Below are 144179 nucleotides of genomic sequence, written 5' to 3' on the forward strand. Positions count from 1 at the left end.
GCCGCTTCTCATGCTCTCGAAAATTGATCGGAGCAACCGCGTGCATCTCTTGAATATTTTCCTGCCTTTACTGCGAAGTTGCTTCTTATTTCATTCGGCGATAGCTCGATGATTTTGGCGAGCTTATTATTATATTTTATTATTATAATATTTTATATTTTATTATTTTGTTATTTTCTTATTTTCTTATTTTATCATTTTATTATTTTGTTATTTTGTTATTTTCTTATTTTCTTATTTTACTATTTTATCATTTTCTTATTTTCTTATTTTACTATTTTATCACTTTATTATTTTCTTATTTTACTATTTTATGATTTTATTATTTTCTTATTTTCTTATTTTACTATTTTATCATTTTATTATTTTCTTATTTTATTATGTTACTATTTTATCATTTTATTATTTTATCATTTTATCATTTTATCATTTTATCATTTTATCATTTTATCATTTTATCATTTTATCATTTTAGCATTTTAGCATTTTAGCATTTTAGCATTTTAGCATTTTAGCATTTTAGCATTTTATCATTTTATCATTTTATCATTTTATTATTTTAGTATTTTATCATTTTATCATTTTATCATTTTAGCATTTTAGCATTTTAGCATTTTAGCATTTTAGCATTTTAGCATTTTAGCATTTTATCATTTTATCATTTTATCATTTTATCATTTTATCATTTTATCATTTTATCATTTTACCATTTTATCATTCTATTAAAATGGTTCGGTAGGGACAATAAATGCGGCGAGCTTTTAAAAACAAATTTATTATTAAATGTACATCTTTATCTGATAACGGAGTATACGCGAGTATGCTCGCTTAAATACTACCTGTACAAAAACACGAAAACTCATCTCTATGTGCACCATAAACTTGCGACGCGCGCCTGCGCGGCGCGGCGCGCCGTTCCGTCGCATAAATAAAGTATACAAAAGAGGGTTTTTCGACGCTCGAGTTCCAGAAACGCAGAAGAATCGAGCGGCGATGCAACGGCCGCGGTTTCAGCATCCATAAAGGATCCTCTTCGAACCGTTCTTTTCGAATACGTTAATAAAAAGAAAATGAATAAGAAAAAGGTACGTCTATAGATCGTTATGAAAAAAACTGAGCAAATAAATTAATTAACAAAAGAACGTTTGCAATGTTCGATGTTATTCGCAACGATGATCAATGATTTATAGCGGAATAAAATTTAGATCGATCAGATTTAGATTTATGATTTACGGAGGATTCATTGTCGATCAATCATTTGAAGAATCATGATTATATTTATGGATGAGTCAGTCTATGTCAATGATTTAGTACAAAATTATTCTAAGTCAATGAATTAATAAAAAATGATTCTGCATTAATTAGACGATGTTTAAAGAATGATATTTAGAGACTTTCTGTTCAAATGATTGATATCTAGAGGTTGATATCTGATCTAGTGATTGCTATCTGCAGTCCAAGGATTGACATCCAAAAGTCCGAAGTGAAAATCTGACAACCAAGAGTTTGAAGTAAAAGACTCACATCCAAAAGTCTGAAGTAAAAGAGTGACATCCAAAGGTTTGAAGTAAAGACACTAGCATCCAAAAGTTTGAAGTAAAAAGATTGAACTACACAAGTCTGAATTAAAAAGTCAGACATCCAAAAGTCTGAATAAAAAAATCAGACATCCAAAACTCCGAAATAAAAGGTCTGACATCCAAAAGTCTGAAGTAAAAAGATTGACATCCAAAGTCTGAATTAAAAAGTCAGACATCCAAAAGTCTGAATGAAGAAGTCAGACATCCAAAAGTCTGAATGAAGAAGTCAGACATCCAAAAGTCTGAATGAAAAAAGTTAAAGAACCAAAAGTCGGAACTAAAAAGACTGACATCCAAAAGTCTGAATAAAGTACTGACATCCAAAAGTTTGAAGTAAAAAGATTGACATCCAAAAATCTGAGTAAAGGTCTGACATCCAAAAGTTTGAAGTAAAAAGATTGACATTCAAAACTTTGAAATATAAATTCTGCCATTCAAAAGTCGGAATAAAAGACTGACATCCAAAAGTCTGAATAAAAGACTGACATCCAAAAGTCTGAATTAAAAAGTCAGACATCCAAAAGTCTGAATGAAAAAAGTTAAACATCCAAAAGTCTGAATTAAAAAGTCAGACATCCAAAAGTCTGAATGAAAAAAGTTAAACATCCAAAAGTCTGAACTAGAATGACTAACATCCAAAAGTCTGAAGCAAAAACCCTGACATCCAAAATTCCGAAATAAAAAGACAGACATCCAAAACTCTGAACTACAAAAAAAACTGACATCCCAAAGTCGGAACTAAAAAGACGTCGCGCCTAAAAGATTTTTCGTCGACAGATCGAAGAGATTCGAGTGATCGGCGTCGAAAAGTCTGAAGTCGAAAATCATGGCCAATCACTTTAAGATCCCCGATGTCAAGATTAATCATTCTAAACGAATCGTTTACGGAACGATCAGAATGCTGGCTGCTTTCAAACGGCTGGCGTTGATTTCAGAAAAACTGCTTGACGCTAGAACGGCCGATGTTCCATCAAACACGACTCGTGCGAATGACAAGTACGAATGACCTATGTGCACTCACAGGCATCCTATGCTGCGCCTAGCGCGCGACGATGCACCGCCGCGATGCATTCAACAGTTAGTTGCGGTTGAGGGCCTCGATCTCGGAGCAAATAGAAGAAGCATTACGTATGAAAGTAATTGCGGAACGATCACGTGCGAAACGAAAACGATCCCCGACGTTGGCGCTCGTTTGCATTCACTGGTTTCGCAGCTGCTGTCGCGGCTATAATCGAGGGATCCATGGCGAGCGAATAAATAGTGAATCGGCTCGAGGATAATGGAAAATCATTCCGCCGAATGGAGAATTATGCTACGCGTTTCTTGTTTTTTTTTTCCTCTCATCCGATGCGCCGCGGCTGCGACACGTGTAAACACAATACCCGCCCCAACCTATTTTCGTCCGCCACGAGACGACATGAGCTAATCTCTACTTATATTTTTTTGCGTTTTCATCGGGTTTTCTGTCCTGTTCGAATCTGATTTCCCTACGTTCCACGTGGCAGGTGGACCCGGCCACGTGTTCACCCTTAATTGATCTACGCTGGAGAAAACAAAATAAAAAAAAATAAAAATAAAAGAAGGCCGAGACAAGGACGAGAACGTAAGCCACTTTAGGAACCTGGATGCGATCCGGCGACCCGTTGCAACTGCGATCGCCTGGATCGGGGTTTCCTCGAACAGCGACCGGCTCTCTCGCTCTACTTCTAAACCCCCGCGAAACATTTATAATTGTCTCGATTAAATGTAACGACTATTTCTACATTATTTACACAGTTACAAATGTTGGCTAACGTTCGCGCGCGACAGTCATGCTCGATGTTACTGTTCTTGATCGTCTCGATTGCCTGGTGTCGAAATACAGTGGTGCACGGTTAAATTTACATGGAAGACTTGTTATCGCGACGCCAGCGAATTGCTGAGATTTTTCTGATCGAAACGAGCCCAAACACGACCGGAATCGGACGTTTCTTAGCGATTTCAAGTATACTGGGCGAACGAAATGAATGTGTCACTCTGTTACCGAAAACTTCAACAAATTTGAAAATATATTTTCCGGTGGACAATCGTAGGTCGCGGGATAGATCTTGATCTCAGCTATTGTTTCGACAGAAATTAGAAGTGCGACAAATATACGAAGTGATCGAGTTGTTTCGCCCACACGGTACATAGCAACGAGCTCACCGTGGTCCGATTCCCATCGTGTTTGGACTCATTTTAATCGGGAGAATCTCAGCTATCCGCCGGTGTTGTAATTATTACTGTAAAATGTAGTTTACTGACAATAGAATGTTATTTGTCGCGTAAATTGTGCCCCGCATCGCTGTACCAAGTTCTTAACTTGGGATGGGAGCCACCTGGGACGTAATAAATATCGACTGTCGCCAACTTGGAGTGATTACCGTCTCGGGAACGATCGCTATTGCGGCACCATAAGCGGTATATCGGCTGTCTGATTGATCTCGCTTTCTCGTTCTACTATCCGTTGTCCTTACACCTCGTTTTCGGGGACCACAATTATTCATCTTTCTTTCGCGCACTATCATTCTCTCTTTCTCTCTCTCCCTTTCATTTATTCTCTCTCTCGTTCCCGTTCTCTTTCTCACTCTGTTCCACTAGCGAGCCGCGCTCCTCGTCGAACGCGACCCGGCGGGAGCGAAAATATTCACGGAATGATTCGCTACAGCATACTGACTAATTTACAGGAATACGCTAAGAATATCGTGTATGCTTTGGACCGCCTCAATGTCTGAGCTCCATCAGGATCGATCAGTGAAACGAGTCTAGCAGCGATGGCGGTGTGATCGGCGGTAGATGGTCGCCGCATCTCGGGAAGTTCGGCGGTATCGGCGGCAGGTCCGCGTGCGTCCCGACGTGCAGGATCAGGTTCATGCCGATCAGTATGTGGAAGAGGAAGTGGCAATGGAACAGCCAATATCCTGGAACGCAGACATATTTCTCAGTAACCGTTTCTTCGAACATATCAATCTCATATTAATTCCAGTGAACCGACGATCTTCGTAGAATATCGCTATTAAACTATTTAATTATTTATTTCAATTTAACCGAGTTCAATTCATCTTAATTATTTAATTTATTTTAAACGCTATATTAAACGTTATCAACGCGCAGATATTTCAAACGCGAGAAAATCTGAACTAACAATGCGATAAATTTTCGTTAATTTTAATAAAATGAATGTTAATAAACATTTGTACACAAGTACCGGATCTAGGTGCAAATGGCAAGGAAAGATTCCTCGAGTGATTCGAAGCAACTCTCTCCTTTGCGAAAATCCTGTTAACCGCTTCGTTCACGAGTTATTAACGAATTACCTTGGACCAATCAGCGCGTACCGATTTGGCGCGCGGCTGATCGCAGGTGTACGCCCCGTGCGAGCACGCCCCTCCCCAGCCGCCAGTAGCGTCAGCGGTAGGCGTGGCGCCAGCGCCGCGCCACCGACTCCGATCGACCGGCGCCGTTTTTCGCCGACAACTCGCGAACGAAGCCATTAACAATAATTCCGTTAAGGAGAAAATTCGCGATAAATCACCGACGGAATCGCCCCGTGCACGCGGAATGAGAAATCGTGTGCCGTACAAATTGCTCTCTAAACAGATTAGCCGACGCTACGGGTTCGCTTACCAGGATTGTCAGCGCGGAATCGGAAAATTACGTAGCCGTTGTTTGGAACGGCGATGGTGTCCTTGGCGGGCGGCAAATTGAACTGTCGATTGAGGAGGCCCCTCTTGTCGAGATCGAGCGCGTGCTTCAGATTAATCTTTTTCACGTTCTTGTCGGGCGAGCGGCCCATACCGATCACGTTGAACGCGTAACCGTGCAAGTGGAACGGATGCGACAGGTTCGGTTGCTGGACTGCAAAAACCATTAATCGTGATCAAACGCTTCCGACCCGAGCCGCGCCTCGTCGTGAATGCATTTCGATCGATAGAATTTCCATATCGTGACAGACGATGCGGAGGAACGATTTTTATATTTATTTTCGATATTTCAGAGATCGTGGCGTGTTTTTTCTAGAAAATATATTTTACGTAAGCAGAGAAAAGGGAGATATGGAAATGTGAAAATGTTACTTCCTCGTTAACGTGGTTCAATTTCTCCGGATACGAAGCAGCTATCTTTTCTTTTTTTTTTAAAGTGCATTGCGAAACGTTTATTATTCAGTTGTAGATTGAATGCATTTGCGAGGAAAACGAGGATGGAATTTCAATCACGGAAAAGATTTGAACGATTCAAGAATGTCGGTACACTATTTTCGAATTAGAAAGATTGTGCGAGAAGGAAATACACGTTTACGTAGTCACGGTCTAAATATCGTGTTTCTTAACTCGATAAATAATGCATAAATAAGGGAGTCTTGAATATAAAAAATGCGCAATTTGTAAATCTAAAGTGAGAATCCTAAGAAATGCTAAAATTACGACAGCAGATTTAATCCTAAAAATGTTAAGAATACGTCAAGTAATAAATAAACAAATGAGTCTTAAATAAAAAAGAAGAGCACAATTTACAAATCCAAAATAGAAATCCTAAAAAATGCTAAAGTTAAGTCAACAATTTTAATCATAAAAATGTTAAGGATACGTCAAATAATAAATAAGCAAATGAGTCTTAAACAAAAGAGAAGTGCACTATTCACAAATGCAAAACAAAAAATCCTAAAAAATGCTGAAGTTGTATCAACAGACTGAGTCCTAAGAGTAAATAAATAAATAAAAATAAATACAGTAAAATAAAATAAATAAAGAATGTGTCTTGAACAAAAAAAAGTGCACAGTTTACAAGTCCAAAGTAAAAATCCTAAAAAATGCTAAAGTTATGTCAGCAGTTTCAATCATAAGAATGTTAATGATGCGTCAAATAAATAAACAAATGAGTCTTAAATAAAAACCGAAGTGCACAATTCACAAATCCAAAGTAAATGTCCTAAAAAACGTTGTAGTTCTGTCAAAAGACTGAATTCTAAGAATATTAGTAATACGCATAAATAAATAAAACCAAATAAAATAAAATAAAAAAAATTAAATAAAAAAACTGCACGATTTACAAATCCAAAGTAAAACCGTTCTCCAGGAGCTATGAATAAAACATAAAAATCCTGTGGATCAGAAATGATAGTCGACAAATCGCGACGCGAGAACTAAAAAAAAAATAAGCGAAACCTAAAGATACATTTTGTAAAAAACCATACGCACCTTCGTCGACGAGCACCACCTCGACGACGGCGTTGTGCGGGATGTCGACCTGATGGGTGCACATGCAGTTGGCGCCGCAGTCGGCGGGTCTGTTGTCCCCGTTGCAGAACTGCTCGGGGGGTATGTCGTCGATCTGGGAGAGGGGAGGCGCCGGCGGAAACGTAAACGAGATTTCATCGACGAGAGAGATTACGTGGTCACCGGTCGGTGCGACTGCGAAACATAAAAGGGCGCGGTGCCGATGAGAATGAGACGAGCCGTTTCTTGGGATCGGATTCCGATATCGTCGGGGCCCGATGATAATGAACCGGCGCGCCGGTTGCGTCAGCCGCCGAGAAAAACCGAAGCCCGGCGGAGGCTTGGGCCTGCGATACGGTTTCGCGCGCCGCCAGAGAGCGGGATATTTTGAAATCACCGGTTCTTACCCAAGAATCGATTATAAGTCTGCGGCTGGAAGACTTCTTCTGGTCTGTAGAAGAGGAAACGGAATGGCAAGAATATTTTCACGTCGGGACGCTGCTGGAGAATTCCTTGGTCGACCTGGCGGGCATTCTTCAGCTGGTTCACACAGACCGCGTCCTCGCGTGCGCGGCTGCATATGGCGTCCAGCGGGTTCAGCACCTGACGGAGGAGATTTGTCGTGGTGACGTCACGCCGGCAGAAGGGCTCGCTTGGTGGGGGGACGCTGGAAAATGCTTTTCGAGTGCAGTGTTTTGGGTCTGTATGGTGGATGATTGAAGGAGACGAAGCGGGTTGTCCTGGGGATGCTGGAGGATGCATCGGTGCCTAGCAGGCACTGATAGAAGACAGGTTGTATAACAGGCCCTGCTAGAGAGCTTAGTGTCTAACAGGCCCAGCTAGAGGGCTTTTTGTTCAATAGAGTCAGCTAAAGAGGACTCATTCAGTATCTAAGAGATCCTGCTGGAGGACGCGTAAGGGTCTAGCAGGTTCTAGTAGAGGTTTCATTAGTTAATAGACCCTGCTAGAGAGCTTAGTGTCTAATAGATCCTGCTAGAGAGCTTAGTATCTAGCAGACCCTGATAGAGGGCCTAGTGTCTAATAGGCCCAGCTAGAGGGCTCTTTGTCCAATAGAGTCAGCTAAAGAGGACTCATTCAGTATCCAAGAGATCCTGCTGGAGGACGCATGAGGGTCTAGCAGACCCTAGAAGAGGGCTCGTTATTTAATAGACCCTGTTAGAGAGTTTAGAGTCTAACAGGCTCAGCTAGAGAACATAGTGTCTAATAGACCCTGCTAGAGAGCTTAGTGTCTAACAGATTCTGCTAGAGAACTAAGCGTCTAATAGACCGTGCTAGAAAGCTTAGTATCTAGCAGACCCTGCTAGAGAGTTTAGTGTCTAACGGGCCCAGCTAGAGAACATAGTGTCTAATAGACCCTGCTAGAGAGCTTAGAGTCTAACAGACTCTGCTAAAGAATTAAGCGTCTAATAGACCTTGCTAGAGAACTCAGTGTCTCGCTCACTGTCCAACAGACCCAGCTATAGATGACTCAATCAGTATCGAAGAGTCCCTGCTACAGGACACATGGGTGTCTATCAGGCACTAGTGGATGACTCATTATGTCACAGACACTGCAAAAGAACTAGAGCCTAATACAGGACTCATTGTCTACCAGACCCAACCAAAGAGGATTCAGTATCACATACAGATCCTCATAGAGGACTCTTGAGTACATAAGAGACATTAGTAGAGAAGTCGTCATCAGTAGTTAGCAGAGCGTGGTAGAGGACTCTCTATTCAATAGACTCTGCTGGGGGTCTAATTATGTAGCACACTATGCTAGAGGACTGATCATATAATAAACCACCCTGGTTAGAACGTGACAGTGTCTAGCAGACCCTAGTAGAGGGCTCATTAGTTGACACATCAGTTAGACTTTAATATACGATGCCAGAGGACTCACTAGCATCTTGTAGTCTCTGCTAGAGTTCTCATCATCGAGACTGTAACGAACATACTTGTCAATATCTCAGCAGACCCTAGTAGATCACTTATTATTAGCCCTGCCAAAGGACTAATCTGAAAGACCCTGGAAAGACCCTAGGACTAGACTAGAAAGACCTAGGTATTAGGGTCTAGCAGGCCCTAGTGAAGAACTTATCATGAGTAGATGCTAGATGCTGTCCACGCCAGAGGATTCAATATCTATGAACTCTCGTAGTCTAAGATGACTTATTGGTGTCCATCGGACGCTAATTCAGAGTCTCCAACAAGAACGCTTAAGGGCGGCATCTAGTGTGTCCCAAAATGTCTCGCAATCTGAAAACAGAACTTCCTGAGGCCATTTAAAGTAACTTATTCCTTTGCGAAATTTTTCTCCGAGGCTCCGTTTACGAGTTATCAACGAAAAACGTACAGCGCCACGCCCTGCTCGCCCACGCTCCGCCCTCGCTCTATAATTGGTCCGCGTTTTTCGCGAATAACTCGTAAACGAAGCCTCGTAGAACATTTTCGCTAAGGAAAAAGTTACTTCAAATGACCTCAGGAATCCCCCAGTTTCAAATCGCGAGACATTTATGGTACATCCTCTATATGCGACTCGTTGACGCATTAGGTAGCAGCAGAAGAAGTAGCAATCTAGTGGCGAGCGTTAGAGATTGCCGCCGCAAGTGCTTCAATGTCCAGACTCCTTCGGAATTTCGTAGCTGAAAAACGGCGGGAAAGTGGAAGTAGGCTCGGTGAAAATACGGTGCAGATATTGCTACGTACGACACCCTGCGGGAGACCGAAGTCGTACGTCGGCGCTGTAGTGGTCGGCTGGTAAGGTCCGCGCGCATAACGCAGAATGGCGAGCTGTTGCGCACGGGGAATACCGCACTCTCCCAGCGCGCGCACTTGGATCCAGTACGCGCCGACGGGCTGATCCGCGTTGATCACGAAGTCGTAACGTTCGCCTGAAAAATCATCGAACATGAAAGTCTTTGTTGGAACAAAGTGATACTGTAATGTCTCCCTAATTGACGCCCAGATTGTACACGGAAATGGAAAATTCGGGAAGAGCAGATACGATTATTCGACATAACGTTAAGTAAAATAAAATAGATGATATATAAATGAAATAAATAAAACAAAATAAATAATATAAATAATATATAAATAAAATAAAATAAAATACTATTAATAATATAGAAATAAAATAGAATAAAATAAAGTGATATAAAAATAATGTAGAAATAAAATAAAATAAAATAATATAAATAATATAGAAATAAAATAGAATAAAATAAAATGATATAAATAATATAGAAATAAAATAAAATAAAATAAATAATATACAAATAAAATAATGTAAATAATATATGAATAAATTGCAAGGCTCGAATAATCGTATCTCCTCTTCCCAGATTGTCCATTTTCGTGTACAATCTGAGCGTCAATTAGGGAGAACTTACAATAATTGCCGTTACTAACGTAACAGAACGTTGGCGAATCAATCGAGAGATCCGGAACGATTAGTCATACATTTCGAAAGAAACTGTCGCGTAACCTCGGGATCGTGGGGTGCGGTGAAGATGGCGGCGGTTAAAAGAAGACGAATGACTCACCGGAGAACGAGATAATGGTGTCCACGCCGACCGGTTGCACGGCCTCGCCGTCTGTCGCGATCAGGCTGAGCGAATGGCCTTCGACCGTGATCTGAGACGGGCAGACCGATCCGAACGAGTTGATCAGTCGGAAACGATAACGGCGGCCGGGCGTTATGGTGAAGACCTCCAGGGGTGTGTTCGTCATGAAACCGGTGTTGGGATCCTGCGGCATTGGAAATACGATCTTCGTGAATCTCTGTCCTTACTGATTTTCATGACCTCGAACTGCGTCCTTGGGATCTTCATTTTTAATAACCTTTTTTATGTACGATAAATTCTCCGTAATTGATGCTCAGATTGTATACAAAAATGGACAATCTCAACGTCAATTGAGGAGAATTTATTACACAGGGTGTCTCAAAATTTTGATGCTTAAGGGAAATGGGGGTTCCTGAGCTCATTTGAAGTAACTTTTTCCTTTGCGAAAATGTTCTACAAGGCTTCGTTTACGAGTTATTAACGAAGAACGCTGACCAATGAGAGGCGAACTCGGCTGGCGCGCGGCGACCGAGCCAACGAGCGGCCGAAGCCCAGTTCCGCTGATTGGCTCCGCCGCCTCGCGCCGCCCGAGCTCGTCTCTCATTGGTCAGTATTTTTCGTTAATAACTCGTCAACGAGGCTTCGGAGAGAATTTTTGCAAAGGAAAAAGTTACTTGAAATAACCTCAGGAACCTCTCATTTCCTGGAAGTATCATAATTTTGGGACACTCTGTATATCAGAGGCGCAATTTATATTTAACCTGGACCATGATGAGTAGGTCCAGGCCAGGGTTAGACGAAAGCCAATGAAGGCCTAATTCAAGATCATTGAAATCAGAGATGTGTTCTTTCCTCTGTGCACAGTAAGTACTCCCTAACTTACGCTCAGCTTGGAAACCAAAGTGGACAGTTCGGGAATAGCAGATACTATTATTCCGAGCCTCGTTTTTATAGTTATTTACAATCGATAGCTATAAAAACGAGCTGATAAGCTCAAATTATCGCATCTCCTCTTCCCAAATTGTCCATTTTTTTTTTAAACTGAGAGAAAATGAGGGAGAACTTAATAATAACAATGTCTCCCTAAGTGACGCTAAGTAAAAATTGCAACCGGCAATTATAAGAACCTAAATCGCTATTCTTCGAAGCTGGCGGCTCTTCTTCATAGTCGCCGATCGTCAACAACCATAAAAACGAGCCACGAGCCTCTAATAATCGTATCCCCCCCTCCCCAAAGCGTCCACTTCTATGCCCCATCTCAGCGTCAATCGGAGAGGCATTTCTATACCGCGGCTTTTTACGCAAATTATACTGCAGTTTCGGGAGTCAAGAACCAACGACACTGTAAAATGAAGCTGACGAATGAAGCTGAAGCCGAATGGAGCTGAATTACAGCAACAGGTTTCAGCACGTACCCTAAACTGTCCTTTCCCGTTGATGAGCACGCTCTCGGGTGCTTGGCCAGTGTTGACTGCGAGGCGACCGGGGAACCGTTCCGCAGCAGTTTCGTGGAACCAATCGCTGAGCAGCACGACGTGGGTGGTCAGGTCGTAGTCGTACAGCTGGCTGTTGGGGTCCTTGCTCGGCGGCTGTCGTATCACGATGCTCCCGTAGAGGCCGTCGATCTTCTGCAGGCCGGTGTGCGCGTGCCAGAAATGCGTGCCTTCGTTGTTGGCCATCCATTGGTACCTGGCATCCAATGATACTCGCGTTTGCGCACTTGTGTCTACCACAGTAATGGGGCCCACAGTGCCCTGCACACGCTCCTCTTAGTCCCTAAGGCGGCGCGCGTGTCGCCGCCATTTTATCGCGCATCGAAGGCGCAGGGGGCCCTATCTTGACGATGAATCGTCGACCGATCAGAGCAGAGACAATTTTTATATCGACCTACGCCAATGCATCGAGCTGCGGCGTGGGGGTGTGCAGGGGCAGTAGGGCCCATTTGCTGTATTACGTCAGTGACGACTTTATTAGGGCAGATTTGGTTACCTGAAGGTGCTGCCCTCTTGGATGGGGCACTGCGTGACGAAAGGCACGCCGTCGTAGTACTGGGACCCCCTCTGCCACACCCCGTGCCAATGGATGGTCACGTCCATACCTTCGATGTGGTTCTCCACGTCGATCACGACCTTGTCACCCTGGCATACTTGGATGCTAGGCCCCGGCACCATCCTGTTCGCTGTCAGGATACCACGCTCGACACCGTCAGCCAGCACGCACTGACAGTCGCTCCAGACCACGTTGGTCGCGTTAGGGGTGCAAATTTGGCACGCACTGTGGACCAAGGACGAACGGATAATGCATGTTTCAGGTTCAGTCGTCTTAGGGCGTCCGCGAGAACGATGGGTTTATGGAGTTAATCATAGGAGTTAATCTTAGAAAAGGCTATGTTTAGGTCGACAGGATTGATTTTGAAAGATGCATAGGTTATGTCAACTGACTTGATCTTAAAAAATGATGAGGTTATGACGACGGGCTCGATCCTAAAAGATGAGAAGGTTATGTCAGCGGACTGATTCTTTAAAATTGACGAGGTTATGTCAATAGAGTTAATTCTGAACAGTGCTTGGGTCAATTAACTGAGTCCCAAAAAGTGCTTAGGTTATGTCAACAGTCTCAGTCCTAAAAAGTGCTTAGGTTATGTCAACAGTCTCAGTCCTAAAAAGTGCTTAGGTTATGTCAACATACGGAATCCTAAAAAGTGCTTAGATTATGTCGAGAGACTAGATTCTAAACGATGATAAGGTTATGCTGACTGAATCCAAAAAAATAATAAGGTTATGTCAACAGTCTGGATCTTAAAAAATACTGAGATTATGTCAATATATTTGATCCTAAAAGATGATAAGATTATGTCAACACACTTATTCTTCAAAATTGCTGAGGTTATGATAGCAGAATTAAACCTAAACAGTACTTAGGTTATGCCAACAGATTTGATCTTAAAAAGTGCGAAAGCTACGTTTTCAGACATAATTCTAAAAAAACGCTAAGGTTATGTCAACAGATTAAATCCTGCAAGAGGCTAAGATTATGTCAACAGACTTGATCCTGAAAAATGTTGGGGTTATGTCAACTGACTTATTCTTCAAAATTGCTGGGGTTATGATAGCAGAATTAATCCTAAACAGTGTTTAGGTTATGCCAACAGATTTGATCTTAAAAAGTGCGAATGCTACGTTTTCAGACATAATTCTAGAAAACGTTAAGGTTATGTCAACAGATTAAATCCTGCAAGATGCTAAGATTATGTCAACAGACTTGATCCTGAAAAATGTTGAGGTTATGTCAACTGACTTATTCTTCAAAATTGCTGAGGTTACATCAACAATGTTAATCCTAAACAGTGCTTGGATTATGTCAAGATACTCGATCCTAAAAATTGCTCAGATTATGTCGACAGATTTAATCGTAAAAAAGGACAAGTTTATGTCAACAGACCTAGCTGTCAAAATTGTCAATATTATGTCAACAAAATTAATCCTAAAAAATGCCATGACTACATCTTCAGACTGTATTCTAAAAACAGCTTAGTTTATGACAATAGTCCTTAATTCTAAAAAATGCTAAGTCTACCTCTTCAAACCCAATCCTAAAAAATTCCAAGACTACATCTTCGTTTAAGTCGAAATTTCACCAGCAACCCCATGGTTGCATAGCTAAGTCCTCGCAATTTCGATGAAATACCCTAAGGAACTGTGATCAATAAACCCGAGACTAGCCACTATGTCAAGAGCGGATCAGAAAGGGGGACACTTACGCTCCGAGCACGGTATAATATTCGAGGGTGAAGTGATAGTAGCATATCCTGGGAGGCTCGTTTTCCCGGCAAGCTCTCGCGCATTCATCTGGCGAAGAAAGCGACGGATTCCGACGTAATTCGGCGGTGGCCCGTTCGCTGTAGTCGAGGGGTCTCGTTCTCGGCGGTCTGACGGTCACGCCTCTGCTACCGAGGTTGTCGATACCGCCGAAACCGCTTCGGAACACGTTGCCAGACGGATGAGTTTGCACCAGACCGTGGCTGGACGGGAAGAAGTTCGATGTGTCGTCGGTGAAGATGTTCCCTGTCTTCAGGGTGGGCGTCCAGAAGGACGACGCCGCCGTTTGATCGGTAGCCACATCTGTAACGAAGAAGACAATGATCTTCAGTATGGTGGAAATCATTCTATATTTCAGCACATTTTAGCCGCACACTTTTGTAATAAATGTATAAAATTCGAGGTGCAAGTTATTACTGTACATGATGTTTGAAGGTAAACACTTGAAGAAAATGATTCCTGAGGAGATTTGAAGCAACTTTTGTCTTTGCAGAAATGTTCTACGAGTCTCCGTTAACGAGTTATTCAAGAAAAACGCGGACTAATCGAAGATGCCCCGCCCGGCGGCCGGTGGTTCGTCGCGCGCGCCGTCTCGCCGCCCACTCGCCGCAGCACTGGCTCTCCGATTGGCTCTTCGTTTCTCGTTGACAATTCCTCAACGGAGCCTCGTAGAAGAATTTCGCAAAGGAAAAAGTTGTTCCAAATCGCCTCGAGAATCATCTCCGTTGATATTCTCGGGGCACTCTGTGGAACGGTGTTAATCGGAAGCACCAAGCCATTCACGTCGATCCGCCGTGTGTCCGAGATTACCGCGGCTCGATTGAAACGTTCAGGAATGTTATAATTCCCTTTGCCACTCGTTGAAATTGTTCGGTAGCGCGGAGTCATCGTAGAAATCACATCTCGGCCGGAGAATTGATTAAATCGTTCGCGGACAGGTGGAACAGGTGTTGCAAAGGAAATATCAATCGAGGAGAAAGATCGAGGCGAGCGAGGCTGCAGTCGCCGGCCGATAAATTTCGCGGAATGAAGTTGTAGATCGCGAGAAATATTCACGGAACGCGCTCGCCGCGTTCGTCCGGCGCGGCTCGCCGCGGCTCTCGTTCCTGAATCACTCTCTATAATTAGAACCGCGTAGCGCGCAGTTCGAGCCGCATGGTCCCCATTAGCCTGATGGATCAACGGAAAATGAGATGGTCGGCGCACGACGCCGAGAAGACAGGCGGACCGTATAATGAAGCCGAAGAAAGTACAGATACTGGAAGGATAGCTCGTCTGACCTGAACGCGGGCCGCGCGGCTTCGACCGTATCACGTCTCGGGAACAACCATAACCGAGAGAGAAAAGAAACATGCTACCGGGCAACATTGTTGACCGCGCTGGAAAGAAGACATTATATCGCCGGACTTTCGACTTTGTCCGTTCAAACGAAATTGCTGTACCGAGGCCACGCGCGCGCGCGCGCGCAGCCGCTGTCTGTCAGGATGACGGAACAGATATTTTCCTGCCGACAAGATAATCGTCCGGAATAAAGGTGGAAATGAAAGTCGGCGGCGGCAACGGTTCGTTCGGCCGGCGAAAAACCGCCGATAAATCAACACGTACCGCCGCGGCGTCCGTCTGAAACGGACGTGACGTAACGCGGGAATCGATCCCGCGGACAAGAAAAGATGTTTACGTTTCTTATCGGGGCGCCGCGCCGGAGCGATCCCGCCGCGAGAAACCGGCGCGGCGAAATTACTCGAGAAATACCGGTCCGCCCCGCGTTCAGGTAATTAAATAACGCCGGACTGATATACTGTGACTAGTGTCGCGCACGTGCAGCAACACGCTCGTAATTATAATGCGAGCAAAACGTGTATATTATGTGTATACTGTGAGGAATGTTGTAATTGTAATTGTGATTGTACGAACGCGAGTTAAATTGTAATAGTAAATTGTATAATTCTAAAACTAAATTGTAATATTTTAGAGCGTATTTATAATGTGTATTTAAGATATATTTATAATGTTTCACAATTTATCTAAAATATATTTAAGATATATTTATGATATTTTTCAGTACATTTGAAGAAGGTTTATGATATTTCATAATACATTTAAAATATATCTACGTTATTTTAGAATAGATTAAAAGTACACTTACAATATTTTGTAATGTATTCAAAATATAAATGTCAATAGATCTAAATAAATACAAAATATAATTTATAATAAATATATTACGATACAAAATTATTTGAATAGGTTGTAATGTAATATTATGATGTAATGTAATGTAATATGTAATGTAATGTAATGTAATATGTAATGTAATGTAATGTAATGTAATATGTAATGTAGTGTAATGTAATATGTAATGTAATGTAATGTAATATGTAATATAATATAATATGTAATGTAATGTAATGTAATGTAAACATATTATACATATAATAATATAAATATATAAATATATTATATATTAATAAACATATTTGAATATAATATAAAATAATATAAATATATCATAACATAATAGATACTGTAAATATAACTAAATAATATAAACTGAACATAAAAAATAATAAAACTGAGAAGGTAACGTTCGGTCTCTGCCGGACAGAAAACAAATAGCTATCGCGCCTCAATCGTTCACTCTAAGTGGTTAAAATGACGACGGCGTTTAAGCATTTTTAATCGAACAGTACAGGGCCATTTTCATAACTCCCAGCAAGATTCGTGGAGATAAAAGCTGCCTGAAGCACGCTCGGGACGCGAAAGCTCGTATACGTAGCGAGAAGAAGCGGCATAAATCATCGCGGAAGAATTTTTCCGGCGCGATGCACGTTCGGTGCACGGTCGTAAATAATGCACGCCTATGCCAGTCGCGGACCGCCTGGCGTGCGACCGGATAGAATGGTAAATTACAATACTATAACCCCCTCCGCGTGCGGTGTCTATAGTTGCACGGGGTAGTTAAATATTGAGAGCCGCGCGCCACCGCGGCTTCGTCGCTGGCTCGGGCTTGCATCGCGAACGGCGCGGAAAAATCGGGGCGCAATTGAAAACACCACGGTACCCGGGGGGCGAACATGTACTGGGTGGTCTGCAAGCAATGATTCATCTCGCTTAGGAGAATTTATTCGATTTCGAAAATAGCCGCAGAATTGTTGTTGAGAAATGTAAAAATGTAAAAAGCAACAATGTTGAGAAAAATTGCTGAATTGAATATACTTTGCCACATTGTTGTAGGGAAAGTCTGGTCACCAAGTATTAAAAAATTGCTAAGTGTCATTATCAACGATGTTATTTCTACTCGATCACAATGTTTCGTGAAAGGTTCATTTTTTAGTTGAAAACAGAAGAGCAACAGTGTTGAGCAGAATTGCTAAATATAATTGAAAACAATCTTAAGCGCGATTAGCAACATTATTGTGCAAAAAGTGTGTTGTTTGAGTGTAAAAATGTGAAAAGCAACAATGTTGGGAGAATTGCTGAATTGAACGTGTTTTGCTACATTGCTGTAGAGAAAGTCCGGTGTTCAAGTATTAAAAAGTTGCTAAGTACTATTATCCATGATGTTAATTCCATTCAGCTACAATATTTCAAGAAAGATTCATTTTTAAATTAAAAACTGAAAAGCAGCAATGTTGATTAGAATTACTAAATATAATCGAAGACAATTTTAAGCGCACTCAGCCACATTGAAGTGCAAAAAAAGATCGTTGCTCGAGTGTAAAAATGTGAAAAGCAGCAATGTTGAGAAAAATTGCTGAATTGAACCTACTTTGCCACATTGCTGTAGAAAAAAGTTCGGTGCTCGCGTGCAATTATCAATTAAAAATTTGCTAAGCACAACTACCAGCGATGTTCATTGTATTCAATTTAACTTCTACTCACTTTTTAAGTGACAATGTCGATCAGAATTGCTAAATATAATTGCAAACAATTGTAAGCACACTCAGCCAGATTGAGGTGCAAAAAGATCGTTGCTCGAGTGTAAAAATGTGAAAAGCAGCAATGTTAAGTAAAATTGCTGAATTGAACCTACTTTGCCACATTGTTGAAGACAAAGTTCGATGCCCAAGTGTTAAAAATTTGCTAAATACAATTATCAGCGATATTAACGCTGCTCACAATGTTGCAAGAAATCATTTTTTATTGTAAAAATGTAAAAAAGCAACAATGTTGAGTAAAAGTTGCTGAATTCTTCTAAAGTAAGTTCGGTGGCCAAGTATTAAAAACTTGCTAAGTACAATTACTAACAATGTTACTCCTACTCAGCCACAATGTTGTGAGGAAATTTACATTTTCATTAAGAAAATGAAAAAAGCAACAATGCCGAGCAAAATTGCTAAATACAATTCCAAGCAATCCAAAGCACACTGAGCCAGAGTGCAGTAAAAAAAACCATCCATTGTCGAGTGTAAAAATGTGAGAAGCAACGATGTCGAACAAGTTGGCCAAGATTCTAAGCAATCCTGAACATACTCGTTCGTATTGTTCTCGGACCAGTCTCCTATTCAACTATTAAAAGTCGCCCGACGACTGTCGCGGCCTGTTTGTTTGACGGAAATTTATGAATCGGTTGTTTCGCAATAAATTTCCTCCGCGGCCGGAAAAATGTTCGGTCAAAGTCGACCTGTCCGGCGGGACAGGCACGCGGGGCCCGTTCGATTTTCATCGAGCGCCGCTCCGCGCCGCGTTCGATCAACAAGGTGGATTTATCGCGTGGCTCGCGAGCGTAGCCGCGTTTCATTCTGCGGCTCGCTGCGCAATCCGAAATTCCAACGCGACCGATTTTTTATTCGCGGCGGATTTTTTCGCCCAACGAAAACCGGTTCACGCTTAGCGTGCGCGCGCGCGCGCGCCAGGAAAATCGATCGCCGGCCGCCCCGTTTGTTTGCACGGGCGACAACGGAAATAGATCTGCGTTGAGAGAGGAGAGGGGGGCAGTGCCGGGTTTCGCAAAGCAAGCCGAACGCGATTTACGACGCGGCACCGACGAATTCGTGGAAACTGGCCCGTAAAAGGACGCCAAAAACCGTCCGGTGCTTTTGCCGCCGGAACAAAGCGCCTTGCGACCTTCCTCGGGCGAATCGCCGACGTTAATATTTCACGATGACACCGGGCCGCCTGATAAAATCGTCGCAACGATTAATTTTTAAAATGTTCAGCGCTGAACTCCAAAATTTCCCACAGACTTTGAATAAATTTGATTAACGAAACGGAAACTAGAAAGTTGCAATTTATCGCAGCGAATGGTATTTCACGTTGCTCGCGCGATAAACGTGCTGGAACAAATTCAATTTTTTTTCTAATATATTGGAAGAAGAATAAATTTCGAAAATTAGTTGAAAACATCGAGCCGTCTGCAGCGATGCAGGAATGGAACAGAACGAGCCGCGAGGCGATTCCGTAATTGACTTTTCAGCTGGCCTCGGTTCGGAGCATCGACGCGTAGTGAAAACGGCGGACAGCGGTCACTCGAGCGTCCCGGCAATTAAGGGGAAAATGCTGCACGAGGAAATACGGGTTGACCATCAAATTACTTTGTTGCGATTGTTTAATTAGCTATAAACTAACAAACCTATTTTGTATCAGCCGGCATCGATAATTCAGAAGATTGCACCGCGTTAGACAGGGCGTCCGAAAAATATAGCAAGCTTTCACACGATTCGATTCCTCGCGTGATTTCAAGCAACTTTTTCCGTTGCGAGATCTTTCTCCAACGCTTCGTTAACGAGTTATGAACGAAAAACCACGGAGCAATCGGAGCGGCCGGGGCGTTCCCGGGCGCCAGCGAGCGCGGCGCGCCATTGGCCGCACGGGCGGAGCGCCAGCGGCGCGCGTTGCCTGATTGGTCCGCGTTTTTCCTCGATAACTCGTTAACCGTGCGTTTGCGAGCATTTTCGCAAAGGAAAAAGTTATTGGAAATGTTCTCAGGAATTCATTTCAAATGCTTGAATCGTTTTCGGGACACGCTGTATTAGCGAGCGCCCTGGATCGAGGTTAGAAGAGCTCGCGGCAGCAACGTCCACCTTGATCCGGGGGCTTGTCACGGGCGCAATTTCTCGGAGGCGGTTGAATCGCATTCTTTCGCATGCTTCCGAGGCTGAGCGAGCCGAGCGTTTTTCTCCGCGCGAACGCGCTCCAGGCTCGGCGCCCGGTTTCAACGGCGGCGATTTTTCCTTATAAATCGAGCGGTAAACGGGGCCCTGCGTGTTTCGCGCGCGGTGCCATGAGAAATGGCCGCGCGCACCTACCGGACTTCTTGCTTGTTCGTGCTTTCTTCGAATAATCATTCCAGCACGTCGTAATGTCGGCGGCCGGGCGATCAATCCACGCCGTGCCGGTGCGAACTCTTTCGCTCCGCTTCTGTCTGTCCGCCGCGTGTGTAACGGAAGATTAAGACACGCGAAGAAATTGATGACACGAACCTCTCGAAAAATCGCTGATATTCAGACCGCGATAACTTCGCGACAAAAAATCGTACGATCGCGCAGCGAAGCTCGTTTTAAAGCTCGAAGCATTCTCTTTCACGATCTTGCATTGATTTTTCTGCTGATATGATTTTTACATCATTTAACGGAGCTACAAACGAAGGTACCTTTTCCTAAAAAATGCTTGTCTTCCACACGACTGTACCATGTTTGGAAAATTTTCTTTGGGATTGTCTCCGAGATATGGTTTTAAACAAAGTTTCATCTTTCCAACGAGCCCAAGAAAAACGATGTACGATTTTTATTCGCAATTCTATCGCATTTTGACTGAGACGAAGATTTGATACGTGATGGAGTGAACACATTAGGAGATGCAGTGTGCTGATATACCTCGTAAATTGCTGTACAGGATGTCCCAAAAATAACAGTTCTTGAAATGGATGATTCTTGAGATAATTTGAAGGAATTTTGTCTTCATTAACAAATTATTAAGAAAGTTTATAGTCCTCAGTGAGAAATAGAAAATCGTATCAGTACTGGACGATATTTGTTAGATCCCGTGGTTTTAACAGTTAACAATAGCAATATTAATATATATTGTGCATGAAGCTTCGAGTATCCGAAAAATATTAAAAACCATCGAACGGTTCGATTCTTCAGGTGATTCGGAGAAACTTTTTCCTTTGCGAAAATGTTCTCCGTGGCTCCGTTAATGAGTTATTAACGAAAAACGCGGACTAATCAGAGGCATAGTACCTCCGACGCCCCGCCCCGCGGCCAATGACGCGTCGAGTTCGCTACGACACTGAAATTTGTCGGTTGTACTCGCTCTTTGATTAGTCCGTGTCTTCTTTTCTTAATAACTCCTTAACGAAGCCGCGGAGAAAATTTTCGCAAAGGAAAAAGTTTCTTCAAATTACCTCAGGTATCATCCTTTTCAAGAGCTCATATTTTTGGGACACCGTGTACAGCAATTCACGAGGAATACCTGCACACTGCATCTCCTAACGAGTTCATTCCATAATGTATCAAACCTCGCAATTTTCGTCTCAGTCAAAGTGCGATAGACCGGCGAAGAAAAATCGCATATTGTTTCCCTTGGGCTCGTTGGAAAGAGGAAGCTTCGCTTGAAAACACATCTTAGAGCCAATCTCGAAGAAAATTTTTTTAAACTTTGTACAGTCGCGTGAAAAGCAGCCATTTTTTAGGATCAGTCGATGTTACGATCAGTCGATTCAAGCTCCGTTAAACGGTGTGAAAATCGCATATGAAGAAAAATCAATAAAAGATCGTGAAAGAGAAAGCTTTAAGCTTTAAAACAAGCTTAGTTGCGTAATCGTGCGATTTTTTTCCGCGAAGTTATCGCGGTCTGAATATCAGCAATATTTCAAGATGTTTAAAATCTCATATTTTTCGGACACCGTGTATAGCAACTTGCGAGCCTCGCGGCTCGTTTTTATAGTCTCCGATTGTAAACAACTACAAAAACGAGCCGCAGTGCTCGAATAATCGTATCCCCTCTCCCGAAATTCTCCATTTCTGTGCGCAATCTGAGCGTCAATTAGGGAGAAAGAACATACTGAATTCCGTTTCTGTCGCGGCCGCGCGAACGTAACAGCCGCGCACGCATAATAAACGGTAGTATGGAGCGCAGAAACTCGGCTAGACGAGCGACCTCGCCGTTTCGAAATCGAAGACAAGCATCGTATGTGGATCAGGGACCTTCGCTTTCCATTACCTTCAACTTCATTCGAACGATTTTCTATATTACACACGCGCTCCTCGGCCGGCGCGCTGTTCGTCGTCGGCCATCGGCTCCCGGGAAATTGACCGACCCGCGATCCCGCAATGTTTATCTAGACCGACATAATCCCGTGATTTTCGCAACCAATGCAAATCAGCGGCCGAGTCGCGTCGTTTCGCAAACGATATTCTCGGAAAATTCAACCGTATCGCGCGAGAAATTTCACCGAAGGATCGCGGGCACCCTAGAAGCCGATTTCGTTCGCCTCGAACGGCGCCGCGTTCGCCGCGGTCTCGCCGATTTTGAAGCCGCGAAAGGAAGCAGAATGGTTCCGGTCGAGAGGAACGCGCGGGCCACGGTTAACTGGAAACGCAATATTCAATAATTAGCCTGCTTCCTTAACGGGGCTCGCACGCTCGCACGTTCGCAAGCCGCGCTGAATTTTTCACATCTTTCGGAATTTATTTACCGGACCCCGGCGATCGTTGTAATCCCACACGCAGCACAGTTGTTGCCCGACATCCGCACAATCCGCCTGAATTTTTGCGAGTCAATGTAATCGATATTTTCGGAGTTATTAACTAAAGCGTCCGAAGGTACAGTTTTGTCCTTAGGAATATCACTTCGCCTGTTTTTCATTGCAAATCAGAATTTTTATTTTCACAGTGTACGTGTAGCTCAATGATTGTTTATGCAAAATTCATATTGTCCACAGTCACAAGATGCAGTAGGTTATGTCATTTATTTAATTCATTAATGATTTTGACGAGGGCAGAATAAATCAGTCGAGAATAATTTTCGAGACGTTCAACTTTCCAGTCTCTGTTCTTGCTTCGGCAGAATCAATTTTTGGGAAAGTAATTACTATTTTGAAGTTCTCGCGATTCATTAATTTCAACGGCGTTGCTTGACCGAGTAGTCGATAAATACCGCTCACTGTGTTACAGTGTAACAATTTTTAGAGCGACATCAATTTTTCTCCAGTTCAGAATATCACGAAAATCGAGTTTCGTGCGCTGTTTCAAGTCGCGGGAGCGGGAATGGGTCATGTGACGCGTCGCCACTCCCACTCGGCGTAGAGGGGATGCGCCGCGTGACTCACCGCGGCTCGTGCGCGGCGTAGTGGGGACGCGTCACATGACTCTTCGCAGCTCCCGCGCGGCGTAGTGGGGACGCCTCATGTGACTCTCCACGGTTCCCGCGCAGTATAGTGGGGGAGAGTCACGTGGCCCGCCCCCCCACTCCGTTAACTCGAAATCCGACTGAATCACTGGGCCGCCGCGACTGGAAGGGCCAACGTAGATCTCTGGACCGTCGCCCTGCCGTCGGCACAGTCCATTTCGTTTTCTAGAGCGGTCACCCGTTGCGCAATGACAATTTCCCGCGAGTCGCGGGTGACGTTTCTCTAGGACGAAGAAATTGCCGGGCTCGTTACGCAGCCGCATTGTTTGCCCAGCGTCGTACAACTGGGCTGGCACGACATTGCTTCATCGTGCTGTCATCAGGAAGATCGTCCGCGTGACGGTTTCCATTTGCAGCCTTGTACTCAGGTGGACGAGGAGCACGCCGCCAACGCCGTCCGGCCCGTACGAGCCTCCGCTTACGTAATCTTCGTTTTCCCGCGCGATCTGCTTGCGTAAAAAATACTTCACGGGAATGATATAACGAGGCCCGCGGAACACGATGGGTCGTCGAACGATGACACGTCGAGCATGTGATCTGCCGGCGGAGGTGTATTCAAGACGTTAACCGGTGAAAGTCCGCGTTACGGACGCTGCCCAGTCGTTCGACCGTCCCTAACAATGAGAGACCACGTCGCTGGACCTGTCACGTCGATAATCGAGGTTTTCATAGTATTGTCGGTGGAAACATTCGCGGCTTCCTCGAACATCGAGCGAATTAAACATCTTGAAATATTGCTGATATTCAGACCGCGATAACTTTGCGAACAAAAATCGCACGATCGCGTACCTAAGCTCGTTTTGAAGCTCGAAGTTTTCTCTTTCACGATATTTTATTGTTCTTTCTGCAGATATGATTTTTATACCATTTAATGGAGTTAGAATCGAAGGTACTTTTTCATAAAAAATGGTTGCTTTTCACACGACTGTACCAAGTTTGGAAAATTCTCTTCGGGATTGGCTCTAAGATATATTTTTAAGCGAAGTTTCCTCTTTCCAACGAGTCCAAGAAAAACGACGTACGATTTTTCCTCGCCATTCTATCGCATTTTGACTGATACGAAAATTGCGAAGTTCGATACGCGATGGAATGAACCCGTTGGGAGATGTAGTGTGTAGATATTTCTCGTGAATTGCTATACGCGGTGTCCGAAAAATAGAAGACTTGTTCTAGTCTCTAAAACAGCGTCGATCATCGGCAGACGAATTTTTCTTAGCATTGTCGGCGAAAACATTCCCTTCTTTCTCGAACATCGGGCGAAGTAAACATCTTGAAATATTGTTGATATTCAGACCGCGATAACTTCGCGGAAAAAAATCGCACGATTACGTAGCTAAGCTTGTTTTAAAGCTTAAAGCTTTCTCTTTCATGATCTTCCACTGATTTTTCTACAGATGCAATTTTCACATCATTTAACGCAGCTTGAATCGAAGGTACTTTTTCCTAAAAAATGGTTGCTCTTCACGGGACTGTACCAAGTTTGGAAAATTGTCTTCGGCATTGACCCTGAGATATGTTTTCAAGCGAAGTCTCCTCTTTCCAACGAGCACAAGAGAAACGATGTACGATTCTTCCTCGCCACTCTATCGCACTTTGACTGAGACGAAAATTGCGAGGTTCGATACGCGATGGAATGAACGTTAGGAGATGCAGTGTGCAGATATTCCTCGTGAATTGCTGTACACGATGTCCCAAAAATGTGAGCTCTTGAAAGGGATGATTCCTGAGGTAATTTGAAGAAACTTTTTCCTTTGCAAAAATTTTCTCCGCGACTTCGTTAAGGAGTTATTAAGAAAAGAAGACACGGACTAATCAGAGAGCGTGTACAACGGACGAATTCCGGCGCGGCGGCGAACTCGACGCGTCATTGGCCGCGGGGAGGGGCGTCGGAGAGACTCTGCCTCTGATTGGTCCGCGTTTTTCGTTAATAACTCGTTAACGGAGTCACGGAGAACATTTTTGCAAAGGAAAAAGTTTCTCCGAATCACCTGAAGAATCGAACCGTTCGATGGTTTTTAATATTTTTCGGATACTCGAAGCTTCATGTACAATATATATATTAATATATAATAATAATATGTAATAGTATATTATAATATTATCACATACATAATAATATATCATAATAATGTATATACCTAATAATATATCATAATAATGTATATACGTAATAATATATTATATCAATGTATATACATACTAATATATATAATATTAATATATAATAATATCTTCCAGTACTAATACGATTTTCTATTTGCCGCCGCGGACGGTAAACTCTCGGACACCGTTTAACGAGCGGCACAATCAAATTTCGCACGCGGAGAGACACATTTAGACCGCCCACTGGCATATCGCATCGCAATAGAACGCGTTTCCCGGCTGCTTTCCATTCGTTTCTTCTGGCATAGTCGGCTCGCCGCGTCCATCGAAATCTCGTCCGAAGGATCATTGTCTGCATGAATTATTCACGCTTTCTACTTTTACCCTTCGTAGGTGTCTTTATATATTTGTTCGCGCGGCAGTTTCCCGGTTGCGCGGCCCGGCGGTCACGCGTTCAATAACGGAACGCCGATTTTTGCCCCGCCTGGATCCGGACCGCGGCGAGCCAGACCTATTCGATTTAATAGACAAATTTATCAGCGGCCGGAACACGGCGGCTCGGACGCCGCGGATTTTCGTATCGGGCGTGGCCGAGCCGAAGTCATTCGTCTTCGAAGATAGAAATTTACGATAGAAAATGATCGGTCGGCGAACGGCCAACGATACTAAATCAAGGAAGTGAATTAGGCGAGAGCGACCGGCTACCGTGCGGCCACTACGATCAACGGGACCGCGGTCTGATCGGTCGATTCAGCCGGTCGATACTCGATTTCTTGGATTTTTATTGCCGGAAACGAACGCCGAAATCGGACGGGAAACTCGCGGCGCTCGTCTAGCTTGCTGATCGCGCCGAGATTTACCGAACCCGCGGCGCCGATAAATCGCAATCTGCATCCCCGTTGTGTTCTTGCTCGGTTACCTAACTCGGGATCGTTTACGAAATTGCTGCGGGCCTTCGGTGGCCGCGCAAAAACGCCACCTTTGCCAGGCGATTCCTGCGATACACCTTTCTTTTCGTTTCTCTTTCGTTTTCCTCGGCACACTATTCGGCGCACAGGCTGACTCTTTGTTATTTAGGACAGTGTTGCCACATGCTGATTCGCTTCTACGAACGACGGCGATTCGGTTCGTAATCGGCTGAAGGAGTGTCGACTGTTTGGGGGTGAAATTGGGGCCGAAATGTTGGGGTTGAATGGGGGTGAAATAGTGGGATATTATGGGGTGAAATATTGGGACAATATGGGGTGAGATATTGGGATAAAATGGAGTGAAATATTGAGATCAAAGAAGGGTAAAGTGGGTTAAAATATTTTGGACAAAATTAGGTATAATATTAGGGTAAAATGTTGGGGTTAAATGGGGTTACATGTTGGGATAAAATGGAGTGAAATATTGAGATAAAATAGGGTAAAGTGGGTTAAAATATTGGGACAAAATTAGGTAAAATATTGGAGTAAAATGTTGGGGTAAAATGTTGGCGTTAAATGGGGTTAAATATTGGGACAAAATGGGGTAAAATATTGGGACAAAATGAGGTAAAATATTGTGGTAAAATGTTGAGGTGTAATGAGATAATATGGTTGGGTTAAATATGGTAAAATGTTAAGGTAAAATGGGATAATATGTTAGGGTAAAGTGTGAGGATAAAAAGGGGTAAATTAAGGTAAAATATTGAGGTAAAATGTTAGGATAAAATGGGGTAAAATAGGGCAAATTGTTGAGGTAAAATGTTGAGATACAATGTTGTAATAAAATTGGGTAAATTGGGGTAAAATGTTGAGGCAAAATATTCAGATAAAATGGGGTAAATAAGAGCAAATTGTTGAGGTAAAATGTTGAGATACAATGTTATAATAAAATATTGTAAATTAGGGTAAAATATTCAGGTAAAATGTTGAGATAAAATGGGGGAAAATTAGAGCAAATTGTTGAGATAAAATGTTGATATACAATGTTATAATAAAATGGGGTAAATTAGGATAAAATGTTGACGTAAAATGTTGAGATAAAATGAGCGAATTTGGGTAAAATGTTGAGATACAATGTTATAATAAAATGGGGTAAATTAGTGTAGAATGTTGAGATAAAATGGGGTAAATTAAATCAAATTGTTGAGGTAAAATGTTGAGATACAATGTTATAGTAAAATGGGGTAAATTAGGGTAAAATGTTGAGATAAAATGGGGTAAATTAAATAAAATTGTTGAGGTAAAATGTTGAGATACAATGTTATAGTAAAATATGGTAAATTAGGGTAAAATATTCACGTAAAATGTTGATATAAAATGGGTATATTAGGGCAAAATGTTGAGGCAAAAGGTATATACACAATGTTATAATAAAATATGGTAAATTAGGGTAAAACGTTGAGGCAGAAAGTTGAGAAACAATATTAGGTTAAAATATGGCAAATTAGAGTAAAATGTTGAGGTAAACGTTGAAAAAAAATATTACCGTAAAATCTCGAAATAAAACCCCAGGGATAAAATATCGACGTAAAACGAAGCGACAAAATGTTCATATAAAATGTTGTCGTAAAACGTTACCATAAAATGTCGTGAAAAGAACCTTGTAAAATATTAATTCACGAAACACTGCTGTGACAGTTCGGCGGATCTTGCAAGAGATTCTCACGCAATTACATGGGTGGGGATGGGTGATGCGCGGCGGCACTTGCGCGAGCGCGTTCCCCGCGATTTCAATCGGCGGATTTTTTGCCGAACTTTCTACGCTGCTGGTTGACGGGCCCCAATTTCCCGCGGCTTGCGCAAGGGCTAGTTAGCGGGTCGTTAAAAGTGTCTTCTCGTCGCCGATGTTTCATCTTGAAAGAAAGCAATTTAATCGACCCGTCGGATCGCCGGAAACGACTTGCGGGTGCATTGGCGTAGCGCCAACGTCGAATTCGAGAGGTTATGTTCACACTGGGCGCAACAGCTCAAGAAATTATGCGAACGTGTACGGTACCTGTCATCGGAATTTAGCGGAATTTTTATTTAGGAATAAAAATACTGCGCGGAATAATAATCGCAAGAAGTGTATATTTCACGGAGATTTATTTTCTCCTTTATTAACTGCGAGGGAACGTTAACGGCGGCTCGAAATCTTTCGAAAGTTACGAGGCACGCCGCGAGATTCGATGTCGCTCGATTTTTACCGCGAACGCGTTAAGTGTCGTTGATTTTGATTTACGTCGTCCGCGACACGCGTGCATTTCCACGAGGCTGGACGAGCGAAAAAAAGGGGGCAATAAATATCGCGGCATGAGAAATGACAAGTTCCACTCTGTAATAAGCGATCAGCTGAAAGGTATCCCGATGAGAAACGGCACAGTTCGATGTCTATGTGGACTATGGTTGTATGTCTGCGTACGCAGCCTTTGCAACACACACGATCCGGCAAAAATTGCCTCACGCGAGGCATAAAAAGAGAGCACGGACGAGGCGGTTGCTCGTGCCCGATATTAAACAGCCATTAAAGTGCTGTTATGCATATGCCCGACAAAACGGTTTCAAATTAGCGCGGAGCTTTTTTTATTCGTGTCGCAATTTTCCGTCTTCATAGGCGTATTAATTTCTAATTGGAAAAACTGTTTTCGCTTACGACGGTCGTTAGCGGACCGTTGCTCTCTCTCTCTCTCTCTCTCTCTCTCTCTCTCTCTGTTCGAGAATCGTTATTATGATATCGCGACTCGCGGGGATTAAAATTCGAGAAAAATTGGTATCGTTGCACCGACGTGGGCGGAGTCAATTATGTAACCTAACCTAAACGCGTCGTTACTCCGCGTGGTAAAATGGCGCAATTACGTAACCTAATATGTGCGCGGGAAAGTATAAACATTGCGAATCGCAGAAATTGCAAATTCAAGGAAAATTGAATCGTTAATTTATGTGGAAGATTCAATTACGCAACCTAACCTATAGGTAGAATAGACCTTGACCTGAGCAATATTCAGAATATTCAAGACATTTCGATCAGTATAAATACTGCATTTCAGGGAAATTGAAATTCAAGATAAATAGAATCGTCAATTTATGTGGAAGATTCAATTACGTAACCTAACCTATAGACAGAATTGACTTTGAGCTGACCAATATTCAGAACGTTTAAGGCATGTATATACTGACAGTATATATAGACAATTTCAGGGAAATTGAAATTCAAGAAAAATTGAATCGTCAATTCATGTAGAAGATTCAATTATATAACCTAACCTATAGGCAGAATTGACCTTAACCTGACCAATATTCAGAACGTTCAAGGAATTTTGAAGAGTATAAATACTGCATTTCAGGGAAATTGAAATTCAAGATAAATAGAATCGTCAATTCATGTAGTAGATTCAATTATCTAACCTAATCTATAGGCAGAATTGACCTTAACCTGAGTAATATTCAGAACGTTCAAAGCATTTTGAAGAGTATAAATACTGCATTTCAAGGAAATTGAAATTCAAGATAAATAGAATCGTCAATTCATGTAGTAGATTCAATTATCTAACCTAATCTATAGGTAGAATTGACCTTGACCTGAGCAATATTCAGAACGTTCAAGGCATTTTGAAGAGTATAAATACTGCATTTCAAGGAAATTGAAATTCAAGATAAATAGAGTCGTCAATTCATGTAGTAGATTCAATTATATAACCTAACCTATAGATAGAATTGACCTTAACCTGACTAATATTCAGAACGCTCAAGGCATTTTGAAGAAATTGGAATTCAAGAAATATAGAATCGTTACTCCACGCAGTAGATTCAATTACATAACCTAACCTATGCGAAGAATTAACCTAGACCTAACTAATACTCGGAACGCTCAAGGCACCTCGATTAGTAGAAATACTGCATTTCGCAGAAATTGAAATTCAAGAAAAATAGAATCGTTACTCCACGCAGTAGATTCAATTACATAACCTAACCTATACGAAGAATTAACCTAGACCTAACTAATACTCGGAACGCTCGAGGCATCTCGATTAGTAGAAATACTGCATTTCGCAGAAATTGAAATTCAAGAAAAATAGTATCGTCACTCCACGTGCTAGATTCAATTATATAACCTAACCTATATGTACACAGGAAAGAATAAATATTGTATTTGCCGAAATTGAAATTCAAGAAAAATAGAATCGTGACTGCACATGGTAAACTCAATTATATAACCTAACCTGTATCTGCACAGAAAATAATAAATATCGCATCTCACGGAAATTGAAATTCAAGAAAAATAGTATTGTCACTCCGCATACTGGATTCAATTATATAACCTAACCTATATGTATTAACCTTGGAAAGAATAAATATTGTATTTGCAGAAATTGAAATTCAAGAAAAATAGAACCGTGACTGCACGTGCTAGACTCAATTATATAACCTAACCTATACGCTCACAAAAATAGAATAATTATCGCATTTCACGGATATTACAATTCAAGAAAAATATTATCACTATTCCACGTAGTAAATTCAATTACATAACCTAACCTATACACAGCACTAACCTAGACCTAGCCAATACCTACCAATACCTTGGAGACCGTCCAAGGCATTTCGGGAACTGAAAATACCGAAGCGTTTATATCGGGTGACCCAACAATATTTAATTTCGCTTTCACCAAATCCTTCCGGTCCATCGACAAATTTTCGACGGAAATCGCCTTATCCGAAATCCACGATTTTCTGTAATTTTCCAAGCTACAATATTATCAGCCGCACGTTTCAACGACTTATGGTTGCATCTAGGTTATAGTCGCGCACAGTCGATCCCCGTGGCATTTCAATTCCTCGGTCGTCGACGGCAAAGAAAAAAACGAAAAGAAGAAAGAACGGGGCCGTGAAGCCACGATCAAGGCGCAACATGGATCGACCCTACACGATCCTGTTACTTCGCTTTTGTCTGAACTTTACCTGTCGTTTGAACTTTCGAAAGATGAATCTGCTAACGACTCTCACGGTGAGAATACCGACAACGACGACGACGACTACGCAGGGCAAACAGCGGGGAATCGTAGCTTCGTTAACCGGTGCCAATTATCGCCTGAGTTCATCACTCGCCCCCCCCCCCCCCTTCCACTCATGCCATTTTATTCTCGACGATTGACAGTAAAAACGGTGTAAAACGCTACGAGATCAGTGTTTTCGAGTGAAATGAGATGGAAACGCTGGATTTTAATATGTTCTGTTAAATAAATATGGAAAAAACGCTGGGCACCGTTGAAATTAGGGTAAATGATGATAGTCCCCTAAAATCACTGGAAATGCTGTGTGACGTTGAAAAATCGCTCTTTTCTGGTGTAGTGAAATGGAATCTCTGGATCTTTAGAAACTCTGTCGAATTGAGCATCGGGATCCAAGAAAAACATTATTAATTGCCAAAATATTGCAGAAAAACCAACAGTGGGGTGAAGGGTGGAGAACACTAAAAACACTGTAAAATGTTTAAAAATAGTTCTTTTTCCGTGCGACAAAATGAAAACTGTAGAGCTTGACAAACTCTATCGAATGAATCGAATGACCAAGGAAAATGTCATCAATTGGCGGAAAATTGCAGAAAAACCAACAGAGGGGTGAACAGTAGAGAATATCCAAAATGCTGTAAATTGTTTAAAAATCGCTCTTTTTCGGTGCAACAAAATGGAAACTGTAGAGCTTGACAAACTCTATCGAATGAATTGAATGTCCAAGAAAAATGTCATCAATTGCCGGAAAATTGCCGAAAACTCTAAAATAGGGTAAACGGTGGAAAACACCAAAAACGCTGTAAAAATTTTGAAAATAGCTCTTTTTCGGTGCAATAAAATGGAAATTGTAGAGCTTAACAAATTCTATGGAATGGATCGAATATCGAAGGAAAATGTCATCAATCGCCGGAAAATTGCTGAAAATAAAATTGCAAAAATGCGTGGGGTTAATGATGGCGAACACCTAAAACGCTGTAAAACGCTTAAAAATCACTCTTTTCGTGTGAAACAGGATGGAAACGTTAGATCTCAACAAATTCTATCAAGTTGCTCATAAATATCCAAGGCAGACTGCTTCGGTCCCAAGAAAAATGCAAAAATCGCTGGGGATCGTAAGCGATGACAAACTCCAAAACCGTCAAAAGCGCTCCAAAGTCTTAAAAATCGCTCTTTCCGCGCGAAACAGGTTGCAAATGTTAGATCTTAACAAGTTCTATCGAATTGAACTCGAATATCCAAAGTATAGTATCGAGTTCATCGCTCTGGCATAAACCTTTACCGTTTTGTCGCCCCTAATTAATGTCTTTCACCGGCCTCGTCGCGAAGAAATCACGCCGCTTGCGCAACAGAGTAGAATTATTTAACCGTCTAATTGTGCGGGAAATAATTTTCTCGATCGTATTCGACAGGTAATAGAACGAAACGTTAAATCGGTACGCAACGCGTCCGACGCAACGCTCTCACTTCCTTGCCAGGCGGCGATCAACATGTAAACAATATCGGCCGGCAACGCGTTGCGCGCGTTATTTCGACGTGTTTATCGTTACGAAATGGTAGAAACACGTTCGTAATTAGCGTGGATCGGGAATCGGGGCGCGGCGAACGATAATCGGCTTATTGCGCGCCGCGGAGATTTTTTAACGTTGAAACGGACTGCGGATCTTTGTGCGAAATGAAAATTATTTTTCAGGCGATTTGTGAGAAACGTAAATTCGTTGAAAGTTTCTTTCTGCCGTTAATTGTTATAATGAGCTAAAAATAATATAACGGTATTTTGAAATCCTTCCAATGATCTTACAATTTTATATTCGATTTAGACGTTTTTGTTAATGTAATAAATATTTAATATAATAAATATAATAGATATCAATATTAGTGTAAATATAAATATGAACATAAGTACTCATGAACATGAGTATTAGTATCAGTATCAGTATGAGTATGAGTATTATTATGAGTATGAATCTTAGTATAAGTATTAGTATTAGTATTAGTATATGAGTATGAGTATGAGTATGAGTATGAGTATGAGTATGAGTATGTGTATGAGCATAAGCATAAAGTACGAGTATAAAGTACGAGTATGAAGTACGAGTATGAAGTACGAGTATAAAGTATGAGTATAAAGTATGAGTATGAAGTATGAGCATAAAGTATGAGCATAAAGTATGAGCATAAAGTATGAGTATAAGGTATGAGTATAAGGTATGAGTATAAGGTATGAGTATAAGGTATGAGAGTAAAGCATGAGCATGAAGTATGAGTATGAGTATGAGTATGAGTATGAGTATGAGTATGAGTATGAGTATGAGTATGAGTATGAGTATGAGTATGAGTATGAGTATGAGTATGAGTATGAGTATGAGTATGAGTATGAGTATGAGTATGAGTATGAGTATGAGTATGAGTATGAGTATGAGTATGAGTATGAGTATGAGTATGAGTATGAGTATGAGTATGAGTATGAGTATGAGTATGAGTATGAGTATGAGTATGAGTATGAGTATGAGTATGAGTATGAGTATGAGTATGAGTATGAGTATGAGTATGAGTATGAGTATGAGTATGAGTATGAGTATGAGTATGAGTATGAGTATGAGTATGAGTATGAGTATGAGTATGAGTATGAGTATGAGTATGAGTATGAGTATGAGTATGAGTATGAGTATGAGTATGAGTATGAGTATGAGTATGAGTATGAGTATGAGTATGAGTATGGGTATGAGTATGAGTATGAGCATGATGAGCATGAGCATGAGCATGAGCAATACAAAAAGTATATATTTGTTCAAAGATATTGAATGAAATTACGACATTTTCTCGTAGGAAACGACAGAAATAATTTCTTAATCCAAGCACAGTAAATTCTCCCTAATTTGACGCTCAATTAGGTAGAACTTACAGTACAATCAGAACGTCACTTAAGACGAATTTACAATATCCACTGCAACAAAAATAGTGGAAACTTTAAATAAATTCAGTCTTATCATTCCGAAGCCTACACTCGACACCGACATCAAGATGCGACAGTAGCATACACTTTCAAGTTGAACCAGTGAGATTAGAATCCGAGAAGCTTTACCAACGGATGAAGAGTTCCACCGTGAACAAGCTGCTCCGTCCTACCAACCATAGTGATTCGAGACGCAAATATCGTCCCCGACGACCGGCGGAAAGCCTCCTCCCCCGAGCATCCGTATTCTCGATCGTGCTCGAGCGTCTCCTCGAAAGTTCAATTGCATTCCGATGAAAGGACAAACTTCGCCCCGTGACAAAGGCGCACGTCGGAGCCCTGACATTTAGTGGTCCCGTTTCCTTCGTCCCAGTTCGCTCCTCGTTTCTACGAGGAATCTTCGCTAGTCGAAGTGGATCGATTCGGCTGCAGTTTCGAACACCGGCGCTGAGCAAATTGAGCGACGTTGTCAAGGTACGGTCGAGGGGGTTCAAATCGAAGCAAAATCAGGGCCAAATCTCTCTTTCTCTCTCCCTCTCTCTCGTGTGTGTGTGTGTGCGTGCGCGCGTGTGTGTGTATGTGTATGTGTGTGTTTGTATATTCATAGTAATATTAAATTAGTATGACGAATGTCTACTAATTTGGGACCTAGCGAGCTAGTCAACTTCCTTAGACCTTTGAATAGCTAAAAGATTCCGAGCGCAGGACGCTGGAGAACTAACTCAGATCTAGCCTTGACCTAACTCTGACCTAACATAGATCTAGTTAGCTGGTTAGATAGATAGCTTTTTAAATTCATTTCGGACAGCCAGAAGGATCAGACTACAGGACGGTGGAGAAACAACACAGACCTAGCCATCACCTAATTAGCCTGACCTAATCCAGACCTAGTCAGCTGATTAGATAGATAGCTTTAAAGATAGGTAGATAGATTTTTAAATACACTTCTGTCTCTCTTCGGACAGCCAGAAGGTTCCGACGGCAGGACGCAGGAGAACTAAGACCTTGCCTTGACCTAACTCTGACCTAATCCAGTCCTAGTTAGTTAGCTTTTTAAATTCCCTTTGTGTAGTCAGACGATTCTGACGTACAAGAGGGCCCCAACAGTCCATTTTCTATCTTGCTTAACAATCCAGACTTAAACAGTCACCCAGTGACTTAGGTAGCATTCTAAGATCTACGGACAATCAGAAGGTTTCGACTGCAAAGCGTTCTAGTACCAGGCCAGCACCAGCCCTGGCCCAATCTAGACCTAGTCCTGGCCCAACCCATACATATAGACCTGGTCCAACTTTGACAGAGTCATGGCTCAACCCAGACATATAGACCTGGTCCAATCCAGACCTAGACCTAGCTGTGGCCTAACTCAGACCTAGCACTGATCCAATCCAGACCCAGACCTAGCCCTGGTCTTAAATGGCTCTAGCCCTAGGCATAAATCTGGCCCAACTCTGACCTAATTCTGGCCCAACCCAGACATATCGACCTGATCCAATCCAGACCTAGCTCTAACCCAGGCATAAACCTGGCCCAACTCTAATCTAGTCCTGGTCCAATCCAAACCTAGCACTGACCCAACCCAGACCCACTTTCAGCACGAGAAATCCCCGAGGAAGTGCTCGAACCGTATCAGCGTGTCTGCAAAATCGCGATCCGAGGAATGCGTAATCGATAAAAAGCGGTCCAGCAAAATCGGTCGGCATTTCCGGAGAAGATCGACGCTGCCTGAGTCTCAGCCTACAGTTGCACGGGCGACGATGCTGCCGCGTGTTACAACGCGGCGGCGCGCTGGCGAGCGCGCGCGCGCGCGCGCGCCGATAGAAAGTGCGATGATCCGCGAATGAACTTGGCCTTGTCCTTGTCCCCGTCTCATCTTACGGAACGCTTAAGCGTTTCTCGCTTGTGCAAAACCGTGGTATTGTGCAAACAGCGGCGGCCGAGGCTCGCCGGCGGAAGGTGAAGGGAAAAGGTGCACACGCCGGCGGTCGTTGCATCGCGGCTGCCCGCCGAGCTAATGATGCCACATAAACGCCGCTTCGATCCGACTAATTAACGTAATAACGGCACCGTCCCGGCGACGACGGCCTACCGGTCACCGGAATTACGTTCGTGCTGCTTCCTGTCAGCGTCGATCGGCCGGAAGACGTTCAGCGGACTTTCGCACACCGACGCGTGTGAATTCTCCCTAATTGATGGTAGGATTATTCACGATAATGGACAATTTGGGGACAGAAGATACGATTATTTTGGCCTTGCGGTCCGTTCATTTTTATTTATTTTATTTTATTTTATTTATGTAGTATTTATTATATTTCATTTATATATTACTTATTTTATTTTATTTTATTTATATGTTATTTATATTATTTTATTGACATATTATTTATTTTATTTTATTTCATTTATATGTTATTCATATTATTTTATTTTATTTTATTTATGTAGTATTTATTATATTTCATTTATATATTACTTATTTTATTTTATTTTATTTATATGTTATTTATATTATTTTATTGATATATTATTTATTTTATTTTATTTCATTTATATGTTATTCATATTATTTTATTGATATATTATTTATTTTATTTTATTTCATTTATATGTTATTCATATTATTTTATTGATATATTATTTATTTTATTTTATTTGTACATGATTTATATAATATTATTTTATTTTATTTTATTTGTACATTATTTGTATTATTTTATTTTATTTGATGTGCACAGTCTGAGGGTCATTAGAGAGACTTTTCTGTACCATGTCTTCCAGTCGATGCCACACGGAAAGCAGTCGTCCTCAAACTTTCATCATCGCTTCGAGCAACGCCCTTAAATCATCCGACTGCTCGCGGCAACCTTGCGCACCGTAATTGGTCAGTGATCATTGCTGCTATCAGTAAGAGGCTTCGTTAAGCTCCGCCGTCCTTCACGGACCCTCTCCGTTTGTCGCATTTCCGTAATGATGCCGGCGGACTGATGGCCGGCCATTTGTCACTCGCCTTCCCACTCCCGGCCACCTGTGTACATTAACTCGGACCCCTGCCGCGGTTAATTTAATATTCCCGTACTCCTCGTTGCCGTTCCCTCGACGCTTTTACCCGATTCCATTCGCCGCGACGTCCGCTTTCGAAATGTCAATTCGCCTCGTCTCCGTTGATCAGCGGATTTCAATGGAACCAGATTCGACTTTCTTCGTTGCAACGTTCGATTTCACTGTTCCGTTAACTGTGCCGGAACGCGGAAAACGGGATATTCTTTAAGTTATTTAATCAGAAATTATTTAATTATTTTTAATTATTATAACCCCCCCCCCACCCTGAAAAAAGTATTAGTACGCTTAGAGAAAATTCAATAAATATGATATACCGACTGGATGTTGTCATAACACTTGAAATTTATTCCAAAATTAATTCTATCAAACTGTAACAAGTGCACACATACAGGGTGTCCCATAATTATGTCAATACTCGGTATGTAGTGATTCTTGGAATCATTTGAAGCAACTTTTTCCTTAGCGAGAATGTTCTACGATGCTTAGTTTAAGAGATATTAACGAAAAACTTACGGGGCCACGCCCTCGCCCGTTCACGCTCCGCCCTCGCTCTCTGATTGGACCGCGTGTTATGCTAATAACTCGCAAGCAATGCCTCGTAGAACATTTTCGCTAAGGAAAAAGTTGTTCCAAATGATTGAAGGAATCGCCCTATGCCGTGTAACATAACATCGCTAACACAATTCTAGGACACCCTGTATATTTTACCTATAATAATATGACGTCATTAAAATAAAGTGACGTCATTCTTTTAAAAGAAAATTGAATATCGGTCGATGCATCCACCGCATTTCGTAATTACTTCTTAGATTAACGAAGTTGTCTTTGTCGCTATTCCAGGAACCAAGATCAGAGAAAAAGGACCGCGCGCCGCTGGATCAGAGATCTCACGGCTGATTCCGCAATTAAAATCGTCCCACTAACACGGGAGATCGCGGTTCCCGCCTGTTCTCTCTTGGTTTTATGCCACGACGGGGCAATCAACGGCGGGGCGACCGTGGAACACTTTCATTGGCAACCGTTCCATGAAATTGCGGCCCCACCTACGTGCGCGGCTATCACCGCCCGGCCGTTATCGTGGCCTTCATTTTTCCGCAATTTCTCTCCCGGGGCCGGGACGCGGCCGCGAAGCAAAAAAAAAATGAAAGGAAAAACAACTCGCCGACTTTCCCCTAGATGGAAAACCCTTTCCGCGCCGCGTTTTTCGCCGACCCGGACGGCTAATGATCGATCCCTAATTGCTTGCCTCTCGGATGCTCGCGAAACTGGTTGCTCCCGGGAGAGCTGCCTTTTTTTCGGCCGACTTTCCGTTTTACCGCGCCTGTTATCTTTCGCTCGTTCGCGAACTGCTGGATACTGTGAGGACATCTCAAATGATGTCCTAGATGTCCTGTGAACGTTCTAGGAACATCCTGAGAACGTCCTAAGATCGTCCTACGAACGTCCTACGAATGTACTACGAACGTCCTACGAACGTCCTACGAATGTACTACGAACGCCCTACGAACATCCTACGAACGTCCTACGAACGTCTTACAAAATGTCCTAAAAATGTCCCCCGAACATCTGAGCAAAACTGAGCGACTCAATTACGTGTGGGAGACGTCTTATGAATGTTCTAGAAACGTCCTAAAGATGTCCTAAAGATGTCCAAAAGATGTCCTAAAGATGTCTTATAGACATCCTTAAGATGTCCTAAAGACGTCTTATGGACGTCCTAGAGACGTCTAAAAGTCGTCCTAGAGACGTTGTATAGACATCCTAAATATGTCCTAAAGACGTTTGGAAGACGTCCTGAAGACGTCTTATGGACATCACGAAACTGGAGTCTTCGTGACGTCGTTTCAATGTCTGAAATACGACATCTTAAAAACGTCCTGAACTGGACATCGTTTCATTTGTCCGAAACAAAAGACGTCCCAAAGACGTCCATTTTAAGTCTAAACATCTCGCGACCTAAATTGGACCTAAAATGGACGTCTTTAAGGCATCCTGCGAAATCACGAGATTCGGCCGACATGAATGCTCTCGTAACCGCTAAGCCCTCCGCCGGGGTCATGCGTGACCCTAAGCACGTGTTGCCTTTCCGTTCGACCGAAAAAGCATAAATCGACCGTCAATTAAATGTATTAGAACCCACGAACATCGTTGCATTACTTTCTACGGACGGTTCGTCTGCCCTGGCAGCATTGTTATCATTAAATATCGAACATGTTTTTACATAACCCAGCCGTCGCATCAATTACCATTAATTAGACGTCGCGCTATCCAATGTGAAAGAACACGATTCGGAGTAACCTACTTGGGCCGTGCCCACGTGAACGTGATCATGAAAGCAGCGTGAAACGTTAAAGTCGTTGTAACCGAAGTTGGAAATATGGAGCGATCTTCTAATTAAAACGATACGTAACTGCGACCGGCGCGGTGCAATTAATTGCGCCGCGCCGCTGCTTACGGCACGGCAGCGTATTACAAAGTGCCGTTCGAAGATTTATGCGCGCGTCTAGGTCACTGTTTCCACCGGATTGAGCTTTCTCTAATCGTGACTTTTATGCCGATTTCGTTCGTCTCCCGGCCAAATCGACGATGATGACTCGTGGTTCACGCACGAGCAGCTTCGATCGCGGTCGCAGGTGAACCACCATTCGATTTCTTCGGCACGATCTGTCGATGATAGCCTGCGATCTAGAGCGTTATACAGTGCTCCGATAAAATTATACGGCATATTGCAACCGATCCGAGTAGCAATTCCTTTCTGAGATTTTAACTGGAAACGAATTGCTTTTGCCTGGCATATCGTCGATTATATTATTAATTATAAATGTTTTATATGATTGCGATACATTTGATTAATTGAATATTTGTAGACAGTGTTTGCAACTGAATTATTTTTCTGACATTGGGAAAAACGATTTCATACTTTTTTTTTGGTTTTGAGACAATAGAGCTGTTAAAAGTGGCAAGAAAAAATTAAGATTGTCACGATTAGGAAACAAAGTTTCGATTAACATTGTTGCAATTAGTAATCGTTCTACCAATCGTAAGAATGTTGCAAATAACAATAACGTTGCGCTTAGCAAACAATGTTGAGATTAACAGCGATGTTGTTTTTGGAAAACAATGTTGCAAATTAATAAACAATGGTTCGATTAACAACGTCATATTGTGAAAACAATGTGGCGATCAGCAAACAATGTTGCGATTAGCAACGACGTTGCAATCAACAATCATATTAACAATGTTGTGGTTAATAACAATGTTGCGTTTAGTAAACAATGTTGCGATGGACAACAACGTTGTCTTTTGTCAGCAATGTTGACAATAGTATACAATGTTCCGATTAACAACAACGTTGCATTTATAAAACAATGTTGCGATTAAAAACAACTTTGTATTTATCAAATAATGTTGCAAACAGTCAACATTGTTGCGATTAGCAAACAATGTTGATATTCGCAAAAAATATTCCGATTAACGACAACGTTGGATTTAGCAAACAATATTGCGACTGGCAAACAATGTTGCAATTAACAACAACGTTGCATTTGGCAAACAATGTTGCGATTAACAACAACGTTGCATTTGGCAAACAATGTTGCGATTAACAACAACGTTGCATTTGGCAAACAATGATGCGATTAACAACAACGTTGCATTTGACAAACAATGTTGCGATTAACAACAACGTTGCATTTGGCAAACAATGTTGCGATTAACAACAACGTTGCGATTCGCAAACAATGTTGATATTAGCAAACAATATTCCGATTAACAGTAACGTTGCATATAACAAACAATATTGTGACTAGAAAACAATGTTGCAATTAGCAACAGCGTTGCATTTGGCAACAATGTGGCAATTAACAACAACGTTGCATTTGGCAAACAATGTTGTGATTAACAACAACGTTGCATTTGTCAAGTAATGTTGCAAGTAACTAACAATTTTGCGATTAACACCAATGTTGCGATTAGCAAACAATGTTGCGATTAGCAAGATTGCAGCGATTTGTAAGCAATGCTGCATTTAGTAAACAATGTCGCAATTTACAAACAATATTGCAGTCAGCAAACAATTTTGCGTCTGGCAAAAGTGTAGCGATTAATAAATTGATAAAAGTCATAGAGACAGTGAGGTTGAAATTAACTAAAAATCATTCCACCGAATATATATTACTGTCTCAATTTATTATATCAAATTAACCGAATATACGTAGACAGTTTTTGCAAGTGAATTATTTTTCTAAAATTAAAGCAAATGATTGCATTGTTTTTTTTTTTGGGGGGGGGGGGACAATACAGCTGTTTAAGCTGGCAAGAAAAAAATAAAAAACGTAGCGTTTCTATCAACTTTCTCATCTTGCAATAAAAATTCAAATAATGCTATCTTTCAGACGTCACCTTTTTATTATCTTTTTATTGCTCCACCAAATTCATTTGCAATATCGTTTCACGTCCAATAAACCGTGCGCGCACAGTCAGAATTTAATTTCCAGAGGACATCCGATATCCGACAGTCCGTTTGCGACACCGTTCGCGGCGAAAGAACGAAACGATATCAAACCCGGAGTCAGGCAAATTATCCTGCTGTTTCTTTTCCGCTGTTCAGTTCACGGAAAAAGAGCGTACCGGCTCGTTTCTCAGACAACAAGGCAGCAGAGGCGAACGATTTCGAATAAAAGTATCACAGCTGTCAGCCGCGATTGCGGCTTCCAGTCGCGGAAATCCACGACTCGGTGTCCAATTTTTGCGTAGAAAGCAATTGTTCCGGCCGGCGCAAGGTTTCGTCGCCGTGTAATTTTACGGCGACAGGGGAATCCGATCGCGCGCGCCGCACAGACGAGAAAAACCGTGGAACATGCGGCCGGCGGTGCTTTCTCGGGTATTATTATAGTCAAGGATCCGGGCTGCGTTTGGTCGCCGATTTCTCACGGCGCGGACCTTGATTTGTACGCAGAAAAACGCCAGGCATCATTCGCGACCGTTTGCCGAAGTGAAACCGCCGCGACAAGAAGAAAGACGCCGTTACGTCACGGCCGCTGTTCCTTTTTATTAACTTTCAATTTACTACTAGAGATTGACCGGCAGCTTGCACAATTCTATAAGCGCGGCCAGGGAAGAAACAACGGCGGGCAAGCGGAAAAAAAGCGTTCGCGGGACAGCGGCGAAAGGAACGATCCGCTGTTCCCGCGTTTAATCTTAAGTAAAGTGCTCAAGCGCGTTCCTAACGGAACCGTATGTATTAATGGGAGCAGCGGATTACGACGAGCAAGATCTTGGATCCAGCAATGCGGCGAAACGGGCGGCGGCTTTATTCTACGGAAGCGAGGTGTACAAACGGCGATGTGGTGCGATCAACGGTAGCGTTGCAACGAGCAATGTGTAAGTGGAGCGATTATGATGTAGTAAGCAATGTTTTACTAGGAACGAGAATGTGGCAAACACTGCGGCTGTAATTAGCAACGATGTTGCGGTTAGCAGCGATTTTGATGTTGGCATTAAAGTTGCGATTAGCAACGACGTTGCCATCGATAATAATGTTGCGAGCGACAACAATGTTGCAATTAGCAAACAAAGTTGTGATTAGCAAACAATGTTCGGATTAGCAACGGTATTGCGACTGACAACGATGTTGCGGTCGACAATAACGTTGCAATTGACAACGATGTTGCGGTTGAAAATAACGTCGCAATTGACAACGATGTTGCGGTCGAAAATAACGTTGCGTCGAACAACACTGTTGTCATTGGCAACGAAGCTGCAATTGGTAGCAATATTGCTGTTAGCAACAATGTTGCAATTAATTATAATATTGCAGTTAGCAACAACATTGCAATTAACAACAACGTTTGGACTGTCAACAAAGTTGCGATTCGCAAACAATTTTGCGATTAGCAAAGATGTTGCGATCGACAACAATATTGAAATGAGCAAACAGTGTTGCGTTTAGCAACAAGATGCGATTAACAACGGCGTTACATTCACAATAACGCAGTAATTACTCGCAATATTGCTGTCAACAACAATGTTGCAATTACTTACAATATCGGTGTTAACAACAATGTTGCATTACTTGTAATATTGATGTTAGTAACAATGTTGAAATTACTTGTAATATTGTTGCTATGTTGATATTGTTATTGGCAACAATGTTGTAACTGTCAGTAATGTTACGATTGACAACGATGTTGTAACTGTCAACAATGTTGTGATTAACAACTATATTCCGATTGACAACGATGTTGCGATCGAAAATAATGTTGAAATTAGTAGCAAGATTGCTGTTATCAGCAATGTTGCAATTAGTGCCAATATTGCTGTTAGCCACAATGTTGAAATTAGCGCCGATATTGTTGTTAGCGACAATGTTGCAATTAGTAGCAATATTGCTGTTGCCAACAATGATGCGATTCTTAGTAAGGTCGCGATTAACATGGTTGCGATTAGGAACAAGTTGAAATTGGCAAGAATGTTACAACTAGCAACAATATTGAAATCGGCAACAATATCATAACTAGCAACTTTGTTTCATTTATCGATGTTATTATTACTAGCAACTTTGTTTCATTTAGCAACGATATTATTACTAGCAACAATGTTGCAATTCGCAGCAATGTTGCAGGTAGTAATACTATTGCAACTGGCAACAATATTATGTCTAGCAACAATGTTGCAATCTGGAGCAATATTAAAACTAGCAACAATGCTGCAAATTGGCATGATATTGTAACTAGCAATAATGTTGTAATTGACGATAATATTATAACTAGCAACAATGTTGTAATTTACAGCAATATTAGAACTAGCGACAATGTTGAAATTTGCAGTAATATTATAACTAACAACAATGTTCCAACTGGCAGCACAATTATAACCAGTATCAATGTTGCAATTTGCAGCAATATTATATCTAGCACTAATATTGCAACTAGCAACAATATTATAACTAGCAACAATGTTGCAATCGGCAACTATATTAGAACTAGCAACAACGTTACAACGAGCAGCACATTGAAACAGAGAATCTTCGTCGAATTACTAGAACACTGAAACGAACAACGAACCCTATTACACTCACAAGTTGCATCAGCCGATAAACAATGAGAAGGACAGTGTGGAAAGAACAGACCTCGCAACGAACAAGATCGGCAAAGAGACCCCGTCGATCTAAAAATATCTAAACGTCGGCGATTCTGTGAAATTGATAATAACACGGCATTACAGTCGCGTAGCCGGGAGGAGAGGCCAATTTACGCTTTCATAACGGGCAACGTAATCTCTCGTGCAACCGATGGTCCTGCGTCATCGTGCGATCATCGGAACTTCAGCCTCGAAATTTTCACCTCGGCAACGTTTCCATTTAATTATGTAGCTTCACCGACGAGAGTAACACTTCGGTTGTCGAAAGGATTATCGGTTCATGGAGAAAACAATTTTCTTCGGCCAGAACTTTCGAGACGGTCGATTTTTGGCGAAGCTCGTTCCAGAGCGCGGTGCGGTTGCGTGCTGCGCGAGTAGTGATGCAGAAAGCGTGACACAGTTTTAGACGGGCGATCGTGGGACTTAACCGCTCCGCCTCGGAAATAGAGAGTGATCCAGTGTCGGTGTATAGATCGCGACAGATCAGATCTTAGAGCGTTGTCGCGGCTCTGCTGGGACAGTCAAGCAAGAATGACCTCCCACGCGAGCTGCGCGCGGTCTGCTGCCGAACCGAACGGTGTCCGGTTGCTTCCTGATCTGCAGGATTTATGACTGAGATCTCGTGAGATCCGTGGATCGATTGCTGACCGAACGATCGGCGAGAACGTCGACGTTTCTTTGCGCTTCTTCGTGAAAATTGAAATAATTCTGTGGTCCAATCTCAAATTAATTGTGGATAGAGAAACCAAATTAAAAAGATATTAATATTGTGTACGTTGAGAGCAACAAAAAGCAGATTAATGAAAATTTAGATTTATGTACAATTGTTAGTATGCCGAAAATTATCTTATTCACTGTTTTTAATCTTTAATTTTGTTATAATATTTCAATGTTTCATTTTTTTTCATTTCATTTTCAATTTTTAATGCTTTTTTATTCTTTTTAATCTTTATTATCTTTTTTATTTGTCGTATGTATTATATATTGTAATATTTTAATATTTTATTTCCATTTCATTTTTTCAGTTTTTCTAATTCTTCTTCATTCTCTTTAATTTTTATTATTTTTTTATTTGTCGTATGTATTATATATTGTAATATTTTAATGTTTTATTTTTCCATTTCATTTTCTCATTTTTTTCAATTTTTTCTAATTCTTTTTCATTTTCTTTAATTTTTATTATTTTTTTATTTGTCGTGCGTATTCACTGCTTCCGATCTCATTTTGTTATAATATTTTAACGTTTTATTTTCACTTTTTTCTAATTATTTTTCATTCTCTTTAATTTTTATTATTTTTTTATTTGTCGTATGTATTCACCGTTTCCGATCTCATTTTATTATAATATTTTATCTTTTTATTTCCATTTTATTTTCTTCAATTTTTTCTAATTTTTTTCATTCTCTTTAATTTCTATTTTTATTTTAATTTTCAATCTTTTTTTTTTTTTAATGTGTATATTTTTTCTTCCTTTTATTTTCACACCTTTAATTAAAATATAAAGATATGAAAACAAAAAGCTCCCGCAACTTTTGTCCGCGAGTGTACACGGAAAAATGTAGCACACCTAAAAATAAAGGTCACCGTTATCGGTACCGATAAGCCGGGAAAAAGTGGAGAGTTCTTATCGAACGTAAGAGAACCGTATACGAAAGCGGCAAGTCGACGCAGCGTGCGCACACGCACAGAGCAACAAGCACCAGAGTGGCACGGGCACTGTTTTATCGTCGCCGTAATATCTTGGCGTGGGTAAAGTACTGTTGCAGTCGGGAAAAATGCAAGTTATCGGAACATACGTTGCAGCTAACGAGCAATAAATCGGGGGACTATGCGTCTCGGATATTCTAAACTATCGCAGCGATGTGAATTCAGAACGAGGTCCGAACTTGATGGAACGCCGCGAGAGAGAGAAAGAGAGAGAGAGAGAGAGAGAGAGAGAGAGAGAGAGATCAACGATGCTGTCAGAGATGCCTGAAATTTTTGTTTCGATCGGGAATCGTGGGAACTGTTCGCGGCTCGGCCGTAGCTGCAGAACTGAAAGTATCGTTAAGCCCAGTATTTATCACCAGCGGCTTCGAATAGTTCTGCCGGACACCTGGGTGCCCCGTCGTCTCCGCAATATTTTACGCCGTGGCCGAGCGCCGAGCCCGATTCGACCCGCCGCGATACGGTTTAACAAACCGAAGTTGTCAATTTCGCCGAATTTCACGCTTTCCAATCGTCACCGGCGGCTCGAATCTCCGAGATGATTCGCGACGTTCTGCAAGCGCTTGGCGAGAGACCTGAGCGATTCAGGATGTATGGGAGTTCGTTACGATCGAAGTTCTTCGAAAAATTATTCGTTTTCTTTCCTAGTTTATGAATTGCATGCTCGTTGCGGTGACAGATTGGATTTCGACGGCATCGAAATATGTTGTAGAGGACGTCATTTCGAACAACTTTTTCCTTTGCAGAAAGTGCCTATCTGCTTTAGTTTCCGAGATATTCGCGAAAAACTGTAGACCTAACCCAGACCTAACCTATATTCGTGACGACCGAGGACTTTGAAGACAGTTTTTCTGAAATCGATGGATTTGCAGATAAAGTGTACCCGGATCTGAGCCAGATTTAACCAGGTAACCGAGATCTAACCGAGATTTTAACCCAGACCTAAGCTAGACCTAAGTTAGACCTAATCTAGACCTAACCTATACTTACAGAGTTTAGGATATTTAGTTCTAGAAAATTATAAAGCGAACGTTGCTGGTATAGATTAAGTCCTGATTATTTAGGATTCGATTAGACCTGGCTTAGGGCTCGGTTAGGTCTGGATTAGGTCTCGGTTAGATCTGAATTAAATCCGAGTTATCTCTGGATTGATAGAGCGACGGTACCTTCTTCCAAACGTACAATTGTCCGGTACGATTTTCAAAAGATCGATTTCTGATTAATCGACACAGCTCTAAGTTAGGTCCAAGTTAGGTCCGAGTTAGGTCTACCGTTTCCAGCGAATATCTCGGAAACTAAAGCAGATAGGCACTTTTCGCAAAGGAGAGAGTTGTTCAAAATGGCGCCCCGGACAACCCACTTGAATGCGATCAAAATCGAAGATATGAAAATCAAAGCTATTTCTTCCAAATCCTAAGCTATTTATTAAAATCGTATCGCTGAGAAAAAAAACGCGTCAAATCGTTTCTACCGCAGACTCGGTAAGGATTACGCAACGACGCGCGAAGCTGCGAAACGGTCAACGAACTTCACGGACCCGGCATGCCGTGCACGATTTTGGCCGCGGACCTTGAAGATCGACGATATCCGATAAAAGATGGCATTCGACAGTCAACGACCGGTCGGAAAGCGGTCGAACTAGTTTGGTGGGTGAGCGGCCCGATGGCTTACTGGTTCCGGCAATGTCAAGTGCACGGTGGCTCCGGTCACGGACAGGTCCGTCGCTTTATTCTGACTTAATGGACCCTCGCGATGTCGCCCGGCCGTCGAATACTTCATCGGGCGAACCGCCGCGCCGCCTCGAATAAACCGGTGCGTCGATCCGCCCGTGTGTGGGCGTTGCGAAATAACGAAACAGAGAGGTCGAGGCTCTTTTCACGGAGACGATAAAATGATTTCACCGTTGCTGCATGGTTCAACGTAATAGTATAGCCGGTCGAAAGTATGTATCGACCAGGATTTTTTATAAAACGAAAATTGTTATTCGCTACTTCGTTTGCTCTATTTTGTGGAAAAGTGAATACTGATCGATTTTGATAGGATCGTCGAAAATATCTGAAAAATCCTGGTTTCTTTTGAAATTCGATACGAACGTTCCACGTTAATTTGTTCAAAATTATACAGTTTTCGAAGTAACGAGATGTAGCAATTGAAGGAGACGCAGTTCTCTTCTCAACAATTTCAGCTGTGATGTGGAAGAAGCTTCGAGTTGAACGTTTTTCAACATTTTGTTATAAATCTCCGCGAAGTTATAATTTTTAGAAACTTGAGATTCTCTTTCGTTTTACTATCAAAGATGGAATTAAAGAAAGTTTGTGCAACCTGTTTTTCCATGTTCTACAATGAGTCGTTTATTTATTTATTTATTCATTCATTCAATTATTTATTGATTTCTTTATTTATTCAATCAATTATTTATCGGTTTATTTATTAATACTATAAACCAGACGATTTATTTAGCAGATACGGAGTATGAATGTGTGTTCGACATTAGTTTGATATTCTTGAAGAACATCATTTAAGAAAATTATAAATAACGAAGGTAATTAGCTTCAATTGCATAAATTGGTCTCCGAGTCAACGAAAAGAAGTATTATAATATATTTAGACGGTGAAGCTCGAGCAGGATGCCGTCGAGCAGCGGCCAAACATTTTTCTAAATACAAAAGTTTAAAAATTGGATCGCTGCTGGCCAGGCCACAGCGCGCGCGCGCGGCGTGGTGCTGCAATTAAATTAATTAACCGGAGGGTTTTATACGGTTAATGAACCGCTGCCGCTGGGGCTTAATTAAGCGGCGCGCAGTCCTGCCGAGGTTCCAATTGAATACTGAATATTTCGTTCGGCAAACTGACCCGGAACACATCGATCTTTGATGCGACCGGCAGCCTGGAATTAATTAAAGGGCTTATCGGATGATCCGCGATCGGCGAGCGTAATTAATCCGAGTTTTCGGGAGTTCCCGCGAGAGTTTGTATGGAATTGAATAGCGCCGAGGGCTGGAGAGAGAGAGGGAGATAGAGAGAGGGAGGGGGAGGGAGGGAGAAAGAGAGAGAGAGAAAGAGAGAAAGAGAGAGGAAAAGAAAGAGAGAAAAAGAGAGGGCGCGCGAGAGAGAGAAAGAGAGAGGAAAAGAAAGAGAGAAAAAGAGAGAGAGCGCGCGAGAGAGAATGAGAGCGTGAGATAGAGAACGCGAGAGAGAGAGAGAGAGAGCGAGAGAGAGAGAACGCGAGAGAGAGAGAGAGAGAGCGCGAGAGAGAGAGAGAGAGCGCGCGAGAGAGATAACGCGTAAGAGAGAGTGCGAGAGAGAGCGAGAGAGAGAGCGCGAAAGAGAGCGAAAGAGAACGAAAAAGAGAACGAGAGAGAGAGAGAACGCGCGCGCGAGAGAGAGAGAGAGCGAAAAACAGAAAGAGAAAGAATAAAAAAGAGAGAGAAAGAGATTGCAACATTCATGAATTATTTACACACCGGTAATCCCGTTAAATTATACAAGCGGACTCGCTGTTTCTGAAAATCGAGCCGAATGATTTGTTAATTAATCGATCGTCGATGACACCGGCATAAAAAAGTTTCACCGCCCGTATCTCGCCAGTGAATTTACGAACGAGCCATTCATTATGTTTTCAACGCGTCGATGAAACGATGTTTGTATATTTAAGCTGGTACAGCGATTGATAACATTAATATTAATAATATCAATAATAATGGCATTCGTGATAACGGCAATTGGCGGTGTCGGCTCGAAAGTGCACCGCTGGTGATAAATTTATTCGGTGTAATCGGGGCAACGAGAGAAATGCAATTTCAGTATGATAAATTCGTCGCCGTTGCGCAAGACCACTATAATTGGCCCCTTTTTGTATTTACGCTTTCACGGATATTAATGATCTCGAAATGCTTTTATCGGAAACGAGACGAATTTATTTGTAAAATATACTGCAGCATAATGCTGTTCCGCATTTATGTGTAACAGACTCGATTTCTATGATGTGTATTAATAAGATCAAGTTCTACGTTGCGTACAATAAAATCAAGTTCTAGATTGTGTACAAAAAATCGAGTTCTATATTGTGTAGAATAAAAACGAGTTATACAGTTTATATTAATAAAACCGTGTTCTATATTGTATACACTAAAACCGAGTTCTATATTGTATACAATAAAATTGAGTTCTAGATTATGTACAATTAGATTGAGTTCTACATTGTATACAATCAAATCTAGATATATATCATATACAATAAAATCCAGGTCTATATTGTATACAATAATATCAAGTTATACATTTTATACAATAAAGTCGAGTTCTACATTGTGTACAATAAAATCGAGTTCTACATTATGTACAATAAGATTGAGTTCTACATTTTATACAATAAAATCTAGATATATATTGTATACAATAAAATCCAGTCCTATATTGTGTACAATAAAATCCAGTCCTATATTGTATACAATAAAATGGAGTTCTACGTTTTATACAATAATAATCAAGTTCTGCATTGTATACAATAAAATCAAGTTCTGCATTGTATATAATAAAATTGAGTTCTACATTTTATACAATAAAATCTAGATATATATTGTATACAATAAAATCCAGTCCTATATTGTGTACAATAAAATCCAGTCCTATATTGTATACAATAAAATGGAGTTCTACGTTTTATACAATAATAATCAAGTTCTGCATTGTATACAATAAAATCAAGTTCTGCATTGTATATAATAAAATTGAGTTCTCTACATTGTATACAATAAAATCTAGATATATATTATGTACAATAAAATCCAGGTCTATATTTTTTGTATACAATAATATAAAATTATACATTGTATACAATAAAGTCGAGTTCTACATTATGTACAATAAAATTGAGTTCTACATTGTATAGAATAAAATCTAGATATATGAGCCGTTTATTTTGAAAGTGGCATAAGTCACTTTGTTTTGAAGTCGATATATTTAAGGGTTTGCGTTTTAACACGTTTGAAAATATGGATGCTAACTTTCGAGAAGATTTACTTGTATTTGTTATCTCAGGATACTGATATTTTTCTCAGTATAAATAATTTCGTATAAACATTAAAAAATCACCACTTTTCATTACGGTAAAGTGACTTGAGCCACTTTCAAAATAAATAGTTTAGAAAAATGATTGTCATATGTTAATTTTGTCCGACGTATTTTACTGAAGTGATGTTTTGAAAGGACAGTGATTTACTAAAATTGTTAAATAAATTACATATATAATAATAATTTATACCATGAACATATTTAATATAAAGGTTTGATTTAAGTATTTTTTATTTTAATATTCATAAAATACAAAAACAATTAGTACATTTTGAAACATAAGTATAAGTAATTTATATGAAAATAGATCAGTTCAATTTAATTTTCGTCGTCAATAGGAGTGATTAAGTCCTCGGAAATTGTGTTTTGTTTCAAATTTTTTAAATAACTGTGGTATATTGGGGGTATATAATTAAGCAAGACCATCATGTCTTTGTATTTTGCTGAAGAAACAGGGCGAGATCCAGCGTATAACGGATCCATTTCTATTTGTGAATAACGCCTAGGTCTTCCTCTTTTTGGTGACAAACCCAAAGTTAGAAATTCATCTTTTTCATCTAAAGTTAGTTTATAAAACATTTTATAGCCATCTGCTGGCGGGTCTGGAGGTAGCCGCCACATCACTATAATATAATTTACAAAACTGCACTATTCTTTCGCACTTATAAAAATAAGTCCAGTGAGATCACAACTTTTTTAAAAATACTGAAAATAATTCAAAACAATACTTCACATACACTTATCACACGTTTCTATTTCTTTTACACTAAGCCCCACAATTAATTTCCTGAGTACAGTGACTTACGCCACTTTCAAAATAAACATGTTTGTTATATATATTGATTAGCAAAACTTCTCTCGAACAAATCTGAATAGTTCTCAACTTATTGATTGCAAATTTGTTTAAAATGAAAAGATACCGTTCAATTGTAATTAGTGTTACCATTAACTGGATTTTTTTGAAAAAGTGACTTATGCCACTTTCAAAATGAACGGCTCATATATTGTGTACACTAAGATCCAGGCCTGCATTCTATACAATAAAATGGAGTTCTACGTTGTATACAATAAAATCGAGTTCTACATTGTGCACAATAAAATTGAGTTTTACATTGTATACAATAAAATCTAAATATATATTATATACAAGACAATTTAATTTAATTTAATAAAATACACGTCCATATTGTATAAAATTGTGTTCCTCATTGTACATAATAAAACCGATTTCTCTATTTCTTAATAATAAAATTGTTCCTTATTTCACATAATAGAAACAAACTCATACATAATTATACAGATTTCTCGTAGAAGCTCAATTAACAGTGTAATTTAACGTAAACATAAATTTCAGTAGACTTTTAATAAATCGTGTAATTGCAATTGGATGCAAATATGGACGAATAGAAATTGCTGCGAATAAAAGTTCGCGTTACTTTTCTCGGGTGCAACGAACCTTTTATTTCCACGCCGAACGCTCCGAAAGGCGCGGGATAATGGAGCCCACGGAGTACCGAAGAAAGCGGGCGCGGTTTCTTTGATGCTGTTTCTTCTTTTTTTTTTTAATCACGCGTGCTTCCCACGCACGCAGGGATCGGGGCCACGCGAGCGAGCCTCTCGCGCCTCTTTCAAAAGACAGACCTCGCGAAACAACGTGTACCGGCTCTGCGCGTGTTTCAACCTTTGTGGTCCAATTACTGCGCCCCGTACCTTTCGTTCCGCTTTGCTTGACCTTTAACGGCACCTTCGCCCGTTAATAAATGCAGAAAATCCCCGGGGAACCAGTTCGGGCATTATTTACACCGTATTAACCCTGGCGAAACGCAATATGCTTCTCAATTGTAGATAATTCATTCGGGAGACCGTATCTCACTCGAAAGGTCCATTATACGCGCAAGATTTATGGCTTTGAAATGAAAATCTGTGAAAGCCGGTATTAAATGACAGGAAGATATGTTTCTTCGTCTCTTTTTTTCTTACGATTTGTATACTATTGCGTTTGTGCGTTCGTTGAGACTGATTGATTGTAAATCGAATAAAGATAATAATTGTGATAACGGTGGCAGCAATGATGTTAATTATAGTAGTAATAATAATGGTAATAAACTGGTAATAATATGATGATAAAATAGTAATGAAAATAATAATAGCAGTTTCATCTTCAATTATTGATTAGGTCAAGTGCTTCGTAATGGATTGATTGAAATACTTCATATATTCGGTTGAATACAATAGTTCGATTTCACGTGAAATAATATATTTTATATTAGGTTAAGAACGGAAAAATAGGGAAATAGAGAAATAGAGGAATAGAAAAATATAAAAACAAAAAAATAGAAAAAATTACTTTGTATTAGATTAAATATAAAGTAAAAATGAAAAAATTACTTTATTGAAAAGTTAAACAAATTGAAAACGGAAAAATAGGGAAATAGAGAAATAAAGAAATAAAGAAATAGAGAAATAGAGAAATAGAAAAATAGAAAAACAAAGAAATAGAAAAAATAGGAAATAGAAACATGAAAAAATAGAAAAATTGGAGAATTGAAGAATTGAAGAATGGAAGAATTGAAGAATGGAAGAATTGAAGAATTGAAGACTTGAAGAATTGAAGAATTGAGAATAGAAAAATAGAAAAATAGAAAAAAATAGAGAAAATAGAAAAATAGAAAAATAGAAAAATAGAGAAAAAGAAAAATAGAAAAATAGAAAAATAGAAAAATAGAAAAAAATAGAAAAAACAGAGAAAATAGAGAAAATAGAAAAATAGAAAAATAGAAAAAAAGAAAAATAGAAAAATAGAAAAAAAATAGAAAAATAGAAAAATAGAAAAATAGAAAAATAGAAAAACAGAAAAATAGAAAAATAGAAAAATAGAAAAATAGAAAAATAGAAAAAATAGAAAAATAGAAAAAGATAGAGAAAAATAGAAAAAATATAAATAATGGAAAAAATAGAAAATAGAAAAAATATAAATAATAGAAAAAATAGAAACACAGAAAAATAGAAATATAGGCAGACAAAAAGACAGAAAAAGGAAAGCAGAAACCAAACACCTGGAAAGTCCAAGATGCGTAGTACCTCCGATAAAAGAAGTTTCACTCTTCGTCCCCCCCGTCTCGTCGCTGACGCGATGGCAGTTAATTACTGGTGAAATTTATTGCCGGTTAACCGGTATCCCTTGTCGATTACGAGCCAGCCGGAATGATGAGCAGGCGTTCTGGTTTCGCGTTTCGGTTCATAAATATTATCACTTTATTTCTACGGAATAGTTGGCAACGCTGCCAAGGCCGCGTGAAATCGCGCTTGTTTGTCGGCCGAGCACGTTGCTTTCCAACGAAAAGATATCCCGGAAGATTCGAATTTATTGTAGCAGCCGCTCCGTAGCCGTGGCCAGCCGCTGTCTCTATTCATTTCCATGTGAAATAACGCAACTGTCCGTGTTTTCTCGGCGATATTTATTGCGCCGGCCGATCATGTTTACGTTGATACGACGGTTTCGGCTGTAAAACGGGTGGGAGAAAGTGGCCACGGCTCTGTTTATTGCTCCGCTAATGATTTTAAGCCGATCGTTACTCAGCTTCCTCATTGTGTTCGAAGTGTCTAGCGGCGCTGTTAATTCATTAGCGCATGAGGTACAGTCGTGCACGAATCTACGTGCGCGGCGTTTAAAACCGAATTAAATTGGTTCTATAAATATCTTTAAGATCAGACCATGAATGATATTAATTTATTTCCGGCGATAGGAGCGACGTTAGAAAGTGCGTACAAAAATTGTTCACAAAAAAAGAAACAGAAAGAAATAGAAAAGTTGAAAAATTGAAGAATTGAAGAATTGAAAAATTGAAAAATGGAAAAATGGAAAAATTGAGAAAATTGAAAAAATTGAAAAAGAGATCCAACGTTCTTAAAACGACGGTTTTCAGGCGAGATTTTTATCTGGTGTGTACTCCGTGAGGTGTTCGACGAGCGTACGATAGCAGCGAGATAAATTGAATTTCATGTATGTAACAAATCCGGGGGCCGCATTAGAGGCGAGCGGAACGGCAAGAAAAATCTTACGGGCACGGAGAAATTTCGTTTTATGGCTGGCGAGTCCACAAATCACTGTGAGCATGACAGAGGCAAGAAAAATCGCATTTTATATCCATCGTGTACCGGTGGCTTGTTAAAACCGAGCGGCGCCGGCAAGAAAAATTCGATTTCGAAGTTTTATAGAGTTGCGTCGATAGTTACAGAAACGATGAAAGCAAGAAAACGTTTCAGTACCGTGGCCCACGTTTCGGCTTATAATTGACCATTACACTTCGTGTAGCGCGCGAGAGCCACGATGATCGCCGGGGAACAGCATTCCGCGAGAGTCCCAGAAACTCATAAATATGGAGAGCACACAGCTGCCGGTTTACGCAATCTAATGCCATCGATTTATTATTAACTCGCTTTCTTCTCGCTAAGGCTACTGCTAACTAAGGCAGTTTAATTCCTCGTTCCAATTTATAATGAACACTCCGTTCTTGATATACCAAAAATAATTGAAATGTGAGAGAGCAAAAAATCAGAACATTTTTTCCGTTTCATCCAACTCCCGGAGCTCGCTCGGCCCGAATAATTTCGCTAATGTTCTAACGCCGCGTCGCGCTAATCTCGTTCTCCGCACGAATCGTCTGCCGACGATTGCCGAACCGCGAAAGAAAATACTTGCGGAGTCCTGTTTCCTGTTCGATTTATCGCAAGCACGATTAGATATAGTTAACCTGATTTCTAAATGTGGTTAAGCTGAAAAAGAATTCCAATTCCCTACTGAATTTTTGGGAAATTAACGCAATCGATTCCCCGGGCGATTTGAAGTAACTTTTTCCTTTACGAAAATGTTCTGCGTGGCTCCGTTCACAAGATATATATGAAAAACGCGGGCGAATTGCAGAGCCGGCACGTGCGACGCTGGCCAATGACGTGACGCGCCGCGATGAGTCACCGCGTAGCAGGCGCCGCCCGGCCGGTGGGCGGAGCGCCAGCCGTGCTCGCTCTCCAATTGGTGCGCGTTTCTCGTTAATAACTCGTTAACGGAGCCTCGGAGAACATTTTCGCAAAGGAGAAAGTTTCTTCGAATCACCTCGGGAATCTGTCCTTTTCATTTGTAAGACTGTACAAGCGAGTGACGCACTTCTGCCGCAGCAAAAGTGGAACGAGGATCTTCTAGCGTGAACGTATTGCTGGCAGACTGACGCCACCCTCGAAAAGTTTCTTCATCCCCCTGATTCGGCGTCGCCGAACGCAAACTAAATATATCACTATCGTCCGACTCCGTGAAAAGAAAGTAATCACCGAAAGTTCGGGTAGCTTCCCAATATTGGCAGGCTGCGGATTCGTCGTCTTCGGTCCGTGAGGCCGCACACATTTCCGAGTTCCAGGGGAAGAAGCCACAATTTACGATCGCTATCGAGGGGAGCGGAAGAATAGGGATCCGCAGGGCTTCCCTGCGGAAATATTTCACGGGAATTTGCTTCCCGTCTGCGACCGTTCCCGACGTTGACGTACTGAATAATTATTTTCTGGTCCGGTCAGCCCGCGGATTTGATGCATTTTTGATAAAAATGATTCAATGAAATTTAGAACAATTGAAATAGTACGTATTAATTATTTATCATTATGATATATAATTATTTAGAATTATTATGATATATAATTATTTAGAATTATTATATATATAATTATCTAAAATTATTATATATAATTATTTAGAATTATTATATATAATTATTTAAAATTACTATATATAATTATTTAAAATTATTATATATATAATTATTTGGAATTACTATACATATATAATTTTAAATGATACGTATTAATTTCGACGCACTGAACTTACGAAACGAAGAAATTTCTATTTGACCATATTTTTATTTCGCATGGAGATTCGCGCTTTATTTACCAACGGTGTGAATTTTCCTGTTGCGATTACTATAGTGGCAGTGCAAATAGACTCGTCACAAGTGGCGCGACACGAAAGCTCGTGGGACTCTTGTACCATCGCGCTTCCACAAATATGAACACGCGTCGTGATCCTGCGATATCTTGTTCGCCAGTCTGCCGCTGCTGTTCTTGTTTATTCAGATTAACAGCGGCCCGCTGCTGGCGCACTCCTGCGAGTATTATAGCTGCTTTATTATCCCTGCTTTTCAGTTTTTTCGTACGATGTTACGAATAAAATGCTTTATGTGGAATTATTGCTTAACGGAAGTGAATGATTCAAGTACCAATTCAAGAATCAGTTCAAGAATCAATTCAGGAATCATTTCAAGGATCGATTAAAAAATCAAGAGAAGAACCAATTCAGGAGTCAATTCAAGCATCAATTCAAACATTAATTCCGGAATCAATTCAAGAATCCATTCAAGAACCAATTCAAGAATCAATTCAAGAATCAATTCAGGAATCGATTCAAGAATCAATTCAAGAATCAATTCTAGCATCAATTCTAACATCGATACAAGTATCAATTTTGGAACTAACTCAAGCATCAATTCAAGAGTCAATTCAAGAATCGGCACAAAAATCAATTCAAGAGTCAACTCAGAAATCGATTCAAGAATCAGTTTAAAAATCAATTCAAGAATCGACTAAAAAATCAATTCAGAAATCAATTCAAGAGTCAATCCAAGTATCAATTTAAGAATCAACTCAAGAATCAGTTAAAAAATCAATTCAAACATCAATTCAATAGTCGATTAAAAAATCAATTCAGGAACCAATTCAAGACTCAATTCAAGCATCAGTTCAAGCAGCAATGCCAGAATCCATTCAGGAATCAATTCAAGAATCAATTCAAGCATCAATGCCAGAATCAATCCAAGCATCGATTTATGAATCAATTCAAGAATCAACTGAAGAATCAATTCAAGTATCAATTCAAGAAACAATCCAAGTATCAATTCAAGAACCAATACAAGAATCAATTCAAGAAACAATCCAAGTCTTAGTACAATAATCAATTCAGGAACGAATTCTCGGTTGAAGAATCAATGAAAACAGTCAATTCAAGAATCCGTTCAAAGACCAATTCATTCGTATCTTCGTGTTCACGGTAATTGTACGTCCTTGGAAGTCTAAAATAACAACGCGATTATCCAACACGATAGCCAGGTACGTGAATAGCGAACGTTCATCGAGATTCCGATCGCTATCCTAAATATCTCTTCCTCCTCGGTGGATACCGGCTACCAAACGGCCGAGAAATCAGCAAAGCGCGAAGCACGTTCGGTTGTTCCGGTGGCTAGTGTTATATTCGCGATAGCTTGCACTCTCGTTTGAGTACCTGGTCGGGCCGGTTACCGTGTCCGGAACACTGACAAGCCGTGGCCACGCTGGAACGCGACGCTGTTACCTCGTTCACGACAACTCCGTGTCTTCTGAAGCATCCGGATATCGAAGACGAGTCGAAAAGCCTTTCTCGGTTACGCGAGTGCCCTGTCTCGCGACGGAATTTGCATGGAAATGCAAAACTCTCGCTGAAACCTCGTCCCAAATCAGTCGCGATTTCTATTCTTACGACAATTGTGCATTCTTGAGCGACAGAGAAGCAATTAACTTCAGAATATTAGCATTTAATGAGCAATTTAGTTTTTCATAGATCTGGATCATAGATCTAGATCTCGCCAATTAGATCTCGTTAGAAACTACAGTAAACGATTCGTTGGCTGATTTGAAACAACTTTTTCCTTAGCGAAAATTCTCTACGTGGCTCCGTTAACGAGTTATCGACGAAAAACACTGACCAATCGGCGGCCGAGTACGCGCGACGCGCCGCCATCGCGGGCGGAGTCGCGACGCCCGCTATCGCTCCGCCTGTCCGCCCGCCGTACTTGCTCTCCGATTGGTCCGCGTTTTTCGCCGGTAACTCATAAACGAAGCATCGTAGAACATTTTCGCAACGGAGAAAGTTGTTTCAAATCGTCGTGGGATGTCGATGAGACAACCAATAATCGAAAATATAAAATACGCGACAAAACAAATTAGCACCTACAGAAAGACTCCGGCGATTATTTTCACGAAATATAAAACATTTCAGGAACTCCGCACTGAAAAGAAGCAACGATTCGTCTTCCAGCGAAAGAAATTCCCGCCCGGAATGACTGATAGCCTCTCGCGCGGCCGCGTGCGTCGAGTTCTCGGGAACGACAGGCCGGTGCCGGGAAGCGCGAATTAATGAAGACGGATAAACCGGCGCGCGTCGTGCCACCGTTCTGCGGAGAAGTTCGCGAACGAAACCGAGCGTGACCGTATTCCGTCCGCGCGGAATTACGACGATGCGTCTTCGCAGAACTTCGGGGAGCATGATGAATCATCCGGAGCTGTTACACAGCCCCGGCGATCGAAGCGAATTCGGAGCTCGGCGGGGACCGCACTGCGCCGTCGCATCGTGAAATTAATTGACACCGCGGCGAGATGCTCGCCGCGAACGCGATACACCCGGTAATCTCTCATTGCGGCTCCGGTGTCCGCACGTTGTACGCGCGACTTGTTCGTTTTCGTTCGCGTCGTTCGCCCGTGGGTCACTCGATAGGCTGAAAGTGAAAAGCAACCGGGCGAAAGCGGTCGCGACTGCTACAAAATTTCCCACTACGCGGTGCAGTGACGCGTTTGCGTGCATTGTCGAGACGCCGGACTTTCCAGAGGAGGTCGCGCGACTCGATTGTCTACTCAGCCGGCTTTCTCGTTAATTGATCGACAAGTTTATGGCTTAATTGAGTCATTCCAGCACTTTTCGCGGTTCGAAGATGCGAGAAAATGTTTACGAGTTTCTGGATAATAGCTGACATTACCTCGCTGATATTGGATCAGGTCTGCGTTAAGCTTGGGCTAGGTCTAGATTAGATCTACGCAAAGATTACATAACTAATCTACATTAGGTTTGCGTTATGTTCCGGATAGGTCCAACTTAGGCGGCGCCGCGACAAAGTGTCAAAAACGCTCGAAATTTGTCAACCTCGAACACGCATAACTTTCGAACAAATGGTTTCCGCGCTCTGGGGCTTGAATTTTTGGAATTACCTCGACAAAATCTACCAGAACGCGCATAAAACGGCCAAAAATATCTGGACCGCTAAGGAAAAGTTTAGCAAAGTTATTTCAAGGTCACCGCGTAACAACGTTATCTACAAGAAATCCTGCCTGGCAATTCGAATTTCCACGTCGCCGGCTGATTCGCGTCGCGCGTTAAGATTCCGCGGGGGCAGATACAGCGGCGCAGGACAGCGTGAACCAGCCACGAGCGAGCAGCAGTTTCTTGCTGCGGTTTTACACGGGCCGGCGTGTATCGATCGGTGGTCGCTATAAAATCGGGCGGCCTCCCTTCACCGGCGACCATTTTTTCGAATTCCGATTCCGGTTCTGCGCGGGTCCCGGCGCCGCGCCAGTGCGCTTCGCGCTCGAACCGGGAATATTAAAGCATCGTCGGAGCATGTCGAACGAACCGGCGAGCCCGGCCTCCGCCCGATTCCGAAACATGGTTTTATGTAAGAGCGAAATACGGCCGCGGATACGCGATGGAAACCCGCGGAACGTGAAATTACGGGTCTCGGAGTCGTCGTCCACCGGTGCCGCACGGTAATTAGTTCGGACACTGGGCTTTTTGTCAACAAACCGTTATCTAATATCGTCGCGCAGAAAACGGCCGCGAAATGGCGCAATATTTCGCCGGGCAGGCGAGAAACGACCAAGCGAACAATGGGAACGCGTTTTTTGCCACTGCCGAGGTTTTAATTCTCTTTCGCACCGCCGCGTTGTTCCGGAAGTGTTTCGACCGTCCGCGTCCCCAGACACACCGCTTGAAGATTTTTTTCCGGAGCCGACGAGCTCCCGGAATTTTTTCGCGACCGAACGCACGTCGCGGTTAGACGGTCTTTGCCTCGCGAACGGAAGAATGCCGGAGACTGTCAGCTGTCCCCGGAGGTTACTACCAACGCGAACCGCGCCGTAGGAAACTGTGAGTGCTACCGGACGCGTCCGATCGGTTCTCACAGCATTGGAAACCAGATCTTTATTTAGCTGGCAGACACTCGGGACTGATTCGAATTGAGACGGGTGGCTCGCGATGAATGCTTGGAATCTTCTTCTTTTTAATGGCATTCGAGTCCAACATCATCGAAGGACGATTTTGAAAATTTTACCTGAATCGTAAAACCGTTGTTTCTTAACTTATTTGTTCGAGGAAAGTAGAAATCTCAAGCTTTAAAACGGTACGCGGATCATTAAATTTGGATGAATATTGACGAAGTTATGGGTGTTTAAAGATTGAACTACTTTTGACATAGTTGTGACAGCGCTTTCTGGTAAAATACACTACTGGCCTATGTTGCAGCAATTAACATGTTGCTAGGAGCAGCAATGTGACAAGAAACACTACGGTTGAAATTAGCAACTATGTTACATTGAGCAGTAATGTTGCTGTCAGCAACATTGTTAGATTGAGCAGTAATGTTGCTGTCAGCAACATTGTTACGATTAATGACCGTGTTGCAACTACTAACATTGTTGTGATTAGCAGCGATGCGGCTGCTAGCAACAAGATTGCATTAGGCAGCAATGTTGCTGGCAACAACAATGTTGCATTGAACAGCAATGTTACTATCAGCAACATTGTTGCGATTAATGGCGGTGTTGTAAATGATAACATTGTCGTGATTAGCAGCGATGCGGCTGTTATCAACAATATTGCATTAGGTAGTAATGTTGCTGGCAACAACAATGTTACATTGAGCAGCAATGTTGCTGTCAGCAACATTGTTGCGATTACTGACAGTGTTGCGTCTACTAACATTATTGCGATTAGCAGCGCCGTTGCTGCTAGCTATAATGTTATTGCTAGATTTACAACAATGTTGCGATTGGGTAAAAGACACCGAAGATGGTGTTGCGGTATGTCGTTGGATTCGTCTCGATCTCAGCTATCACGCTGTAGTAATAAAAATATCCATTACCATGAAAGAAAACATCGATGATCTTGAAATCTCGAAGAAAATGAAAAATTGACGGTAACGGTTATGTATATACGCGTTTTCTGTCATGGTTTTCTGTATATACGCGTTTCACAGTCGAAGGGTTAAGGCCCGCTGGGGCCACGCCGCCCAAGTGAAATATAAAAGCGTGTTCGGAGCGCGTGACCCGGCTCGCAGGCCTTACGAACGCGCGGACGAATTCCACGGTTGTTCTATATTGTTGCTCCGTGCGGGGCCGACCGACGGCCGATGTCCCATTAAGTGCAGGAAGTGTGGCAAGTAGCGGCGGGGCTCGGGGCAACGCGGGATCGCAGTATTCCCAGAGTTGTGCCGCGCGGTCCCCGGCCTGCTAATTAACAGCCGAGCGGTATACCGACGAATCGGCGCGGTTCAATTAGCTCCGGGCTGTGCAGGTGACGCTGATGAAGCAGCAGCCGCTCTGATCAATGCCGCGTCCGTCTCCTCGCCGCGAGGACGTATCGTCGACGAGGGCCATTGTGCCAGTGCCAATTGGCCCGATACTGCGACTCGCGCGCGCTGGTCCGCCGAGTCCATTTAGCTGGCCAAAAGTAAAAGGCCTGTACGAAGATGATCGAAATTGCCCCTAGAGATTTTTCAGCGTCCATTACAGCGTCCGATAGCTGATCAAGAGAAACTAATCTGTGCGAAATTTCAGCCCTGTATATTGTCCATGGGGGTAGTTACAGGGTAAATTAGATCGCGCGCTTCGGCGCACGTTTCCCTCCTCGGTGACTTTTTAAATTTTCGGAAAGAATCAGGCTCATTTCGGGCATTGAGACGCATGTTACAGAATTTTTTCCGATTTTTCTGTCACAGGCTGCGGTCGACAAAAATGAGAAACCGATAAAAATCGGAAAATTGCAGATTTTTCGAAAACTGAAATATAAACTCTTCTGATATTAATTTCCCGATAAGGTACCGTCTCAAGCAGTGCGCTCGATTTTTCTCAGATTGTTCGTCGGGTTTCGCGGTGGTTAGAAAAAATAAAAAACCGCGCGAGAGAACCTCGATGGGCAGTTTCGACCGTCTTGACCGGCCATTTTCCGCAGAACGCGATGAATCGATATCGGCCTTCGCGTTCCATATTTCCGCGTCGAGCCGATGAAATTCAGCGAGCATAAAATTCAAGGCCCCCCCCCCCCCCGATGTTCGATGTTTCCACGAGAATGACGAACGGTGGCGAACATGGCGTGTCGACGAAAACGGCCGCACGAATATAGCGCGCGACGAAAAAGGCTCGTCTTGTTTCCAGCACGGCGAGACTCATCGCGGAACAAAAGTCGACGCTTTCGTCGTTCTCGTTAATTCGATCGTGGGAACGCGCCGCGCCGATCCTCCGATCAAACCGGACCGGCGTCGATGACTAAAACCGACGTCGGCTGCGCGTAGAAGGCTAATCGATCCGCTTCACGGTTTCTGTTTTTCGAGTGCGTCGTATTTGGCATCGGCTCGACGCGCGAACGTTGCGACTCGCTTTTACGGCGGCCGCTAATGGCTCGTCGGACGTGCGAGACGATTCCACCGTCGACGAGCCCTGTCATCTTCCAGTTCCCGCGACGAGCACGCCGCCGCGAGGGAAAGTAACGCGGACGCGCCGCTGCGAATTTTAACGGCGTGCCGAACCGGGCTGCCGGGGATTCCCGCGGACGTCGCGCTACTCCGCCGATGACGTCACGGACGAGCAGTCCATGAGCGCGGAGTGGGGGCAGTGGGTCTCGCGGTGCCGCCTGCGATGCTCTCGCGACTCCGCCGGTGACGTCACGGTGTGCAGTTCAGCGGAGTGGAAGTAGTGGGGCGCGGTGCCACCAGCGATGCGCTCGCGACTGTGATAGGTCGCGCCCGTTGGCTCGGCCGCCTCGCCAGATTGACCTCGCCTCTGATTGGTCACTGTTTTTCGCTAATAACTCGCAAACGGAGCCTCGTAGAACATTTTCGCTCAGGAAAATGTTGCTTCGAATCACCTCGGGAATCATTTAGCGAAATCAAATTCCAGATCGAATGAAATTTCTAGATAATAGAATGTCTCGCTATCGGAACATTACAGAAATTAATGTTGAGATAAGAGGGGATCTATCGCAGTTGCACTTTGAAATAATTAAAATGATAAAAGTTTTCAAAAATGTCAACTAATTGTTACTATTATTATTATTTATTAATTAATATAATTTACTAATTGTTACTATTTGTTACTTATTATTATTAGCAATTATTATTGATAATTGTTATTATCATTAATTATCATTATAATTATTTATTTATTAATCCATTAGAATCGTTGAGGAAAGAATGACCGTTCCATCCAGCTCCAATTGCCGACAATCGCCGCAAACAATTTTTATCTTGCATAAAAATCCGCGCTCCCGTTGTCACGCGTTATTGTTAAACGTTTCGTCCATTCTATTATCGCAATTTATATCGATCAACCGTGTCGGTCGATATATAAATTGTCCGGCCGGATTATTAACATACGCCGCCCTTTTCCTCCACGTGCTCCCGTGTCCCCAGTTTCCGTCCACGGTAGCCAAAGGTAGCCTTCGCGGTATAAACGATATAAACGTCGCCGGATTATGCAAATCGCGGCGGCATTCCAGGCGCCGGTTCCACGGGTCGTTAACAATATCGCGCGGGTACCTGCGGCGCGTGTCAACCGGAACGATCGACGCTTGGTCGAAGAAGTTTCTCACGCGGAATTGTCGCACCTGTGGCTGGCAAAAAAAATGGAAGAGAGAAAGAGAGAGAGAGAGAGAGAGAGAGAGAGAGAGAGAGAGAGATGTGAAAAAGAAACCGCGGAGAAAAAAGAAGAAGAAAAAGGAGCCCGACGGAGAGCGGGCGAAACAAGGCCGATGGAAAGCGGCGAATCCTTTCCGCGTCGCCGAGACGGCCGTGACAGGAAACGCTGGCCCAATCCGTAGCAGACGAGCGTGCCGCGCTCTGCTAGGCGGATCGGAGGCGGTCACGTCTCTTCTCTCGTCCTGTCCCACTTTTCAACGGCGACGTTCCGTTCACGAGCGGGAACGCCGCGCGGCTCACCCTTCGGTCGCGCTCCCTCGGCAATCGAGAGCTTTAAGCCCGGGCGAGTAAAGACGGATCCATCGGTGCAACGGGATCCGTCCATTATCGGGCAACAACGGTGCTCTCTCGCGACTTTCTTTTCCGTGGGAGAAACCCCTCCGTTTTCAGCGAGGAGGCCCGCGATCCTCGCGCGAGTCCTTCTTGTATGAAACAGTGCCGGTTTTATGCTGCTGTGCTGACGACATTGCGGTTGGTAGAATGGAGAATGTTGATAGCTGATTTGAAGATCGAAGCTTCTTGTTTCCAACAAGCACTCATAATGTGACGTACGATCTTTTCTAGCTGTTTTATTGAACGAGAACGATGGGTATGTTCGAGCGCATAGATTCAGTCACGAATTCATGGTGACCAGAAACTCGATGATGCTCAAACGGCTGTTATTTTGCGAAACAGAATCATACAGAGATGAAATTTAAGTCATTTTAAAGGTTAAACTTTCTATTTTTACATGTAGTACTTCATTTTCCATAAGATCGTTTCTTGCGATATATTGGATGAGGAAGAGATGACACGTTCCTCGCCAAAAATGCTCACAACTCACAAGCTTCTCAAGTGACTGCAAATTTTTTTTCCTCATTGGATTTAGCATCGATTTGAAGAATGAAGCTTTCTCTTTCCAATAAGCACTTGCAACTTGATCAACGATTTTTTCTAGCCGTTTTATTGAACGAAAATAAGGCGTATGTTTGATCGCATAGATTGAGCCATGAACTCATGGTGACCAGAAACTCGATGGCTGTCATTTCGCGAAATAGAATCGTACGGAGATGAAGTTTAACTTGTTTTTAAGCTTGAGCATTCTAGTTTTACATGTCATACTTCATTTTTCCTGATATCGGTTTCCTGTTATATACCGGGTCGGGAACGAAAGACATATTTGCTCCTACAAATGCTCGAAAATCACAAGCCCCCCAAGTGACTGAAAAAATTTTTTCCTGATTGGATCTAGTACTAATTTCAAGAATGAAACTTCCTCTTTTCAACGAGCTCTCAAAACTAGCTCTATGATTTTTTCTAGCTGTTTTATTCGACAAAAACGACAGGTAAGTTTCATTTCATAAATTCAATTACGAACTCATCATAACCAAAAACTCGATGGCATTCAAACGTTTGTCACTTCGTGAAAAAAAATCGTACAAAGTTGATCCTCAAACTGTTTTAAAGCTTGAAGATTCTACTTTCATATTCTATACCTTATTTTCCTTAGCATCGTTGTTTTACGATATACTGCATGAATTACCAAAGATACATTTCTCGCAAAAAATGCTCACAATTCACAAGCCCTTCAAATGATTGCAAAATTTTTTCCCTCACCACATCTAGCACTAACTTAAAGAACGAAGCTTCCTCTTTTCAACGAGCTCTCAAAACTAGCTCTAGAATTTTCTCTACCCATTTTATACCAGCCAGTTCGATCTCATAAAATCAGTCAAACTCACGATAACCAAGAACTCGATGACATTCAAGCCGCTATCATTTCGTAAAAAACAATCGTACAACGACGAATGACAACCGATTTACAAGCTCGATGCTTCTAGTTTCGCTCTGTATATCCCGAGTGGCCGTTTCGACTGTCTAGTTAAAACCACGCCGACAGTTATGCGGCGAAACACTTGTTCGGCCGGATGTGTGGACATAAAACCTCGCGGATTTAGCCAGCGCGGCGCGGCGTTGCGTCGAATTCAGCCGGGAAGTGGCTTTTTCCTGCGTCTTTCCATCGCTGGATACAGCTCACCTTAATGGAATCCGATACCGGTTTCCTCCTGTCCGCGAGACTTGGACGCGTAACAAGTGAACAATTACCTGCCCGCGTTCCCCTCGGCCCCTACCCGCCCCCCGCGTCACGTTTCACACCGCTCCGGACCGCGTTAATGAAATCAACGATCAACCTATGATTATTCCCCAGAGGACAGACCGCGCTCGAATTCCGCGGAATCGCCACGATCACAGGAAACCGGGCATTGTGTTCGATCGAAATCAAGGCGATCCATTGTTTAACAGCGGCTAATCAAATCTGTCTTTATACGTCAGCCCGCTGGAAATTTATCTCGCGGTTTCCGTCCGCGATGAATCTCGATGAACGCGATTAATGCGACGAACGGCTTTTTGTTTGCAATTCTGTCGAACGAACTTCGGCTTTTTTTTAGATTCTGGCGAGATTTGATAAATAGATTTTTCAAGAAATCACAATTATTTATTTATTTATTTGTTTATTTAGTTGTTTGTTCATTTATTTATTTGTTTATTTGTTCATTTACTTATTCATTCATTTGATCATTTATTTATTTAGTCATTTGTTCATTTATTTATTTATTCATTTATTTATCATTTATTTATTTATGCATTTGTTCATTTATTTATTTATTTTTGCTCATTTGTTTATTTATTCATTTGCTGATTTATTTGATCATTTATTTATTTATTCATTTGTTCATTTATTTATTTATTTGTTATTTGTTTATTTATTCATTTCTTCATTTATTTATTTATTTTCTCATTTGTTTATTTATTCATTGCTGATTTATTTATTTATTCATTTATTTGATCATTTATTTATTTATTCATTTATTTATTTATTTGTTCATTTATTTATTTATTGGGTTTGTACGGGAAGTACATTGGTTATAAAATCAAAAAGTACAGTGAAGATTATACAATGAGCTGGTACAAGGTTAAATAAAATAAATTGGATAACCGTAATTCCCGTAATTAACACGATGAATATGTACGAGCTATAATTACTAGATTGCGTATTCTTATGCAAAATAAAAATTGTCTGCGTTAATTACGAGGAGTAGAAAAATCACGTAGAAAATTACGCTTTGTTCTTCCTTTAATCATCTTAACACAGCAAAAATCAACCGTTGTCGTTATAAAACGGAATATAAAATATCGAGAACTATTTTGAAAAACAATTGAAATATGTTAAATTAAAACGAAATGTTTCAATTTTGCGTTTTCTATTTTCAGGATCTCGTGACGGGGAATGCTGTTCAAGCAGAAAAGAAGAATTTTTCTCTCGTAGTTAAAGAACATTCGAAGAGTAACACTGGCGCGATAATTGAACGTTTGAAGCGTGAAATATTGCATCGAAAAGGATGCGTCATCGACATCAGCGATGACACGATACGAGCGCTGAGGAAATTATTTTCTGCACCGAGAATCAAATTAGCAATGAGTGTTTTCTTTCTTCAAATTTTAAATTCTGAATCGTAATCAGAACTTCGGAAAATATACGTACACCCATTTTTGTGAAAATCAAATCATTTTTTCAAGAATCTATCCGCCATATTAGATCCGCCATATTGTTTTTGCAGATTTCAAATTCAGAATCGTAATCAGAATTTCTGAAAACAAGCATTTACCAATTTTCGTGAAAATCGAATCATTTTTTGCAACAACCCATCCGCCATATTGGATCCGCCATTTTGATTTTCTAATTTTCAAATTCAGCATCGTAATCAGAATTTCCGAAAACATACGTACACCAATTTTCGTGGCAATTGAATGATTTTTTGCAAAAACCCATCCGCTATATTGGACCCATCATTTTGTTTTTCCAAATTTCAAATTCAGAATCGTAATCAGAATTTCCGGAAAATACGTACACCAATTTTCGTGGCAATCGAATAATCTTTGCAAAATCCCATCCGCCATATTGGTTCCACCATTTTGTTTTTCCAAATTTCAAATTCAGAATTGTAATCAGAACATCCGAAAACATACGTACACCAATTTTCGTGGTAATCGAATAATCTTTCCAAAATCCCATCCGCCATTTTGTTTTTCTAATTTTCAAGTTCAGATTCGTAATCAGCGACCGTGAAAATCCTTGGATACAAATTTTCAATTAAATCCGTCACCGTTTTCAATTTAGCGAGCTTTCGAAAGCTCGAAAGCTTTTTCGAGGTTTGAAAAAATGATTTCGAGTACGCAAGTTTCGCCAGCGCGCCTAGCGGTCAAAATCGGAACTAAACCTTTAAGCTCGGAGGAGTGGGGATACGAACTCTGCTCAGCGCCTCTACTTGCACCGATAGGTGCCTCTGCTTTCTAATTAATTAATCGCCACGCTTTCGAACAAGGCCGAAAGCGTCGAAGACGGCGCGCTAATGAAAAATAGCGTTCGCCGGCGCGTCCGTCGCGTCTTCGGATAAATGAAAATTGAAGACGCGGCGTATCGTTCACGGGGTTCAAGCATTAATTACACGCGCTCCGGAGCTAGCTGGAGGTTCGTCCGAGCAGCCCGCCGGAAGATCCAGCGTTTAATTACGAGAAGACTTTCTGCGTCGAGGATAATGCAAGCAATTTGAAAGCGGGCATTACGCGTTCGCAGCAGCGCGACGTTCAGCGAAGCACGTTCATCTACGAAACTATTACCGCCGCTCGCTGGAAACTATAATACGGAATAACCGCGGTGAATCCAATTAAATTTCGCCGCATAAAACTGCGACGAATATATCGATTAGAACTTCCCTGAACTCGTCCGTTCGAGTATCATCGTGGTAATTATTAATTTGTAGAAACCGCGCGGATACGAGCGGACACACTTTCGCGGTTTATAGGTTGTGGCGGGGGGGGGGGGGGGGGGGGACTCGAAGAGGGAGACTGTGCGAAGCCATCGAACGAGAGCTAACGTTTGGCAATTTTTTTGAAACGTAAGACCTCGATGAAATTTATCGCCACTGGGCACATGTATTCTTCGATGTTTTAAGATACAAAAGGCATTTTTTTCGTTACATTTTGTCGATTGAAACAACGAGAAAAAAACACTAAAAGAATGCTATGCGTGTCGACAACGGGCAGGTAGAACTGGTGAAGAATTTCGTTAAATTCAAATCGCTGTCATTCTGTGAAGAAAAATCGTACGACGATGTGCTTGAACGCGTTTTGAAGCTGGAAGCATCTACTTTTGTCTGATATGGCTCATCTTTCGGTACAATTTTGTTTCAGGGTGTACCGCGTTGGAAAGTGAAGACACATTCATCGAAAAAATTTCTAAAATTTGTCAAGTCTGTAAAACTATCCAAGAATTTTTTTCTGACTAAATGTACCGGGGATTTAAAGATTAAAGATTCCCCTTTTCAACGAGTACTTAGAAATTGTTCTACGATTTTTTTTGGCTGTTTCGCAAAATAAAACCGAGGAACAAGTTCGATGTCAAAAAATTACTCGCAAATTCACGATGTCCAAAGCACGATGATATTCAAATTCATGTGTTTCTGTGAATAAAAATCGTGCTACAATGCATTTGGACTTGTTTTAAAGCGCGAAGCTTCTATTTTTGTTATCTGTAGCTCGTTTTCCGCTGCAATTTTCTAGAAAGATGTATCAGCCTGGAAATTCGGAAAACAGTTTCCCTAAAAGTACTCAAAATTCACAAGCCCCTCAAAGCATCCAAAAAATTTCTTTCCTAACCTGATTGGACAGGATTTTAAAGAACGAAGCTTCGCCTTTCCAAAAAGCCCTCAAAACTTCTCCTACGATTTTTCCTAGCAGTTTTATGAAATAAAAACGAGGAGTAAGTGAATTGTCACAAAATCACTCACAAGCTCATAATATCCAAAAACTCAACGATATTCAAGCCGTTGTCATTTCGTAACACAAAATGGTACAAATATGCACATAGACTCATTTCAAAGCCAAAAGTCTCTACTTTTATGTACCGTAGCTCAATTCTCCCTAATATTTTTTTAACGATACACCAGGATGAAAAGAAAAGACATCTTTCTCCCTAAAGCTACTAAAAATTCACAAGCCTCTCAAGGTATCAAAAAATTTGTTTCCCTAACAGTCTCTACCGTGATTTTGAAGTTTGAAGCTTCCCCTTTCCAACAAGCCCTCAAAACATTCCCTACGATTTTTTCCAGCCGTTTTATCGAATAAAACACCAAAATAAATAGCTAGAGTGTACGCCGTCACCGAGCAGGTCTGCATGGAACAACATGTCCCGTTTCATTAAAAATCGATAAAACGCGACGAAAAAGAAAGTCCCCGCGCGTCGTCGAAGGATTGTGATGCGTGCGAGATGGCAAACTCCATCGGGAAGACCGACTCTCCGCGCTGTTTGCGTTCGCGCCTGTTTAATGGATTCCCGCTCAAACAGTTCGACGAAACGGTCTTCGAATCGATCGGAAGGACTCCGCTGGACAGATGGCAATAAACGGGGACATCCGCAATGATTTCACCGTTTTCTAGCGGCAAGAAAGCGCGTGCCGGTAAAATCCGCACGTTAATTGACGGGCATTTGTCAATCGTCCGCTGAAGCATCCATCACGGTTGAAAAGATCCTCGAAGGAATTCACTGTGGTCTTTGTACGTGAAACCAGCTAATACCATTGACTTCGAGAGCTGAGCTAATTAGAAAAGATTACTGGACTGAGAATATTTATGAGAGAATATCGGTGGAGACAAATTTATGCGTTTGTCGTTAAACATATGGGGTACAGTAATTTCTCAAGCAAATGGCCTGGGTCTTGCCTAAGGTTAGTCCTGGGTTAGTCCTAAGTCAGCCCCGAATTAGCCCCGAGTTAGTCCTATGCCTCGTCTAAGGTTAACCCAGGGTCTCTTTCAAGATAAGCCCAGGGTTAGCCCCGTGTTAACCCAGGTCTAGCCCTAAGTTTTAGGTCTAGGTCTCTTAGATTAGCCTTAAGTTAGCACTGGGTTAGCCTTGGTTCTCCTCTAAGGATAGTCCTGGGTTAGTCCTGAACTAGACTTGGATCTCGCCGAAGACTAGTCCTGGATTAGCCCTGGGTTAGTCCTGAGTCTCGTCTAAGGATAGCTCTGAGGTAACCCAGGATTAGCCCTAAGTGTCCTCTAAGGTTAGGCCTGGGATTACCCTGGATTAACCCTGAGTTAGCCCTGGATCAAATCCATGGTTAGCCCTAGGTCTTGGCCTAAGATTAGCCCTGGTTTCACCCTGGGCCTCACCTATGGTTAGCCCTGGGTCTCGCCTAAGTTTAGCCCTGAATTAGCTCTGGGTCTCACCTAAAGTTAGCCCTAGGTTCGCCCTGGGTCCCGTCTAAAGACAGCTCTGCTTCTCGCCTAAGGTTAGCCCTGGATTAGCTCTGGGTTAGCCCTAGGATCTCGCCTAAGGTTAGCCCTGGGTTAGCCCTAGGTTAACCCTGAATTATCTCTGGCTCTCATCTAAGTTCTGATCCGAAATATCTCCGAAATTAAATCAGAACGACATTCTCTTCAAAAGAATAACATCCTCGAATCATCATGCTCTGCAACATAGCCTAGGGTCTCCAATCCCTGTTCAGCGACCAACTGCTCAATGCCATCGGTTCCTATTCAGTCCCAATATTTTCTGCCTATACCCCGAACAAAATATAATCCGTCTCAGTCCATAAGTATAAGGTTAACTGCGCCTGGAAACAGGCCGAAAGCACATGGAACACCCGGTGCCACAGTAACCGGGCCCCACCGGCCCCGGTCCATAGGTCCCACACGACGTCCCTCTATGGTCACAAGCCGCTTAGGGACTTCCATTCGAGTCAAATCGGCATTTGTCCTAAGACTTCCACTAATCATCAACGGGGAATAATTGTCGGTTGTGCACGAATTTCCCGCGAACCGATTATCAGTCCCGGACGGCGTTGCGTCAGCGTTATTAACGGGCCCCGGTGCCCCGCGCAATTAGGCTCGCTAGCGTTCGAGAAATGCCGGTGAAATTACCGGTGAAATTACCGGTAAAAGTTGCAATTAACCGCGATCGAAAGTATCCGTCCGACGGAAACGATCGACGCCCGTCGCTCCCCCCTCCTCCTCCCTCGCCAGTGGCCAATTAATAGCGACTAATTAACTGCCTACGAGGCATCGGGCTCCTGTTCAGCCAGGGATTATGTGAGTCGATGAATCGTGTCAGGGACAAAGCTCGCCGGAAAATCGGAGCTGGAAGGGGTGGAAACAAGCATTGGCGCGGAACCGGCGCGGCGTCCTTCGACGAAGAGATTTCTGATCGACGCGGCGGAGAGAGGACTTTCTCCCAAAAACCGTTACCCGCTCTTTGGAATGGTCGGAGAAGCGGTTTCCAGCGTTTTTTTTCGTCATCCGGATGGCCAACATCTGCTCGATTGTTCATTCTTTGGCTTACTTTCACAGCCGCGCGGCCAAAAAACAGGGCCGTCGGCATTGATCGTTGACCGGCTGGAAAGGATTCGACGCCTCAAATCGGGCCCCGGACTGCAAAAACGTCGGCACAGCGACACGGTTGCTCTTGTTCCGCGACGATTCGATCGACTTTTCTCGTCGGCTTGCACGATTATTTCTCGTCGCGATCCTCGCGCGAAAGAAATTCGATGATTTTAACGAGTCAGCGATAGCACGTTGATGTGCTTCGATTACTCGAATCTTTCCACTCATTTTCATCATAAATCGCGGGAAATGCGCAGCTTGTATCGCGATTAAATCGTCGAGGAAATTGTCTTACAGGCGGTCGCTTGCAGTTCCGAACTTATACGAAGCGACGGTTTTTGCACGATTTTCCCCATTAAAATGCGAGCATAAATTCTGAAAAAAATCTGACCTATCGAGGGGAACATGTCGCATTTTTCAGAATTTTTTCCGATTTTTAAGTCAACGATCCTAGATTCGGCAAGCATGCAAGGATATGGCAGCCGTGCGATTTTTGCTTCTACAAGAAACATACGTTCCGATGGTTTTGATATTTCACGGCCGGAATCGATGATTTAAAAATTGCTAAAAATTCTGAAAAAAATCTGACCTGTCGAGGAAAATATGGCGCATTTCTCAGAATTTTTGCCGACTTTTAAGTCAACAATTTTAGATACGACAAGCACGCAAAGATACGGCAGCCGTGCGATTTTTGCTTCTACGAGAAACATACGTTCCGATGGTTTTCAATTTTTCACGGTCGGAATCGTCAACTTAAAAATCGCTAAAAATTATGAAAAATGAGCCCCATTTCCCTCGACAGGTCAGATTTTTTCCAAAATCTGAGAGAGTGAAACAGCGATTTAAGGGCGGCAAAGCTCGAAACATCGTTGTCGCGGCAAAACGGCGGGGCCTCCTTCGAACGAAACTCATTCCGCCGGACTGTGGGAATAATTTCAGGGATTAAGCGACGGTGAACCCGCTTCGTGAAATGAATAGATCCTCCGGCGGGGTGTCGTTAGAACAAACCACGGTGCTTGCGCCGCGAATTGCGCCGCGATAAACGACCCATTGTCCGATTACGGCGCAACCGATCGTTACGCGGACGCGCGCGGAAAAATTTGCTCGCGCGGTGATACGCGGATTCGATGTATCTGAGCAATCTATTTTCGAGCGGACACTGAAATCTATCTGGTGTCCATGGGGGACCTCGTGATTTAACAATGGTTTTAAGGAAACGAATGAAAGTACCAGAAAATTCAAAACGCCAAAATTGAGAATTAGTGGAATATTTCGTTACATTCAAATTGTTGTTATTCTGTGAAGAAAAATCGTACGACGATGTTCTTTAACTCGATTTGAAGCTGAAAGCCTCTAATTTTGTTTGTCATAGCTTATCTTTCCCCACAGTTTTGTTTCAATGTGTGCCACGTGGGAAACTGAAGACATATTTATCGGAAGAAGGTTATAAAAATTCATAAGTCCGCGAAGCTATCCAAACAATTTTTTCCTGGCAGAATGTAGCGTGGATTTAAGGATTGAAGATTTCCCTTTCCAACGAGCACTTAAAAATTGTTCTACGATTTGTTTTACTGTTTTGTGCAATAAAGACGAAGACATAAGTTCATTGTCACAAAATCACTCACAAGCTCATAATATCCAAAAAAACACGATGATATTCGAACCGTTGTCATTTCGTAAGAAGAAATCGTACAAAGTTGCGTGTGGACTCATTTTAAAGCTAGAACCTTCTACTTTTCAATACCGTAGATCAATTTTCCCTAGTATTTTTTTTAACGACACGCTGAATTGGAAACTCAAGATACCTTTTTCCCTAAAGATACTCAAAATTCACAAGCCCGTCGAAGAATCCAAAATTTTTTTTTCCTGACTGACTCTACAGCAGATTTGAAAATTGAAGTTTCCTCTTTCCAAAAAGTCCTCAAAACTTTCCGTACGATTTTTCCTAGCTGTTTTACGGAATAAAAACGGGGAGCAAGTTTAGCGTCACAAAATCACAAAGGAGCTCATAATATCCAAAAACACTACAATGTTCAAACCTTTGTCATTTCGCAACAAAAAGTCGTACAAAGACGCACCTGAACTCATTTCAAAGCTAGAACCCTCTACTTTTTAACCCCGTAGCTCAATTTTCCCTAATATTTTTCCTCGCGATGTGCGAGGTTCGAAAGCAACGACACCTTTCTCCACTGAAACTTACTCAAAATTCCCAGAAATTACTCAAAGTTCACAAGGCCCCAAAAAAATTATCCAAAACTCACAAGGCCCGAAAACAATCGCGTAACATTTCCCGCTGTAGATGTCGTAAATCTGAGGGGCGCGGGGTCCGCAGATTCGCGGATATTCCCGTGGAATTATGTTGTCGATCAGCCGGCGAGCCGCGCGGACACCGCAGGCAGCCATAAAATCAATCCGGCGACCGGGATCGGGCCGCGATCGGCATCGATAGGTGTAATTTCGAATCCATTAGAATCAATTTCCTCGGAGGGAACGCGATCGCACGCGTGTCGTACCCGCGGCGACTCCGCTGTCGGTGGTTTCACCGTGATTGCGATTCCGGGCGGACGCGTCACGAAGATCGGGCCTGTGTCGGGCCGCGTTGCCGGCCGATCGCCGGGAATGCGGGCTTTAACCTAGATCGCGCCGCGCAGATGGAAGAATCCCGGATCGATGCCACGACAGAAGTCGCTCGGCCAGCCGCGATTTCTCGGCATTTTTCTTCTCGGACGGCGACGGAAACGGAAACGAGGAAGGTCGAAAGGGATTCGATTGGGTTCGTCGGTTCGATTCTGTCCGCTGCGGTGATTCGGTGAACTCTGATCACTGTGGGCAGTGGTCTGGCGAAGTGGTTCTTCTGGACAAAATTATCTGAGCCGAGGTGTGCCGAGGTTCAATGTTTATTTAATTGAATTAACTGAATGAACTGAATTAATAGAATTAACAGAATTAACAGAATTGCGATTATAATTGCAGAAATATAGTTATAATAAATAAACGTTAATTATATTTTTAAGTAATTGTATGATTAACGTATAATTGTCATAAATAAATGACGTGTATAATTGTTACAAATAAATGCTATACGTGACTGTGATTATAATTATAGTTGCAGAAATAAATATAATTGTAATATTGTAAATAAATGCCACGTGTGATTGTAATAAATAAATATCATATATAACAAATACATATCACAAATAACTATAATAAATAGATATCACATAAATTATAATATTTATTTCATATTATTTATTTATTTATTTTTATTTATTTGTTATTGTTTATTTTCATGATTTATCATTGTTTATTTATTTATGATTTATAATTATTTGTTTATTTATTATTTGTTATTATTTATCATTGTTTATTTATTTATTATTTATTATTCTTTATATATTTGTTATTATTTATCATTATTTATTTATTTATTATTTATTATTGTTCATTTATTTGTTATTATTTATTTGTTATTATTTATTTATTATTATTTAGTTATATTATTATATATCCCATTATTATTATTCATTTATTTAGTTATAATTATAATACGTGTGATATTAATTTATCACACATAACAACAACAAATTTATGTCACACATAATATAATTATAATTAAACACATGCATGAATAATACATGAATTCTTTAAAATATATACGAGAAATAATTGTCGGGTTTCGGAAGCGTCAAAGGGTTGCCCGTTCGGAGCGCAAACGAATGTCCGAAGTGATTTTGAAAGAAATGCATTTCAATCACGGGAAGCAGGCTCCCGGTGCACGCCGGTGCGTCGAGAGACTTCGCCTGGCCTCTTCCACCCTGGCCATTCGCAATGTCGTGTCACGGTTTCCGGTTTTTGCGTGGCCCGTCTGGAATGCGAGCAGCTGGTGCCGCGGCTTGTGCAACCGCATCGCTGGGACCACTCGCCGCACCGTAGAGACCTTAACTGTTTTCACCCGGTTTTAAAACGGAGTTTTTGACTTTGGTCGGAACGCGATCGAGATCTCGATCGGCGGACGTGAGGTCGAATCAAACGCGAGAGGAAATGGAAGGAAAATGCCGCGGATTTTTCAGCGCAGAACATGGCGAAGCGTTTCAGCGATTAGAATATTTGACTCGAGGTTTCTGTAATAGGAAGTTGCGCGTTTCGATAAATCAATTTGGATGTCACTGAGCGGCGTGGAAAGGGGAAGTTTAGATCTTAAAATTCAGGGTACAGTCAGTCAGGAAAATGATTATTTGAATGCTTTGAGGGGCTTGTGAATTTTGAATATATTTAGGGAAAAAGGTGGCTTGCATTTCCAATTCAATGCATCGTTAAAAAAGATATTAGGGAAAATTGAGCTACGGTGCCTAAAGGTAGAGACTTTTGGCTTTCAAATGAGTCTATGTGCATATTTGTACCATTTTTTGTTACGAAATGACAATGGCTTGAAAATCGTTGAGTTTTTGGATATTATGAGCTTGTGAGTGATTTTGTGATATTGAATTTACTTCTTCGTTTTTACTTCGCAAAACGGTAAGGAAAAACCATAGAACAAGTTTTAAGGGCCCGTTGGAAAGAGCAAGCTTCGGTTTTTAAGCTCAGGGTACAGTCAGTCAGGAACAAAATTTTTTGGATACTTTAACGACCTTGTGAATTTTGAGTGTTTTTAGGGAAGAAGATGTCTTGAGTTTTCAATTCATTGTGTTATTTTTAAAAAGTTCTAGGAAAAATTAAGCTACAGTGCTAAAAAGTAGAGACTTTTAGCTTTGAAATGAGTCTATGTGTATCTTTGTACAATTTTTTGTTATCAAATGACGACGGTTTGAGAATCATTTTGTTTTTGGATATTATGAGCTTGTGAGTGATTTTGTGACAATGAACTTAGTCCTCGTCTTTATTTCATAAAACAGCTAGGAAAAATCGTAGAACAAATTTTGGGGGCTTTTTGGGAAGGGGAATCTTTAATCTTCAAACTCACGGTAGAGTCAGTCAGGTAAAAAATTTTTTAAATGCTTTGAGGGCCTTGTGAATTTTGAGAATTTTTAGGGATGACGATGTCTTCTATTTCCAATCTACAGTATCGTTTAGAAAAATGTTAGGGAAAATTGAACAACGGCAATCAAAATTAGATACGTTTGTCTTTAAAAGAAGTCCATGTGCATCTTTGTACGATTTTTTGTTACGAAATGACGATGGTTCGAAAGTCGTCGTGTTTTTGGATATTATGAGCTTGTGAGTGTTTTTGTGACATCAAATTTACTTCTTCGTCTTCGCTTCACAAAACAGTAAGAAAAAATCGTAGAACAAGTTTTAAGGGCTCGTTGAAAAGAGCAAGCTTCGCTTTTCAATCTCAGGGTATAGTTAGCGAAGGAAAAAATTTTTTGGTCACTTTGACAGACTTGTGAATTTTGAGCATTTTTAGAGAAAAAGATATCTTGACTTTCCAATCCACTGTATCGTTAGAAAAAGTATTATGGAAAATTAATCTAAAATATTAAAAAGTAGAAAATTTTGGCTTTGAAACCAGTCTACGTGCATCTTTGTACGATTTTTTATTACGAAATGACGACAGTTCGAAAATCGTCGTGTTTTTGGATATTATGAGCTTATAAGTGATTTTGTGACATCGAATTTACTTCTTCGTCTTTAGTTCACAAAACAGTAAGATAAAATCATAGAACAAGTTTTAAGGGCTCGTTGAAAAGAACAAGCTTTAATTTTCAAATTCAGTGTACAGTCAGTGAAGAAAAAAATTTTTTGGACACTTCGACAGGTTTCTGAATTTTAAGTATTTTTAGGGTAAATGTTCGCCGAGTTTCCAAGCTGGCACATCTTTCCAGAAAATCGCAGCGAAAAACGAGCAACAGACAACGAAAATAGAAGCATCGCGCTTCAAAATAAGCTCAGACACATCGTTGCACGATTTTCATCCACGTAATTACACGGTTTCGAATATCATCGTGCTTCGGATACCACGAGTTCGCGAGTAACTTTACATCGATCTTGTTCCTCGTTTCTGTCTTGCGAGGCAGCCAAAACAAAAAAGGAAAGAAAAATCGTTTCGAAAGCGCTGTGACCCCGCAGTTTATCGGGTAATGCTCTTTCCTATTCGGTGGAAAACTCGCCGGACGCTCTTATCCGACTATAAATAGTGTGAACAGTGCACGGTAATGGGCCGCCGTATGACGAGGCGCGCGTACACGTGACAGGTGAAAGGATTAGAAACTGAAAAGTTGAGCATCGATGCCCGCCGGACCGTGGGCACCTCCGCAAATTCATGGTTTTAAGGTCGGGTCGACGAGAACGGGAATTACGCGCGTTTCCAGGAAACGCTATGGAAATAATGATTCTTAACGAGATCAGCGCGAATTCAGCGCGGAAAAGCGCGCTGGCCGAGCGTCTTTCGATGGTCGGAAACATCGAAGAAAAGCCTAGAAAACCGAGAAATCCCATGGAAACGCTGGAATGCCGAAAAATCGTAGGAAAAAGGCGGGGAAACCGAAAGATCGCACGATAAAGCTGGGAAAACCGAAAGATCGCACGAAAACGCGAAAATAGCCCGGGAAACTCAGAGACGTCGTAATAAGTTACGAAAAAACGATCGTACTTGATGGAAATCAGCTATAAAAAATGGATTTTGTCGGAACCTTTCAAACGCTTTCGATCGGCAGAGAAATTGAGAAACAGCAAAGTTTCGTCGAAAGTGGAGCGAACACCTAACGCCGCTAAAAACGCTGTAAAACGCTTAATAATCAGTCTTTTGATGTGCAACAAAATGCGAACGATAGACCTTAACAAGTTTTATCGAATTGGACATCGACATCGCGAGGCAAACGCTTTCGATCGCCCAGAGAAATTGCAAAACAGCAAAGTTTCGTCGAAAGTGGAGAAACTCCCGGCGATGTTAAAAACGCTGTAAAACGCTTAATAATCACGTTTTTGTTGCGCAACGAAATTCAGACGATAGATCTCGACGTGTTTTATCGAACCGGACATCGATATCCAAGTTAAACGCTTCGCGACGTCGGAGAAATTGAAAAACAGCGAAGTTTCGTCGAAAGTGGAGAAAACACTCGACTACGTTGAAACGCTGTAAAACGCTGTAAAACGCTTAATAATCGCTTTTTCGATGGCCAACAAAGTGTAAACGGTAGATCTTAACGTGTTTTGTCGAGTGAAATATCAACATCCAAGTCAAACATCTTGAATCGTCGGAGATATTGAGAAATGGCAATGTTTCGACGAAAGTTGCGAAACTTCCAACGATGTTAATTACGCTGTAAAACGCTTAATAATCACTTTTTTGTTGTGCAACGAAAGTTAGACGATAGATCTCAACGTGTTTTATCGAACTGGATATCGATATCCAAGTTAAACGCTTCGCGACGTCGGAGAAATTGAAAAACAGCGAAGTTTCTTCGACAGTGGAGAAAACACTCGACTACGCTGAAACACTATAAAACGCTGTAAAACTCTTCAAAATCAGTTTTTTGATGTACAACAAAATTTAAACAATAGATTTTGACAAACTGTATCGAATAAAATATCAATGTCCAAGTCAAACATCTCAAATTGCCAGAAAAATTGAGAAAAAGCAAAATATCGTCAAAAATGGGGCAAATTCCCAACGACACTAAAACCGTTGTAAAACGCTAAAAAATTAGTCTATTCACGTGCAACAAATTTTAAACGCAAGACCATAACAAATTCTATCGAATGACATATAATTATCCAAGTGGAACATCCTCAGTCGCCAGGAAACTCGCAAAAACCTCAAAATTCCACGAATACCCTAAAAAGTCGTCACGACGAATAGTATCGAAATAACACTGAAATGAATTCAGTCCGCGTTTCGGGCTATTTTAACTCATTCTGCGATCTCTGATGTACGTCTGACGAGGAACGAGCCCCGTGTTTAGAATCCAATTTCACTTTTAATTAAGCATCCCCGATGTATCCCGATCCTGTCGCCGTCTGAATGAACGCACCTCCCGGGGCGTGCCGGTCAGCGCAGTTTCCCGTGAGCGGACCTCTTCCCTCGTTAACGATACCCATTCATTAAGCATGCTCACAATGAACGGCCCCGTACACTCGCTCTTTTTCACGTAAACGGTCGCGGCGAGAGCCAGCGCCGGCGTCGGCCTGTTTCATTCACGGGCCGTTAAGGACGCTGAGACCTCGAGGAGACGGGAACAAAGAGAAGTGACGGTGACGAGGAGAGACAGAGAGAGAGAGAGAAATAGAAAGAAAGAGAAACACAGAGAGAAACAGAGAAAAACAGGGAGGAAGATAAACACACACAGAGAGACAAACAGAGAGAGAGAGAGAGAGAGAGGAACAGAGAGAGAGAGAAAGAGAGAGTAAGAGAGAGAGAGAGAGAGCGAGAGGGAGCGAAAGAGAGCGAATCAGAGAGAATAAGAGGCCGAGAGGGAGAGACAGAGATAGAGCAAGAGAAAGAGACAGCATTAAGACTGTATTAAGTCTGACTTAGATCTAAGTTAGGTCTGGCTTAGATGTGATTTAGGTCCGGCTTAGATCTGATTTAGGTTAAGCCTGACTATTATTTATTATTAATAATATTATTATTAATATTATAATTATTATTTATTATTAAGCCTGACTTAAATCTTATTTAAGTCTACATTAAGTCTGACTTAGATCTGATTTAAGTCTGCATTAAGACTTTATTAAGTCTGACTTAAATCTTATTTAAATCTGCATTAAGTCTGTATTAAGTCTGACTTAGATCTGATTTAAGTCTGCATTAAGACTTTATTAAGTCTGACTTAGATCTGATTTAAGTCTGCATTAAGACTCTATTAAGTCTGACTTAGATCTGAGTTAGGTCTGGCTTAGAGAGAGAGAGAGAAAGAGAGAGAGGGAGAGTGAGGGAGGAAACCAGAGAGAGAGAGAAAGAGAGAAAAAGAAACGGAGAAAGTCAGAGAGAGAAAATGAGATAAAAAGAATCAGAGAGAGAGAGAGAGTGTGAGAGAGAATCAGAGAGGGATTAAGAGAGAAAAACACAGACAGAGAGAAAGGGGAGAGAGAACCACAGGGAGAGGGAAAGAGCGACAGAAAGAGAGAGTGTGATAGAGAGAACCAGAAAGAGCGAGAGACAGAGAAACAGAGAGAGAGAGAGAGGGAGAGGGAGAGGCCGACTTATGATGGGTCTTGATCGGGCCCCGTTTAATCAGGTTAATTCCAGTCCCGCGGCGCAGCTGTTGCTGTTCAGTCGATGGATTTCTCCACCGCGAGAGAGGAGAAGAATTGCCGGGGTCAATTCTGTGCAGTGCTCACCGAGCTCTGTCATCGGGCTGTTCGATTTTTACTGATGCGCAACGATAGCGGTGCAAGCAGCAATTATTGATTTTACGGTGTATTGTTTACTATTTCATCGGCTGATTGTAGACCGTACACATTTATGACGGCAGTTAATAGAGGTGCAATGAAAACAAAGAAGACGAGATGTAAAATTACGCTGAAGAATCCATGGAAAATTGTTCTACTAGAAAATTGTTATAGAATGAAATCATTCCGGTAGGAAATTGTTCTAGCACACAATTGTTCCAGCAGAAAATTCATCTAGTATACAATTGTTCTAGTAGAAAATTATTCGAGTAGAAAATTGTTCTAGTAGAAAATTGTTCCAGCAGACAATTGACCTACTAGTCAATTGTTCCAGCAGACAATTGACCTACCAGTCAATTGTTCTAGCAGACAATTGACCTACTAGTCAATTGTTCCGGCAGACAATTGACCTACCAGTCAATTGTTCCAGTAGACAATTGACCTACTAGTCAATTGTTCCAGCAGACAATTGATCTAGTATAGAATTGTTCCAGCAGACAATTGATCTAGTATAGAATTGTTTTAGTAGAAAATTGTTCGAGGAGAAAATTAATCTAGTATACAATTGTTCTAGTATAAAGTTGTTCTAATAGAAAATTGTTCCAGCATACAATTGTTGCAGTATACAATTGTTTTAGTAGAAAATTGTTATAGTAGAAAATTATTCCAGCAGACAATTGATCTAGTAGTCAATTGTTCCAGCAGACAATTGATCTAGTAGTCAATTGTTCCAGCAGACAATTGATCTAGTAGTCAATTGTTCCAGCAGACAATTGATCTAGTAGTCAATTGTTCCAGCAGACAATTGATCTAGTAGTCAATTGTTCCAGCAGACAATTGATCTAGTAGTCAATTGTTCCAGCAGACAATTGATCTAGTATACAATTGTTCTAGTAGAAAGTTGTTCCAGCAGACAATTGATCCAGTATACAATTGTTCTAGTAGAAAGTTGTCCCAGCAGACAATTGACCTAGTAGTCAATTGTTCCAGCAGACAATTGATCAAGTAGTCAATTGTTCCAGCAGACAATTGATCAAGTATACAATTGTTCCAGTAGAAAGTTGATCCAATTGACAATTGTTCTAATTGACAATTGTTTCAGTATACAATTGTTCTAGTTTTTAATTGTTCTAATAGAAAATTGATCTAGTATACAATTAGATTAGCACGAAACCTGTTCTCCTAAAAAAAATTATTCTAATAAAAAATTATCCTAGTACACAATTATTCTACCAGAAGATCAATCGATTCCAACGAAATCATTTCAGCACAGAATTCTTTGAACCTAGAATTGCGCTGAACAGAACCAATTCCGTATACAATTCCTCCACCATAAAACATTTCCAGTACACAGCTGCTTTACCACAGAATTATCCCGGCATAAAACAGTTCCTCTACGGAATGAATTCAGTCTAGAATTATTCCCGGTAGGCCAGATCCAGTCGAGAGCAACGCTTCTGAGTAGAAGCGCGTGTCGCCTTGAAGAAGGTGCCGGAAGAAACTAGTGAACGCTGTTCCTATGTAGGTGAGCAACTCGGCGGACCAGTCCGCGATAAACGGTTCTCTGTGCACCGGCCGCGGCGTCGTGCCATCCGCTTCGAAAACCCATTTCCAGTCCCGCGGCGCGGCGCTACAAAAGAAACGGAAACAACCGCGCCGGAGAAAAAAAGAAGGGAAGAGGAAAACGAACCGGTAGGCCTTTCCGCAATCGCGATCCAGAACTCGGCCTGTTGTTGTTCGAGGAAATCATCGCGGCCGGTAATTTGCCAGCTCGCGTTCCGCGGACGTTGTTGTTCACGCTGCTCGCTCGCCTTCTGCATTCATCGCCGTCGTTTACCGATAATTAATCAATGGCCGGCCCGTTTCGGGCAGAACGCTGCCTGACGAACGTCCTCCGGTGCTCGGCGTGCGTCGACGACGCGATTTCGCGCGCGCGCGCGCGCACGGAATGTCACGTTAGGGTAGTTTTCTTCATGTTTCGCAAAATTTTGAAAAAAATAGGGTGGCTTCTGGATAGGAAGACGCGTGTATGGGAATTTTTTCAGATTTTTATGTCGCGAACTGTGATCGCGAAAAATGGAAAACTGGAGAAAAGATTAAAAAATCGCAAACTAGAGAAGATACTATTTTTATATTAATTGACTGAGAAAACAACGTCGCGGAAAGTGTGCTCAAATTTTTTCCGATTTTTCGATCGCTTGCGTCATAATTGAAAAAATCGATTCGTTAACGTTCCGACAATTTTCTCAAATTTTTCTCAAGATTATTTGTTTATTCCGGAGATTTCAATCGACGATTAGCGATTATCTCGTGAATATCTCGACGTGCGTGGGCCCACGGAGAACTGATCCAGCTCTCGGGTGTCACTCGCGCCGATACACCGCGAATCGGCCGCCGCGGCGCGCGGCTCCGCGCTGCACTGCGCCGATAGGAAAAGCGTAACGGCGGCCGCAACGACACCCGTTGCGTAATCCGGCTGCGCGTGGCCATTAGGCTCGCACAACGCGTAATTAGGAAAAATTCATGGACAGCTTGTGCAGTCGCGTACAGATCGCAGTACCGCCAGCGATGCCGGACGCAACTGCTTTACCGCGCTCGATTACTATAATATATTATCGCCTATCACTTTGCCGCTTGGCAAGGAAATTGTCCCCGTTTTGACAGCTCTGTCATTTCACCGTCTGTCATTTCTCTGTCCGACGTGACGGATTTATTCTCATTCTTCCGTGCTGTTCCGGCAAATCGCGTGACTTATATTTTCGTTTCATTTAACGTAATCTAACTCAATTAACCGCGAGCTCTTTTCTTATATTCTTCGGTACATTTCAAATAATAGTAAAATTAGAAGGAACTATTTTAGTCATTGTTGTCAATAGTGATAAATAAAGCAGTCGTTTTATCGTCTAAAGAAAAATAATTCGAATTATTTACTCGAATTATAAAAATATTCTTATTATATTTTATTATATTATTATATTATTATATTTTAAAAGGAGACAGTACACTTTGTGACGAGACTGTATGCTCGAAGATTGATGAACAAAGCTGGGAACGTCGTTAATTGCGACAAACCTGGTTGCCAGGAAAATAGGCTAGATTCACAAGCGAGGGAGTAGGGATAGGTAACGTGACGCGGCGGATGGGTTAGAACGCCCCACTCCGCTGCGCGACGCGAATCGACGATGGCCGCGTGGAGTACTCCCACTCCTTCGGCTTGAAATCTAGCTTAATGTCCTGGCAACCGTACTGAGAGTAATCCTAGACAGTGTTGCGACGACTGAGAATACAATTTAGATTACTTCTTCATCCTCGAGAACGGGGGGGGGTCTATATTGTTCTTTATATTATTTATTGTTTTCCAAATTATTTATTGTTCTCCATATTATGATCCTTCATATTATTTATTATGCTCCAGATTATTTATTGTTCTCCACATTATTTATGATCCTCCATATTATTTATTATGCTCCAGATTATTTATTGTTCTCCATATTATTTATGGCTCTTCATATTATTTATTATGCTCCAAATTATTTACTGTTCTTCAGGTTATTTATTGTTCTCCAAATTATTCATTGTTCGTCATAGTATTTATCGTTCTCCAAATTATTTATTAATCATCTTAATATTTATTGTTCTTCATATTATTTATTGTTCTCCAAATTATTTATTCTTCTTCAAATTATTTATTCTTCTTCAAATTATTCATTGTTCCCCTTATTATTTATTGTTCATCTCAATATTTATTATTATCCAAATTATTTATTGTTCTTCACATTATTTATTATTCATCATAATATTTGTTGTCCTTCATATTATTTATTGTTCCCTAAATTATTTATTGTTAATCATAATATTTATTGTTCCTAATATTATTTATCGTTCTCCAAATTATTTATTATTCATCTCAATATTTATTGTTCTCCAAATTATTTATTGTTCTCCATATTATTTATTGTTCTCCATATTATTTATTGTTCATCAAATTATTTATTGTCCATCTCAATATTTATCGTCCTCCAAATTATTTATTGTTCTTCATATTATTTACTGTCCATCTCAATATTTATTGTTCTCCAAATTACTCATTATTCGTCACAATATATATCGTTCTTCGTATCATTTATTATCCCCTAAATTATTTATCGTTCGTCATAATATTTATCGTTCCATCTCCGAAGCAAACGAAGCTCAGAACTCCCACACAGTTTTCACCGGTCGCCCGTTTCAGCGTCGGCGCACGGCTGCCTGCGGTTTTGTTTCCCGGCCAGGACGTGCTAAAACCCAACGGGTCGAAGCAACAACAAGCACGACAGTTCTTAAAGCCGAGCGGTCGCAGACTCGCGTAAGAGAAATCTAACCGAGACTGCCGGAGAACTTTCGTTCGCTGGTACGCATCGATCATGCAGCAAATTTTACTAAATTACAGTCGATCGGTGGCTCGCCGTGACGCGCGTGGATTAAATGACCGCGGAGCGGTCGCTCTGCTCGCACGTTGTTCGAACGGCGGCGACGCGAATGAAAGTGAACCTCGCCGCGACCGAAGAACCGAACGACGAAACGGAACGCGACGACCGCTCGTAAACTGCTTTCCTGGGAATGCCATTGACATGCCGGGGAAGAATGTTAACGGGAACGAAACGTTGACTGGCCAAAGTGGAAGCGACGGAATTTTAACGATGATTGCGCTGTGGTTAATTAAATTGTTCGCGAGAATATGGTTGGGGGTGCACCACTGGGAGTTTTGTCAATTAGACGGAAAATTAGGCGATTGAATTAACATTGCTCGGTGATGTAATTCTGGCCAATCTATAAAATTATTTATGTAATATATTATTTTTTTAAATTTCGTATCGCAGTGAATTTTAGCGGGTGCAAAGAATTGGGGGATGAAATTGAAATCGGACGACGGTGGAGTTTCAATGAAGATTATTCTAAAATTATTTGTAATACATTATTTTTAAAAATGTGGTTTTCTATGTCTCACAGTGAATTTTAACAAGATCAAAAAATTGGGGGATGCAATTGAAATCGGACAACGATGGAATTTCAACGAAAATTATTCTAAAATTAATTGTAATATGTTATTTTTAAAAATATGGTTTTCTATGTATCGCAGTAAATTTTAACGAGGCCCAAAAATTAGGGGATGAAATTGAAATCGGACGACGGTGGAATTTCAATGAAGATTATTCTAAAATTATTTGTAATATATTATTTTTAAAAATGTGGTTTTCTATGTATCGCAGTGAATTTTAACGAGACCCAAAAATTAAGGGATGAAATTGAAATCGGACGACGGTGGAATTTCAATAAAGATTGTTCTAAAATTATTTGTAATATATTATTTTTAAAAATGTGGTTTTCTATGTATCGCAGTAAATTTTAACGAGACCCAAAAATTAGGGGATGAAATTGAAATCGGACGGCGGTGGAATTTCAATGAAGATTATTCTAAAATTATTTGTAATATATTATTTTTAAAAATGTGGTTTTCTATGTATCGCAGTGAATTTTAACGAGACCCAAAAATTAAGGGATGAAATTGAAATCGGACGACGGTGGAATTTCAATAAAGATTGTTCTAAAATTATTTGTAATATATTATTTTTAAAAATGTGGTTTTCTATGTATCGCAGTAAATTTTAACGAGACCCAAAAATTAGGGGATGAAATTGAAATCGGACGGCGGTGGAATTTCAATGAAGATTATTCTAAAATTATTTGTAATATATTATTTTTAAAAATGTGGTTTTCTATGTATCGCAGTGAATTTTAACGAGACCCAAAAATTAAGGGATGAAATTGAAATCGGACGACGGTGGAATTTCAGTAAAGATTGTTCTAAAATTATTTGTAATATATTATTTTTAAAAATGTGGTTTTCTATGTATCGCAGTAAATTTTAACGAGACCCAAAAATTAGGGGATGAAATTGAAATCGGTCGGCGGTGGAATTTCAATAAAGATTGTTCTAAAATTAATTATAATAAATTATTTTTTAAAATACAGTTAATCGTGTACCACAGTAAATTTTCAAATTATTAATAAATTAAGGGATGAAATAAAAATCAAACCACGATAGAAATCCAACGAATATCATTTTAAAATTAAGGAATATAAATTATTTTAAAAAATACAGTCAACCATGTGCCGCAGTGAATTTTCACGGGATCAATAAATTAGGGAATGAAATAAAAATCAAACAACGACAGAAATTCAACGATATCCAGGATCAATAAATTAAGGGATGAGATTAAAATCGATCGATTTCCAATAAAGATTACATTCTAAAAATAATCGGATTAAATCTAAAAAAAATAAAAAAACGTGTACGATATCAAGGAGCAGCCCAGATGGTGCGGAACCCATTCGTTATTCAACTGTCGTTTACGCAACACGAGGAAACCCGATTTATCGAATCCAAATGGGACCGGTTATCTGCCGCGTTATTTGCATACAACAAGCAATTGTTCCTGGATAAGCTTTCCAGGCGAATTCGTTAAATAGATCCGCGATTTTCTCTGACGGTATTCCGCCGAGAGAACGACGGGCAACGTAACTTGCGATCAATGTGAAAACAGTAGTTGAACAACAATTGTAGTTTCGACGCAATTGTTCTATTTAGAATTAATGGTGGCCACGTGGACTCTATATTTTCGTGCGAAATGGAAAATGTTTGCAATAGAAGGAAAAGCAACATAAGCAAATAGAAAGTTATGTCTTTGTTTCACGATTATTAACTTTGTTATAAACAATTTAAATATTTCTTTGTTTAACAATTTTAAATAGTGATCATTATTGTTATTGTATTGCTATATTAATAGATCGATATCTAATTACTTTATTATTATTTTTATTATTATTATTAGTATTATTATTATTTTTTTATTATTATTATTACTATTATTATTTTTTGTTATTATCATTACCATTATTATTATTATTATTATTATTATTATTATTATTATTATTATTATTATTATTATTATTATTATTATTATTATTATTATTATTATTATTATTATTATTATTATTATTATTATTATTATTATAATTGTATTATCATATTAGTAGATCAATATTTAATTACTTTATTATTTTAAATCTCCATTTAAAGTTTCCTTTTTTTACCAAATTTAAAAGTAATTATTATTTTTATTATTGTATTACTATATTAATAAATTGATATTTAATTACTGTAATATAACATTACATATTATATTATTATTATATTATATGTTATATTATTATTATATTATATATTATATTATTATTATATTATAAATTATATTATATATTATATTATCATTATATTATATATTATATTATATTATTACTATTATTATTATTATTATTATTATTATTAAAGCCAGTTAAAAATTCAGGTTCCGAACTCCAGCAGTTCGAAATACAAAATGCAATTGAACAACAATTTTCATCAGCGTTCCGAACGTGAGGCCCAAAATCCGGGTCCAACGGTCCCCGAAAATCTCAATTAACCCAACTCGGGAATCAACGAGGGCAAACATCGGCCGTCGCTCCAATCGAAAGTTTCCTCCGCCTCGAGAGGCCGTGTGCTCGTCGACTACCCAAGGGGGACGGGGGGACGCGGGGAAGGGAAGGACGATGGTCCTGGGACCGGGCGGATTGGATCACGCAAAATCGCGATGACGACCCAGTTACGGTGCGCCGGTGTGGGGGATAACGGTGCGCGATCACGCGGCACGCACACCACCGCGCGCCGCTTCCTGTCAGCCGATCATCCTCCCGATGGTCCGCTCGTTTCCCCCCGCGCGCGGGGCTCCGCGAACTGGCGAGAAATACTCGTCGAAGAACCATCGAGTTCTTCTGCGTTTTCTCAATAAAGATATATATAAAATTATATATAAAGATATATATTTATATATATATAGTAATATATATTATAATATATTATTAATATTTATATTAATATATATTATAATATATTATTAATATTTATATTAATATTATTATAATATTATTATAATATTTATATTAATATATATTATAATATATTATTAATATTTATATTAATATTATTATAATATTATTATAATATTTATATTTATATTATTTTATATTATTAATTAATATAATATATTATAATATAGTAATATATATATTACTAATAACTTTTTTCTTATATATATAAGGAAAAAGTTGCTTCAAAAGACCTCAGGAATCCCCTACTTTCGGATTGCGAGATGTTTTTGGGACACCCTGTATATATAATATATATATATTCCCGTAAGAGAGAGAGAGAGATGTTCGTCCTAAAGAAGCCACCGGCGTTGAATCCGCGTACGAAGAAGGCGCCGCGCGAGGAACCGCTCGGCGCGAAACGGGACACTAATTGCGCGCCGCCGCGCGCCGCAAGTAGCGAACGCGTGCGATTCCGCGCTGCCGCGGATTACAACAGGCTTTGACATTTACTTTGACATTTATCGGAGTAGAACGCGCCGCCCGGCGCCGCGAAAAGAATCGCCGGATCGCCGTGGGAACCGGCCGGCGTCCGTCGTCTTCGGCGCGTCGTCTGACGGCGAAAAGCACGCGCGGCGCGTATCACTGAGCTGTCCGCGCCGGAACACGGGGGCGAGACGCTCCGCTCGCTTTCCGCGCGACGGGGCGCAGCGGATCTTGAAACGCGGCGGACCTTTCGGGGGAGGAAGAGTGTTGGGGGGAGAGGGGAGAGCGTCGGGGGGAGGCAGAGCGTCGAGGGGGAGGCTGGGGGAGAAGAAGAAGCAGCAGGAAGAGAGCGGTAGCCGCGGCGATCGGGAAGAAGAGGCCGAGGAAGAGGAGGAGTGGAAGAGGTCGAGGACCGTGAAACGAGGATAACCGTACCGGTAGTACGAGAAGGGAAAGGGAAACGGGGGAAGGTGGCGGAGGAAGTGGTTCGACGGTGGAACTAGGTGGCTGATGAGGAAGAGCGGGCGAGAGGGGGAGAGGATCGGTGGAAGAGGAGGAAGAGGAAGAGTGAAACGGGATGGCTGCAGTCGGTTGGAGAAGATGATGGTGGAAGAGGATCGGTGGAAGTGGAGAGAGAGGAAGAGGAGAGAAAGAGCATTGGAAAATGTGATGTGGGAAAAATCTGTGGGAGAGGATCGGTGGAAAAGGGCCAGTGGATAGAGACGAGGAGATGGAGATTAGTAGAAAGAGATGGCTAGGTGAGGATAAGTGGATGAAGATCAATAGAAAAAGACGGCTAGATGAAGACAAGAAGATAAAGATGAGTAGAAAAAGTCGATTGGATGAAGACAAGTAGGAAAGGAGCACTAGGTGAGGACAAGTAAATGAAGATGAGTAGAAAAAGTCGACTAGATGAAGACAGGTAGACGAAGACGGCTAAGTAAGGAGAAGAAGATGAAGATCAGTAGAAAAAGTTGACGGGAAGAAGACAAGTAGATAAAGATCACTAAGTGAGGACAAGTGGAGAAATGTGAGTTGAAAAAGTTGACTGGATGAAGACAAGTAGATAAAGATGAGTAGAAAAAGTTGACTACATGAAGACAAGTAGATAAAGATGAGTAGAGAAAGTCGACTAGATGAAGACAAATAGAGAATGATCAGTAGAAAAAGACTCGTAGGTAAGGACAAGTAGATAAATATCAGTAGAAAAAGACTCGTAGGTAAGGACAAGTAGATAAATATCAGTAGAAAAAGAACATTTGGCAAAGACAAGTAGATAAAGATCAGTAGAAAAAGACCATTTGTCAAAGACAAGTAGATAAAGATCAGTGGAAAAAGACCATTTAACAAAGACAAGTAGATAAAGACCAGTCGAAAGAGACCACAAGACAAAGACAAGTAGATAAAGATCAGTAGGAAAATACGTCTAGATGAAGACAAGTAGACAAGGACCAGTAGAAGTGGACAGTAGCAAAAGACTATTAAAAAAAGATCACTATATAAAGTCAAGTAAATAATGACCAGTAGAAGTAGAATGTGGCAAAAGACTAGCAGAAAATGACGACTATATAAAGGCAAGTACATAATGACCAGTAGAAGCAGATAGTGGCAAAAGACCAGTAGAAAAAGATGACCAAACGAAGACAAGTAGATAAAGACCAGTGAAAGAAGACAGTTCTAGACGACAAGTGGAAGACTATGGTACTATGTGACAACCGGAAGATGACAAATGTAGACGACAATGGCTGTGAATAGTAGAATGGAACAGTAATAGATGACGAGTAAAAAAGGACGTTAATAAATTGAGAGTGAAAGAGAACAATTGTAGGTGACGAGTGCAAAACGGCAGTAGTGAATGACAACTGCAATAGAAGATGACAAGTGGAGGACAGTAGTAGATGACGAGTGGAAGACGCCAGTAGCAAATGACAAGTAAAAGATGAGGAGAGGACAGTAGAAGATGATAGTAAAAACTGACTAGAGGATGAGGGCAGCAGAAGAGAATAGTAGTAAATGACAAGTTGAGTAGTTGGGAAGCTGAGTAGAATAGAGTAGCAGTAGATAACGAGTGGAAGAGAATGAATTCGAGAGGACAGTAGGTTACGACAAGAACGAGTGGCAAAGGTTGACTAGAAAAACGTCGAACAGAAGGTCCAATGGACAATAGTAAAAAAGGTAGAAAAAAGGTATAACTAGAAAAATATCGAGTGGAAAAAGGTAGAGTAGAACAAGGTCCAGAAACAGGAAGGTACAGTGAAAAAAAAGTTTGAGTAGAACAAGGTCCAGCAAAAGAAAGGTTGACTAAAAAATGGTTTGAGTAGAAAAAGATTGAGTAGAAATAAGTCGAGTGGAATAAGGTTCAATAAAAAACAGATTGAGTAGAAAATGGTTCAATAAAAGGAGGTAGAATAGAAAAAGGTCCAATAAAAAAAGGGTTAAGTAGAAGAAAGTCGATTAAAACAAGGTTTGAGTAGAACAAAGTCCAATAGAAAAAAGGTCCAGCGGAAGCAGTTCAAATAGATGACAGTTTACGTAGCAAAAGGTCGAGTAGAAGTCGTTTGAGCAAAAACACATTTGAGTAGCACAAGGTCTAGCAAAAAAAGGTTTGAATAGAACGAGGTTAGATAGAAAAAAGGTCGAGCAGAATGAGGTCGAATAGAGAAGAGATTAAGCAGAAAAGGGTTGAGTAATAAAATATTTGATTAGAACAAGGTATAGCAAAAAACAGGACTAATAAAAAAAGGTTTGAGTAGAACATGGTGCAAGAGGAAAAAAGCTCGAGCAGAGGGTGGTCGAATAGAGAGGAAAAGGTCGAGTAGAAAAATATTTGGGTAGAACAAGGTCTAGCAAATAAAAGGTCGAGCACAAAAAAATTTGGGTGGAAAAGATCGAGTAGAAAATGGTTTGAGTAGAAAAAGGTCGAATAGGAAAAGATTTGAGTAGAACAAGATTTTAATAGAAAAAGATCGAATAGAAAATGGTTTGAGTAGAAAAGATCGAGTGGAAAAAAGTTTGAGTAGAAAAGATCGAGTAGAAAAAATCGAGTAGAAAATGGTTTCAGTAGAAACAGGTCGAGTAGAAAAGATTGTATAGAAAATGATTTGAGTAGAAAAGGGTTTCAGTTAGAAAAGGATCGAGTAGAAAAAGGTTTGAGTAGAAAAGATCGAATAGAAAATGGTTTGAGTAGAAAAAAAAGCCCCGACCAAAAAAAGGTCATCTCGATGAACATCCGACCCGGAAAACGCGTACGTAAAGAGATCCTCGAGTAAGCTCCCGATTGACAGAGCCGGTAAGGAGGACGCGACTGGGACACTAGATCAGGCCGCCGGAATGAGAAGAAGATGACTCACCGCTCTTCCTGCCGGCGCTCTGGGTGACGCGTATGCCGGTGGCGAGCCGCGTGGCAGCGATGAGTATCGTCGCGAGGACGAGCACGGTGTAGCGGGTACGGTCGAGTCTCATGACTCCTGGCTGGACGAGCGGCAGCGGCGGCACACCAGTGGGAAACCAAGAACCTCCTTGTACTAGAACCCCGGACTTGTCGGCGAGACTTGCTGAGGCAAAGGCTCAGCGTCGACTGAGACGTTCTTTGTGCCCGCCGCTCTATCTGGACTGTCACTTCTCTCCTCGTCGTCTTTTCACACCGCCTTTGTCCTGCGGCCGTCGGTTATCCCCAGGGAACCGTAACTGACTACCACCAAAATTCCGATATACGTACGTACATATATATATACGTATAAATATATACGACAATGTACGATCACTTTCGTGTATACGGATCCCGAAAATCGCAGCCGGCTCCGCACCGTATCGGTCTTATCCGACTAGTCGTAATCCACCGTGCGCTCTTGTACACCTATTTAAAACCTATCGCTCCACCTCGCGCTTCATACTATTGGCTCCTGCCCCAATTCCTTGTCCAATGATACACTCTCGAGCGCGTTCACCTCCTTTTCAGATCGTGCGCGCCGGCCGGCCTGCGGAGAGGTGGCAGAAAGTGTCGGATAGTAGGTGGTAGGTGGTAGCGACAACGGGTAGGTGGTAATACCGCCGGATGTTTGGAAGCCGCCACGCTAATAATCGGCAACAGGCCCTGGAAAACTCTCTGTTCTGCATGCTGCCCCCTCCCGTCGGCTGCCAGTCGCCCGCCTCCCCCCACCACGCGCCGTCCGCCCTCCTTCGAGCGGGCCCCCCTCCCCGCCGCGGCCCGCCGCGCCGCGCGACCCCGTGGAGCACAGCCACGTTTCATTTCGTTTCGTTACGCTGCGTTTCCATAGTTTCCATCGCGCGCCGATCCCGCTCGATGAAGGTGAAGGGATTTTCTGGCGAGCCGACGGATCGCCCCGCTAACTTCTGCACGCCTTTCCTGCGCCGGGCCTGCTACGTGCCCACGTTTCACTGTCCATCCGCTCCGCAGGCTATGATAGCGGCGGACGCGCGCGTCGGGGCCCGCGCGCCTTCGAACGGGCCCTGGGCCCGCCGGCTGATTTACTCCGGCGCTGCCTCGTGGCCACGGCGCATCGTCGACGGGCCCGGATCATGTCGACGTACTGGGCGCATTTTTGTTCCGTTGTGCCCAGCTTCGATTTCGAGGACCATAGCCGCCTTGGCAATGAACGGGCCCCCGTCAGCTGTGGGCTCTCTGTTTATGGGCCAGGCGGAGCCGGGAGGAATGCGGTCTCGTAGTTCGGTCTTTGTTTCGCGACGGCCTCGGAGTTGAACCGGGCTAGGCGGTTCGAGTGGATGTCGCAATTGTTGTGACGGGGGCCTTACGACAGTCCCGGGAGGGACTTAGACATTTTTTGGACCGGGGCGCGACGTACCGGAGCGATAGCGATGGTTAGGTGTATTTATTTGTGACACGGAGGATGTGGAACGTATTGTACTATAGAAGAATGTTTTTAGAATGTTTTGTAGAGGGATGAGTACCTTTCGGGACTTTGTGAACACCGTTGAACGTGGCAGGTAGGTCGGTAGGACGTCGTTCTTTGTAACTCGTGATGGAGCAGGTATTGCTTTGAGTAGTTTGTGGACAGCATTGGATAGTTTAGGATCTTTTTGTGTACTTTGTGAACATCGTTGAACATTGAGTACCGTAGTACAGCGTTCTTTGTGACTCACGAGGGAAAAAGTATTATTTTGAGTGCTTTGTGAACACCATTGGATGTGGTGTACGGTAAAAAGTCGTTGTTTGTAACTCGTGAGGAAGCAAGTATTGTCTTGAGTACTTTGTTACAATAGGAAGTCATTCTTTGTGAGTCATGAAGGAGTAAGCATTATTTTGAGTCTTTTTGAACACTATTGAACATGCTGTACGATAGGAAATCATTCTTTGTGACTCACGAAGGAGTAAGCACTATTTTGAGTACTCTGTGAACACTGTTGAACATGTTGTACGATAGGAAGTCATTCTTTGTGAGTCATGAAGAATCAAGTATTGTTTTGAGTACTTTGTGAACATCATTGAACGTGATGTACGATAGGAAATCATTCTTTGTGACTCATGGAGGAGTAAGTATTGTTTTAAGTACTCTGCGAACACTATTGAACATGATGTACGGTAGGAAGTCATTATTTGTAACTCATGAAAAAGCAAGTATTGTTTTGAGTAGTCTGTGAACACTATTGAACACGTTGTACGATAGGAAGTCATTCTCTCTGACTCATGAAGTATTATCAAATATTATCTTGAGTATTCTGTGAACAGCATGGAATATAGAGTATCATAGTACATCATTCTTCGTGACTCACAAGAAATCAAGCATTATTTCGTATATTCTGTGAACATTGTTGAACACGGTATGCGTATCATTCTTTGCGACTCATGATGGAGTAAGTATTGTTTTGAGTACTCTGCGGACACCATTGAACATAGAGAACCGTATCACAACATTCTTTGTGACTCACAAGGAAACAAGTATTATTTTGAAAACTTTATGGACAACATAGAACATCAAGTTCCATATCACAATATTCTTTGTGACTCAGAAGGAATCAAGTATTATTTTGTGTACTCTGTGAACACCATTGAACATTGAGTACCGCAGCACACAGAATTCCTTGTGACTTCCAAGGAAACAAGTATTATTTTAAGTACTCTATGGATACCATTGAACATCGAGTACCATGCCACAACATTCTTTGTGGCTCACAGGGAATCAAGTATTATTTTTTGTACTCTGTGAACGCTATTGAACATTGAGTACCGCAGCACAGTATTCCTTGTGACTTTCAAGGAAACAGTATTATTTTGAATACTTTATGAACATCATTAAACATAGAGTACCGCAACAGAGCATTCTTTGTGACTCACAAGGAAACAACTATTTTTTTGTGTACTCTGTGAACATTATTGCCCAGATTGTACAATAGAACACCTTCCTAAAAATTCCATTTGGACTCAAATAATACAAACATCATTATTCGACCGTCTAATTTTTGCCGATTTCTTTAAATTTTCCCAAGTTCTAATAAATTGAAAAAAGGAATACGTTGCAAAATATAGCCAAATAAAATGAAAAATAATCTCGAGTATACTCAGACTACTTCGTCAAGGTCAGCAGCAAAACCACCGTTCCTGGGAAAGCTGCCTCGAAAAGAAAGTTAAAAAATAACGATAGTTATAAATAATTTGGACAATCCACGGTCCTGCTTGCGTCAGAAAGTGATTCGCTCTGCGCTGACGGTAATTCAAGAAATATTATCGACCAGGTCCGACGTGGCCCGCAATATTCGTCGACAACGTCACCGAATCACGCGTCTCGTACCTAGAGATTTCGAAAGCGGTTCGAAACAACGCGACAACATTACGGCGACTTATTCGAGCTGTACGCATATTTACCGGGCACGGATTAAAATGCCCAGATCGCTGCTCCATTCGGCTCTTGGATTTCTACTTTCTACTTTTTTTCCGGCTCGGAAACACAGCCGATCTGTTTGAACGGTCGGCCACTTTTAATATTTCAGAATTGGAGTTTGCCCGAAACGATCGCCTAATCGCGTGAAATCTTCCTCTATCGGGCCGATCAGGCTTGAGATGCGTGGAATGCCGGGCCCGTTATTATATTAACGTTCTTCTCCTTTAATCGGCCCGGACCCCGCGCGACTCTTTCGCCGGCAGCGTTCGGTAGATCGTCGCTTCAGTCGCTTAACGGGGATTTACGAGCAATTATGACGCCTGTTGATGAACTAAGAGGGAACCAGCTCGATTCTGACACTGGACAGCTATCGATACTTGTTGATGCTTGACCTTGTTCGATATATGCGAGTTATCGAATTAATATTGCAACCGAATTGAACTTTAGAATACGTTTAAATGGTCGCAGCGTGGCTGCTTGTTTGCACGAATGGTTGCAGCATATGTTATATGTTTGCGCAAAGTGTTGTAATATAGGTGCTTGTTTGGATAAATTGTTGCTAAGCATTTGCGAATTTTTACGAATTTTTGCAGTATGTCTGCATGTTTGAGCAAATTATTGCAATACAGTTGCATGCTTGTACAAATTGTTGCAATAAAGTTGCATGTTTGTAGAAAGTGTTGCAATATAGTTGCATGTTTGTACAAATTGTTGCAGAATATTTGGGAATTCGTATGAATTTTTGCAGTATGCCTGTGTGTTTGTGCAAATTGTTGCAACGTATCTGCATGTTTGTACAAATTGTTGCAATATAGCTTTATGTTTCTACAAATAATTGCTGCACATTTGGGAATTGATTTGAATTTTTCCAGTACGTCTGCATATTTGTGCAAATTGTTGCAGCATATCTTTGTGTTTGTACCAACAGTAGCAACATATCTGCATGTTTGTGCAAATTGTTGCAATATAGTTTTCTGTTTCTGCAAATAATTGCAGCACATTTGGAAATTTATTCAAATTTTTTCGATACGTTTGCATATTTGTGCAAACAGTTGCAACATATCTGCGTGTTTACACAAATTATTGCAATATACCTTTATATTTTTAAAATTAATTTCAACATATTTGTGGAAATTCGTTCAAATTTTTGCAATATATCTGCATGTTTGTGCAAACTATTGCAGCATATCTTTGTGTTTGTACAAATAGTAGCAACATATCTGCATGTTTGTGCAAATTGTTGCAATATAGTTTTCTGTTTCTACAAATAATTGCAGCACATTTGAAAATTTATTCAAATTTTTGCAATACGTCTGCATATTTGTGCAAACAGTTGCAACATATATGCATATTTGCACAAATTATTACAATATAGCTCCCTGTTTCTTCGAATAATTGCAGCATATTTGGAAATTTGTTTAAATTTTTACAATAGATCTGCATGTTTGTGCAAACTATTGCAGCATATCCTTGTGTTTGTACAAACAGTTGCAACATATCTGCATATATTTGCACAAATTATTACAATATAACTTTATATTTCTACAAATAATTGCAACACATTTGGAAATTAGTTAAAATTTTTGCAATACGTCTGCATGTTTGTGCAAACAGTCGCAATATATCTGCGTGTTTACACAAATTATTGCAATATACCTTTATATTTCTAAAAATAATTTCAACATGTTTGGAAATTCATTGAAATTTTTGCAATACATCTTTAAGTTTGTGCAAACTATACCAGCCTATCTTTGTATTTGTACGAACGTTCGCATGATCTCCAAATATTTCCACAAACTATTCCAGTCAGTCCTTAAGTCTGCTCGAACGATTGCAGTATATCATCGTTACGTTCCACGAGGATTAGAAATTCCCAGTTTCGTTCAAGTTTCCATATCGAGGTTCAATAAAACATATTCCGATAACTCGTTAATATCCTTAAACGGAGAACCAATTTTTACTCGCATACCGTTTCGTTTAGAAAATTTCGTCTCCCCGCGAACACCTCGTCTCGTGTTCAAAGCACAAACACAGTTACATAAATTAGCCGATAGACACCAGATCTAATCATTCGCCGCAAGTTCGATAGCAACGAGATCTCTATTCCCTAGGTGCCTCGTAAATCTTCCGGCACCGGTGATAAATTAGCGCGCGTCATAAATTTGTGTTAATTAGGCCGATGGAAAAAAAGCTCCCTATCGGTGTATCAACTCGAACTTTTCAGATAAATCACGGCGTCGCAGATACGCGGCCTTAAGCCAGTTTCACACAGCGTCGAGTGGAAACCGACGCACCTGTGCCACACGATCCAGTCGGAAGCTGCCGTTGATCGAACGTGACGAAAGGGTTCGTCACGAGCGGCAGGTTCAACGGGACCGTCGCCGATGATCTCGTTACGGTCGCGCGCGATGGAACAGGATAGCGCGCGTAATTATCGCGGCGGAAGCCGACGAGCCGCAGGCTGAAAATCCCGTTTCTTTTTCTGGCCGAAACGGCCTCGGCGAGGTTTTGAGGCTCGCGGTTGCGTTGCAGCAGGCCGTTGAACTCGTCCCGACGGCGCCTATTGTGATTATAATCGTAATAATAATAATAATTGAAATCAGAATTTTTCATGTTTATGATTAATGTTCAAAAGTAATTTATTTTCGGATAAAATTTATCAGAAAAAGTTGATTATTTTGAAGCGAATATTCCAGTGAACGAAAAACGTTTTCTTGATAATAACATCATAATTGACTTTGACCCGCGTAATTAATAAAAATTAGTCTCGATATTTATATGATACTTTAATTTCTGAAAAAACGAATAGTAAAGAACTGACATCATTAAAATGTCATTATTGTTTTATTATCATTAATATGTCAATATCAATTATAGTATAACGAATATATATGTCAATATCAATTAATATGTCATTATTAATTATAATATAATAAATATACATATCAATATCAATTAATATGTCATTATTAATCACTATTAGTCATTATTAAAATGACTGATACGATGTATCCTGAAGCAATCGACCTAACCGCGACCTAACCCTGACCTAACGCAGACCCAGCCAAACTTAACCCAGGCGTCGGTAAAACAGGGAGCGACCTTACAGAACGCAGAGGTGAGCAGGTACCCGAAAAATTCTTCTACCCTCCCTTCGCTACTGTCAACGTCACCTCCAGTTACCCCCACTCCTCCGAAATCAGATCTGGCTTATTCTCCTGCGAACGGTGTTCACGGCACCGCGCGCGTCGCGACAGGAAAACAGTCGCCGAAGCGGGAAGTCGTGTCGCGATTTTCTAGCGGAAGCAGTGATTTAGAAGCGGCCGAACCTGATCCAAATACCAGATGGGAGAAGCCCGAATGCGGGTCACGGAGGATCGGTCGTCCGTCCCGCTGGCTCCGAGCGACCGGAAATCGAATCTCAGCCGCGTCGAGTGCGGCCGCGGTTCCCGTCGACCGCGCCCACCGGCCGCGCTCGCGCCGCGCGTCCCCTTTCGATTTCTATGGAAATCGGCGGCGGCGAGCAGCGCGTCGCCGTCCCGCCGGCCCGCGACAAGCCCGCCGAGATGTGCCAGCCGCGTCGTTTCGAATGCGTCGCGCGTCCGATCTAAATCACTTTTCACCGGCGCGCGGGCAAGAACGCCGCCTCGGGATGCTTTCCTCCGGTTCGCTTTCCATTTCGGAGAGGGAGAGAGAGAGAGAGAGAGAGAGAGCAGCAATCGCGACGCGATTTTTCATCCGCGCCCGGTCTGCGATTATCGGCCGCACTAATTATCGTTTTGGGTTTGCTGATCCGCGCCGATCCCCGACGCCTTTCTACCTTGCATCTCGCATACGATCATTCCACGGTCCTCGTTTTCATTTTATGCGAAGGCGGCGACGCGCTGCGAACGTTCCTTCTGTCGCTCGCAGATTTGTCGGAATTTTCTGGACGTTGCTTGGGATCGATTTTTGTTGGTGCCTGTACAAAGTAAGAAACTTTCTATTATTTGTAATATTAATTTATTTATGTATTTATTTATGTATTTATTTATTTGTGTATTTATTTATTTATATATTTATATATTGATGTGTTTATTGATTCATTGATTTATGTATTTGTGAATGTATTTATTTATTTATTTATTTATTGACCGATTGATTGGTCGATTGATTCATTGATTTATGCCTTTATTTGTGTATTTATGTATTTATTTATTTATTGATCGATTTATTTATGCATTTATTTATTTATTTATTGATCGATTTATTTGTGAATTTATTAATTTATTTATTTATGTACTTATTTATTTGTCGTTAGATCGATCGATCGATTTATGTATTAACTTGTGCATTTATTTATTTATTTATTGATTAAATCGCGTCGATTTTTTTCCCGCCAGTAAACCGAGAAAGGCAGCACTCGCTGTGCCGAATTGCCACTTTCTAGTTAGCAGCGATTAAATCGCCGCGATTTTAGGGGAAATAAACATTGGTTGCGTGAATTTACGTGATTGATGTTTCGCAACTATGCAAAAAGAACAGAGAAGCAGTAGTGGCCCGTTAGATCGTTATCAAAACGCGCGCTCCGCGGTATTTTAAAATTTTAAGTAAAAGTCAACCGCGTAGATCGAACGATACTTGCCACTTATATACATATATATATATAAGGTATACGTTACTACGTTACATTCTAATTCGCACACTTGCAAAATTTTTAATCGGGTCCCGGTGACCGGCGTTTGCACAATCGCCGCGACGCGAACCCAGCAACATTTTAGTTTTCCGTGTCGCCGCATGCGATTTAATGGTGTACGTTACTCTCGCGACGACGACGACGACGACGACGACGACGTCGACGTCGACGACAAATGTAAGTCGAGCTGGCGAAGAGGTCGCCGGATACATATTATGGTTAATAAAACTCGCGTGCACATCGTTACAATTTTACCGTGACGCTTTTATGCGTCATCGCTTATGCGACTCTCTCCCGCTACCGGCTACAATAAAACCGAAAGTTTATGCATCATTCTCGTTTTTACAAGGCATTTCCACCGTGGCGCTTTTAAGCACCCAACGTGGCACCCGAGATAAAAATGTTTATTATTTACGGGAGAGTTTATTATTTACGCGGTAGTTTATTATTACTCTTACCCAAGAGTTTATTTTTTTTTGGCAGTAGTTTATTATTATTTATCCTAGAGTTTATTATTTACACAATAATTTAATATTTTTTACGCGGTGATTTATTATTATTTACGCGGTAACTTGATATCTTTTACATTGTAATTTATTATTATTTACACGGTAACTTGATATTTTTGCATTGTAATTTATTATTAAGAACCCAGCAGTTTATTATTTACATAATAATTTAATATTTTTTGCACAGTAATTTATTATTATTTATCCTGGAGTTTATTATTTACACAGTAATTTATTATTATTTACCCAGGAGTTTATTATTTACACAATAATTTATTATTATTTACCCAAGAGATTATTATTTACACAGTAATTTATTATTATTTACCCAAGAGCTTATCATTTACACAGTAATTTAATATTTTTTACACAGTAATTTATTATTATTTACCCAAGAGTTTATTATTCACACATTACTTTATTATTATTTACCCAGGAATTTATTATTCACACATTAATTTATTATTATTTATCCAAGAGTTTATTATTTACACAGTAATTTATTATTATTTACCGAATAGTTTATAATCTACAGAGTGATTTATTTTTATTTTCCATGAAATTTATTATTCGAAATTATTATTATTATTTATCATGGAATTTATTATTCGAAATTACTATTATTATTTATCATGGAATTTATTATTCGAAATTACTGTTATTATTTATCATGGAATTTATTATTCGAAATTATTATTATTATTTATCATGGAATTTATTATTCGAAAAGGGGAACAACGAGCACGATAAAGGAAAGAAAAATCGTAGGTTATGCGACGAAGATGCAATCGAACGCAATTAACACCACTGTTTACGCGCGTGTGCGGTTTGGTTTCTTTAATTAGACCAATGAAATTCACGATGTATACGACGGCTGGTTTTCGCGTACCGGTTCGACGGGCGCGAACGGTTCGTAGGTGGCCAAGTGGTTCACATTTCCAGCGAATTGCCTGATAACCGGCTGAGCTAATCGACAACCAGTTCGATGGTTCGTTTATCTAGCGCATGTTATGTTACTTCCTATCGAAAGCCACTCGTTCAAATTGAAATCTGCAACAATCTGTGCCGAAGTGCTTCATTCTGGTAGGTGGCGCGCAACACCGCGAACGATCGCGGGATTAATTTACGCTTTCTCCGGCCGAACGAGAAAATAAAGAACCGCCCGGTCGCGGATTCGTCTGTGAGCCGCGACGACGGGTTTTTTGTTGTCGTGAAAGCCGCGTTAGGAAACGTCGTCTCCCCGGCTAATTGTCGTGACGATCGCAGACCGCCGGATAATCCTATTATTCCATCCGTACGACCTCGCCGTCTGCGAGAAATCGCGCAGTTACGCGATCGAAATCCCGTCGAATATTGTCGAGAACGAATATACTCGATTTCGAATATTTTTTAACGTGTTCTGGCAACTTCGAAGAATCTAAGAAAAATATATAGCGATGACCATAGTGTGATACTGTTACTATAAAAATATAAACGTGGTCGCAGCTTCAATGGAAAATCAGCATTTCGAAAGTTTCCGATTTTTTTGAGGATTCATTTTCGGAGCGAAAATTTTGAAAAAATTTGGCGCGATATGTCACATGAAGCGGAAGACTCGTGAATTTTTTCATAATTTTCTATCGAACAGGGCGGGAGAAACAGAGCTTGATTTGTTATTCGCAACTACCCTCTTGGTAGGAGTAGCTTCTTCGGGCTGAAAATTTTATATTAGGACCGAAAATTTTGAAAAAATTCAGAGCGATATGTAACATGAAGCAGAATACTCGTGAATTTTCTCATAATTTTTTGTTAAACAGGGCGGGAGAAACAGAGCTTGATCTGTTAATCGCAACTACCCTCTTGGTAGGAGTAGCTTCTTCGGGCTAAAAATTTTATATTAGGACCGAAAATTTTGAAAAAATTCAGAGCGATGTCTCTCATGAAGCAGAATACTCGTGAATTTTTCCATAATTTTTTGCCGAACAGGGCAATAAATACAGAGCTTGATCTGATAGTCGTAACTACCCTCTTGGTAGACGTAGCTTCTTCGGGCTAAAAGTTTTATATTAGTACCAAAAATTTTGAAAAAATTCAGAGCGATGTGCCACATGAAGCAGAATACTCGTGAATTTTCTCATAATTTTTTGTTAAACAGGGAGGGAGAAACAGAGCTTGATCTGTAACTACCCTCCTGACAAAGGACTCGAAAATAGCCTGAGAAGTATTCTAAAAATGAATTTGCTTAGGGGAAAAATTGTCCACGTTATCCGGCTTACATAATATCGCAATTTTGAATCAATTACTTCTGCTTTTATCCAGGACACCTCGAGTGCCTCGCTGTCTGGGGCCGTTCTTACGGCGAGAATGGCCGAGCGTGGTTAATCGGCCACAATCGAGCCGCGCGGCAGCGACACAAGAACAAGTGACAAGTATTAATGTCGTAACTGCCGGTGAGCCGCCGATTGACAGTTATATCGGCCGCGAAGTGTATCATTTTCCACTGGCGATGCGTGGTACCGTTTCATCACTCCATTGCCTCACGTCGGACGAACTTCTTGCAGTCGCCGCGCCGCTTCCGTTGCGATTATTTACCCACGTCGAGCGAACGCCTCGCGGTTCCACGAGCTTCTCGACTGAAATTTTATGACCCGGATGACTAGGCCTTTACGCAAAATAAAAATCACGTGCATCAATTGCAACTGCAATCTTGTTTCTCTGTTAAATAATTTTAATAAGTTGCAATGAATTTATCAACATTTTTAGTTCTCTTTTTTTTAATTCGATTTAATTTGTACTATGTTTTATGTACACATTTTTCCCATGAATCCGCGGTCTGGCAATGACTCAGACGTGCAGATGGCGTGCGGGAATTTTTGATTAGTCACCGTAATGGAACCTCGCGCGTGTTACTGTGGCTAATAATGGGAGCTAAATGAATCCAGTTCTCAGAAATCGAGCGACACCTTGTTCATTGTGATTTCTGACCCGGAGACACCGGGGAATGTCGAGCGAAAGTTTCCGAAAATATAACGCAGACCTGACACTGACCTGGCGTAGACATAACATTGACATAATCTAAAATTAAACTGCATCGAACCTGAACCTCAATCTTTGACGAAAGGCGAAAGATATTTTCATCGTGTTTTGAAAAAAATATATATGACAAGAAATATAATAATAAATAAAACATAATCGAAAAATAATCTGGACCTAACCTAGACCTAACTTGAACCTAACAGAAGACTTAAATCACGCTTTCTTTCTTATTGTACATGCTTATCGATTGCTTACGAAATATAATGCAGACCTAACACTGGCCTAGCGCAGACATAACCTTGACATAACCTAAAATTAAACTGCATCGAACCTGGAGCTCAGTCTGTGACGAAAGGCGAAAGATTTGTTCGTTGCGTTTTCAAGGAAAAATATGATAAGGAATATAATAATAAATAAAATGTAACCTGTACATAACCTAGAAATAATCTGGACTTAACCTGGACTTAACAGAAGATTTAAAGCACGCTTTTTTGTTGTACCTGTTTATCAATTGTTGGCTTTCATAGATATCTTGTGTAAAAGACGGAAGTTGTAAACGTGTTACCTAACCTAGAAATAACCTGGACCTAATCTGGACCTAACCCAGGCCTAACAGAAGACTTAAACCACGCTTTTTTTATTGTACCTGTTTATTAATTGTTAGCTTTCATATATATCTTGTGTAAAAGACGGAAGTTCTGAACGCGTTTCAAAGGAAAACCTCAGCGAGGCCGCACCCAAAACTTAAGCAAGACTTAACCGTGACGTCATCCAGACCTGAGTCACACCTTTTATTATTTTTCAGATCAATTTTTCCTTCGACAGAAACGCTCAATAAAAAGCGAAAGATTTAGAACTGTTTCAATTGCGCTGCAGTAAGATTTAACGTTGACCTCTAACTAAGACCTAACCGAGACCTAACCCAGACCTAACCTAGTCCCAACTTAGATCTTATTACTTCACAGAGTCATCGATTAATTCCCATTCGCGACAATCTGTAGGGTGTGGGTCGTAAAGGCGAACGATTTGGACGAGCTTTATAGGCGGAGCCACCGGCGAGTGTGGACACAACCTAACCGGGGTGTCGGTAAAGCAGGGAGCGACGTCACAGCGACAGTATATTTTTGATAATATCTCGGACCTCGTTTCGAGTAATCGAAAATGCTTCTCGGAAATAATGTCTCACTGTAAAACGAAGTTCTCCGCGAATTTTGAACAAAACACAAGCGTGAAAGTTGTCAAGGTCACGCGCAGCGAAACGCATTCCGCGAATTATTGCGCTCGGATCTTCGCGTCAGCGAGAGAACGTCTCGCGGTCACTGTTTTAGCTCGGAATCGAGTCATCCGCCGAAATTCTTGCGGAATCGTGTGCGTAAACGGATTTTCGGAAGTTCCGCCTGGAATTTCGCGATCGGCTGGAAATTCCCCGTGAAAGTGTACGCCGCGTGCGCGGTCGCAGCATCGCCGTCGCGAACGGCGAAAGGAAGAAAGCGTTCGACAAAGGACAGCGTGCAACAACAATCCTCGGACATTCTAAAACCGATTGATTTATGTGCTCGATTGAACAATGTACAGGGTGGTTCAGCGTGGCTGTTGCAAGGCGATATCTCCGTTATAGTTAACGATACGCGAAAATGTCAAAGGGATGAAGTGTACGGTTCAAAGGGACGCACGAAACAGTGGAAATGATTTCCTTTTGAAGGTCATACTTTTCGAGATCTCAAGGTCATCGATGAATTTTTACATAGGATTGCATATTTCTATCATCGCAACGCGATAGATGATATCAAGACGAATTCGACCACCTGTAACAACGTGACCTTCGCGTGACCTTGAGCACGAATAAGTCGAACTAAAAACGTTTAGAAACGAATACGAACGCTGAAGTAATTACAATTGATTGGAATAAATATTCGATATTGGCTCCATAGACTTCTGCAGATTTTTCAATTCGGTTTTCATTCGCCTCTCGGCGATTTTGGCGCGATAATTCAAATCGCGACGAGAAATACGACGCTCTCCGACTCAAGGTCGCGCGAAGGTCACGTTATTATAGGTCGTTGGATTCATCTTGATCTCAGCTAGCCCGATCCAATGATAGAAATATATAATCACGTTTAAAAAATCATCAATGTCCTTGAAATCTCGAAAAATATGACCTTCAGAAAGAAGTTCTTTCGACTGTAGTATGTGCCCCTTTGAACACTACAATCTGTTCCTCTAGCATTTTTTATTATCGCCAACGATAACGGAGATATTGGCTCGCGACAGGTCCACTGGATCACCCTGTAGCCGCGTCGTGACGCAACCGCTAGAAAATCCGAACGGCGGTTCGACACTGCGACGAGAACGACGCCGTGCCCACTTTCGATCTTCTCGGGCCGGCGAAGGGTTTCCACCGTTGGATAAACAACGGCGCGGTTACGCAGCGGGACGGATTTTAAGCCCGTTTTTCAATGTTACGGGTTGCCGGATGACAGAAGTAAAAGCGCCCCTTCCCCCTCCCTCCTCGCCCCGGCGGCACGCGTGTGCACGGCCGATCTGTTCCTGGTACAGGATTGTGAACGCGGGGATCGTGACTGCGCGGCTATCGGTCCTAGGATCGTGGCTGAATAGAAGGTGCACGGACAATGACGTAACGGCCGAGCGATTGCAGAATAACGAGACCAGATTCTCGATCGAATGTAGCGCAACCGGATGAATGTTCCTGGTTTAGCGACCACGTCTTCCGAGTGCCGGTCGCCGAAACCGAGAAACCGTCGGCCACCGTTTCCCTGTCCGTCGTCGGATCGGTCGTACACCAACAACATTCTCCGTCGGAGTTATGGCATTCTTCGTGGTTGTCCGGCGCCTCGAACGCATTGTTTCTCCTTCAGAGGTCGCGGCGTCATTACGTCGAGTCATGGATAAATTATTTATTTTCTCTTCTTTTTATATTTATTCTTCTGTTACTTATTTCTTTTTTCCTGTTTTCTGTTTATTTATTTCCGTTTCCTTTTTATTTATTTTTTTCTGTTTTTTATTTATTTTTGTCCGTTTCCATTTTATTTATCCCTTTCTGTTCTTTTATTTATAATATTTTTTTCTATTTTTTTTATTTATTTATTTTTCTGTTTCCTTTTTATTCATTTTTTCTGTGTTCTTTTCATTTAGCTTTTTTCGTTTTCTTTTTATTTATTTTTTTCTATTTTATTTTTATTTAGCTCTTTTCGTTTTCTTTTTATTTATCTTTTCTGTTTTATTTTTATTAATCTTCTTCTGTTGACTTCTTATTTCTTTCTTTCTGTCTTCTTTTTATTAATCTTTTCCTGTCTTCTTCTTATTTATATTTTTCTGTTTTCTTTTTATTTATATATTTCTGTTTTCTTTCTATTTATATTTTTCTGTTCTCTTTGTATTTATATTTTTCTGTCTTCTTTTCATTAATCCGTTTCTGTTGGCTTCTTATTTATATTTTTCTGTCTTCTTTTTATTAATCTTTTTCTGTTGGCTTCTTATTTATATTTTTCTGTTTTCTTGCTATTTATATTTTTCTGTTTTCTTCGTATTTATAGTTTTCCGTTTTCTTTCTATTTTTATTTTCCTGTTTTCTTTGTATTTATATTTTTCTGTCTTCTTTTCATTAATCCGTTTCTGTTGGCTTCTCTTATTTATATTTTTCTGTTGGCTTCTCTTATTTATATTTTTCTGTTTTCTTTCTATTTATATTTTTCTGTTTTTTTTTGTATTTAGATTTTTCCGTTTTCTTTCTATTTTTATTTTCCTATTTTCTTTGTATTTATATTTTTCTGTCTTCTTTTTATTAATCCGTTTCTGTTGGCTTCTTATTTATATTTTTCTGTCTTCTTTCTATTTGTGTATTTTTCTGTTTTCTTTTCATTAATTCTTTTCTATTGGCTTCTTATTTATATCTTTCTGTCTTCTTTCCATTTATATCTTTCTGTTTTCTATTCATTTATTTCGCCACGCTACGCCAAAATGGAATCGAATGGAACACGAACACCACCGAAACCGTGGAACAAAAGAGCCACGGTTCCGACGATATCCCCCAGCCCTGGCCATAATAGTCCGGTGGGACTGCTCCCGTTTCGACGATTTGCAGCTGGAAGAGAAATCAATGCTACCGTTTGACCTGTTCTCTGAAAGAGGCGAACGGCTCGCGCTAAAACGAACGAGGAAAACGGGTCGAGCGCGATTCGAGCGCGATTCGAGCATGTAGATCCTGTTAACGGAACGGCGGACCTAAAAGTCGCCGTACGAACGAGACGCGGCTGGCTTATGTAAATATTCACCGGAAGATGACGGACCCCCCGGTGGTCCAACCGGCACCCGTCTTTTCCGGCAAGACCGCGTGATTCAATAAACGTCCAGCGCGGCGAAACGTCGCACTCGCGCTCGCGATTGTGCAAACCCGATTTCCCGGCTAATGGTTACCGCCAATTACAGCGAATCGGGCGCAATCGACCGGCGCTGAATCGTCGCGCGGTGCCGGCCGTCGATGGACAAAATTCAAATGAAAAAAGTCACTGCATCGTATCTGTTCGAAACTCGAGTGAGTCACGAAATTATTGGCACACCTTTTAAATCGCAAATAAGTATATTCTAATTGGACTTAACGACTTGAATTTTGTCTTATGAATGGCTCACGAACGGCCTACGAACGGCCTGGAAATGTCTTGTGTCACAAATCAAGACAACCTGTAGACATCCTGTAGACGTCTTTTAGACGTCCATAAGACATCCCGGAGACGTCCTGTAAATATCCTGTAGACGTCTTCTAGACGTCCATAAGACATCCTAGAGACGACCTGTAAACGTCCTGGAGACGTCCTATAAACTTCCTGCAGACATCTTTTAGACGTCCTATAAATGTCCTGTAGACGTCTTTTAGAAGTCCATAAGATATCCTATAGACGTCTATAAGACATCCTGGAGACGTCCTGTAAACGTCCTGCAGACATCTTTTAAACGTCCATAAGACATCCTGTAGACGTCCTGTAGACGTCCATAAGACATTCTAGAGACGTCTTGTAAACGTCCTGGAGACGTCCTATAAACTCCCTGCAGACGTCTTTTAGACGTCCATATGACATCCTGGAGTTGTTCTGTAAACGTCTTTTAAACGTCCATAAGATATGCTATAGACGTCTATAAGACATCCTGAAGACGTCCTGTAAACGTCCTGTAGACGTCTTTTAGACGTCCATATAACATCCTGGAGATGTTCTGTAAACGTCTTTTAAACGTCCATAAGATATGCTATAGACGTCTATAAGACATCCTGAAGACGTCCTGTAAACGTCCTGTAGACGTCTTTTAGACGTCCATAAGACATCCTGTAGACGTCCATAAGACGTCTCTTAGACATCCATAAGACGTCTCTTAGAAATCCATAAGACGTCTTTAAGGTATCACTTAGCCGTCGTTTTTAAAAACAGTTCACTGATTTATTTAAAAAACCATGAAAACATAAAAAATGCCTTGAAGAAATATTTCAGACGTCTTAAAGACGTCTCGCTTCCGACGTTAAAAGGACGTTCAACTCGAGACGCCTTTAAGACGTCTTAAAAACGTTACAAATTGGACTACCTTTCAGAGTCTCAAATAAGACATCTTAATTACGACGTTCAGACTTAAAATTGACGTAAAATGGATGTCTTTAAGACGTTCGGTGTTCATTGGGAATATATACTAGAGAATAACCTATTACAAAAAAATGTTTCAAACAAAAGTTATGCACCTTTTTACGTAGAATACGATTCCGAAATAAAAGAAACAAGTTCGTGATAGAAAAAACACGATGACCTTGAGATAACCTTGAAAACGCTCACGTATCAAGATAATAATACTGCCATTTGACTCTCCGCTCGAAATACTGAAGAACGCGTGTCGGTTTGTTGTTTGTTTTTAATCGCACGTCCGCGAAGTTTGTCGCAATCGCAACTGAAACGGGACACCCTGTATAAACGAGGCGCGACGCCGCGCGACGAAAGAAATGTACGTCGAACGTCGCACATCCACGTGAACCACCGCGAGAGCGTGTGGGTGTGGGCGGAAAATACTTTCTACGCAGATTTCTCTCCGCTCACGGCCCATCGGTATGAATTTTGCAAAAAGAACGCATCCGCGATAGCCGGTCGCGGATGCCTGAGCACGGATGTAAAAGAAGAAGAAAAAAAACGAAAAAGGAAAAATTGCAGCCGACCGCGTGCAGCAGCGTTCCAGAGCTTCGGTACAACGTGAATGTGAATCGCACGCGCGCGCGCGCGTCTCTCGAGCACTTGGTTGCGTTCGGAAGCTTCTATTTAACGCGCGTTTTACGGCGCAATAGAAGTTTCCGCGAGAATTTACAGCGCGCCTGGCGAGGTATTCCACCGAATTACGCGTGCAATTATGTGAAAATTCAATTGCCGAAGTAAAATCGGCAGCGATCGCTGCGCGCGTTTACCACCACCACCGAGCGTCGTCCCCGGGTGTCGCGTGACTCCGTGGGTGACGTCACCGCCGCGCAGTCGGGCGGAGTGGGGGTAGAGGGCAGCAGGGTCGCCGCAGCGAAGCCCTCGCGTCCGCGACTGCCGCGTCGCGCCGCGTCGACCGCGCCGCCCTCTAGCCCTTTCCTGCTCTTAAACCATATACAGGGTGTCCCAAAATTACGTCACCTGGGAAAATATATTTATTATGATAAAATAACCTTTCCTTACCGAACATGCAAGTTACTAATTGTACGCGAGTCATCAACGAAAACCACCGACCAATTAGAGGCGAGCTCGACTGGCGCATAAATCGGAACTATTTTCGTCTCATTCCTACGCCGGTTAACCTTTCAATTAACGCAAGAATCTTGTTAGAAATTGCATAAAATCCACGGCGATTGTAAATCTCATTCGAGAAGCCGTTGCGGCAACGAATCCCGCTGGAGGATCGACGCATTGTTCTTGCGGAACAAGATGTTGTTATTAACAATCGGCGGGCTTCGCGCGCAATAAATATCGTTGGACAGTCGTCTAGCATTTTGCCAAACACGTGGGCAGGGATCGAAGTGATCCTCCCACGCGGTTTCAGTTTGCACCGACGCGCCGGCAAAAACGTCGCTGCCGAGCCGTTGGGGGAGGGGGGCGCTCTCGATTCGTTGGCCAAACTCGAGGAGAAATCAATGCTGCGTTGACCTGTTCTCTGTAAGAGGCAAAGGTCTTCCGAGTAGAGAGAAAAAAATGGGGAACTGGGAAATGGAGCGATTAATTCAGGTAGCGGCAGCGCGCCGTAGCGGGATTCCGAGTCGATTAGGACTTATGTAAATCGTCGGGAGGGTGACGAACGTCACCGCCGCGGCGTTGCCGTCGGATCCAGGCTACGATTGCGCAACCGGTCGCCCGGTTAACGAAGGACCGATCACCGTTTAGAGCCCGCGTAATCGCCGGGGCAAACCGTCGGCCGCTATTAAACCTGCGGAGGTCAGAACCACGAAAATCGATCCGGATCCGCGAGTTGCGTGCCAGAAAATTAATAACACGTTCCCGACCCTTTGGTTTCGCCGATTGCAAAATCGAGATCCGGTTTTTCTCGTCGCCAGCAATTTTTCAAAGGATTTCGCTCCGAAGCGAACTCTCAAGTTTAAGAATTTTTTCCGAATCCGAAAAAAGAGCTATTGGGGTGATTCTTATGTGGAAAAATTCTGTGAAGCCTCCTCTGTTCAGTAGTATTTTTGTCTAGGTGACTGTGAATATTTATATTTTTTTAAATTAAATATTAAATTAAATATTTCGCTCTGGAGCGAATTGTCGAATTCAGGAATTTTTTTTGAGTAGACAGTCGGAGCTATTGGGATGATTTTGACGTGAAAAAATTCTTCAGAGCTTCTTCTATGCGGAAGTATTTTTTTCTATAAAGTTGTAATTATTTAAACTTTTTTATAAATTTCATCAGAAGCGAGAGTGACAAGTTTTGAAGAATCTCGCTCCGAATCGAACTGTCGACTTCAGGAATTTTTCTCGACACGATCGTCGAAGCTATTGGGACGATTCTCACGCGAAAAAATTCTTCAAAGCCTCTTCTATGCGACAGTATTTTCTTTTCTACGAAGCTGCGATTATCTAAATTTTTTAAAATTACACTGAAAGGGAGAGTGACTATTTTCGAAGAATCTCGCTCTGGATCGATCTGTCGACTTCAGTAATTTTTTGCAAATCAACCGTCGGAGCTATTATAACGATTCTTGCGCGAAAGAAATCTACAAAGCCTCCTCTATCCAATGGTATTTTTCTTTCTACGGAACTGTAATTATCTAAATTATATTAAATCACGCTAAAACATGTGACATGCTCGGTTTTCTCGCGCGTGGTTCGGTTCGGTTTCGAAAGTCGTGGATCCCAGTGGCTGTCGAGCTGCTCGCGATGCAAATGTCGATGAGGCATTTTTCGAAAAATTTTGAACGACGTCCAAGAGCCGCGCTACGTGCCTGGCTGACCACCGTTTCACGCGCCGTGGAAGTTCCGCGCGTGTACGCGCGCGATAAACACTTTCTTCGCGGATTTCTCTCCGCTCTCGTTTTATGGTCATTAAGTTTGCGAAAAAACACGGTACCGGTATTGGGTGTCATAGGCACGTGCATGCAACAGGAAAAATTCGAGCGACGGTAAACATGTTTCCAGGTGGCTGGTTTCCATGTAACATTTGAATCCGCCGTGGAACGTTCGCCTGAAGCCTGTTTGTTTTGATGATCCGGAATCTGCTGAACGAAACATTGCCGGAGCAGTCTGATTTTTAATCACTGCGTCGCGAATTTTCATTTGCAACGTGATTGTTTACTGTTTTTCTGTTTATTGTTTTTTAGTGTTTGTTTTTCAAAAAAACATTTAATATTTGCAAAACTTGCAATAAGATTTTTTCTACAAGCATAGAACGAGGATTTTTAGGATTTTACGGTGAGGTTACGTCAAGGTTATATCAAGCTTATTTCAAGCTTATTTCAAGGTTATGTCAAGGTTATTATATATTCTTTCAAATAGACAAGGACATTAACAATAAATTTTTTTTTTTTTTAAAGTATTAATATCTCTCCCACGCATATCTCGATAAGTACTGAACGTCTTAAAGACGACCATTTTACGTCCGTTTTAGGTCTGAACGTCGCAAGCCTCAAAATGGGCGTTTTTAAGATGTCTTCGTGCTATCTGGAAGCCTGATAACGAAGAAAATTATTTTCCTTGACATTATTATCGCGAGTAGTATACAATGTGGCAAACGAGTAGCAATATTTCATTGGCTTTTTGCCGGAAGATGGCGTTTAACGACGCCGTAGACGCCGGCAATGGAACTGCAAACAGTAACCGAAACGAAGCACCGAAATTTCGCGGAGTTTTAAGGGTTTTAGCTCAGGGACGGGGTAATGGGACAGTGTCTAGGAAGTTCCGCCGAAGAATACGTGAAACAGGGCGCCGCAAGAGGGTAGGGAGGTCGTAAACTGCGGAAGGCACCGTTGCTTTCCGGTAGAAATGACCGCGTTGCATCCTTTGCGTCGTGGGGAAGCTACAAACTGCGCGGAAAACAATGCATGCTTTCAAGCCGGACGATATATCGATGCTCGTGAAACACGTCCTACAAAAAGGAGACCTCCGGGTGACATTATTTCAACCCTCGCCTGAGCGAAGGGATCCTGCGACTGCAACAATGCTTTTTGCACGAAAGAAGAGATTTTCGAGGAAAATTTCTGGCATCTGATACTGCATTTGTTTATTTTTCGGCCGATGAACTTAGTTTTGGGGTGAACGTAATAGGGTGCAGCTATGGGGCGAAAAATTACTGTGACTTTTTTGTCTGTTTACAGGCTTAATTGACTTTATTTGATATTTATGCACTGAGATGTGTTAAATTTTTTTTATTCTTTTAGTTTGATTATTTTCAGAGATAGAACAATCTAATGTTTAATAATTAATAATTAATATTTAATATTTTACGATTCGTCGACTAAGATATGTTAAATTTTTTTTATTCTTTTGATTTGTTTATATTCGAATAGAACATTTTCATGTTTAATAATTAATGATTAATATTTAATATTTAATATTTATTAATTTACCTACTAAGATATATTAATTTTTGTTTATTCTTTTAGTTCGTTTATTTTCGAATAAAATAATTTAACATTTAATATTTAACAATACCCATGACACATAATTAGGTCAGGATTAGGTCATTACCCAACCCGAAAGCTAAATAATCAACTTCATTATCCAAAATTTAGGTTTTTGTTTTACTCTCCTGAAATGGATATTTACAGAATTTTATTTTAAACGCATAAAGTGAACGATCTAGTATCAAAATTGTTAAATAAAAAATAAAAAATCGTCATCAGTTTATGCTAAATTAAATAAATTGCCAAATATGAATATTATGGGAGCATTTCCGAGGTGTGCTGGTTATAAGCATTAGAATAGAATCACTTACCGGTCGACCGGGATAGCTCAATTAGCTAAAGCAGCGGCTGACAAGCGGAATATCCAGGTTCGAATCCCCGGTGTCCCTCTAAAGTCATCCGATCAGGTCAAATTGCATTTTCTCGTGCAATATATATCTAGAAATTAAAAAATTAATTAAACCAGTCTTCGATATTTGGCAACAACAAACAGGATCATTCTCGAAAAATTTCACCATCGCCTTGCCACGTGTCAACGAAATTTCTGCCACGGTGTAAATGGAGGGTTTCTGATCATGACGGAACATCCTGTACCCAATCGAATCACAATTAGCAGCGACTTCTCAACGTCGTATCGGGACTTTTGAATCCGTCTTTCGAAATGCCTCCGGAGAGTATCACGGCCGACGTTTGACCTCTCACGATTAGATTTCAATTCGATCCACAGCGATTGCGTAATAATAAATGGTCCGGATGCGTCATCGAGGGAGGCTCTGTTTAGCGGCAGCTTGACACGCGAACCCGTGATCCTGACTTCGCAATGACAAATTCACCGATCTCCTAGAATCATCGAGAGAGGTGCCCTCGCTGGTATATCGTGTTTCTCTCGAGTCATCGTCCGAATAATACGCGACGGGGATCTACTTCGTGTCGACTGGTAGAGTGGTGTGCTGTGTATTATTGATCAACAGGAGGCCCCCAGCGTGTGCGCCGCGCTCTACCTGGTCTCCTGTAGCAGATTTCCCCTGGTTGCCAATAGCCGGCTCGATTCATTCACGTTCGAAGACAGGTAGGGTCGTTGGGTCACTGGGGAACTCGGACACGCTTGTGCAAGCTGTTGGGGGATCGACCGCAACCGACGCTTTCAATGTCACCGAGGCTGATCGACGTTCGGAGACGACCGACCTTTGCGCGAGATATTCTTCGACTCTGACGTAGAACTCCTCCGATGATCGATCATTTAAACCCATATTTCTACAACCATAAAATTGAATTACGTTTGTAATCGTTTTCAGACTTATTTATTTATGAATATATTCGAAACATATATTTAAAAGTGTCTCTTGTAAACCTGTCAGTCTTTCCGTGTTGCTCTTACTACAACAGCTATTAATTTAATTTAATTGTCGACAGATAAATAGCAAAAATTTTTTAATTAATCGTCAATTAATATAATCGAGTAATTAGGTAACGATTTCAATACTCTATGTCAGAATCCAAACTTGTTTTCTCTGACCTACATGTGACAGAATTTACTGAATCAAGTAGACACGATACCGGCCCACGTTAATTGTTTAACAATTAATTTTTAATGTTTTTTCTTAACGATTAGTGTTCAACAATTTTCTAGAACGCAAATAATTCGTGTAAATTATTTCGGAACGTCCGTATAATAACTTTCCTGCGACGCCTAGTTAGAAAGCGTTAACTTCGAATTAGTTTATCTCGGACAATTCAATTAGTTCGAATGTTTCGTCGTTACATAAAATCACCGCGTTTCGCCCGAAACGATTACATTGACCGCGAGCACGCCAGCCGGAAGAGCAAGCCGGCTTTAAGACAGAAGAAGTGGTGGGGGTAGGTCACTCGACGCGCCGGGACGCCCCACTCCGCCGCGCGGGAGCCTCGCCGCGTCACGTGATCCATCCCCACTCCTACAAACATGAAATCCAGATTACGCTCGCGGCTGCCGTGACCGCAAGACTTATTTCCGTTTATCCGGCCGATTATAGGCTAATTTCACTCTCGGGCAAGGCGAGCTCCCACTTAAAACGGGATCCGCTACGCGTCCGGATTTTTGCCGCGTCGTAAGATTATGCTAATGACAGGTAATAAAACCGATACCGTTCGCGGAATGGCGGCCGGATAGGTGTTGTGCGTTCATTAAATTATCATTAACGGCAGGAAATCGTGTACAATTAAGACAATTGAGGCGGCACGACCGCGGATTAATCGCGATTGTGCAAGAGCGAATCGGGCGACGCGTTGCCTCGTACTGGACATTGGCGCAGGCTCGTTTTAAACGGACGACGTTCGCCTGGTCTCGCGTGCCGGAACGGATGATAATCCCGGTGGAGCGATTCCCGATGGGATTTAATTACCAAACAGCAGCTAACGGTAATTACGCTTAACAGAAACGTTTGCCCTCGTTTAGGAAAACCGTCTGATCGATACTCGTTCGGCTACGAATGATCCGCGCATATGAACGGCCTACGAACGACCTACGAACGGCCTACGAACGACGTACGAACGGTCTACGAATGTCCTATTAACGACCTACGAATGGCCTACGAATGTCCTATGAACGGCCTACAAATGGCCTACGAATGTACTATGAACAGCATATGAAACGCCTATAAATTTCCTGTAAACGGCTTACGAACGGCCTACGAACGGCCCAGGAACGTCCCGTGTTACAAATCGAGACGTCTCAGGAACGTTTTCGAGACGTCCCATAGACGTATAAACAACGTCTCTAGACATCTTTCAGACGTCCGTAAGACTCCTGGCAACGGAAGTTACTTTTATCAGATTCGTCTGAGCCGTCGGAATGCTTTTACCCGAGAACATGCACGTACAGAATTGCAGAAAGTGTACTCGAGATCGGCTTGGATAAGATTAGAAAAGTGCATTTTGTTGCGGTAGCAGCAGCGATCGGTTCATTTTCGTAGAATTTGTGCGGGAAGAAAAAATACGTTTGCATAAATCAATTTCAAGGAATCGGAACTGGTCCCGATAGATGAACACCGATAACATTCAAGCGGAGGTTTCTAATTAATGATTTTATCCGGTTCTTTTCTTCCGATGAAAACGTGTATAATCGGATCGTGTCCCTATAGGAACCACTTTGGAAGTTATAATTGTTTAAATAGGAAAATATTATGTTGTAATATTCACATTTATATTATTTATATTATTGTAATATTGTTATTAGATTATATCTATATTTTTATGTATATTATAATTATATTATATTGATATTTGTATTGTTATAATATTATTGTTATATTATATTTATATTCTTATATATATTATAATTATATTATATTTATATTTATATTATTATTAAATATAAGTATAATATACATATTTAGAAAGAAAAAAATAGTTTGTACAATCACATATAAACAATTTTTTTTCAAATCGAAAATACCAATGCAAATGTATTAAAATTTATTGTTTAACACATGCAAGAAATATTTAGTTATCGGTAGCTAAAAATTACTGTTTTTTAATTATTTTTAGCGAAAATTTCGTTGCAGTATCTCCGATGGTTTGAAAGTTATAACATTTTATGTTACCCGGCAACCGGGTAATTAATTGATAGTGCTAATGAACGACACTAGGCGGCGGAATTCTCTGTGGCTTCCTCGTTATGACTTTTTACCGATACGTTAAATTAGCGAACATTTTCGTAACTGAATCCGATTTGCACGCGGAAAGTCCCACGGAATCGGTAATGCCAGGTCATGGTATAAGTAAGCCATGGATTGCAAGTCTTACAGCAGGTGCGCTTATGGCAGAAGGGAATGCGATGGAGGAGAATTAATTCTACAGGTAGGACGATGAATTCTTGTAACGAAGTCGGATGCGATGTTGCTTTCAGTTTGATGGAATTTAGGTGAGTCTGATTCGGAACTAATGGGGGACTAACCTGAACCTAATTCAGAGCTAACCGAGACCCAACCCAAACCTAATTTAGAGCAAACTGGAGACCTTATTTTTATACCTATTGTTCTCCTTCACGGAAACCTTTAGGAATTCTCAACTTTAAGAATTTTTTCCGAGGCTACCGACAAAGCTATCTGGATGAAACTTTCGCGAAAAAATTCTGCAAAGCCTTCTTTATCTAACAGTATTTTTTTCTGTGAAGCTGCGATTTTCAAATTTTTTTACAAATTTCATTAAAAGCGAGTCATAACTTTATGAAGAATCTCGCTCCGAATCGAATTCGCAACTTTAAGAATTTTTTCCGAGTCCATAGTCGCAGCTATTGGGACGATTCTTGTGCAGAAATATTCTGCAAAGCCTCCTCTGTCCAACAGTATTTTTTTTATACAAAGCTGTGAATATTTCAATTTTTCAAAATTACGCTAAATGCGAAAGTGACTACTTTCGAAGAATTTCGCTCCGGATTGACCTATCGACTTCAGGAATTTTTTCTGAGTCAACCGTCGAAGCTATTGCAATGATTCACATAAAGAAAAATTCTGCAAAGTCTCCTCTCTATCCAACAGCATTTTTTTCTACTTCTATTTTCTTTCTAACCTAAATATAACCCAGACTAAATCTAGACCGACGCAGTCTCAACTCAGACCTAATCTATGCTCGTAACGTTTAAAGTTATATCAAGGTTATAAGTTATAAGTACAGGTTAGTTCAAGATTCGGCCATAAATAGAACCAAGTCTGCGTTAGTACCATAAATGTATTATAAAATTGTTCATGGACATCACATAAGTACAGCTTAGGAGTTGGCAAAAAAAAACGTCCTTGTCATCGTCAAACGGCAACCAATTTCGTTCGCGAACAAGTCGAACGTCGCGACCCGTAGTCCAGCGGGGAGGGGGGAGGGGGCACAGAAAGCAGGGCGCGATTCATTTACACGAGGCCTTTTTACGGCGTGTGCCAGCCCCAATTAGAGGCGGTTCGTTGCTCAATTGCTTCACTTGCTCTCTCGAAAGTTTTCGTCGACGCGCCGATGTTTCTGCTGTTCCCTCGAAAAATACCGGGACCCTCCGATTAGCAGGTGCGTGCCCAAGGCTTCGGGGGCCCCGTCCGCGCCTGATATAATTGCTTAATCGCGCGCGTTTTGCAAACCGTCGCTTCGAACACCGCGCCTGGATATTCAAGAAACCGAAGATAATAATAATTGCTACGAAAACCTGAGATTCCAGAGCGACAGGAGAAAGTTCTCCGAAAAATTTTGATCGTCCAGGTCCAGGTCGACGCAGCCAGAACCGACTGGCTTTAGACAAGTCGTGGATGAAAGTGGACTGGATCGGGGAAACGTAACGCGTCCAGAGTGGAGAATCTAACGAAAGGCCTGCTGGTTTTTGTCCGTCACGCTACGCCGGGTTGTTATGGTTGCGGTCGGGAAAGTAAACAACAGGCCCGGCAGGAGATTAGGACGAGGACCCGAGGGTCGAAGAGGGTCGACAGTCGTCGTCGAGGAATTTATGGGGATACTTGAGCCTTTCTCGTTCGAAAGAAAGTCATTTTTTCTTGCTAGAAATGCGATATTCCAGCACCGTCGTCCGGCGATGCAGCGATGTCTCCCAAATTGGCGCTCAGATCGCGGCACAAAAATGGACAATTTGGGAAGACGAGATACGATTATCCGAGTTTTTATAGCTGTTGACAATCGGTAATTATAAAATAATCGTATCGAGTAATCGTATCTCCGCTTCCCAAATTGTCCATTTCTGTGTGCAATCTCGGCGTCAATTAGGGAAACATTACTGCACATACTAGACTTTGCATTGGGGGTTTCGATTTTTTCGACTTTCCAGTGTACATTCGAACGGATTTTCACGAGAAATGTCGATAGATCGAAGTCCCGAATCTAGGAATGTAGTTGAAACAAGTCCTGGATTCATTTGGTTAAAAGTTATGCGCGTATGAAGTTGACGAATTTCTGGGCGTTTCGGCGCACTCGGACGTAGTTTAATGGCGCGGCTAGATGGCAGCACGCGTAACATAGAGCCACCAGATGGCAGTATAGATATGCGAGGGCGGTTATTTTGGATTCATTCCAATACGTAATGGATTATAAAATGTTATGTAAAGGTGAGTGCAGAACTTATTTTAATTACAATCCTAGATTCAGGACTTCGATTTTTCGACTTTTCTCGACAAAATCCATTCGAATGTGCATTGGAAAATTAACAAAATTGAAAGCCCCAAGGAAAAGCTTAACCTATACGTGAATTTCTAATACAAAGGGTCCCACGTAGGGTGCTCATGGGGCCCCAGTTAGAAGTGCAATTTATAAACAATTATATATGAAAATCTAAATGAATTTTGTCTCTTTAATAAAGCTAGAATGAGATAATATAATTGATACAATATAAATTTGAGAAGGAAATGAAGCGTCCCCATGATTAGGGTGCCCATAGAGTGCTCATAGGGCCCCAGTGAAAAGTGCAATTTATTAACAATTATATATAAATATCTATATAAATTTTTCCTCTTTATATATATAAGCTAGGATAAGATAATATAGTTCATACAATATAAATTCGAGAAGGTATTGAGGCGTCCTCACAGATGGGGCCCACTGGGTCCGCATGAGTGTCCTCCACGGTTCAGTCACCACAGTGCCGCACCATTTACATCTCTCGTGCAACAATTATCGCACGAGTCACCAAGCATTCTTAACAGTCAACTCGGCGAACACAGCTCACCCGGCATTGTGAATCATTAGTCCCAAAACCGTTTCATTGCGCAAAGCATTTTCACGATCCGTAAAAGCAACTTAATTGGCCCACGCGCGTGTCTTTCCTGATTCTTGACGTCACGTTCGCGCCTAATGCCGGCGTTTCAGTTGAAAGCCCGCAGTTTCTGCAAAGTTGCAAACCGGTCGAACAAAAATGCAGTGTCATTTTGCGTATAATTACAGTAAATATAATAGTTCAGCGGCGTTCAAGGTGCGCGGCGAGAATATCGATTTAGCGGGTAATTATTGGGATATGTCAAGAAAGAATAATATCGGTTTGCACACGAATGAATAGCATTATCGGTTTATAATTCTTTTTATCTTCAGCTTCGGTACTTGACGCGTTTAGGTTACTGTAGAAACCTAATTCCATGTTGTTTCGTTCGCAACTGATAGTTTGCTGTGAATTCAACCACGGAGCGGAAAAATGAACGTTCTCAACGCATTTTACTTTTTTATTTTAATAGAGGCAAGAAAGCGGCTGAGGCTTGAAAAGAGACACGCGAAGTTTATATAATCTGATCTAAGTCTGACTTATATAGATCTGATTTAAGACTGACTTAGGTCTGACTTAAGTCTGTATTAAATCTGACTTAGATCTGATTCAGGTACGGCTTAGATCTGATTTAGGTCTGCATTAGGTTTGACTTTGATGTGATTTAGGTCTGTATTAAGTCTGACTTAAGTCTGTATTAAGTCTGACTTAGATCTGATTTAGGTCTGGCTTAGATCTGATATAGGTATGACTTAGATCTGATTTAGGTCCGGCTTAGATCTGATTTAGATCGGGCTGTCGATTTGGTGGGACTAGAAAGGTGTTGCGTGTTTCGAGATGATAAAAGAAGTCATCCGAACAGAATGCAAAAAAATTCAACCGATTAAAGTTAATTTCTTATATATATATGGAAAAAATTCAGTTTTACGTTGCATTACTTTCCTGCCAACCCAATCGATCTCTCGACAAGTCGTTGCGGCATTATCGGAACGGAATATTAAATCGCCACGCCGTTCTGCTTGCCGGGTTTCACAGAAAAGCAGGGGCACCGTAACCGGGTCCGGTGGACGGTACCTGTCACACTGCATACTACGGGCAAGGGAGAAAAAAGCGAGAGAACAGAAAAACCGAGCAGCAGCGCTCGTACCCTCCGCTGGCACCGCTCCCCCGCTCTCGGCCCCGCAGACCGGACTTTATTGTTAGTTACGAAAGATTGCCTGAAATGTCAACCGATAAACGCTCGGCAACGACGGGGGGTGGGGGGGAGGGAGGGGTTGTAAAAGCTGCTTTCGGTCGGCGCGCGCGAGCATCCATGCGTGTTAAGACTCTCGACCGGGGGCTTTTCGATCGAACCAGCTCGATCGCTTCGTGATAAACAAGTTCGCCTTTACCTATTTACTATTTCGCATGCAAATCGCAACGAAAAATGAAAGTATCGATTCGCGCGTGATCCGCCGGGGTGCCTCGCCGATTTCCCGGCGAAATCGCGGGCCCGAACGGCGCGAGTCGACGTCCCGCGGCGGGCGCGTCGGTTTACCCGGTTACGGAGCGCCCATCCGGCAGACCTGAACGAGCGCGTCTTTCGCAGCGACAAACGTGTCCGCGGTCTTTCATTTTTCCGAATACAGTAATTTCTCGCAGAAGTGTTCGTGGGGCGGAATTGAAGCCGGCGAATATGGGAATACTAAGTCGCGATTCTTTGCGCCTCGCGGCTCGTTTTTATAGAAACTCGGGCACGTTGGCAAGAAAAGGCAGCGGCCAGTATTTTTATTTCTAAATTCTTGCCGTGATTCGAAGACAATTGGAGGCCACGTGACGCGATTCGAAGGCAATTCGAAAGTTAGATGCTTCGATTCGATGGCAATTCACGTATTGGTATAGGTCAGAATTAGTAGAATTAGTAGAATTATAATTTCCAAGAAGAGTTATTGAAAGATCTCGAGATTTGCAAATATAGCTTAAATCTGGATGAGAATTACATTAAATCTGCATTAAATCTGAATTGGGGCCGGATTAGATCTTAGATCGCACCAGATTAGATCTCAATTAAGTCAGAGTTAAGTTCGAGATAGGTCGGAATTAATAAAATTATAATTTTCAATATATTGAGATTTATAAGTACAGTTTAAGTATAGACAAGAACTAGATTAAATCTGGATTAAATCCGTATTAAATCTGACATAGATCTGATTTAGGTCTGCATTGAGCCTGTATTAAGTCTGACTTAAGTCTGAGTTAGGTCTGACATAGATCTGAGTTAGGCCTCACTTAAATCTGTGTTAGGGCTGACTTAGATCTGATTTAGGTCTGCATTATGTCTGTATTAAGTCTAACTTAGATCTGTGTTAGATCTGACTTAGACCTGATTTAGGTCCGGCTTAGATCTGATTTTGGTCTGTATTAAGTCTGTATTAGGTCTGACTTAGATCTGATTTAAGTCCGGCTTAGTTTTGATTTAGGTCTGCAGTAAGTCTGACTTAGGTCTGACTTATACCTGATTTAGGTCTGTATTAAGTCTGACCGAGAGATCCAAGTTATCCCTGACTTATTGGTCAACTGAATACGTCTTAATCCGGTAAATATAACGTTAATTATGCCCGAAAACGTGAGATCATTTTCGATCGTAACTCGGGCGCTTTCGTCCGTGTTAGGCCGGGCTCGTCGGTGGCTTTCCCTCTCGGCTGAATAGAATTAATAATGTAAGCCGCGGCGATACGTTTCCGCGGACGGCGTGGCGTACGCAAGAAACGTCTGCGGATGGGAACCATCTTCCTTTCATTCTCTAAATCGGGTTTATCGCAGTCGCATTATTCGAGCGAAAATAGCGCGAACGACACCGTGGACTCGCCCCGGCGATTTCTCACGGCTTTCGTGCGTAGCCGAAAAAAAAAACGGGAGCGAAACGCGCCGCGGAAAAATTGATGTCGCGGCGTACCGCGGCAGAACGCGCGGCGCCGCGTCGTTCCCGCGCGCCGGTTACGACGGTTTTTACGTTTTCCGTTCGTCCCGATCTCTTTTGCCGCGGAACGGATGCACGTGCCGATTCGAATGGCTTTTCGAAAGTTTCGCTGTCGCGGGACCCGCCGCGCATATTTATGAAACGCGGCGTGCTCGTTTGCGCGATTGTTAGCGGGACGCGGAACCAAAAACCGCGGGAGCCCCGATGAAATTTTTCTCGGGCGAAACGACGTCTTTCCGCAAACGTGAGACGAATTCGCGAGACGAGTTTCACGGGACGTCGAGCGGCCCGCAGTCGCTGCGTGTCTCTCTCTCTCTCTATCTCTCTCGTTCGGTCCGATCGGACACGCTCGTCCATCACGATTAATTTCCCGCGGGATCTCGCCGTGCTGCCGCGATCGTTGAAGAAACGGCAACGGGCCGGGTGAAACGAGCGATCATATTTGCTCCGCGGAAATTTCAATCGGCCCGTGGCTGTTGCTCCAGTTCGCGGCGTAACCGCTCCGCGAAAAACGATGGAATTTCGACGACGTGGTGCTTCCGCCTTGGTGCACGCGTCGATGATTGAACTCGGTTTATTAGAACGTGATAGGGCAAATATTTGTACTAAATGAACCAGTATAGATTTCGAGGTGTTCGAGGCATGTATCGTTACTGTACCGAACCCAGAATTAACATGGATCTAATGTAGAACTAGTTTAGATCCAGTTCAGATCTAGTTCAGACCAAATTCAGACGTAATTAAGACCTAATTTAGATCTAATTTACACGTTACGCAGACTTAATTACGTAGATTTAATTTAGAACGAACAAACGAATTTTTTGAAACACGTAATGCAATCCTAATTCAGACCTAATCGAGCCCTAATCTAGATCCAATGCAGACCTAATTTGGACCTAACCCAGACCTAGACCAAATTTAGACGGAACAACCGAACTTTCTCAAACAAAAAATGAGAAGCTAATCCAGACCTTATCTAGATCTAGTCTACACCTAATCTACATCTAATTCAGACCCAATTTAAACCTAATATAGACTTCAATCAGATCTAGTACCAATACAGAAGGAACGAATTTTTTAAAACTGGAGAGTTAATCGAGACCTAATCTAGATCTAATTAAGATATAATTTAGAACTAATATACACCCTACTCAGTTCTACGCCCAATTTAGAAGGAACGAATGAACTTCTTAAAACAAATAATGAAAATCTGGTCCAGGCCTAATTTAGACCTAATTCAGACCTAATTCAGACCTAATTTAGACTTAATGTACAACTTACCCAGAGTTAGACCAAGTTTAGAAAGAACGAACGAACTTTTCAAAACAAGTAATAAAAACTTAATCCAGACCTGATCTGGACCTAATCCAATCTAATTAAGACCTATTGCAGGCCTTTACATACACTTTTACCAGACCTAGACACGATTTAGGAGAAACAAACGAACTTTTCAAAACAAATAATGAAAACCTAATCCAGACCTAACCGAAATCTAACGCAGAACTAACCTAACGTTGGAACTTTCTTAAAGATGTCCGTTTTACGTCCATTTTAGGGCGTACGACGTTCAGGTCTAAAATGGACGTCTTTAAGACGTCTTATCTCAGACGTTAACAGGACGTCCAATTTGGAACGTCTTAAAGATGTCCATTTTACGTCCATGATAGGTCTGAACGTCGCACGCCCTGGTAAATGAACGTCTTTAAGACGTTGAAAGCTCCCAAATAGTCCATTTTTGTTTCCAAGCTGATTACTGCAATCGCGTCTCCTCCTCCCGAATTGTCCGTGTTGCTGCGAAATCTGATCGCGAATTCGGGAGACACTACTTTACTCCTTGACATTTTAATTACGTGTCGACGTTGCCTGTCCAACCCGCTGCGAGCTACGTTGTACAAAAATTCCTTCTCTGTTCAATGAATAACAAAGTCGTCGCGGTAAATAACACGTATCGTCAATGGGGGGAAATGGCATTGCGAAACGCTGTCAGGATAGAAAAGTTGTCGTTCGAGTAAGTAAGCTGAATCGGCGTAATAAACTCCGTGCGCCATGCGATATATATGGCGTTCGACCCGCGGGATTATTCCGGACGAGGCGGTTCACTTTTTCCACGGATGCCCGATAACGGTCTCCAATACCCGGGATTACTCTCACGCTGTGACGCGCCGCGGTCTCTGAAATATCGCGTGACGTCACCGACGGGCAGGTGAACGGACCAGGGCCAGAGGACGACAGGTTATATCATGGATCCTCCCGCGTTCTCTATTGATCACTTACGCGACGACTACGCTGCCTTCTGGCATTATAAACATGATTTTAATTTTAATTTAAAGAAATAAGAATATTTAATGAAAAATTTAATTATAAATTAAATTAAATAATAGACCTGAAAGATCCCTGAAACTGTTTTACTTATAATTTATTTAGAATAACTGTTTTATCTATAATTTAACAGTGCTTCCAAACATCACAACGATTTAAAACAATTGTTATGAAATCATTTTCACGATGCTTCTAGGAGAAATTGAATAATTAGTTAAGGACAAGCCTGATTGAAGGCGACAATGAAAAATACAAGATTTTATAAAGCGTTGCCGGAGCACTTCGATAAAAAATTATGTCATATCAATATCTTGAAATGTGCCTTCTGACATGTGCGATAAAATTATCGTTAAACGCGGACGTGTAGAAAGTCGGTTTGACGTTATCGTAATGAAAATCGCTGATTCGACTTCTTGTTTTTCTCTCTCTCTCTCTCTCTCTCTCTCTCTTGCTACTTCTATGATCATTTCACTGATTCGTACTGGTTTTCGAATTGCGCCATCCGCGTTCTAGTAATCAACAGTAATTCTCCGGGTTCCGAGCAATTACACCGGGAACGAACCATTGGTTAGAGAGAGAGAGAGAGAGAGAGAGAGAGTGAGTGAGAGAGAGAGAGACGGAAATAGAGCGAGAGAGAGCGAGGAAGACAGAATAACAGGGCGCGAGAGAGAGAGAGCGAATGAGAGAGTGAGATAGTAAGAGAGAGAGAGAGAGAGAGAGAGAGAGAGAGCGAGAGAGAGCGACAGAGAGCGAACCAGAGAGAATAAGAGGACGAAAGAGAGACCGCATTAAGACTGTATTAAGTCTGACTTAGATGTGAGTTAAGTTTGGCTTAGATCTGATTTAGGCCTGCAGTAAGTCTGTGTTAAGTCTGACTTAGATCAGATTTAAGTATGTATCAAGTCTGACTTAGATCTGAGTTAGAGATCTGGCTTAGATCTGATTTAGGTCTGATTTAGATCTGATTTAGGTCCGGCTTAGATTTGATTTAGATCTGGCTTAGAGCTGATTTAGGTCTGACTTAAATCTGATTTAGGTCTGCATTAAGTCTGAATTTAGCCTGACTTAGATCGGATTTAGGTCTGGATTAAGTCAGACTTAGATCTAAATTAGATCTGGCTTCAATGTGATTTAGGTCTGATTTAGATTTGATTTAGGTCCGGCCTAGATCTGGTTTAGGTCTGTAATAGGTCTGAATGGCCGTGCAATCCTCCGAATGCCTAATTGTCGATTATCGATTACCTATTGTCGTCCGCGTTATCAAAGTCGTCCGCCTACAGTCGAACCACCGCGATCTCGAACTGTCGCGGCGTTGCGATAAAAATCTCGTTCGCGCGTCGATCTGCCACCGCAGACTCCTCCGTTAACGTTCATATGGTCTCCGACCGAGTCGCTTATGCCGCCAATATCGCAACGGAAACGGGGCGGATGAGAGGCGCAAAAACGTCTAGTTCGTGGATCAGCCTCGCGGCGAGCTTCCGTCCTCTTATCTGATTATTAGCGGAACACGCCGCGGAATCTTAAACGGCCGCGCGAGCACCGCGGTGAATTCGGAATGCGGCTCGAACGTGTATACCGAATGAATTATACAAAACGCTGCTCGCGTTTCTTCGTTTAGTATCGCCGGGGATGATAAATTGCTCGGCGTGTTGCCTTTTCCATTAATTGAGCGGTTCCCGGACTCGTTTTCCTCGTACGGGTTCCTGAATGAGAACGCGCGTGAGCGTTCGTTCGAGACTTTCATATGAAAATTAATGGTAATCATCCGCAGAAGGGTTCTCCCCCCCCCCCCACCGGTGCGATCTAGGCGCTTCGTTCAGCCTGCCGTCTCGAACGTCTTCTTTCCCCGCAGAAAATAGCCTTGGAAAATGCCTCAGAGAGAATCTTTTTGAGACTTAATACAGACTTCATGCAGACTTAAATCAGATCTAAGTCAGGCTTAAAGCAGACTTAATCCAGACCTAAATCAGATCTAAGTCAAACTTGATACAGACTTAAATCAGATCTAAGTCAGACCTAAATCAGATCTAAGCCAGACCTAACTCAGATCTAAGTCAAACTTGATACAGACTTAAATCAGATCTAAGTCAGACTTAATGCAGGCCTAAATCAGATCTATGCCGGACCTAAATGAGAAATGGGTCAAATTTTGTTCGTTATATTCTTTTTTAGCACTTGCTCGTGGCTCGATGAGTCAGCGGCGTCTCTTGGGAAGGGAGAGGGGAGGATGACTGAGAACTACTCTTTTCTCACTTTTAAAATCCTCTGAAAGCTGGCATTATAATGTCAGATTCTAGTATAATATTTTTATATAATATATATTTTTTAATATTATATATATATATATATTAATATATTCTGACATAATATGTAATAATATATTACATATTTTTATAAAATATTTTTTTAATATTTTTGATAGTTCGAGGGATCTCTGTCGAGCCTCAGCATGGCCGTACCAACAAATCACATGGGCGCAGGACTATCACAGGGAAATTCACAGCAACCCAAAATTCGACATTTCCAAGAGAAATTACCTGATTTATAATCTAACCTCGTGGCAAAAGTACCGGCATCGGTGCGAATATATTACCATCGACTTTCGCGCTGTATGTAAGAATTTGTTGTCGAAATTGGGGCGAGTCGGTTAGGGCAGCGTAGGACGAACCGCCCGGGAAACTCGCCTGCGGCCTCGAGGAGCCGCGCCTATTAATTAAGCTCGTCCGAGTTGATTGGCATCGGACGCCGTCGGAAAGTTCGTCGTTAGGCGTTCGGAATCCGTGTGGCGGGGCAAAGTCGGCCGGCGTCCGAATCTTTTTCATCGCTATTTCTGGGGTGTCTCGGCGGCGCGGAGCCTGCAACGGCTCGAAAAGGACAGCCGCGTGTAACTTTGAGGAAACGGCTGAAAATGTCGTTAACAGTGTTCCGCAATTATCCAGAAATAGTAAAACGAGACCGGGACACGGGCGAGCGCGGCGCGGCGCGGCGCGCAGGGTGCACGGAGACATTGAAAAGTCCCCTACGCAGGCGACCACCACAGTCGGCCACGCGAGATCGCGAAAGGCAATTGTAAAATTTCAAGGCACTGGAAAAGCCACCGCGGCTACCTGGAACTAATGATTGTTAACCGGCCGGTTAACCGAGCGGTGGCTCCAGTTAGCTAACCGAACACTTCGAACTTATTGAATCCGTTTCGAGTGGCAGACCGCGCGCGGTCATTCAGAGAACGATTCGACGCACTTTCACGAGGCGTGCCGTATTTTCACGTCGCTGCCGCCCGTCCTGCCGAGACCCGCGAATTCCGCGAGATCCGTGAATTCCTCCGGTCCACGAGGCTCGTCTTCGTCGCGCCGTTCGGCAATTTTTCCCGTGCGATTCGCCGATCGCACGGGTCCGCGGTTTCGCACATCTATTCCGCCGTGTTTCGAGACGGAAATAGCGATCGCTGTAGGAGCTTCGTACAACGTTCTATCGAAAGGACGCAGCTTCGCGATCGCCGCGACGCCGGACATTCTTCTCGTTTGAAGCGAGGAATCTGGCAAATGAGCGCGGACATTGTTACGGTGACCGATCAGGCTTAATTCAAACCTAACGCAGATGTTATTACTTCGCGGACACGGCCATTTTTCCGGAAACCGGAAAAACCGGGTCTGTCGGTTTCGATTCCGACATTTCCGAGAGAAATTACTCGAAAACGTTTGAATTTAAATGCTGTGATCCGCGCAGTAAAAATTGATTCTACAATGGGAAGACAATGTCGAAAGCCAGAATCAGGATTCGACGTGTCCGCCGAACGACGCTGTCGGCCGGAAAGACGACTCGCGCTTCCTGCAATAGTTTCCCAAGATAGAATGTCCGCCGTGCGTCTTCCGGCCGCGGTTCCCAGGGATTGCGAGTCTGCCCCCGTCTTCGGTCGGCCCCTAAAGGTTCACCCACAATACGGCGCCGCTCGTAAGCCCGCATGATGCAAAATAAGTATTGCATCTGGCGGTTTTCACCGCGGATGAAATAGGCGCGGCGTGATGTAAGCGCGTACCGCGCGCGCGCGCGCGGCAATCCTTCGTCGCCGTAGATGGCGGTGGCCGTTTCGTCGCGTTCCCGTGCATCAGGAATACGAAAACGCCGCCGGCGGAGTGACCGTCGGCTATTTATGAGATATCGATCGCCATAGGCTGGCCGGCTCGCGAGGGGGAAACGCCATTGACAGCGCCGGGAGATTCCATCGCGTGCGCCAGCTGAATGGCAATACCATCCTCGCCGTGAAATCGCTTCGAAAGAAAAATGCTTCGGTGCTATGCTGCAAACGAGTCACGTTCTCCAATTTTTTATTTTTTTTACACGAAAGCTCTTTTCATCGCCACGAAGATCGATATTTTCCACTTTAATAGAAAAAATTAATAGAAAAAAATAATTCGAGCACTCCAGAAAGATCGCCGAGGTTGTTCTGAGCAACTTTTTCCTTTGCGAAAATGTCCTACGACGCTTCGTTGTCGAGTTATCGACGAAAAACGCGGAGCCAATCGGAGCGCGGGCGCGGCCGGCGCGTCGCCCCCGGTCGGGCGGCCTCTGCCGCGTGATGACTCATCGCCGGAGCGGCAGCGAGCCCGCTGTGCCATTGGCCAGCCCCAGCCGCGCCAGCTCTTCAATTGGTCCGCGTTCTTTGCGAATATCTCGAGAACGAAGCCACGCAGAGAATTTTCGCGAAGGAGAAAGTCACTTCGAATTGTATCAGGAATCTCCCTTTTCAACGGCATATATAATTCGTACAAATCGTATTAAAATTACTGCCGTTGCTCTACAAACCTTGTTCTATCACAGGCAACTGCTGTAAATAATATTTGCCAAACAGGTTCACAATTTAGTTGCAAATTGATTCACGCACCGCCACGCGGGTAACACATAGCCGCGGTCGCGAGTTAATTCAGCCAGCGCCGAACTGCGGCGCGCGGACTATTTTACGGCATTTTAATGGCAACAGTTCGCTGTCACCGTAACGTTCTTTATTATCCTGAATCCGGCGGAGTAAGCGCCGCTATCGTTATTAAATTTGACACCACGGTCCAATAAACGAATTATTTACGGCACGATAGAAGTTACAATTTCTTTTTCATCCTGCCGAACGAAAACGTTGCATTCCAACGGCACGCTCGATCGACGCACGCCGTTGCTTCGGCCATTAGCGTCTCATTTCCAGACTTTCTACGCATCGTCGCAAATATTAATAGTCCCGCGCCGGCCATATCTCCGCTGGCATAATTCGCGGCGCGGCGCGAGCCACATGAATATTTATTTACGCGAGAGATGCGATCTATGCTCGTACAATTTTCCGAAACTATCGATCGGGCAACGGCGTTGTATCGCGCGGAACCAACGCGAACGATGATTATCGGCAACGAACAAATTGTTCGGCTAATCGCGGCTGTTATTCGCAAACGAAACATTGAAATCTTCTGATTTTATTTAGCCGTTCGAACGATGTTTTCTTTCACGTATGATGATGATTGATCACTTCGGCATGGAATGTCGAACGAGATTTTGTTGCCGATATTGTTGCGCCGAGATTATCCGCGCGTCGGATCACCAACGTTTACTGTAACGTTGTATCAAGCGTCACAACTTTCCTGGACCAGAACTTCGTTGTTCGCTTTTCCCGCTGCTGGATAATTCACGTGCGGCCAGCAACAAGCCGCAGGATTTTTTCGAATCGAGGACCATGTCGAAGCTCGTGCGTCAATAGACGAATGTACGGCTGCGGCGGGCCGCGAGTGTACATATCGCTCGGAAAATAGCTCGTAGGAAGCAATTAAGCCGTTCGCGGGTAGTCATAGAAAGTGGATACGTTGCGGGTCGCGTTGTTAAAATTTTATCGCTTCCTATCGAGACCCGTCGATGTTGCATATTTCTTTCGACGCTGAACTTACGGCCGATTTACGACGATTTTTCGGATCCTGCGAGAAAATTCGACAGTAATCGTACCTTGAAGGCCGTTGGAACGAAGAAAAATAGTGCGAGTGCGTTGCGTTTAATATTTCTATATACATACAGTAGTTAATAAAATATATAAATTTTTAATTCCTTAGTTAGCAAGTTAAAGCTACAGCCGTTGGGCTACCGGCTAGAATGTGACGTCACCGGCGCGCCGAATCTCGCGACGAGCTGAGTGGGAGCAGGACTGGGTTGCAGAGTCCTTCCCCCACTCGGCGCGTCACTGGCGCGCCGGGTGACGCGACGAGCTGAGTGGGAGCGGGACTAGTAGTCGCTGAGTCCTTCTCCCACTTGGCGCGTCACCGGCGCGCCGAGTGACGCGACGAGCTGAGTGGGAGCGGGAGTAGTAGTCGCCGAGTCCTTCCCCCACTCAGCGCGTCACCGGCGCGCTGGCTGACGCGACGAGCTAAGTGGGAGCGGGAGTAGTAGTCGCCGAGTCATTCCCCCACTCGGCGCGTCACCGGCGCGCCGGATCTCGCGACGAGCTGAGTAGGAGCGTGAGTAGTAGTCGCCGAGTCCTTCCCCCACTCGGCGCGTCACTAGCACGTCGGGTGACGCGACGAGCTTAGCTCGTCACGTGATCCAAACTGCAGTGTTGTCACGTTTCAGCCAGCAGACCAGCAACACTGGCGTCGACATAGAAACGTTTTGTCGATTGGCACATACACGCAGAAAATCGTCCCCAATCGATATTTAATTACAATCGGTGGAAAGTCGACGAAAAGGTCAGCGTTCCTGCGCCAGTGAAACAGTTTTCGCCCGTGTTTATAATTGCGCGGATCGGCCGCGCAGGTTTTATGAAAACTGACATACATGGATATCAATCAACAACGGCCGGCGGCCATCGCTCGTCGCACACGGGAAACGCAATAAAACTTTCCGCGGGGCCGGCGCGGTGCGTCCGTTTCCTTTCGCGAGCGCGATAAATCAGTCATTTTCTCGAATTCCACGTGCGTCCTAATGTTGATTGGCCGGCAATCTGCTCTCGATGGTAGTCGATTGCCGAGGCGATGTCGCAAATGATATACTGCGAGGCTCGCGAATGCATTAAGAGGACCGCCGACTCGTCGATGCAATTCCGCTTAATTAAGCGATTAAGCGTTTGCTTCCATTAAAGCCGGCGGAGAGTTTCGTTATAGGCCGGGTCGATGTGACGCGATTTATATCGGGCGAAACTATTTTCCATCGGGATATTTGGCGACATTTCGAGCTCCGGAACGAGCTGACAGCGTGTCAGACGTATGTCACAGAAGACAGCTTTGATTTCAATGTTCTGGTAACGTCTAGCATGGAAGATTATTTTGACAACTTTTCTTTTTTAAGAGCGTCGTTTGACTTTAGTTTCCAAGATATTGGTTCAACAGGCCTAAGACGAATTTAAAACAGACCCAAGCCATAGCCAGACCTAAGTCAGACTTATGTCAGATCTAATACACACTGAGACATAAGCCAGAAATAAGTCAGACCTAAGTCAGACTTAAGCCACACTCAGACCTAAGTCAGACTTAATACACACAAAGACCTAAGTCACATGACCTAAGTCAGACTTAAGCCACGCCAAGACCTAAACCAGACATAATCCTCATCCAGGGCAAAGCCAGATTTAATCTACACCCAGTCTTAAACCAGACATAAGTCAGATTTAAACTATACCTAGACCCAAGTCAGATTTCAACTATACCTACATCAAATCTACATTCAGACCTAAGCCAGACCTCATAGACACAAAGACTTAAGCCAGACCTAAAACAGATCTAAGCAACAGCCGGACCTAAGTCAGACTTAAACCACACCCAAACTTAAGCCGGACTTAGGTTACACCCAGATCTAAGACAGACCTAATCTACATTCAGACCTAAATCAGACCTAATACACAACAAGTCTTAAGGTAAACCTAAGGTTGACCTAAGGCACACACGGTTCTAAGTCAGACTTAAGTCACACCCAGACCTAAGTCAGATTTAATCCTCATCCAGACCTAAGTCAGACTTAAGTCATACCTAGACCTGAGCCAGATTTAATCCACACCCAGACTTAAACCAGATCTAGGCCACTCACAGACCTAAGTTACACCTAGATCTAAGCCAGATCGAATCCACACTCAGACCTAAGCCAGATTTAAGCCAGATCTAATTTATATCCAGACTTAAGCCAGATCTAAACCAGACTTAAGCCAGTCTGAAATCAGGCCTAAGCCAGACTTAAGTCATACTCAGAGACCTAAGTCAGATCTAAGTCACTGAACACTGGCCTCAACAAGTTCCAACATAAACTCATAACATTTGAGTCATTTTAAAAACCGTTCTTAAGAACCATAAATTCATAAAACATCGTTCGATTGAATTAAGTCTGTGCTTTGTCTAAGTTAGGCCCGAATGCCGTCTACCTTAGATCTAGGTTTCGTCTCCGATCCTTTTGCAAGACATTGTGACTAGGAGAAAAGATCGTCGAGACTAAAAATGTAGCGACCGAGTGACGGGAAAATATCACCTAAAATATCGACCGTGGTAAAATAATCAGTGATGCACCATTGCCGTCGTCGGCGCTTTCTCGAAATAATAAATCCGGCTCTAACGAAACGACTATTCGCGTTGTATCTCTGAAATGAATCGCGTTGTGATCGCGATCACCGTGTCTACGGCAGGTCCCCTCTAAAACAGACAATAATGATGATCAGCGAAATCCAGGTCGCGGAGTTGCGGCAAGGCTAGACAATAAGTTTACCATATCGCGGTTCCGTTCAGTTTTTTTTAATTAGTCCCTTCCCTTGCCTCCCCACCCCCGAGGGGGGGGGGCGCTTGGTCCTGCGCTCGTCGCGCACCCTTCGATTGCCGTAACGTATGTCTAACAGCGTTGCCGTGTGCCTAAGGCCACACTTCGAACTTCCCAGGATTCTATGCATAGCATCGAGCTGTGGGAAACGAGCCGTACGCGACGGTTTCCCCGGCGGTTTTGTAAACGCGTGTCGATTCGCGGCGACGCGCGAGGATGTCCGAAATCATGGTCGAAACAGCAATTTTGTACCGGAAATGCCAAATTTCGGGTCGCTGTGAATTTCCTGCACTGGTCCTACGCCTATGTAATATCACGTGATTCGCCACAAGCGGTCATAATAGGTTTCGAGGCGGCGGAGTGGAGGCAGGTTGCCCACTCCTCCGACTGGAAATCTGGCTTAATCGCCTGCGAACGATGGTCGAGCATACGTGCGGATATATTGGCGAGCTTTATCATTAGATTATCGTAATTACGATGGAAAAACTTAGTATGCGAGCCTCAAAAGTGAAATTAATTTATTTTAATAAAATTAAAATGTGAATTACGTTTTAATTAAATTTCAATTAAGTCTCAATTAAATTAAATTTCAATTAAACTTCAATTGAGTTTCAATTAAATTAAATTTCAATTAAACTTCAATTAAGTTTGAACTAAATTAAATTTCAATTAAATTTCAATTAAGTTGCAATTAAATTGAAATTCATTCAACGCTATGGCTAAAAAATGCACCGTGCAACGAAGCGACAAAATGCTCGTGCCACGAGTGTGCTCTAGAGCGATCAATTTGATCCATAGATTGGCCGGAGACGGGAACCATGCACGGCATCTGAGCGACGACAAGATGAAATGCGCGAACGATATTTATTGGAAGTCCATGCTGGTTGCCTCTGTATGTAGATCGAGACGCGATCCATAGCGAGAACCCGACAAGCATTGTGGCCGTGGCGCGGGATTAAACCGATTCCCGGATCGGCGAGACAGCGCATAAATAAACCGGATCGACCGCGTCTCAACGTGCCTCGGTAATTTGTTGCTTCCTAATTATTATTCGTACCTTAGCTTTCACCCTCGCCTCGCGATCTAACCTTTTCATTCACCGGCTGGTTCCGTTCTGCACCTGTGCGGCTGCATACCTCCGCGACTGTGGACGAACGAGAATCATTTTCCAGTCGCTGACGACTTTGTTTCGTCGCCTATTTTGTCGCATTAATATGGTAATCGTGATCGGGAATATTTTTGTTGTAATTTTGTTTTATCGTGATTTCTTTGGCTGCTTGTCGACACGTTCGTGATTATGCTATTTTATTTCAATATTCTAGATATTCTAAATATTCTATTTTATTATTGACTTTTTATTCGAATATTTTATCATTGATTAATAATTGAAATTTTTATTGCAATTCTGTTTTATGATGAGTTCTTTGACTACTAGTCGACATGTTCATGACTATTTAATTTTATCTGAATGTCGACTAATAATATACATTTTTATTGTGATTTTATTTTATCGTTGACTTTTTATTTGACTATTTTATCATTAGTTAATAATTGAAACTCTTATTACCATTCAATTTTATCATGACTTCTTTGACTACTAATCGACATATTCATGACTATTCTATTTTATCTAGATATTGTTGAGTAATAGTAAACATTTTTACTGTGATTCTATTTTATCGTTGACTTTTTTTATCTGACTATTTTATCATTGATTAATAATTGAAATTCTTATTACGATTCAATTTTATCGGGACTTCTTCAACTACTAGTCGACATATTCATGACTATTCTATTTTATCTAGACGTTGTTGACTAATAGTAAACATTTTTACTGTGATTCTATTTTATCGTTGACTCTTTATTTGACTATTTTATCATTTTATTACGATTCAATTATATCGTGACTCTATTGACTATTACTTGTCATATTCATGCTACTCCATTTAATTTATTATTTTTACAATGTATAATACTTTATAATACATATTATTCTTCTTCTTATTATTATTATAATACATATTATTATTATTATTACTATTATTATTATTATTATTATTATTGCCAAATAAAATTACAAACGATCCCAATCCTCTATTTAACTTATATTTTCGTTGTAAATGTCCACCTTCAGTCAACAGCTCAAATTCGAACGACTTTCCAGGACGATTAGGATGCTCATTCTGCTGATCACTTCGGAGCAAGGGTCATGGCTGCAGCCTCAGCGGCTCCGGGCTCCGGGTTGCGTCACCCTATCCTTGAGTAATAACGCCCGATCGTAATAAATTATCATCCGATCGGGTATCGTGATTGTGGCAGCACCGGCTAACGGCCAGCGAGCAAACATCCGCGGGCTTTTTCGAACTCAGCCGCGCGGATTCCAGCCGGCCGTTAATTAATCACGCAATAATGAAACCAATATACCATCGGTGGCATGCAAATTTGTCGCTGTTTCCCAGAAACCGTTTGTACACCTCGATAATTCAAACGCGGCCGCGGGGGTTGCGCAATGATTCGAGCGGCCGTCGCTGCGCAGATAAATCAAACAGCCTTATCTGTCGCGACCGCACACGATAAGAAGGCAACGAACGCGAGCGCTTATGGCGTCACGTGCGCTGCGGACAGGAGAATAAGTCACGCGAGGAGTGGGGGCAGGCGACGCATGCGCGTGAGTGACGCACGACGGCACGGCGGTGCTGCGTCGCGGCGGTACGGCGGTGCGGCGGTTCGGCGCGGCGCGTCTACCGGGTGATCGTTAATGTAACGAAATATTGTTTATTTAATGCGAGACGATTACTAAGGTCGTAATTGCAAAGATATTATTGTTAGACACGTTTCAGTACTTATTCTCGGGTAAATATACTAGGTGTTCTAAAAATGTCTCGCAATTTGGAATTGGGAGATTCTTGAGGTTATTCGGAGTAGCTTCTTCCTTAGCGAAAATTCAATCCGCGGCTCTGTTTACGAGTTATTTACGAAAAATGATGGTCAATGTTTTTTGTTGATAATATTAAATAAAAGATGATAATGAGTAAAGACTAACAATGAGCAGAAAGTAATAAGGTAGTAATAAGTAAAAGATAGTAATGAGTAAAAAATAATCATACGCAAAAAGTAATAATAAGTAAAAGATAGTAATGAGTAAAAAATAATAAGGAACAAAAAGTAATAATACGCAAAAAAGATAGTAATGAGTAAAAAATAATAATGAGCAAAACGTAATAATAAGTAGAAGATAAAAATGAGTAAAAAAATAATAATGAGCAAAAAGGAACAATAAGTAAAAGATAATAATGAGTAGAATATAGTAATATTTAAAAAATAACAATGTGCAAAGAGTAATGATAAGTAAAAGTTAATAATGAGCAAAAAATAATCAGTAAAAAATAATATTAAGTAAAAGATACTAATAAGCAAAAAATAGTGTGAGTAATAGATCATTATCTATTACTCACTATATTTGCTTATTAGTATTTGGTAAGATTATATGATAAGATTAGATAATGATAAGAAAAGAGTAACAAAAAGTCGAAAACAATAAAAAGTAAGAAATAATAAAAAGTAAAAAAACAACAAAAATTCTTTTTGTAATTAATGACCCTTTAACGGTCGCGTCGTGGTGCCGATCGGATATTGTACCGAGCATGTACCCGGAAAACGGACAAATCGTCGACGATAAATTAATTTGTCCTGTTCTGGCCGCGCTTCGGCGATTTGCGACCGCAGTGGGACGCACCGGGGTAAAAAACCGTCGGATCGATCGGCGGACACCTGTAGCAGGTTACTTTTACTTTCGAGCTGAAACGGGTAGCACCGTTAATTGGAACGGCGACTAGGCTCGCTCCCGAGCCGCGGCGTGCCGAGTCGCGGCGGGGTGAGCCGAGCGGTGCCGAGCGGTGCCGAGCGACGCGGTGAGTGTGTCTGGGTGGTGTCGTGGCTGCTCCCGAGGCCGAGACCGATCGAAGACAATAAAATCGAAAGGAGAGCCCGCCAGTTCCCTTTCCAGCGTCGTTATCGCTGATGATCTGCGAAAATGCAACGGCCGCCGCGGCGGAACAAGAGCGCGCGTTCTCGCGCATTCCCGCCGGCTGGGAGCAGAAACGCGCCGCAATTCGTCCCGCACGAGCGCGCCCGTGATTTTCGACGTCCCTCCCGGGACTGGAGACCGAGCCGAGTCGTGTGCCCGACCGGACACGTCGCTCGCCTCTGCTGATAGCCGCCCCCCCCTCCTCCCACACGCCTTTTCGACCGGTGTTCCGCGATCGAACGCTGTCAAATCTGTCCTGTTTGCCGCGGCCGATCGACCGAACTTTCACTGTTCGATGTACAACGGCGTCCGTGAACGCGGTCTGCGACGCCAACGCTGCGACCTCATGCGGTTCCCGAGGTTCTTGGGAGTCACCGATCGGAGATTCCGGAACCAGAATCCTGGTTCGTTGACTCTGACACCGGCTGCGATGTCGCAGGCTCCTTGGCAGACTCTTCCGAAAGGCGATACAGCGAAGCCTCGTTTATCTAAGTAGAACGATCTGTGTGTCCACTGTTTAAGAGAATAGTTATTCAGTTACAGTACGCCATGCTCCGAAAATTCTCTCCTCCATCGCATCTCCGCCACGATCGTACCTGTGGCGCAGCGCTATCGCCTCGATTCTAGAGAATCGGCTATCCCGAGTAAGGACACTGTCACGCGAACTGGCCAAGAAGTATTTCGTCAGAGACCGCGTGCAAGGTGCGCGATAAATCGCTGCCGTGTTGCGGCAAGGACACACACAATGGGCAACGTGTTACACGAGCCTGGCGTACCACCAGCAGAGATAAATTAAAGATCGGAACGAGGCGGGTGGGGTGGGCGGGGGAGGAGCGAAGGGAAGGGAACAGCGAAGGTCCCCCGCGAACCGTGGGACGCTACCAAAGGACATCCGCAATGCGACCGCTGGAATTCCGCAAGAATTCCGGCAAGAATAACGGCAAGAATTCCGACAAGAATTCCGCTCTCCTTTCTCCGTGGACGATTAATTATTAGCCTGGCCGAGATGGATCTGTTTATTGTTCGCCAAGGCCGCGGGAACTTTCTCCGGCGGGCGTCCGAATCGGTTTGCGATTTCGATTCTCTCTCGCGCTCTCTCTCGCACTCTCGTTCTCTCTCTCGGTCACTCTCGCTCTCTTTCGCTCTCTCACTCTCTCTCATTCTCTTTCGCTCTCCCTCGTTCTCTCTCTCGCTCTCTCTCTCTCTCGTTCTCTCCCTCGCTCTCTCTCTCGCTCTCTCTGTCACTCTCTCGCTCTCTCTCTCGGTCTCTCACTCTCTCGGTCTCTCTCACTCTCTCGCTCTCTCTCTCGCTCTCTCTCGCTCTCCCATCCGCTCTGTCACTCTCTCTCGCTCTCGCTTGTCCTCTCTCTCTCGGTCTATCGTTCTCTCTCTCGCTCTCTCTTACTCTCTCTCTCGTTCTCTCTCACTCTCTCTCTCTCTCGCTTTCTCGCTCTCTCTCGCTCTCTCTGGCTCTCTCTGGCTCTCTCTGGCTCTATCTCAGTCTCCCTCGCTCTCTCTCGCTCTCTCTCGCATTCTGTCACTCTCTCTCTCTCTTGCTCTCTCGCTCTCTCTCGATCTCTCTCTCTTTCTCTCTTTCTCCCTCTCTCTCCCTCTCTCTCTCTCTCTCTCTCTCTCGCGTCGAGAGACACCGCATTTGACTACGCTAATGAGAACTTGACGATAATTGCGCAAGTTGATCGATCGCGGTATTCCAGGTGGTTAATTATGCCGCGCGCCACGTTTTGCCTGCTGCACGATCCGCGCCGGTTGTGCGGGGAGGAGGGGGGGGGGAGTCAAGCCGTAGAGGCAAACGGCAGGAGGGAGCCGGGCGACTCCGCTTTCCGAATGGATATTATCCAGCGCAAAAAAAATCGGCTTTATATAATCCGCGCGGCAAATTATTTTCTATCGCGGGTTGCGTCACACCCCCCTCGCGAAACACTTCGACGCGGCTGCAAGTTAATTGTTTTGCGCGAGTCTGCCTCGCGGCTTCTTTTCGCGCCTATCGCGGAACGCGTTGCCCGGACTCCGGGAAACGGGACGGGTCTCTCCGCGTCTATCGACGTTTCACTTTCGATCGTCGTCAATCGTCCATTGATCGTGCTTTCGTGCACGCTTGTTCGAGTCGTGTGAATTTGTAGAAACTGTATCTTGTTTTGGGTTGGGTGTTCAATGTCAAGGATTTTAGCCGGTCATGAGGCACCCTGGGAGGGTGGAGGGTGTCGAGGGTGGCGTAGTACAAGTATAACGTAAAGGCGTTAAGTATGGATGAAAAAAGCGAGACAGCATATTTTAGCTTATTTTATGATTTAATATTATATTAATGTAATGATTATGTAATATCATATATAATAATATACAGAATATAATAATTATATAACACTATATATAATAATATACACAATATGATAATTATATAATATTATATATAATAATTATATAATACTTTATACAATAATATACACAATATGATAATTATATAATATTATATATAATAACATACACAATATAATAATTATATAATATTATATCTATAATAATATACATAATATAATAATTATATAATATTGTATGTATATATTTTTTAATAAAAAATTATCTCCATCTCCGCCATCCTAGTTCCTTTCTGGTCACTCGCAGTCTCATTCAGCGTCATGGTGTTTCCCTCGCCGGACCGGCCATAG

The 144179-nt window shown here is 41.9% G+C and overlaps 1 protein-coding gene across 3 annotated transcripts; it reads right to left on the reverse strand.

The window, feature by feature from the left end:
- Positions 1-759: 759 nt before the first annotated feature.
- Positions 760-95372, reverse strand: LOC117225698 (uncharacterized). Of its 3 annotated transcripts, none has more exons than XM_033479412.2 (10): positions 94884-95372; positions 14141-14501; positions 12370-12654; positions 11796-12069; positions 10360-10564; positions 9524-9708; positions 7222-7417; positions 6797-7009; positions 5226-5456; positions 760-4519 (listed from the first exon to the last, which is right to left on the reverse strand). In XM_033479412.2, the coding sequence occupies exons 1-10, from the start codon at positions 94993-94995 to the stop codon at positions 4350-4352; spliced, it is 2232 nt and encodes a 743-aa protein (XP_033335303.2). In that variant the 5' UTR covers positions 94996-95372; the 3' UTR covers positions 760-4349. The 3 variants fall into 3 exon arrangements, with proteins under 3 accessions (XP_033335303.2, XP_033335301.2, XP_033335304.2); XM_033479410.2 differs by lacking the exon at positions 94884-95372 and adding an exon at positions 84794-85490; XM_033479413.2 differs by lacking the exon at positions 94884-95372 and adding an exon at positions 56870-56957.
- Between the last annotated feature and the right edge of the window lie 48807 nt (positions 95373-144179).

This window comes from Megalopta genalis, chromosome 14 (genome assembly GCF_051020955.1).
Source record: "Megalopta genalis isolate 19385.01 chromosome 14, iyMegGena1_principal, whole genome shotgun sequence".
NCBI classification, from domain to species: domain Eukaryota; kingdom Metazoa; phylum Arthropoda; class Insecta; order Hymenoptera; family Halictidae; genus Megalopta; species Megalopta genalis.

Excerpts from the sequence above, each read along its gene's own strand:
- LOC117225698 (XM_033479410.2), bottom strand. The coding sequence starts at position 84,923 with ATGCAGAAGGCGAGCGAGCAGCGTGAACAACAACGTCCGCGGAACGCG. Across the intron at positions 9,709-10,359 it reads CACCATTATCTCGTTCTCCG|GCGAACGTTACGACTTCGTG; the intron begins GTGAGTCATTCG and ends ATGATTTTTCAG. Across the intron at positions 4,520-5,225 it reads ATTCCGCGCTGACAATCCTG|GATATTGGCTGTTCCATTGC; the intron begins GTAAGCGAACCC and ends TCTGCGTTCCAG.